General features: G+C 37.3%; 5 protein-coding genes and 2 non-coding genes across 7 annotated transcripts; 4 read left to right on the forward strand and 3 right to left on the reverse strand.

Annotated features, from left to right (window-relative positions):
* Window positions 1-8,943: 8,943 nt before the first annotated feature.
* On the forward strand, window positions 8,944-12,468 carry LOC104885292 (uncharacterized). The gene is made up of 4 exons (XR_788873.4): window positions 8,944-9,413; window positions 10,468-10,513; window positions 10,605-10,958; window positions 12,154-12,468. It is a non-coding gene; the product is annotated as an uncharacterized LOC104885292 (transcript).
* A 3,066-nt stretch (window positions 12,469-15,534) lies between these two features.
* Window positions 15,535-16,650, forward strand: LOC125495697 (uncharacterized). The gene is made up of 2 exons (XM_048640491.2): window positions 15,535-15,901; window positions 16,046-16,650. Exons 1-2 carry the CDS (start codon window positions 15,535-15,537, stop codon window positions 16,648-16,650), a joined length of 972 nt encoding a protein of 323 aa, XP_048496448.2.
* A 16,029-nt stretch (window positions 16,651-32,679) lies between these two features.
* On the reverse strand, window positions 32,680-32,786 carry LOC125496217 (small nucleolar RNA R71). The gene has a single exon (XR_007272914.1). It is a non-coding gene; the product is annotated as a small nucleolar RNA R71 (small nucleolar RNA).
* A 25,962-nt stretch (window positions 32,787-58,748) lies between these two features.
* LOC104888920 (uncharacterized) lies at window positions 58,749-70,748 on the reverse strand. Its single transcript, XM_048640493.1, has 5 exons — window positions 70,685-70,748; window positions 69,659-69,753; window positions 69,346-69,435; window positions 59,511-59,786; window positions 58,749-59,306 (listed from the first exon to the last, which is right to left on the reverse strand). The coding sequence occupies exons 1-5, from the start codon at window positions 70,746-70,748 to the stop codon at window positions 58,749-58,751; spliced, it is 1,083 nt and encodes a 360-aa protein (XP_048496450.1).
* A 6,833-nt stretch (window positions 70,749-77,581) lies between these two features.
* LOC104888919 (uncharacterized) lies at window positions 77,582-79,867 on the forward strand. Its single transcript, XM_010674032.2, has 2 exons — window positions 77,582-78,156; window positions 79,717-79,867. Exons 1-2 carry the CDS (start codon window positions 77,582-77,584, stop codon window positions 79,865-79,867), a joined length of 726 nt encoding a protein of 241 aa, XP_010672334.2.
* A 27,942-nt stretch (window positions 79,868-107,809) lies between these two features.
* On the reverse strand, window positions 107,810-112,254 carry LOC104888742 (LRR receptor-like serine/threonine-protein kinase RGI1). Its single transcript, XM_048641538.2, is given in 3 exon segments — window positions 107,810-108,598; window positions 108,693-109,202; window positions 109,205-112,254. Coding segments are annotated over 3 exon segments (3,426 nt in total). The 5' UTR covers window positions 111,609-112,254; the 3' UTR covers window positions 107,810-108,086.
* Window positions 112,255-120,324: 8,070 nt separating this feature from the next.
* LOC130590825 (uncharacterized) lies at window positions 120,325-120,969 on the forward strand. The gene is made up of 2 exons (XM_057393389.1): window positions 120,325-120,399; window positions 120,601-120,969. The coding sequence occupies exons 1-2, from the start codon at window positions 120,325-120,327 to the stop codon at window positions 120,967-120,969; spliced, it is 444 nt and encodes a 147-aa protein (XP_057249372.1).
* The last annotated feature ends 2,958 nt before the right edge of the window (window positions 120,970-123,927 follow it).

Here is a 123,927-nt window from a genome sequence, read left to right on the forward strand (position 1 = left end):
TATTCAATCATTATAATATTTACTAATATATAATAAAAGATACTTATATTTAAAAATGTGCATTAGAAGATGTGTATAGAAAAGTGATAAAGATATAAAAAAAAATATATGAAATACTAAAAAAGCAGCATTACTTTCATGTGACTTTGTAACTACAAAGTTAACGCCTTACTATCAAAATATCAACATAGATTATTTAACAAAAGTAAAATAATAAAACATATATTAGGAAAGGTATCCAATAAGACACCCCCTATGACACCCATATATACATGAGTTTGTCTTGTAAAAGACCGTCTACTTTTAAATTAAAATTAGACATGGTAAGCCGAATATTAAAAAGAGAATTAATCCAATAGTGATTAGGTTAATTTCTTTCAGTGACTAGTTTAATTCATTTAGTGACTAGGTCTAATTATATATTAAAATTAGACCGTCTCTTTAAATAATTTTTGTATATACATACACATACAACCCACTGGAATTCAGTGGCGGAGCCAGGATTTCAAAATCGCGGGGTCACAATAAAAAGACAAAAGATATTCAATATTAAAAATTTCACAATGCAAAAAAATATTGTCTAATATCGGGTTGTTTTCCCATTACCTTTGATTTTTTTGATCTAGGTGTATCACTCATCGTTTCCTGTATTCATTATTTAATACAGATTGATACATATAAACTAACTATATGAAAATCAATCAACAAATTACCATAATACAAGTACATAAGAAACATGGCATGGCTTAAGATTCATATGTTGTCTATTTTACTAGGAAGTAAATTGACATTCAGCAAATAATAACATTTCTAAGAGTTCAAAACAGACTAAAAATTGACACTATTAAATTACTAACATTGTAGCATAAAAGAATGCTTCCTTAATTGCCATTGACTTCCTTTGATAAATGATAATAGACTGTTTTAATGGAGTACATTTTGCAGAAAAATACATGAATAAAGAAGTTTCGCTTAGTGATAATTGTACATGAGTTATCATACAAAATAACAAAAACAAACATATATTGAATCAAATAATACCAGACACATCACGTGAACATAATATAATTTCTACCAACAATAATAAAATTCCCACATTCAAATTGCAAAGATAGGGAGCTAACTTCAAAACCCCCAATTTGCAAACCCTAGATCTGAATTCTGAGTTCTAAACTAAAAAATTCAAAATTCTATAATTTAATTAGTCAGATGTTAAGACTTACATAGACCGGAAAAGCGCGTTGATTATGTCAATTTCCGAAATCCACCGTGAATTCACCGAACGCGCCGGAAAACGCTCACAACCGCCATGAAAAGTCGCGCAAAACTCGACTGAAACACCTCTCAAAACTCGCCGGAACAAGAAGCTTGTGATGGTGATGCAGAGCCTCGAGAGAGAGAAGAGGGAGATTGGGTTTCATGGGGTTGGGGTTTCTTTCTGAGTTGGATGACAACCACCGTGAGTTACTGAGGTGAGAAAGGAAGGAGAGAGAAAGTGATTTAATTAAAAATCTGATGGAAATTGAGAGTTGGGACCCACTTCCATTAATAAAATTAAAATAAATCTGCAAGTGGGCCAAAATGACAGACAACTAGACAAGAATACGCTAGAACCCATACCTCTTTAACAGTGCTGAACGTTTGACTTTGTCGATTTTTTTTTTTTTTACGGAAAATTCTTAATTTTTTTTTTTTAATTTGAGGGGTCACGTGACCCCACGTGACCCATACTAGCTCCGCCACTGCTGGAATTCAATTGCCAATGAAAGTTGAAGTTGTATTATCACAATTCACAAATATAATTTACAATCTCTCCATGGCTGCAAATCGTGTAGTTTATTTGTTTCTGGTGAATGCATTGCCATTGTTGTTGCTGATAGCAGTCTTTTGCCTTCTCACATCATCACCCGGTACGTGTTATGAATTTATGATACCAATTTTTTTGTTAAAAATTTCACTTCTATTTTCTTTGGTTTTTATCCTGAAAATTAAGTAATATCCGAGCCATATCTTTTGAATATTTAGATGAAACTCTATATTTAAAGAGGTTTTATACATGCTGACATTAAAAATCAAAACGTGGTCTTACTTATTCAATAAAATTATTTGTTGTGTTTAACATATTAGTTATTTTCACTTTATTGCATATTATATAAATATAAATTGAGATGATATTGATATATAACATATGTTCACTTTAGTTTAGCTGTTTAGGTATTTAACATTGAACACATGACAACAATCCGAATATAGATCTAGTTAATTTGATGGATAATGAGGGGGTGAAAATATAATACTAATACAAACTATATAAAAATAATTTTAGCCCCTAAATAAACATAAGTGCGGCTATTCGTCTCAAAAAATACATAAGTATTATTGCGATATTACAATTTATTTATTTATGGTTTTTCTAATAAGACTAATTCAAGATTTAAATTACCTCTTCAAAGTAAAAGACTAAAGGTGGGACTTTTGGTATAACTTTCAATTAAGAGGGAATGCTTGGTTTAGGCAAAGGCAATGCTTTTCTTTTATTTAATTTATCTTTTGATATTTTCACCCTTTTGTCTATAGTGATTGTAAAACTGAATAAATTAGTAAACAATTCAACATTTTAAATAATTCGGGATCAAAGTTCATTTTTTTTTTAAGAATTTTCATATTATTTGGACTCTGGTCCTATGTACTTCACCTTAATTTCGTCATTGACTGAAAATTAATTTTATTGATTGAAACCCATTAAACAGATTGAAACTCATTAAAGCTAATTATATTGATTGATCTCGTATGTATATAACTTTTTTTGTAGTTTAGTGATGTTAATGACTAAAGCTTATAATTTCACTGAATAAAATTGATTTTTTTCTGATTAAAATTATTTTTTGTCTAATAACAACGAACTTAATTTATTAATTTTTGTTGAGCACAACTTAAGATTAAAAGAAAGGAATTTTTTTTAAAATAAGTTAATCTTTGCGTGATCTTCCTATTTCAAGTCTAATTTTTTATTATTCCTAGTCAAGTGCACTTTGTACCATGATTTACTCAAAAGAGGCATTTTTACTATTTTACCTAGAGCTACAAGTTGTAGCTGATTTCAGTGGTGACGTGTTTATTGATTGTTGCCTTTATATATATATATATATATTACTTTTTTTTTCCATTTATCTGATTTCCTCTCTTTTCTCCTCTTTATTCTTTTTCTCCTTATTCTCTGTTCCTCCCTACTTCTCTAACTCCCATTTTGATGGCCAAAAATTGGGAAGAGTTCTCTTTTTTTTCATCTACAAATTATGTCTAGAAGGAAGAGACTCAATTGTGACCCAATACTATCACCGGCCCCACTCTTACCGCCACCATCGTTGCCACTGCCGTAATCTCCATCATTACCTCTACCGGTCCCACACACTCTCACATCCACCCTCACTGCCACCGCCATTATTTCCAACGTCGTCGCTGGTCCTTACCCCTCCGCCACTCGTGCTTTCACTACAACCTCCACCATTGATTTTTGCACCACTAACACCCTAACTTTCACCACCTCCGCAGTTAGTTTCTTCACCGGAGATCACAATTAAGCTAAATCAAACATGTGAGCAACAATATACACATCAAAATCCTCCAAATCCTTACAAATAAGAAAACATAACCCTAAAATTTATGTCATTATGCAAATAATGTATAATGTAATCAATTATGCCATAACACAATTTACTTCAAAAATGAAGAAAGAAAGCAACTGTATTTTGGGTTCGTGATGAATTGATGAAATAGAAAGGATGAGATAAATAAATTTGATTTTGTTTTTCAGGGGTTTACCCCTTTTTAGGTGGGTTATGTTATTTGGGTGGCTCATTAGTTGTGGGTGGGTCTATGAGAGAGTCAATTGATTTAATGAAAGTCAAACTTTCAAGTTCCAACGAACCTTTATTTATTACCAGTTCTTCCGGTAAACAGTAAAAATGCATATTTTTTGTTAATTCTGGTATAAAGTGTACTTGATCAGGAGTAACCAAAAGTTGGACTGAACATGGGAAGATCACACAAAGGTTGACTTATTTGAAATAATTATTCCTAAAATAGTTTTTTACTAAATTATATTTGCTTAAGGGCCTGTTCTCCCCATCTTATTTTCAGTTCAGTTCAATTCAATTCAGTTCAGTTCAGATCAGTTCAGATCAGTTTAGTTCAGTTCAGTTCAGCTCTTGACAATACTTTTACTCTCACATATCACTACCCATTTCAGTTCAGTTCAGTTCAGTTCAGTTCAATTCAATTCAGTTCAGTTCAATTCAGTTCAGTTCAACTGTTTTATGCCAAAGAGAACAGGCCCTAATTTAAAGTGAATAAAGTATTTCTTCTAATTCACCCATGATATATTGGGATCTATTCTAATATTTTGTTAATAATAATTGATTAATTGTTGGATTCACATTAGTTACTGGATACTGATTTCTGATTTAATTTCTGGATAGCAGGAGAAGCAATAGTTTGTCAAGGAAAGTGCGAGGATATACCGGATTGTGATGGGTTTTGTCAAAGGAGTGGCTACCCAGGTGGCCATTGTTATCCACCTCTTTATCAATATTGTTGTTGTGATTCATGATAATTTGTAGTTTGATCACCCTTGCAATATGCACTCATGAGGATTATTGACATGAGTAAATAATTGTAAAAACCGCATGATTTTCTCTAAATTAAGGAAATTTAAACTGTTAAGGGTGGTTATGGGCCTAATTGACTGATTGATGAATGATTTGAGTTTGTCTCAAAAATTTAATGAGCTGAGTGTAGCTATGTTGAAACTCCACAAATTAGTAAGTGAGCTTTAAATACTTTTATTAAAATTTCCTTTTACATGATATTCATGATTTTTGGGTCATAGTAACTTATGTCTAGGACAAAAAATGTACTTTCCAAATCTAATAAAAAAATTCCAATTGCAAGTATAACTCAACAAATGATGTGTTATCGAAGCGTACACAAATTAATACCCTAAAACTACTAGCTTGTATTAGTAGAATATGGGTTGATCCTAAAAAGAATGTGATTGTTCCAAGTTAAAAATAAGATCCAAAACACGTACTTAAACAATTAAAAGACAAAAAACATAAAGATGGGAGGATAGGGTAGGGAGAAAATTAAAATTAAGTCGATGACTATAGGAACCAAAACACAAAAAAAAGAACAAATATAGGAACAATCTAAGAGACGTTGCAAATTAGTTTAATCCTTGACACATACGATTGAAATTTCCAAATAGATTGACCTTAGGAACTCAAGCCCCTATCTTCCTTGCTTTTAACTAGTTCGGTGACAATCTTAACTAACCCTAATCATTGAATAATCCCAATACTATGAGCATAGAACTTAAGAAAAAGACAACATTAAGAAATAGGGGGACATCGCTGACTAAAGACAACCAAAACTACTGATGCCACATGATTTGACTTAAACTATGAACTCCTACAATTGTAGAGTTCTATGGTACGACCCCCTTATAATTAATTAGTTGCTACTTGGTGAACTGTCTAAGCAATTATAGACTTAGCATCATCAACTAGCATTAGAAATCCGGCTCCATATAAATAGTTCATGACCTACTAATAAGAAATCATCATTCATGAATTGTACAGATTATATCTAAATTTGAAAATAATAATTGCAATTTAATTAGGAACAACTATGTGTCATAAACTTCATTACATGGTTTCAATTTAATTGAGCATAACAAATTAAGAAATCATACTACACAGTAAAATAACGAAAAAGAAACGAAGAACTCAATGGGAACAACAAATTTAGATTTATTTTTCCTTTCACGCTCTTCCCTTGTTACTTCGCAACTTGGTATCACTATCATTGGAAATGACGCCCAACCCTTAAGGGGTTTGGAAGGGAAGAAAAACGGACTCCCTTGACAGTATTTCTTTGGCCTGTATGTATTAGAATGATTGTACTAAATGACTCCTTGATACCCTCTCTATTTTTTATTTGCTACATTATTGTTGCGCGGTTTTCAAGATATTATATAACCCTCAATATCTCTTATTTCGTTTAATTAAAAGTTATAAAATTTGTTATTATGAATTTACAAATCGTCTAATAAGACCACACATGACTATATTTTTACTTAGAAGATGATCAAAATAATCGGTCAAAGTTAGTGGCTTCATTCCCAAATAAAGCAATAATGTAGCAAATTAAAAAAAGTGGGGGCAGTAGTTGGAATTTTGATAGGATTTATTGTGGAATATTTATCCTTTCTATATCTTCTTCAACCACCAATAATATTAGTTTGAATTAATAGTTACTATCTCCAGCTGAATTGATCCACAAGAAATCCCGAAGATCATGTATGATTTGCAATTTAACAGTCTGGAAAAGATCTGACAAATATTCCATTAGTTGTTCCTTAACTCAACAGCCTATTTCCTTTGCAAGGAACAAAGTTGTGTTTCATCAGTCTGAACTGATCTTGATTGTTCCTTCAGGTTGTAGTTCCTTTCTAAGGAATGTAGTAACATGCACTCTAAGGAACATTCAAATCTGTAAATAAAGTTTGTTTACTGATTCTGTTCAAACTATTAGAAAAATTTATTTGCTGCTTAAAAAGGGTTGCGATTGTGTTAAAAATTGCAGTCCTTTCGTGAAGGGTTGCGGCCAGGTCCAAAACCGCAACCATGAAAAGGCTGTGCTTTACCACACAAACACGTCCTTTTTTTAATCCCTTCATTAAAACAAACGACACTCATGAATTCATGTTCCTTCTACCCTCAATTCCTCTCACTCCTTCTCCTCTCTACTACATATGCGAGCATCCCACCTAAGCCCTAACCTAGCGGACTGCCAGCACCACAACCTTGAGTGCCACTAGAGATGGAAATGGATCGGGTTCGGGGCGTGCGGCTGGAGCTTCACCCGCATCCGTCACCCACATCCATCAGTTCCACCCACCTAAGTCATCACCCGCATCCATCCATCCATCATCCGCTGGGTCAACGGGTGAGGAGATATATAACAATTTTTACAAAAAAAATATGCCATAAGATACATTATTAAAATTTTCAACTAAAACGTTTAATAAAGTAAGTAAAAAAATATGTATCATTGATAACATGGATGATGGGTGGGTGTTACGCAGATGATAGGCCGAGTGACGGATGAAAAAAATCTCACTTGCATCCGTCACTCGCCACCCGCTTTTCATCCGTTTATGTGGGTTTTCACCCGCTTAATAAAACCGGGTTAAAAGAATGATGAATGATCCACCATCCATTTCCATCCCTAAGTACCACCCTTTTGCACGCCATCCCTGCCGCACCACGCAACATCGACATGTAGCAGCACCGCACCACGTAGCAGCGAGTTCCTCTCAACGCAGCAACCCTTCGTTGCGGAAAACCGCCCTACATTGCACGCTAACCACTTGAGCGCCACCCACGTGTGCGCCACCCACCACCTCTCACGTATCCGCGCGCCACTACCTCGGACCAGCGACCATCTGTAATCCCCCATAATAATATGAATTTTATAAATATATGTTAGTGTATATTTATATATATTTTAGTATTTAAATAATTAATTTCTTAGAGTGTTAACTATTTTAAAGACAAAAGGATTATTTAATATTTTTAAATAATCAAATATTTTATTTAGTCATACTTTTAAAGTTATTTAATAGTTTAAATTTTTTTGAGTCGTAATATAGAAGATTTTAAAATGAACTAGAGGAGCCCAACTCAACTTAACCACCAAATCATTGATTTTAAAAGTCCAAACACAATTCACTAAAAATCCAAAAATTCCCACACTAAAAATCACTCAACAATTTTTTTATATATACTGGTATGCAGTTTGATTACTATATGCCAACAATTTTTTTGGTTTTATCTGTCTTAGATATTAGCATATTGGATGCGATAAACCAACTAGGAGATAGTGTATATATAGAGATCGATCTCCATATTAGTTGATATTGATATGTATTTATGATAAAGGCAATTCATTATATCTTCCTTTATTGTGTATATATGTAGATTCAATTTATGTGTATTGATATTTCTTGATATGAAATTGGATGAAACAATTTATTAAGCTATGAACTGTATAAGTTATATGAATTATGAATCATCATCATATGCCTAGATCCCTGTTCAGAACTTATTCTTTAGGAGTAAGTCTTTAATAGTTTCATGTTTGGGACCGTTCTTGGACATTTGATCTCACTTAGGTGGTTAATGTATGTCTTTTTTTCAATTTTAAGAAAAATATTGGCTTGTCGTTTGTCTACATTGTTCTCTGGGTACATATGTAGATAATTAATTATATATACATTGTGTTACTAGGAGAACACTAGGAAAATGCTTCCAAATTTTCCTCAGAATTGAAAAGTTGGCATATATTCACTAGTGAGATTAGAGTACGTCCAATGATGGATTAGGTTGGACTGATAAGCACCTTCAGATATATGCATACATTTGCACATGTCACTCTTTTAGCCTGCATGTGTATGTGCGTGACACTACTACAAAAACGGCCAAAGAGACTATTGATAGGAGACCGGTTGAGGTTACTAACCCATTTCTTAAATGTAGGAAACCATTGATTATCTAAAACCAGTCTCTTAAGTTTAAGTATTTGACTTATAAAAAAAGTTGTTGTGAGATAGGAGACTGCTTCCAAGTAAAACCGGTTTCCTTGAAATATTTTATTTTTTTAATTCAATTTTTTTTCAACGTAATATACTATTATACGTATATATTCTTCTTATGACTATATAGGAAACTACTTCTAACTTGAACCGGTTTCCTAAAAGTGATAATTTTAAAATTTAATATCTTTTCAATTAATACTAATACAGTATAAGTTTCATATATAAATCTATTTACTTTTAAAATTATGCAACAAATACAATAGAAAAAAAAACTACCTCTCCTAATATTATTCTATCAATATGAATCGTGGTTAATACCTGTCAAAAGAAAGAAAAAAAAAACAAAACAACGCTTCTTAAACAACCTCGCCATAACCTCTCCATAGCTTCTTGAACAACCATAGCACACCATCCCTACAACCACCAGTCCCCATAATCCAAATTCTTCCATCACAATTCCACCTTTGCTTTCGTAAAATTCATAATCAGGACTCTCACATTGTTTAATTCGTCAATTTGTGATTCATTCGTCAATTCTTTTCGCTATAATCAGGGTTCTCACCAAGCATCTCCTCCTCAACCTTCGGCCAAAAGCCCAAACACCCCTCCCTCTTCTCCTACAACTCCAAAACCCATGGCAGCCCAAGATATTTATTTTTCCTTCCACCATCAATTCACGTTCTTCGAATTCGACGAGCAGAGAAGAAAAGGATTTCACCTTTTTCGACTATACCGGATATCTGGATCTTTCCAGGTTTGTTAATTTTATCATACGTTCTAAGATTTGAAATATGTAGATTACACATATTTATGTAGGATTTCTAAAATTATTTATCTTACATCAAACTTTTTTCATTGTTATTTACATTTTTATGAACCCTAGATCTATGCTCAAAATGCATGTTAATTCGTTTAATCAAATGGTTTTTATTGTTGATTGGATGGTAAGAAAACATTAAATTTGTGGAATATGAACAGTGTATCACATTGACAAGTGAGTCTTCGTGAGGCATAAATCATATTCATAATGGCCATGGTAGATGAACCGCTATACCCAATTGCTGTTCTAATTGATGAGCTGAAAAATGAGGATATTCAGCTTCTGGTTGAATTCGATTCGTCGTCTTTCAACCATTGCTCGAGAATTCGAATATTTGGTACTATAAACCTATGAAAGATCCAGAATTCTATCTTGCCTTCATAACCTATATTAGTTCAAGGTCTTCATTTTATCCCATTTGTTTGGCACAGGAAACTCAGGGAGTGTGTGTTGCTAGATATAGGACTAATGAGTTTCCTGCCTTCTTTACTGAAACAAGTGGCTGTAAGCTATACTATCATCATTTCTATAATTCCATTATTTTCTAGCAAGTAGCAAATGGGAAATCTTCTGTTCGTCTAAGAGTGTTTAGGTTATCAAATCCTGTTTCATATAATGATACTCTTCTCCTTTTCATATGACTGTCGTTCGAGGTTATGTACAGGCTTTTAGAAGTTGTGAGTTAATGCATTGATATTTAAAACTGCCAAATTATGGTGTGTTGATATATGTTAGACGAAAAAATTACGGTGCATCAGAATTTTGAATGACAATAAATGGAACTAGAAGGTTTTAAAATGGTCAGATATTATGGAACAGAGTCCTAATTTAGCTCTATGTAGCTCATATACTTGTACTTCTAATTTCTAAATAGTGGACGTTTATCATGTAATGCATTTTCATGTCTCTTGTAATATGTTAGTCCTGTATATAGGGCAACCTCTTGTAAAATAAGAGTATATTATCCTCTAATGCTTTGTTTTTTTAGGCTTCTTGTCGCATAGACTCCCCAGAAGATGCTGCTCTCTTAATAGGTGCCTGACAAATTACTTACCTTTACCTTGAATTCTTAAGGTGTATTTTTCTTGTCATTTACATTTCTGATGGATATCCTTTGAATTACAGATGCCAACACAAAACTCAAGCTAGGAACTGGTATACTAATTGCAGTTCCTATTCCGAAAGAACATTCTGCTTCTGGAAGCTTTGTTGAATCTGCAATACAGAGAGCCTTCTCAAAAAATTTCTCAATTATAATTAAGTTAAATCTGCCATGTATTGCAGCTTCATTATGTGCCCATTTGTCAGTCATATTAACTTTCATCGATCAAATTTATCTATTAAACAGGTAAAATCTGCAACAGGTTGCCCAGATGATACGCTGTTTGCAGATGATATACTCATGTGTTATCCAACTTTAAAGGGTGCAAGGGTCTGGAAGAGAGAGCATGACCTAATACTATTGCGAGCAGTGTTAAAGTATGTTCTAATTTTTTTCTTTATACTTGTGAGAATTATGGTTTCAGCTTTTGGCTTAATACTCTGCATGGAATTTTCAAAAATTAATCCTTGTGTAAAGTAATCAATAGAATGTATTCAACAAGAGATGGAAGTAAGATTGCTGTAGAATGGTGTGTCACTGTATCCAAAACTGTTTGTCATGAAAAACATATCAGAGAACCTGTCCAATTAGTTGACCGCGGGTTGGAACAAAAATGTTAATGTCTATTTGTGGAGATCATCTTATTCTCTCTTTCTGAATGGATCACTTTCTGAGCTTCTTAAGTCATGCTCTCTGCAACATTTCAAGCCTTGTGAAGCTGGTCAGCCCTGAGAAAAAATTACGGTGCATCAGAATTTTGAATGACAATAAATGGAACTAAAATGTTTTAGAATGGTCAGATATGGCTCTTTTTATTCATCTGTTGTTTGCTTAGGTCCAATTCGCTCCCTTTAGCATCATCCGTGGCCCACAACCCCTGTAATGCAAAACTACAGAAAAATTATAGAAAGATAAGATTAGTTCTTGTGAAATGCCGAGATTAACCGGAGTTTCATCCATGATTAGGCTGTAGACCTGCTCACAGAAAAAGAAAATAGGAATCAGTTTCAACGATGTATTGGCATCCTGTAGTTGTTCGACCTTATTATTAGCAGTATTCTCATCAAAAGATATGATGTTGAAGCTCTATTTATAATTCAGCAATATATGTATTGAAGTTTTGACTAGAGAAAGTTGTTTAACATATTATAGACATGAGCTGAGTGATACTTTGCTGAAACTAGTAGTGTATTTGTTATTGTCGACATCAAGTGGTGTTTGGTGCAGTAGTATTTCAAGTTATTTACAGTAGTTGAGGTAGAACTGGTGAAATATATGCATTGGGTGATTTTGCTACCATAGTCCAGCGCAAAGTCATGGTAATTTTCTAAAGCCAACTTCTGCACCTTAAGGAAAATTATTGACAATACAAGGTTAATCAATGATTTTCCAATAAAAGTTATGTATTCATGATCTAACGATGAGTCATAAAAATTAGACATTAGAAATTCGATTATGGTTTAGAAATTCGATTATTCTTGCTTTGATTTTTCTTTCCGATTTTGTATATATGAAAGTTATAAAATATAGATATACTAGTTCTAATTATAATTCTTTGTAATTATTTTGTAGTACTTTTTTGGGATTCCTAACACTTATTCGCAAGAGATGATTGACGAGCTAAGAAATACGTGGGTGAAATATTTAAATAATCAAACACGAGACGATGGAGATTGAAGACGATGGTCAAGTTTCAATCGTACATATTATTTGCTCTAGATTAGAATTTTAATTTTCATAGATATCATTGAATTATAGAAATTTTTTTTTTAAGACATTAATTATTGGAATATATTGATGCTTTAACTAGTGAAATTGATTTTGTATGTAAATTAAATGTAGAAAATATTTTTTACATTATTAATAAAGCAAGCAGGAATTTTTGTTTTATAATATTATTATTGTTGAGGTTATTTATAGATCTTTTTTTTTAAAGGCGTATATACACAGAACCGTAAATATATGAGCAGATAATGTATGTATATTGTAACATTTTAATTAAAAAAACATGTAATATACCTAAGAAACCGGTTGTGGTTAATAACTGGTTTCAAAGGGTAAGGTAAGGAGACTGGTTATAAATGTTAACTGGTCTCCTAACGTCTTTTAACAGTATATGTACACTTATTTAAGAGACTAGTTTTACCTATCAACTGGTCTCCTAAATAAACAAAGAAACCAGGCATTATAACCGGTCTCTTAACCTAGGACACATGTGAGATGGAGATGTGTTATAGTCCGGTTTCCTAGGCCATTTTCAACCGGTTTCCTAGGCCTTTTTTGTAGTAGTGTGATTTCAATATCAGATGGAAAATTCTTCACGGAACACGCGTTAAGAACATCAACTACTTTGTTTTAAGATCATTTCTCTCTCACTCAAAATGACTCAGGACATACAAAAATACACAAAAGATAATAAATCATGAAATACCAAAAATAAAGGTAAAATCATAAAATCACTAACCTCCAATGGCATAAATTACCCTCCCCATATAGACTCTCTCTCCTCAAATGGGGCTCCCCATGAGTGGGGTTGGTTCCCCATTTAATGAGGATGCTCAAGTTTTAGGGGAGGTGCCCAAGTGAAGAGCAAATGGGAAGCTTACACATGGCGGGTGAGAGAGAGAAAAAAAATTTCAGCAGCACATCAATTCTGACGCGCGGCAGAGGGAGAAAAAAAGAAAGGCTGAGCTGGCGTGGGCCAGTCTGACGCGCGCCTCTTTAGGCCCAATCAGAAGCTGACAAATGTCACCTTCTCCTTTAAAAGCAACGGTTATTTTTTAAAATAGCCGTTGCATAATTTTGCCATTTTAAAAAAAATCTGCTAATTAAAAAAAAATAAAAAATTATACCAATGTTCATATTTTTTAATTGTCTATAAATAGAGACCAATTTTGCCATATTTTAGATACATTCAAATTTCTCTACCTTTTCCAATCTTTAATTTCTCTAATTTTTCTCATCTTAATATATATTTTATTCCTCTACTCTTTAAATACTTCCAAACAAATTATCCATAATTATGAATCCTAATAATTCTAATTATGGAAATAGGCCTCAAAGAACCCCAAATTATCAATTTAATCTCAACCACCCACAAAATCCAAATTTCCCACAAAATCTAACTCCCCACAAAATTCTAATTTCCAAAGTAATCCAAATTTCCAACAAAATTCAAATTCCCCACAAAATCCAAATTTCCATCGAAATTTCGAACAAAACCCAAATCGTCAAAATACTAATATTGCTTTTGATCCAAATATGCTCAATAACCCTCAAATCCAAGCCTTATTCCAAGCATTTGTACTCCAAAATCAACAACCTTCTAATTTCGAAACCCCGCCCCATACTCCGGTGAATCTCTCATCTCCAATGTCTCAATATATGGATCAAAATCCTACAACTCCAGGGGGAGACGGGAGCAATAACCGAATACCGATTGGAGATTATTACCAAACTCAACAACTCGGAGACGATGATGATGCTTATGATGATGATGATGAAGATGAAGCGGACCAAGGTGGAAAAGGTAAAAATAAGATACTAAAAGAAAGGTGGGGACATGATGAGGATATAGCATTGGTCTCCGGATACCTTAATTGTGGTGGTGATCCATTAGTGGGAACAGATCAGTCAAAGGCAAAGCTTTGGATAGAAATCAAGCGCATCTACGATGCTGAAGTGGTAAAAAAACCATCACTCATCCACCCAAGGACCATGAAGTCAATTAAAGCGCACTGGAGAACCATCAACCGACTCGTGACTTTGTGGGTATCGCAACTCGGTGAAGCCGAGCGAATGAAATCAAGTGGAATGGCTATTACGGATGTAGAGGCTAAAGCTCATGAACTATACAAACAAAAACAAAATAATAAAGCTTTCAAATTGTACCATTGTTGGATGGGAATGAGACACCTTTCAAGATGGCAACCCGGATATGATTCAACTGTTGTGAGTCAATCAAGTTCAAAAAGGTCAAGTGATGAAGTTGTATCAGTTCGCCCGGATGGTCAGAAGAAGGCTAAGGCACAAAGAAAGATGAAAGGAGTAGCTACAAGTTTAGATGATTTCAACAACACCTTAAGTGAAATGCAAGGTGAACGAATTACAATAAGGAAAAATATAGAAGAAATGATGGATTACCAAAAGCAGCGAGATGAAAAGAAAATGAGGTTCAAGATGTATCAATTGTTGATGACCAAACCATCTCTTGATGCGGTTGAGTTCGAATACTATGAGAACTGAGAGAAGAGTTTATGAAGTAGTTTAGTTATAAGGTTGTTTTATTTAGTATCCTTAATTCTTTCGTAATTCTAGTATTTACTATCCTAGTTTGTATTGTTTTAATAATTTTTACTATTGAGAATCTTATCTTCTGAAAAGTGGATTACAATCTTATCTATTGAGAATCTTATCTTCTGAAAAGTGGATTACAATCTTATCTTTTGAAAATCTTTTTTTTGGGATTGTGTAGTCCTTTCTTATCTTCAGAGATTGCACTCTTACATCAAATGTCTATAAAAGATGAATTGGTTGAATGATAACATCACACCATAACACCATCCTTCTTTCTACAAAAAATATCATTCTTCTTCCTTCAAACCACTTCATTCTTCTTCTCTCTTGCAACAAAAGGAAACATGAACTTGGATTACAATTCTTCAAGTTCAAGTGATGACCAGTTTGATGATATGGTCAATAACATGATTTTATACAACGCGTATCTTGAAGAACAAGAAGACTACGTAATTCAACAAGCTGTTCAAACAATTGTCGCTCCAATCATAGAAGCCACTCAAAGAACATCTCCCAAAAAAAAAAATTATTATTCCAAGAGACCGTGCTGATGCAGATCAAAGGTTAATGAACGATTACTTTGTTGATCGTCCTCTATATACCGAAGACATGTTCCGACGCAGATTTCGTATGCGTCGTCCTCTTTTCTTTCGAATTATGAACGCACTAGCTGCGAAAGACAAATTTTTTCAACAACTACCAGACGCAACTGGGAAGCTAGGTGCATCCAGTCATCAGAAATGCACAGCAGCATTGAGGTGTCTAGCATATGGATCAGCATCTGACGCAGTCGACGAGTACATCAAAATTGCTGAATCAACAGCAAAGGAGTGCCTTGTGCACTTTGTGCAAGGAATTCGAAAAGTTTTTACGAACGAGTACTTAAGGAGGCCTACGGTAACCGACTTGCAACGCCTCTTACGTGACGGGGAAAGGCGGGGTTTTCCTGGAATGATGGGCAGCATAGATTGCATGCATTGGCAATGGAAAAATTGCCCACGAGCATGGAAAGGGTTGTATCAAGGTAGGTCCAAATCTGCAACAGTAATTCTAGAAGCCGTGGCCTCCGGAGACTTGTGGATATGGCATGCATTTTTCTGAACACCGGGAACTTGCAATGATATCAATGTATTGGCATGCTCTCCGGTGTTTGATGATCTTTATCAAGGAAGAGCTCCTGAGGTCACATTTAATGTGAATGGTAATACCTATAATAGGGGATATTACCTAACAGATGGGATCTACCCTAAATGGGCAGTGTTCATGCCAGCAATTCGACTCCCACTATCTCCCGTCGATGAGTTGTTCACCAAACGTCAAGAATCAGTTCGGAAAGACGTCGAACGTGCGTTTGGGGTTTTACAAGCACGCTTTGCAATAATACAAAGGCCATCACTCATTTGGGATGAACACTTAATGTGGGAAATAATGCTGGCGTGTATCATTCTTCACAATATGATTGTCGAGGATGAACGGGATACATATCTAAATTATCAAGACGCATCACACTTCGAGCAAGAAAATGCCTCGATTGCTAGTACTTCGTCTAGCCATAGGCTTGAAACATTCTCTGTTCAACCTGGTCGCTACAATGATATAGGGATGCAACAATATTTGCAAAATAGAGCTGATGCGTGGGATAGAGATGTTCACAACTCCTTACAAAAGGACTTGGCTCAACAATTTGGCACAATTGTCGCCAATCAACCAATGATGAGTGAATTATTGTTTGTAATATTAAGTGTAGCCATTGTTGTAAGAAATCTCAATTAAGTAGCTTAATTAAAAGATGAGCATAAATTAACGATTTATCGTTTTAATAGCGTGATTACCAATTTACATAGCGTAATTAGCAACTACCGAATTTAATTAGTGTATCAATTATTTGATTAATTATGAAATTAATGAGGATAATTACGATTTTTTTATTTAATTACAAAGAAATCATGTTACATATGGAATATATAATCAATAGATAAAATATTGGTGGGGTATGGGAAAGTAGGAGAGAGAAAAGGTGGTGGGTATAGGAAATAAGAGAGAGAAGATAAATGGGGAGGTAGATGAGTGGAGGTATGTGTTTCAAATTTGAGTAAGGTAAAATGGGGAGGTAGTGGAAAATGAGGTGGACAAATAAGGTGAGGAGAGAGAAAAAATGGGGTGCCCCATGAATGGAGGTGCTCTAAAGGAACAACCAAAGAACACAGTAAAAGTACGAAGTACTATGCCATATTTGACACTTATCAACAAGGTTCATTTATCTCCAAATAGATACTCCCTCCGTCTTTTTTTATTTGCTACATTTTGCCATTTAGGGGTGTTTCAATTTATTTGCTACATTTGCAAATATTTCCATATATAGTACATAGGTCCCACACTTTATTTACAAATTTGTCATCACTCCCTTCTTGATTTTGTAAATGTTTCCATATATAATACATAGGTCCCACAATTTACCTATTTGCTTTTTTGTTAATTCCATTTATGTCAATGGTCCCCACTCCCTCCTTGGTCTTTGTGAAAAAGTGCTTGTAGCAAATAAAAAAAGACGGAGGGAGTATATAGTGGCAAAATGCCTAAAACATTAGTATTAGACATGCGGCGTTATTTGAAATCCATCAATTTTATGGATGCAAAATATCTATGAAACTTTGTTTAACACCATTTATCTATCTATAATAAACATATGTATACCTAGGAAAGTTGCATTTAACTAATTGATATTTGAATATTGTCAATATGAGATGATATTAAATGCATCTCAATATACATTTAAGATATTATGGTCAAAGTTTCGTTGTGTTAGACTCGATTCTTTTGGATTGAATTTATTATTATATCAAATGAACTTAATTAAACTCAACTAAAACTGAAAAGCTAAAAACTTAAAGTCCAAAAAAAAACATAATATTAGTCTAACTGTGTAGTTTGAGAAAAGAATAGAGGTAATATAATCTGTAAAGGTAAATAATAAAATCTATACTAATATATTAAACGGCGTGCGTAAACCACGAACGGTGCCACGTGACGCTCTCCCTAAGGAGTTTTAATTTAGTTCATGTAATCCATGTACAATAAAAAAAATTACGAATTGCATAGTATAGGTTTTGATCCCCTAACCTCAAGTTCATGTACTAAAGTTTTAACAACTAGACCAAATTGTATTTAGTGCTATCATATCAAAGTACAATATTAATAAATGAAATTTTTCTTACCCGCAACATAGCCCGGGCCTAATAACTAGTATCATATTATAATGTGTGACATATATATATATATATATATATATATATATATAATATATATATATATATATATATATATATATATATATATATATATATTATTACAAGTGCATATGTCAATCTATATTATGCAATATTTTTTTTTTCTCGAAAAATCAATTAATAATTTTTACTTTACCCATATATCACCAAGTGGCTCGTACAATTTGATGACCAAACAAACATGAATGACTAATAAGAGAAAATCACACATATAATCCTTTCTTTTCTCTCCTCCCTTAAACCAAATCACGTAAATTCATCACAAACAAGAGATCAAAAGTAGAAGCATTTAATTTTGTAGAAGAAGTGGAGAGAGAAAAGAGTGATAAAGCTAAACAGAAGCATGGATTTAACAAAAATGGTAATTTCAAGGTTCGTTCCTTACGTAAGCCACAGGATGTATGTAACTGCACCTACGAGACCTTTACAGGTAAGTTTTCATTTTCATGAATTTGAATTTTGTATCGTCTCTAATTCTGTTACATTTTGTTTTAAAATTTACGAACATACTTATGATAGCTAGATTATTACGTTGGATATTTGGATACGATTTTATTCATGCTTATCGTGCATGTATTTTCCTTTCATCTTTTTTTTTAGTAATGCATTAGAATTGGTTTGATTTTTCCTTAGAAACATCGCTAGAATGCACCAATTACCAAGGATAATCGAGCACAAATACCTATCATTTCTTATAAACGCAACTAAGCATTTTTTGTACACCAAAATCAGAACTGATGAGTTAAGAAGAAACTAAAAAAGTCTTTCTCTCTCATCCGAAATTCTCTCTCAAAGAAAAGAGAGTTATCTCACTTAAAGTGAGCCCCACTTGTCACCTGAGTTCTTCTGCACTGAGGACTTTCTCACCAATTCACACCTGGCATGTTATGGTCTTCACACCACAACAGTTCCAGCCAGCTGGCCAGACGCATGGTAACCGCTTCGTCAAATTCAATCGGTAAAATCATCTCCACCGGTAAATTCATCCTTACCACCCCTTGTTCTTCTTGTTTAAATACTTCTTCCCACTGTAATTCTTGCGGAAAAAAAAACAACAACCAAATTCCTTCGCTTATTTCCTTTCACCTTTCACTGTTAGTTTTCTACTTCTTTTTAATTGTTCTGCCACTGTTTGTTACTGAATATTAACAAAGAAAATAATAACCTTCGCTTAGTTCCAATACCTTCACTGTATGCTTTTCTACGTTACTTTATTAAACCTCCACAACCTATATATTTGCGAAGAATGAGTTTCTCAGAACCTTCGTTCTATACACAAGCGCATGGGTATCCTTGTTAGCCACCCGCCATCGACTCTTCCTCCTCTGCCTAATATCGAGTGGAGTCATTCTGTAGTTGGCTGTTTTTTTGATCTTGTGCCTCCAAATACGAGCTTGGTTACTAATGTGGTCAATACTCAGTGGATTACTCGAGGCTCCATTCGAGTTCTTCGCACTGGGTATTTTATCTTTGAGTGTCAAGACCCGCGTGATTGTGCGGCTCTTCTTCGCCAACACACTACTGTCATAGATGGTAAGATTATTACCTTTCGCGCTAGTTCAGCCAATCAAGTTCCTTCCACTATAGACTTTAGTTTGGCTACGCTATGGGTACGTATCCATAATTTACCTTGGCGTTTCTTGGAAAATGCATGGACTGCTCGTATATTATCTCACGTTGGGTTGGTTGATTTAGTGGAAGAAACTGGGCCGGGTCTCCCACAGGAGGCTTTTCTTCGTGCTCGTTTAGTTGTAGATTTAACCAAACCACTAATCCCAGGTTGCTTCTTGCCCTTGGGAGATGGTCAAGTGGTGTGGGTTATTTTCGATATGAAGGGGTTTTTAAGTTTTGCAAACAGTGCGGTTGTGTAGGCCATCACACTGGACGATGTCCAATGTCTGCATATGATGCACACCATCTTATTCATCGTCGTTCCGAGAGTTTGAACATGATGGTATGAACATCATGTTTGGTGCTATGGGTGTTCCTCTTTATACAAATATTATTCGTGGGTTACCAGATCGGTTTATTTACCGAAATGTTCGTGTGGATTTAACTCATGTGGTCCTGGCCATGACCCTATATATTTGAGAACGTCACGTTGATGTTCATATGGTGGATCAAGCTCGGACGAGGAACCAGTGGAGGTAGCAAGCTCGGAACCTTCGCTTGAGCCACCAAATTGCCATCCCAAGCAAATAATCCTTCTCTTCATGAATCTGACTTTCATACTAATCCCCCTATGTCTTTTTCCCGGGGATCACCTGCAAGGTCACTCAGAATCTTTCTCCTGCTATCAGTGGCCACGAAGTGTATCTCCACCTGGCGCCGCTTTTCTACGATGTTATATACTTCGGCCACATCGAGGATTTTGTATCCCCAAGACCTCAACATGTGCCACCCGTATCTGCAGCAACTTCTCCTCTATCATTAGTCGCACCTACAGCAAACGCACAAGTACATCGAAGCAGACCTTTTTATCGTCATCTGGGGATTACTACGCGACCTCCGAAATTATTTCGCGTGGCGATCGAACATGAGGAGTGTTATGTGCCTACAAATGATGCTGCTGGGGTTTTTCATCAGTCTCCTGGTTGGGATTCTCTTAGCAATGTGGGAACTCTTGAGGCACTAGTCGAACAAGGAAGGACTCGAGTTGTCCTCCGCATCCTGATGAACCTGGGCCCTAGTAATTGGTTTTTCGCAGGTCATAAGCGAGGGCCGAGGTATGTTGCATAGCCAATCTGCCAATGACATCGCTGGCTTGCCTTTGGAGGTGAGTTACAGCTCTAAAGCTGGAAAGCGACAACGTTTGGAACAATGGGAAGCTAAAGGAGGATTTAATTTAGGCTTCCTACGTGGTGAGTTCGTACTAAAGCTATTACTGATGTGTCTATGGCTCGAAATTTGGAAGTGGAACCTGGGGAAGAGATTATGTCTTCTTTGGCAAAGAAACGTCATGCAGCTACTTCACCACCTATGCCGGCTAAGAAATGGATTTTCAAACGTCAGCGTGGTAATGATGTCGGCTCCACTGCTGCTGACATGGAGGGACATTTTTCCTTGTTGGTTAAGGTTGCAGATGACTCAACTAGGGTAGTGACTGACCCAGACCAGTCACCTCTAGTTCCATGAATATCCTTTCGTTAAATTGTCGGGGGTTGAATACCAGTGACGCCCCGATAATTCCGTACATACGCTGGTTGGTTGCGACGGTTAAGCCCATGTTTTGTTTTTGCAAGAAACAAAATGTTCAGTTGCACATGTACAGTCTGTGTTACGAACTACTAATCCACACACTGTAGTTGGTGTAGATGCTCTAGGGTCTAGTGGTGGGTTAGTTGTGGTTTCTTGGGCACCTTTTGCTGTTAACGTACTTAGGTCCATGTGTAATTTTCTATTTTGTAAGATATCAGCAAATAATGGAATGATTGGTACGTTTTGTTTTTGTACGGAGAATCGCGCCAAGAATTTGTACTTTATTATGGGATCAATTGTTACACTTGTTAGAGCATATCCTGACTTTGTTTTATGGTGATATAAATCAACTTGATCATTATGGGGATAAGTTGGGTGGGCTACTATGATTAGGGGATGGGAAGAATTTACCAACTTGGAAGCATACTCTACAACTACAAGATATTCCCTTTGTTGGCCCGATTCACTTGGACAAATAACAGGGATGGTGTGGATTTAATTATGGAACGTCTCGATAGAGTTATGCTTCCCCAAATTGGAATGACAGATATCCACTTGGTTTTATTAAAAACTTCCCTATTCTACATTCTGATCATGCAGCTATCTTTTACCAGACAGAGCCACAACCCAGGTTCATCGTCGGCCATATCAGTTTGAAAATTGGTGCCTCCTACACCCTGATTTAACTAACATTATTTCGTCTGTATGGCGCATTCCCATAGTTGGGTCAACAATGTACCGGTTCACGAAACATCTATCCATCTTTCGCACTCAGATCAGGCGATGGTGTTTGGATCATAAAGTTGTATGGGGGATTGATTGGCAAGAACTTTCTACAAAGTTAATGGCCAATGCGACTGATATCTCTTCTCTTCCTCAGGTAACGCTTCATGCTCCAACGTCAGCAAGAGTTGAATAAGTCTGCTTTGGCACACTCTTATTGGTCGCAACGATCTAAAGATAAATTCGTTCAAATCGGGGACCTCCCAACCAAGTTCTTCTATAATAAGATGAGACAAAAACAACGCGCAGCATATATATATCTACTACGGATAGCAGACGACCAATGGACGGAGGATGGTCCTACCATAGTAAACACTATTTTACATCATTTCAAGGTTGCATATGGGCCGTCTCAGGTGTCTACTGCCTCTGACCAGGTCCAAGATGAGGCCATTGATTTAGTACTTCGCGACTTAAATTTACCTCATCTTTCTCCTTCTCAACAACAACAGCTCATTCGACCCTTCTCTAAGGATGAAGTGCATGAGGCCATGTTTGGTATTGGTCAGGGCAAATCTCCTGGGATGGATGGATCAACGGCGGAGTTTTTCAAACTTCACTGGGTTGGCCTCGGAAACGAGGTATTTCAAGCTGTTAATCACTTTTTCACAACAGGGTTCATACTTCATGAATGGAACCAGACGTTGATTGTTTTGTTGCCTAAAGGACCGAATCCTGAGGATGTGACACAATTTCGGCCAATTAGTTTATGTAATACCATTTACAAATGTGTTTCGAAATGCCTTGTCAATCGATTACGGCCGTTGCTCTCTGATCTTATCACAGAATATCAGAGTGCCTTCATACCGGGAAGGCATATGGATGACAACATTTTGATCAGTCATGAGTTAACCCATGTTCTTAATAAACATCGAAGCGGTAATGTTCATCTAGCGGCTCTAAAAATTGACATGAATAAGGCATATGACCGGGTTAACTGGAGGTTTCTCTTAAAGGTTCTTCAGGCCTATGGATTTCCTGCACAGTGGATACAGTTGATTAGTCAATGTATATCTACAGTGACATATCGCATCCTGGTTAATGGACAGGTTACAGAGTCCTTTCCTTCCCATTGTGGGCTCCGTCAGGGTGACCCACTTTCCCCTATCTGTTCTTGTTCTGTATGGATATCTTCTCTCGCATGATAATACTGGCTACGGATATTCGACTATTTGATGGAATTCGAGCTCACAGGTACGCTCCTGCTATATCTCATCTGTTTTTTGCTGATGATGCTCTTCTTTTCTTTAAAGCGTCGACTACTTCTTGTACGAAACTGTCCAATCTACTTGCTCGATTCTGCCATATTTCTGGTCAAATGCTCAGTTTACGAAAGTCGTTTGTTAAATTTAGTCCAAATGTTTCCGAGCACATGGGTCAGGAATACAAACGTATCTTGCAATTAAATGCCAATGTTTCCCTGGGCACATATCTGGGTACTCCTGTGGATATCCAAGGGAAGAAAACTCAGCACTTCACCTTCTTACTTGATAAAATTTCTCAACGTATAACTGCGTGGAATCATATACCAATTTCGCAAGCTGGGAAATTGATTCTCATTAATTCAGTTCTCATTGCTTCCATAGCTCACATCCTATCAGTCTTCTTAATTCCCACAACAATCACTAATAAGTTGGATGCAATGCTAGCACGATTATTCTGGTCCAATTGCTCAGGTAAAGGAATTGCTTGGAAAAGCAAGGAGCTCTTGCATTTACAAAAAGGTGCTGGAGGACTCGGATTACGTAGTATTGCGGTGCACAATCGTTGCTTCTGATTAAGAAAGTATGGCGTATTCATAGGAATTCCAATGGCCTTATCAGCAAGGTATTTGCTGATCAAACTTTGCGGCCTAGTTCATCAATAGCTACATGCGTCCTATGCGGAGTCAATGTTCTTGGGGTGCGGCGGGTTATTCAAGCTGAGAAGGTGCTCTTGACAAATTATATTTGGAAAATTGGATCCAATCCAGTTACGAGCTGGCAACGAGCGCTGGGTTCATGGAAGGCCTCCTCTTTCGGGATAATGTCTCTCTTCACACTGCCGCTACTGCTTCCATTGCTTCCCTCTTGTTGCCACACCAACAAGGATGGAATGTATCTCGGCTTCATTCACTTTTTCATTCCAGCACAGTTCGTGATATACGTACTCTTGAAGTGCCACAACTCACAAACCAAGAGGACCTTTCTATTTGGCCTTTTACTACTTCGGGCCAATATACTACCAAATCTGGGTACTACTTTCTCTCTCGAAATACCGATATCTATCGCATGAACCCCACTCTCAATTCGGAGTTCTTTCGAATCTTATGGGGATTGCGCATCATGCCAAAATGGAAACTTTTCCTCTGGAAACTGTTCCATAACGGGTTAGCAACAACATCTAACCTTTCGTACCGTGGTCTGACTAGTTCAGATGTTTGTCCAAGCTGTAATTTGGAACCGGAGACATGCCAACACCTTTTCCGCTTTTGTCATCTTTCCACGTTAGCATGGCAAACTAGCCAATTGAATCTTATTTCCAATCTAACTCCCCTTGTGAGCTTTCAAAGACTGGCTCATTGCATGGATACACTATTTCTACCAGCAGGATGGATACAATGGCCATCGTCTTCCTTTATTTGTGGCTATGTTATGGGCTATTTGGCAGGGACGGAATCAAAAGGTTTTCAACAGCACAACACCTGATCTGCCTCTAATCCGTTCACTTCAGGACAAAGGTATCCAACAACACTTCACCTTTCTGGCTACTCCTCTTCCTCAGCCTAGGATTTTGCATGAGGCACCAGGTCCGCCAGGGTTTCTTTTCGCACATTTTGGGTTTCCTTCTCCGGGGTACCACAGTTACAGATACAAGTGGATGGGTCCTGGAAAAAGTCTTCTCCTTTGGCGGTATTGCCTGGGTTGTTGATAACGTTAGTACTAACGCAAGGGAGGGGCAAGGTAGCTGCATTTATGCTGAGTCAGCCCTGGTGGCTGAAGCACGGGCTTGTCTGGGGGCCTTGCTTTGGGCTCAAGCTCAGGGTTATTATCAACTTTTGATCTACACAGATTCCGAAATTCTGGTCCGGAGTTTGCTTCATCAAGCCACACAACCTATTTCAATTGCCTGGACTCTCAACGACATTCGAATCCTGGGACAACAACTTCAATGGTGTCGTATTCTAAAAGTAATCGGCAACAGGTGCAGCGGGCACATGAATTGGCCAATCATGTTCGCCTAGGACAGATACCAATGGCCAACCTGTAGTTGTTTTGTTTTATGGTTCTGTACGTTTTAACGATGTCCAAAAAAAAAAAAAAAAAAAAAAAAAAAAAAAAAAAAAAAATCAGAACTGATAAATGCGATTTTGAATATAGAGCCAACTTAGCCAAGAGATAGCCACTTATGCATGGGTCGTGACCCCATCGAAATCGGGTACCCCATTATTATTTTACTCATTGTTGCCAATTAAGGGTCTTGGCAACAATGAGTAAAATAAGTGCCAATTAAGATAGCTGTTGGAGTTAAGGCTTGGAAAAGACTTGGCTCATTTTGTTGTTTGTCCCACATTGCTTGTGGGAGGGAATCTCTTCATGTTTTTATATTCCCTCCCTCCTTCCATCTATTGAGTTGGTTCTAGAGATGCTTTTGTGGTTGGATGATATGTTTGGTTTGGGCTTGCTATCACGCGCGTGCCGCCCGGGTTAGGGCCATGGGCCTTGGGCCTTGGGCTTGATTTTTCCCTATAAAATCAGTGCCTTCTGTTCAGTCAAATACACACAAATACAATCACTCTCTTCTTCCCTCTCTTCTCTCTTCCTGGCCACGTTTGATAACCACTAGTGTCGGGCCGTAACTGCTTTTAAGTCAGTGGTCTCCTACCACGGCACAGTTTTGAAAGCTCTATTTCTGCCTTTGCGAATTTTTTATTCTAACAATAGCCACTTACACACCTTTATCTACATATACAAGCCAGAGATAAAAAGAGTAATCTACAAGCTAAGAATTCTGTTACAATAGAAAAGGGTCTTGTAAATGTATTTTAACTACCACTAGCAATGAACAACAAGAGTTTGTTAGAGAGATGTCCAATTGTCATCTTGTTGAGGCTTGTGCAATAATTGCTGACTAAGGATTGCTGATGTGGAGAATTAGCAACAGTAGAAGAATTAGTATCACCAACACCCCCCTTCAAACTAGGAGATGGTTAGGAAGGAACCATTCCTAGTCTAGTGAGAAAAGTGTGATGTTGAGTAATAGATAGAATTTTGGTAAAAACATCAGCTAATTGATATTGAGTAGGTAAATAACTTAGTTAAAGTACGACTTCAAGAACCTTATCTCGAGTAAAGTGACAATCCAACTCTATATGCTTGGTTCTTTCATGAAAAATCGGATTTTTGGCAATGTGCATGGCTGACCGATTGTTACAGTATAAAGTGTCCGTCTTTAAATTAGATATTCCTAACTCTTCCAGAAGCCTAACTAGCCAAGTCAAATCTAAGGCAGCATGAGACATGTCCCAGTACTCAGCTTCTTAGGAGGATTTAGATATGGTAAACTGTTTCTTGGACTTCCAACTTATGGGAGATTAACTAAGTAGAAGAACACATCCAGAAACTGATATCTGGTGTTGGGACAAGAGGCCCAGTTAGAGTCATTGTATGCCTGTAAAGTGAGGTGGTCCGTTGTGTTAAGTAAGATTCCCTCACCAATAGTACGTTTAACATACCTTCAAGTATGACTTAGAGAATGAACATGGTACGACCTTGGAGCATTCATAAACCGACTTAGTGTTTGAATAGAAAAAAACTAAGTCAGGTCTGGTGTGATTTAGGAAATTTAGCTTGCCTACTAAACACCTATAGGGAGTAGGATCATCATAGAAGTCTCCTGAATTAGTGTACAACTTGACTCCAGTAGGTAAATGAGTTGAAGTAACTCCGTTGTATTAAAAAGGATAGGTTGCTAGAAGTTCATAAGTGAATTTCTTCCGAGATAAAATCATTATTTATTCCCATAGGAGAAGAGCAAACTTCAATCCCTAAAAAGAAATGTAATTCACCAAGATCTTTAATATGAAAATTCTGGTGTAGATGAGCTTTTAGTGTTGTAATAGTATCAACATTGGTGCTAGTAAGGATGATATCATCCACATAAACATCCGCTGTCGTAATCTCAGTCCCATTTTTCTTGAGAAACAACGAGTTATCATTTTTGGATTTCTTATGTTAAGAACTTGAGAGTATTATATGAGCTTTGCACCATAGATTGCTTGATTCTTGATAGCATTTTGTTAAGGCCATAAAGGGACTTGAGCAGTCCAAAAACATGGTTGAATGGTTGGGAATCCCTTCGAGCATTCATTCATGTAAACCTCTTCATGAAGGTCACCATGAAGAAACGCATTATTAATGTCCAATTGAAAAACTTTCCAGTGTTTGTTAGACCCAACGAAAGAATGCATCTCACAATTGACATTTTGATGACCGGGGAAAAGGTTTCCTGAAAGTCAATGCATATTTTTGAGTAGAACCTTTTGCAACAAGCCTAGCCTTGTATTTTTGAAGCAAACCATTGGCTTGATTCTTGAAGCATGTTTAAGGCCATAAAGGGACTTGAGGAGTCCAAAAACATGGTTCGAATGGTTGGGAATCCCTTCGAGCATCTTCATGTAAACCTCTTCATGAAGGTCACCATGAATAAATGCATTATTAATGTCCAATTGAAAAACTTTCCAGTGTTTGTTAGACCCAACGAAAGAATGCATCTCACAATTGACATTTTGATGACCGGGGAAAAGGTTTCCTGAAAGTCAATGCATATTTTTGAGTAGAACCTTTTGCAACAAGCCTAGCCTTGTATTTTTTCCTTAGAGTCATCCGCCTTTAGTTTGACTTTAAAAACCCATTTGCAGCCTATATGCTTCTTACCAAGAGAAAGAGAAACCATTGTCCAGGTTTGGTTATCATTTAAGGCATGAGTTTACTTTTCCATAACAGCAACCCAGAGAGGATTTTGTGGTGCTTCTGCATAGGATATAGGTTCGCTGTGACTTATTTGAGTTGAAATGAAACATTTATAAGAGGAAGGTAGGAATAAGAAATGAAGTTGCACCAATTACCGTTGGGTGAAAAATCAAGGAAATTGCAGATGTAATTGTTAACATAGTTTGGAGTAGTAGATAGTCTTGCAAACCATCTAAGAGTTGGGGAGGAAGTGTAAGATATAGTAATAGGAACTAATGGTGATGGATTGATAGGAAAAGTAGAGACAGGAGAAGGGTCATTAGTATGGAAAGAAGAAGACTCAGGGGAGCTGGTAGTTGTAGAAGAGGATTAAGAAGACGAGAAGATGGAAGTTTCAATTTGTAAAGTACTCAAATTAATTAGTAATGATATCTTATATAAGAATTTTGATTCTCTTAACCTATGCCTTGTCGTATAGGTTCGAAATATCCATAAATAAAATGTGAAAATTTAATTCGAGGTCTGCATGCAAGTTCCTAATATAAAAAAATTGTTAGGTTATCAAGAAGTTATGTTTTTCAGCTAGTCGCCAATCTGACACTTTAGTTAGCTGATCTTGATAAAATCCGGCGATATGTACACATGGGCCAATTCTTTTCAATATATTTTTGTAAATATGACCTTATCTAATTTTATTTTGCGAGTGTGTCATACCTTATTTTTGTTGGACATAACTTATCTGAATTTATTAGAACTTATTAGTCTTTGTTAGACCTTATATGAACCTATCATAACTTACCTTAGCTTATCTAAGCTTATCCGAACTCATCTTAACTTATCTTGATTTATTTTTTCTAATAAGGATTGAAAATAAATTGAATAGAATAGGGCCATTGTCGTCTAAAGGTCAAGGGTATCATTTTTAAGAATGGTTATCATTTGAACCAAAAGTCTTAATTAGTCTCCCAGTGCTAAGCTAAGTTGCGCTAATAAGTATATGTTAACTTTCGTACAAATAGTTTTAACAAATTAAAACTTCTTTCGAAATTGTGAATTATTACAAGGTTAATCAGTACTTGGGTAATCCGTCAACTTATAATGATATTTCTTGTGCTCACTTTTACCTGCAACACTTACCTTGTATGGTAATTTCAAGTCACTTGCACTTTTTTCATTTGAGTTGTCTTCTCTTTATCTCTCCTGTTAGAAATTGACAATCGCAATGGCAAATGAACGCTGATTTTAAGGCTGTGTCGTGGTAGGAGACCACTGACTTAAAAGCAATTACGGCCCAACAATGGTGGTAATCGATCTGGCCGAAAAGCTCCCCAAGGCTAACACAGCAGCCTTAAATTGCCACCACTAAGGATATTATGGGATTGCCATTAATCCTGTAACGGTCAAAACGTCACAAATCTTCATCAGTCACACACGCGCTCAGCCCGGGTCCAAAAAGTTAGTTAAGTTTATTCCCTAAAGCCCAAGGCCCTGGCCCGATTTGGGCGAGCGGCGCGTGTGATAGCAAGCCCAAACCAAACATGACATCCAACCACAAAAGCATCTCAAGTACCAACTCAATAATAGGAAGGAGGGAGGAAATATAAAAACAAGGAAGTATTCCCTCCCACAAAAAATATTGGACATTTTAGTAAAAGAAGCTAAGGCTTTTCAAGCCTCTAACATCTCCTATCCTTGGTTCCTACTTCCTACACCTCCCAGGCTCCCACCATTGTTTCAAGTATAATTTAATGTGCCGTGTGCGTGCTTTACATTTTGTAGTATGATTTTTGTGTCTATATACCAGTGATGTAGTAGTATAATATATTTATTTTTTGTAGAAAATATTTGGAATTGGGAAATCAGCTAAAGAGAAAGAGTTAGATGAAGCATGTGAAAAGGCTAAAGAAGCAACCAATACAGTGAAAGAAGGAGCGCAGCAAATAAAAGAGACAAGTGAACATATCAAAAGCACAGCTGACAAAGTGTCGGAAACAGCTGGTGATATTGTTAATAAAATGAAGGAGCCAATTAAAGGTGCAGTGAGCAATGCATGGAACAACAGCACAAAGAAGATTGAGGACAAAATTGCTGAAAAGATTAGAGATAGAGTTGTGGGAAAAGAAGACCAGCAAAAAAAAGAGGAAAAATCTGATTAATATACTATTAAAACCTAGATGAAATAACACATATGATGATGTTATATTCAGTTGAGAAGTGATATCTATCTTTTACTTATATATATTCATCGATTTGATAAAATCATTTACTGAAAAATGAATATTTGAATAGTTCCTAAATATTAACTTTTTTTGCGGTGGGTGATGCATCGTGTTATTTAATAAGGTAATATACTTCATATATATTCTTTGAGCGAGGTTACCAATTGACATTTTTTGTCACAAATGAAAGTTATAGTTTGGTAATTGGCTAATGAGTTGAACCTTGAGAAGTTAAGAGTTCAAAAACTCTTACGAAAATATTCTTAATTTTACAATTAATAGAAAACTTTTCGAATCGATATCATATCACAAAATGATGATAGTATATATTCTTAGTGATATGAGTTTTAGAAGAGTTTCAAAGAAATGTCATATCTAAATGATGACTTGACACTATGTATTGTATGCATTTTGAGAAAAAGGAGGGTGATACATAACAATTTATATGTGTATTGCTAATAGAAATTACAATATTGTTTTTAGAATACACACATAAATTGTGTATTGTCTCATCAACTAAGAAGTTCCGTACTTTTTAACTTCAAGACTATCTTGTTGTTCCTCATTAAGAACTTCAAGATTCTCTAGATCTCTTGGCTCATAACTAACTTCTTATCTTTGGGTTGGAGGATTTCTTCATCATGATCTACACAACGTGTTAGAGCAATTTTGAAATCCTCTTGTTTCTGTATCTCATTAAAAATATTAGTTTCCTCAACAATTACGACACTTTCTTCCACACACATTGTTCTCTTATTGTGAACTCTATATGTTTTACTATCAAAAGCATGTCCTAGAAACATTGTCTTATCACTTCTCTCATCAAACTTACCTTATTTCATGTTGCCATTACTGTGAACACTTACTGCCAAGAAGTTCTTGGATAGGAGATTTTAGCCTTGATTCCTTTGAGTAGCTCATTGGGAGTCTTGTTTAGGAAGGTTCTAATCATTGACTCTATTAATAATGCAGCACACTGTGTTTATTGCTTCAGCCTAGAAGTTCCTTGGTAATTGAGGAACTACAATTAACATGGTTCTTGCCATATCTTCTAAGGTCTGGTTTTTCATTACCAAAAAGATTGAGGAGTCTTTGGTGTTGAAAAATTGCAATCCATTCCTTGTTCCTTGAAATAATCATCAAACTTGGAAATTTCAAATTCCTTTTCATGTCTGGCCTTTTATGAATAAGTTGATATCTTATCATTCTTTGTATTTTCTTAGAAAAATTAACAAACTCATCAAAACTTTCATCTCTAGAAACTAAGAAAATAACCCAAGTAATTTAAGAAAATCATCAACTGTTACCAAGACATACCATTTACCACTTATGCTTTGTACTCTCATTGGACCACACAAATGGATATGTAGGAGTTCCAATAGCTTAGTAGTACTTAAAAATTTCTTTTGCTTGAAGCAACTCCTACCACACTTTCCTCTGACACATGCTTCACAACCTTTATGATTTTTTTAACTTAATAGGAGGCAGACCGCTTAGTAAGTTCTTTCATCAAAGTTTGTCAGGTAGTGAAACACTATTATTTCCAACTCTCTTATGCTAGAGAAGGGGAACATATTTTATGACACTTAGGAAAGTTAGATTACTCTTAGGGACTAAGTTGAGATCCACAGTATATGTGTTCCCTTTTTGCGTTCCTTCCAATATAACTTCCTCACTGCCATCATAAATGATACTGTGTTTATTGGAAATAAAGCTTACACAGTTACATTTATCACATGATTTATATATTTAAAAGACTTTGTTTTAAACCTTGTACTAGAAACTCGATTGCCTAGAAACTTAACCTTCCAACCTTTCTAATAGCAACGATAATTCCTTTCTTATAATCACCATATGCCACACTTCCTCCTTCGTAGGCCTTTAGTGAGAGAAACACTATTTTATCTCTTGTCATGTGTTTGGAACAACGACTATCCAAATACAAAATATTAAAGAAGAAAATAACAACAAGAATCAATAATGGGAGACAAAACACTAATGTCTCTATGGGAGTATGTTATGCCCGATGAGCTAGACCACCACCACTATTACCAAGCCAGCCAACACTGCTACACACTTCGAGCTCAAGTCATAGTTTATTCATTTTATTTCAGAGGACGAATCTTATGCGGGAACATCAAAGGAGAGCTCTACTGATCATTTGGCTAACTTTCGAAAGACGTGTTATACATTAAAAATTGACAAATGTTTCTGATGACTTGATTCAATATTATACTTATCCTTTTTCTCTTAGGGATGAAGCAAAAGAATGGTTAAAAGAAGAAAAGGTGAGAAAGATCGCCACATGGCCATAACTGAAAAAGGTTTTTCCTCTACAAATTCTTGCCTCCTATGAGAACTTCAAAATTCAGAAATGAGATGTGTGGTTTTCAACAACATGAATTGGAGTCTCTCTATGAGGTATGGTAGAGATACAAGGATTTGCAAAGACAATGCACACACCATGGTATTCCTGAGTGGCTATTGATTAAGACATTCTACAATGGTCTCTGAAAACCGAATTAGTAAATCAACCACATTATGGGTTGCTAAAATATAGGCCAATTAACTGATGTGATTGGGAGGAAAATCGAATCAGTTTTCATTAAATGATTTGATTCGTCCCAATCAACTCAGTTATGGCCTAAATCAACGGCCCAATATCAACAGTCCAAAATGAATAGCCCAACATCCACATCTCTTGCTTCACTTAACACTCTTAATGACTAACAGTACCCCTCTCCTCTCTCATTTCACCCTTACTAGACCCATCTACTCTCACTCTCTCTCCTCAACATCACACTCCACATGCATTGCCTTTTATCTCTCGCCTCTCACCTCTCACCTCTCACCTCTCACCTAGCCATGTCGCTCTCCCATTAAACCCTAATTGACGAAATGCATCTATCGCCTCCCATTAATCTTTTTTTTTTCCTTTTTTTAGGGTTTAGAATGATAGTTAGATGGCGAATTAAATTCTTTTTTCGTTCTTTTAGGGTTTGGAGTAATTGACGGGAGGGGAAGGAGTTCGGCTTCGACCAGGCAAGGACAATCCAAATCCCTAGAGACAACCCTTTTACCTCCCCATTCCCCCCACCCCATTTTCTCTCGCCTCTTTTTTCGTCTAAAAAACCTTTTTTTTCTCCTCAAAATTCCATTTCTTATGTGCGTAATTATATATTTTGCTTGTTAAATATATGAGCTTCAATTTGGTACTTGGATCATAAGGGAGTATTATTTTTGCCAAAAATTTAGACCCAGCTTCTTATAGGTCACTTTGATCCAATTTTTCCTCATATTAGTCCTCATGTTATTAAGGTATGGAATTCTTGAACTGTTGATCATTTAGCATTTTTAGGGGGCTTTTATAGCTATATTTAAGGTTGAATTTTTGTGGGTATTTTGTTGATATTTTAATTAAAAAATTGAAAGGGAGTATTTTGTTGATATATATATGTTGAGTTTATTGAGCAGGAACTGCATAAACAGATTATGTGCATAGAAAAATTTGCAGTTTATTGAATTTGTTGTAGAGGTAATGTTGACCTCATTGACATAATTTGGCAATTGTCGAAGTTGGGTAATTGTTGATCAAGTAGTTTGTGCGAAATTTTACTGGGATTTTGTGAACAAGCAATATGCTAACATACCTTTCGTTATATTTAGTAAATGTAAATTGATAGGCCACATTATTTTTTTTCTTCTATCTCATTTTAAAGCTATCCAAGTTACAATTCGTCAACTGTTTTATTAAATGGTACACATCTTTGTTGTTTATTAGTGAAATTTATGTTTAAATTGGAAAAAAATAACAGATAAATGGTTAAGAACAACACCATAAATGATAGAGAACTCATGTGGGTCAAAGCAAGTAGAAGGTGCCTATAAATTTGGAACAGATGTAGAATTTATTATTTCAGATTCCTTATATAGTTTTGGGTGTGTTGATGGTGTGATCGGTGGATTCTTCGAGACTGTATGCTGTTATTGCCTCATGAATAACCTGTTATCCCAATATAACAGCCGCTTTTAATTCTTTACTTCTAGGCTCATTCTAGCCCATAGAAAGTTAGGTAATAGTTTTGGGTAAAAGAGGGAGTGGAAATGCAAAGGTCGTGAAAAAAGTTTCATTTTCTTGGTCTGGTAACGCATACTGATCTGAAAAGTAAGACCACATTGCTTGAATGGATGAAGTGGATGAATAGAGCCAATTGTGATTAATTTTCGAGATCTCAGAGGATATGGACTTGTCTTGATTGTCATGACGTGAATCCCACTCTAAAGTTTGCATAATTAATCATCTGTACAATTCTTGATGTTTTAGTAAAAGTTAACTTTTGCTAATCATTGATTATTTATTTAGTATGTGTGATCAGTGAGAATCTGGTTAATCTAATACCTTTCAGAGATGGTTATGGCACTCCAAGGCACTCATTGGTCTGGTGTACTTTAAAAATGAATATATATTTGAATTGATTACTTTAGTTTAACTTTAGTTGTTTATGTAATGTTTTGGCATCGTGTAGCTCTGACTTTGCAGGTCAGTAGTCTTGCGTGTAAAGTCTTTTCTCTGCTTATAAACTATCATAAGTGAATTGTTTGATGATATCTAGGTTGCCATTACATATGCCTCTTTTGTTTGCTTTATGGTACACGAAGCTAATTATTGTACATTTCTGTAAAGACAAATTCAATAAACTGCACATAATCTGTCAATGTAATTTCTGCTTAATTTCTTCTTAGTTGTTTCCTTTGGGTTAGATATCTTTCAAACATTTGCAGCTCTTGAGTTCTGAGTACCCTTTATAGTTTGCTATGATTAAAACTGGTATTTCATGTGCATTTACTTCTACTTCTTTTGGTAAAGAAACTTGCATTTCAGCAACATGATAGCTCCCATGCTTTGTGTAGTGTCTCTCCCACAAAGAATGTGCCAGACGTAAATGAGCTTTCGTTTACAGAGCTAAGAGACAAACTATTTGCTTTAGATCCTTTAGGTACTGACCATGTCATCAAAGTGAATCAAGCTGAAGCTGAAGCTGAATTCTTGACAAAATAAGAGGATATAAAGTGGGCTGGAGTGATGAAATCTTGATGTTTGATTGTGGAGGTCAACAGTGAGTCTCAAAGATGTTTTTCCCAGCTGGAACCTCAGCTCCAAAGTCGGACAATTCACCTTCATCTCCATCCCTGATCAAGGTAATTTTTAGAGCCTTCCATTTCAAGATTCATGTTTCTGTAGAGATGATGAGCAATATAAACAATTATTTTATTGATAAGAGGATCTAACCTTGTGATTCTTACCCACCCTTTATTTGTCTTTTCTGTTTGAGTTACGCCTCTATCTGAAAGGTGTATTTTAGCTGCAAATTGCGAGTTTCATCTTTTGGTTACCTATTATAAACATGGTATTATATGGAATCTAATAGTAAGTTGCTACTAAAGACAACTATGTAATGTTGTACGTCTTGTTTATGCTTCATATTTTATTAAATAACCTGTGTTTTATTTCTTTATCCTCTTTGATCATGAACCAATTGAATTCATTGTCTTGCTTTCCTAGACCCTGTTTCATAACTATCAGTTCTACTACTTGGAGGCAACTAGGAATATTTGCTTAATTCCTAATCTTCATGTTATAATTTCATTAGGTGACTGATTAATCGAGTAGTAAAAAAATGAGGAGCACAATTGAATTCACTAACTTGGTGCCTATTGTTTTGCATTTCTTTTAGCCTGTAAAGTATAATGTACTAGAAGATAGGAGCGATATGGTTAGATTGTAGAAGATTTGGAGATTTTGGAGTGTATGTAAAGTGTAGGCTATTCATTTGAATTTTAATTATTCATGTGTTGGAATTATATATTTGGTGAATTCAATTTGAAGTAGGTGTAATCTTTATAGTTTTATTATTTTAATATGCAGTCTACTAAATTTGTCATTATTTGCATTAGCTGCTTCTATCATTGAATTATTTAATAATGCAAAAAAGTGACGATTGAAAAAGGCGAGAGAGTTATAAAGCAAGGAGCAGTACAACTGGCAGCTTGTGGTAGCATCTACTGCTGCATTGATCCCTTTTAATTTCATTCATTTTTAGTTTGTATAATATAATTGCTTGTTTTGATTTTAGTTGGTTCCTCTGCTTGTTGTTACAGACTTGCATTGCAAGACAGACTTTTTTTATTTTATTTCATGACCCCCAAAACTGATGCGGTTTTCTTGCGAAACCGGATCAGTTAATGACAAACTAATCCGATTTTGGACCGGATCAGTTGGTGCCTTATATCCGCTTCGAGCCCATCCGATCTGGACTAAACCCGGATTAGTAAACTCGGTTTGACCAGAGCGGTTGGGCTTTTTTCCACTAGTGCAAGGTTGACCAATTGAGTACCGGATTAATAACACTTGCTTGAGAGATTTGTGTAGTGCAGGGTCACTCATTGAATGAGTGTCAATACAACACCATGAGAGTGATATCTAGCCAAGCCAATGCCCTCATAAACATAAACACATGACAAAAAAATAACCATACTCGAACACATATATCCCAAGTTTGAAAAATCATCCAAATTTCTCCCACAAAAATAACCAACCACAACCTCCACACACAAACTACTCCCAACCATCCAGTTTTCAACAAAGACCACATTTCAACCCCTCCTTATCAACCTCTAGATATAACCTTGAGATGATTATTGAGAATCTAGCTTCTTCTCAAGCAAAGAAAGTTGAATATCAAGCCAAGCATAATGAGATCTTCAGCAACTCTCTCCAATAAATTAATGCTCATAATAAGTTGATGAAAAATCAGATGACCCAACTTGCCCACCAAATTAGTCATCTCTCTAGTACTTCAGGCCAACTCCCTGGGAAAATCGAACCAAATCCTTAGGGGCATATCCATGACATGTCATTGAGGAGTGATAAAGGATTTCAAGAGCCCACAAAGAAGGTGACTAAGCAAAGGAAAAGTGCATAAGAGGTTACAAAGTTGAGTGAAGAATATCAAGATGAGAAGGTATTGGAAGTTGAAGCAAAGGAGACTAAGAAAAAGGAACCACTATCATCCATGTTGAACCATAGAATCCACCTATTTCATTCCCTCAAAAACCCGGCACATGCAAAACTTGAAAAGAAGTATGGGAAATTCCTTTACATTATGAAGTAGTTGCACGTCAACATTCCTTTCTTGGATGTTATGTTTAAAATGCCTTTTTATGCTAAGTTTTTAAAAGATATGCTCTCTAATAAAAGAAAAATTCAAGAGAATGTCACTGTTTCAATAACAGCTAAGTGTAGTGCTATTTTGCATAATAAGCTTCTAGAGAAGGTAGGAGACCTAGATAGCTATTTTATTCTAGTCAAACTTGGTGATATTATTGTCAAGAATGATTTGTTTGATATTAGGGCTTGTGTAATTCTCATGCATTTAACAATCTGCAAAAAACTCCACATGGGTAAACTAAAACTTACACGCATCTCTCTTCAACTAGCAGACTGAACAATCAATTTTCCACTTGCTATCCTTGAAGGTGTCTCTCTTAGAATGGGTAAATTCTTTATTCCATGTGATTTTGTTGTTATGGAGATGGAAGAAGATGCACATGTTCCATCATCCTTGGAAGAACCTTTTTGGCCACTGTTGGAGCCATAATTGACATGAAGAAGGATAAGATCACCTTTGTAGTAGGCAATGAGATGATGGAGTGCACACTCATAAGCTCCATGAATTCTCCTTCAATAGGAGAGATTGTTTATAGAGTGGATGCTCTTGAGGAGGTGATAGAAGCCAAGGCCGTCAATTTGCAAGTTGATGATTCATTACAAACAGTCTTCATCGATAGTGTTGATGAGGAAAATTAGCAGACCAAAGAATACAAGAGATTTCTAGATGAGGCACGAGCCATTGAATTTGAAAATCCTATCAAGGAGATTTCGAGCTCGGGAGAAACTAAGGAAAGTATTACGCGTCTTAAGGTAGAACTGAAACGTCTTCTTTCTAATTCGAAATATGTATTCATGGGTCCCAATGACACTTACGCTATTATTGTTAATACTGAGCTCGATAACATCCAAATTGAAAAACTACTTGTTGTTTTGAGGAAATATAAGTATGTCATTGGGTACACTATTAATGATACTAAGGGCATTAATCCCTCTTTTTGCATGCATAAAATCATTCTTGAAGACGAACATGCTTCATTAAAATCTCAACGATATAATGACTTAATCCAAATATGATGGAAGCAGTCAAGAAAGAGGTTCTTAAATTAATTGATGTAGGTATAATCTATCCTAATTTTGATAATAAGTGGGTTAGCGCTATACAAGTAGTCCCAAAGAAAGAAGGCATAACCGTTGTCAAGAATGACAAGGGTGAAAAAATTCCAACTAGTACTATGACAGGGTGGTGCATATGTATTGATTATAAGAGATTAAATAAGGCCACCCGAATTTATCATTTCCTCCTTTTCATTGATCAGATGTCGGAATGGTTGGAAAAACATTTCTTTTTTTGTTGGTTGGATGGATATTCTGGTTTTTCCCAAACTCCTATTCATCCAAGTGATCATAAAAATACTACTTTTACATGTCCTTATGGCACCTTTACATATTGAATGATGCCATTTGCATTATGTAATGCTCTTGCCACTTTTCAATGTTGCATGATGGCAATCTTATCATGTCTTATTGAGAATGTTGTGGAAGTGTTTATGGATGACTTCTTCCTCTATGGAACATCCTTTGATGTTTGCCTTGCTAATTTACAAAATGCGCTCCATAGCTTTCAAAAAGTATGTTAATTTGATTCTCAATTGGGATTAATATCATTTTATGGTACAACACAGAGTTGTTTTTGGTCACATTGTCTCTCATCGAGGCGTCGAAGTCGACAAAGCTAAGATAGAGGTCATTGAACGTTTATCACCTTATGAGTCTGTTAAAGGAGTAAGGAATTTTCTTGGTCATGTGGGATTCAACCGCCATTTTATAAAGGATTTATCAAAAATTGCTCAACCTCTAACTGAACTTTTAGGCAAAGATGACCCTTTTGTGTTTACTGATGCTTGTACCGAGGCTTTTCACATCTTAAAAGAAGCTCTCATCTCTGTCCATATAATTCAATCGCGTGACTGGAATCTCCCTTTTAAGTTATGTACCATGCTAGTGACTATGTAGGGGGTAGTATTGGTTCACATGAAGGATGGTAAGCTTCATGCCATCTGTTATACAAGCAAGACTCTAAATCCGACCTAGATGAACTATGCCATAAGTAAGAAGGAATTGTTAGCACTGCTGTATGCTATGGAGAAGTTTTAGTCTTATCTGGTAGGGTCGAAGGAGATAATTCACACTGATGATGAATCACTAAAGTATTTAATGAGCAAGAAAGATGCTAGACCCCGCTTGATTTGGTAGATTTTGTTGCTACAAGAATTTGTCTTGGAGATTGAAGACAAGAAGGCGCTAAAAAATATTGTTGTTGATCACATTTCTCGACTTGTCCTTGATAGTGAAGGTGATGATGATCTTCTAAGTGATGATACCTTTCTTGATAAGCATTTCTTAGCTTTAGCCACTAGGAGATCCCATGGTATACTAATATAGCCAATTATTTGGCTAGTGACACTATTCCTCATGGCTACTCATTGCGGCAAAAGGAGAAATTCTTTAAGGAGGTGCGGACATATTTCTTGAATGATACTTTTCTTCAGATATCTTATACAGATGGAATAATTATAAGGTGTATGTATTCACGAAAATGAGGTGCCACTCATTTTTCTCTTTGTCATGATTCACCTTGTGGAGGCCATGCTAGCACCAATAAAACTGCATCAAAGATTCTTTAAAGTGGTTTCTATTGGCCTACTCTGTTTAAAGATGTTCGCCACTATGTTTAATATTGTGATCGATGTCAAAGGGCGGGTAATATATCCCATCGAAATGAGATGTCTCTCAACATTATCTTTCAAGTTGGGATATTTGATGTATGGGGTGTGGATTTCATGGGGCCATTCGCTTCCTCTTATGGGAACAAGTACATTTTGGTTGTTTTAGATTATGTCTCCAAATGGGTAGAGGCCCTTGCTTCCCCCTACTAATGATACTCGTGTGGTTAGTAGATTTTTCAAGAAAATTATTTTCCCTCTGTTTGGCATTCCACAAGTCTTGATTAGTCTTGAAGGCAAACACTTTTTGGGGAACAAGTTTGAAGATATTCTTAAGAACTATGGTGAGTGGGGCTTTCATATCACCCACAAACTAGTAGCCGAATTGAGATTTCTAACCGAGAGGGCAGAACCATCTTAGAGAAAACAATTGCAAGAACAAGGAAGATTGGGCTGCTAAACTTGATGTTGCACTATGGGCTTACAGAACGACATTCGAACCCCCCACTGGCACCAACCCTTATCGATTAGTTTATGGAAAAGTATGTCATATTCCTATTGAGTTAGAGCATTGCGCATTTTAGGCTATGAATAGCCTAAATTTCGGTCCGCAAATGGCAAGTTAGAAGAGACTCCTTCAACTTAATGAGCTTGATCGACTTAGGCTTGATGCATATGAGAGTTCTGATTGTACAAGGAGAAAACCAAGAGATAGCATGACAAAGGCATTGTGAGATAAGATTTTAAGGAAGGAGATTTAATTCTTCTTTTCTATTCCCGTCTATAATTATTCCTTGGTAAACTTTGTTCATAGTGGTCCGTTTCATTTAAGGTTTGTAAGGTTTACCTTGTTGGTTCAGTGAAATTATAGAACCGACAAGATGACACTTTCAAGTTAAATGGACGCAGATTGAAACATTACTATAATACCCTTTAAGATTAATTTAAAAAGAGTTAACAGTCTATTCATTCCAACAAGATGCATCTTTATTTAAGAGAACTCGTTTTTTTAGTTACTCCACAATTAAGCGTGCTGGCTAGGACTAGTCAAGGTATGGGTGACCGCTTAGGAAGTTTCTCGTGGTGCGCATGAGTGAGGACAAAATGCACCAGAATAACTTGTGTCGATTATTGAGGATAATTGTTGGCCTTGGATGCGCATTGGTGACGATATATTGCCTTCGGATGGGTCGGGTGTTACAAATGGTATTAGAGCAACCCTAAGATTACGTGCTGATAGTGTTATAGCCTAAATTAATCCAAGGTTAGTCACCTAGTACGGGAGCATTCTGGGGCTATATCACCAGTTGCATGTTCAATATCTGATTTGTTTCAAGGTTGGGGGGACCCAGATGTCGTATGCCAAACATGTGGACACCTGAGGCACAACAAGGGCGTTGTTGTTCTCAAGTGGGGGTGCATGTAATACCCATCATGATTGCTGTAAAGAGAGTTAGCATGCTACTCATTCCAACAAGATGCATCTTTCTTTTCTGGAGCTTATTTTCTTAGTTACTCCATAATTAAGCGTCTTGGCTGCGAGTACTCTATGGATGGGTGACATCTTGGGAATTTTCTCGGGCTGCGTATGAGTAAGGACAAAATGCATAGGAAAAACTTGTGTTGGTTATTGAGGACGGTTGTTGGCCATGGATGCGTATTGGTGACCATAGTTTCAACTCCCAATGGGTCGGTGTTACAATTACAGAGCTGGAGATCCCATTGATGAGAGAGTTAACTTCATACTCTCTATCCCTTCATCTGATTGATTATTGAGGTCGAGCTAATGACTTTAAAAACTAGCGCTTATTAGAAGGTAACCCAATTTTCTAATTAGTTCATTTTTGTTTTCTAGATTTTTATTACTTTATTGGATTTTTTATCTTTATTATATATGTGAAGAGAGGTAGGACATTAAAATATAAAAACTCATATTTTACCCCCAACAAATTAAGCAAATTACATCCACTAGAATAAGAGAGGGATAAAAGGGAAAAGCAAAAGAAACAAAAATAATTAACGTATTAAATTAGTAACTTCTCCAATATCACAACTGTATTTTTTGTAAATACAAACCCCTTATTTATTGGTAAAAATTCCTTAATTAATGCTAATATGCAATATATAGTTAAACACTTTATAATCTACTTCCTCTCTATTCAATAATTCACTGTAAAACAAAAAAAGGAAGAGTACATATGGAAATAGGAAACATTTGAAACAACTTTTTACACATTTCCGTGGTAGGAATATAAACCCAAGAGAACTTCCTCCTTCGCATCTTTTTCCTTTACCCAACTTGACAACATATCTTCTGCTTCCAATTCTCAAAGGCAAATCCTGAAATTTGTACATTTTCATTTAATTTTTCTTTTGCATAATTTTACTGTACGAAATAAATTCTGAAATGAATTGTATAAAATTTTGATTCTATACTGTTTGACTAATATGAAAATTAGAGAAACTTAATTGTTTACAGGAATATTAAATAATTGTGATGCCTATTCACTTCTCATGGCATCAATTTTACATATTAAATCATGGATTGTATATATATTGATCTTTCTTAGAATATTAGTTTTGGGCTATAAATTTTGCTGAGTCGTGTTTCCGGTTTTTAAATTTTATCGGTGTTCTACCATTAGATTTTGCTATTGGATATTTAACGCAAGATTTTTGTTTAATAGAAAGTCACCTATTTTAAAAAAAAAGGAAAAAATTAGAAAAAAAAGAAACTAACTCCTTTATAAAAAAAAAAAGGAAAAATTGATATGAACAGTCCCAACTATGGGTGTTCTGCCATTTTCAGTCCCAACTAAGGATTATTTCTGAGCGGTCCCAACTATGCATCATTTTTGCCAAATTTGATCCCAACAGGTTAATGACTCGCTGCAACAGGTAAAACGAATTTCCTTTTATTTTTTTCCCCAATTATTATTTTCTCTCTTCACTAGTGGCTATCCATCCCTCTCATTCCCACCTTCAAAACTCCCAGCCACAACACCACCCCTCCACTGTCGCAACCACAACATCACTATACCCCCGATGCCACTTTCACTCATCTTCAATCCCCGTCAACTAGACGAAATTAGACACGACATTAACTAGACCCTAACTTGGTTTGACTTTTTCTAACTTTATCTCCCTCTCTCCTGTTCAGCTGTTCTTCACTCCATGACTTCATCTCCTCTCCTTCACCTCCTCTACCTCCTCCACCACCATGATTTTCTCTCTCCTCCTCCATCCTCCTCTTTTTTCATTAAGAATGGAAGAGAGCCTCTATGCGTTTCGTTAGTGTGAGAATGCCGTTTAGGGACAAGTTCACCATGCTCTACATGGACAAAGGTTCATAGTCCACTGATTGCCAATTCTAATGTGAAGAACACAAATTAAAAGTCAAAATGTCATCATCAGAGATTGAAATTGTTTTAGATTCAATCTCAACCAACAATAGCAAAAAATTATAATCAGTGATGTTTTTACTGCTTCAGTTTATGGCGACTTGCAGAAACTTCGCAAATTCGTCGAAGAAGACGGTGCTTCTCTCTCCTCTCCTGAACCTAATTGCGAAATCCAAATTGAATAAAGTTACGTAAAATATAAATAGAAAACAAAGCTCAAGAAAATGGATGCTCGAAATCAAATTATTACCATAAAACCTATGATGTTACCAAAAACCCTAAATTAAAAAAATTGGCAAAGCTGACATGAAGAATCAATGAATCTATATTGTTAAAACGTGCTTTCGCTCTTAACTTCGTCAGGTAGTTGAGTTCTTGCATGAGCCTAAGTGGAAATAGTAAACCATAGATTTTTCTCCTTTGGTTCGAATTATTGATATATTTTTTAGGTAGCCAATTCCGAGTTGTACAGCACATTGAACGAGATGATTCAATTAGGTTGATAAGATTGCTCATTTTTTGGTTGCCGTGGGATTTTAGGAGCAATTGTGGGATTTGTTTGGTTGTTTATGCAAGGGAAAATGGTGAAATATTGAGTAAAAATAGGAATGGGTAATGAGTTGCAGGTGGAAGAAATATCAGGTGATGGTGGATGACAGGATGAGGTGGAGGAGAGAGAGGAAAACAAGGGGTGGTGGAGGGGGGTGGATGAGACACAGAGGGAGAGGGGGGAAATTACTTGACTGTTGACTGCATTGATGAGTGCTTGAGAAGGGTGAGAATTGGAAGAACAAGGGAGAAAGAGATGAGTTTTTTTTTTTTTTTTTTTTTTTTTTTGAAGAAAGAGTTTGTTTTCTTTTTAATTAGTAGTTGATGGCAGGGGAGGGGAGGGAGACAAGGGAGGGGGATGGGATTTTGGGTTTTAGCTGGGGAGGTGTGTGGCAGGGGAGGGGAAGAGAGGGGTGGTAGGGGATGTGGGTGGGAGGGAGGAGATAGGAGAGAGAAAAAGAAAGAAGAATCTGACTTAAGAAATAAAAAATATTTGACCTGTTTAACAGGTAATCAGTCACCTATGACCAATTTCATCAAAAATGATGCATAGTTGGGACCGCTCATAAGTAATCCTTAGTTGGGACTGAAAATGGCAGAACGCGCATAGTTGGGACTGTTCCTATCAATTTTTCCTAAAAAAAAATGAAAATAACCAACTAATTTAACTTTGATAATGACTTTACACGCATAACATGCATATAAGGTTAGTAGTTTCATGTGCTAACCCTTTAGTTTAAAAAAATAGAAAAAGAAGAAGAAACATCGTGCAACAGCATGTCACACGACCATCCAAGATTATGCTTGTTTATGCTAAAATTTATCACTTATGATAAAATTAAAGTTTGTGGGACGTGTCAACCAGATGATATTAAAGATGATGCGACAAAAGAATGCAAAGGGGGATGAAAGGGGATGAACACACAAAAGTGGTGACGCGGAAAACCCCAATGAAGATGGGTAAAAAACCGCGGGTGGTTGGAGATCCACCAAACTAATATAGTTCACTATCTTTCTTCGTGACTGACCGTCGTTTACAAGAATGCTTAGTTCACTCTAATGTCCTTCTCACAATGTTGCGTAAAAAACATGTCAATGACCTCTCTCTCTCCCTTTTTTATGCCTTCTTTTTTCCTTGGCTTTTTCCCCAACGAATACAAAAATAAATTCACTAATTATTACATTAACTTCACGCTTAAATCATGGGAGATCTTCTATGATCACGCTCCAGTGTCTTAATGTTGTCCCTTTTAACAGCTGAATTTATGGCTTATAATGCTCTTGCCTTATTTGGCTGGACCGTTACCATTCAATGCGCTGCTCTCAATTTTGCATCATTCGCTGTGTCTTCGGGTTGCATCTACTTTGTCATTACGTCAGATGGTATCACGTCATCGAGTCATCGCGTCAATGTCATCCTGTCAAAAAATTCAGCCATAACAGTTTGCCCCCAATTGTTGAGTTGGGGTGGCACAAAGCCCATGAGACAATTGTTAAAAAATCAGTGAATCAAATGAAATTCTACTCAAGTCATTAAGATATCACAAATTGCAAGAAATCTCGCCCTTGTCAATTTTTAGAAAAGAAAAGATTTCCAAAGAGACGCATGGAAGGAAAGGAGATATGCTTTGAGCGGTTATTTTTGGTAGTCCAAGAGTCTCAAAATACAAAAGGTAGTTTTGTTTTTAAATAGCCGTTTTAATTATAACCGTTGGCACGATTGTCATGATTACTCACTGTTGGCATAAATAACTTAAGCGGCTAAGAAATCATAACTTTTACTCTAACTTCATCAAATCTTTCTCGATCTCTCTTTAAGTAAGGCAACTTCCATAACTTCCTTTGATTCGCTGACACCAGGTAATTTCGCACTTTTTCGCTCGTTTTTTTCCTTTGATTCGCTCTACTTTCTCTTCCTCTACTGTTCTCATGGCGCCTAGTAGACGCATCATTAGGACTTCCGTAAAAAACCAAGAGAAATCGAAAGGGAAAGAGAAAGCAGTAGAACTAAGGTTAGAAAATGAGGATGAACTGTCAACAATGTCAGAAGAGGATCTTTTACGGTTTTTAGACTTAGGAAATTTGCCTGAGAGTACTGTCATTAGAAATGTTGATCCTGACGAACACCCAGAGTCATGTCCCCAAAAATGGGTAGTGCTTTATGAATACCCTTTCAAAATAGGTCTTAGACTTCCCTTCACCCCCCTGGCAAGGGATCTGATGCAGATTTACCAAATCAGCCCAGGGCAGATTATGCCCTAAGTCTGGAGGATCCTGAGCGTCATCGACAGGGAGACGGCGTCGTGGGACGAAGCCTTCACCCTTCACGACTAGCTGTTACATTATGAAATTAGGGCCAAAGCGAAAATTATGATAGCCTTGCATGCAAAGGCGAGGTTATAGCCTCTGGTCGGGGGGGATACAGTCAAATGACAGAGGTTGGAAAAACAGGTTTGTTTTTGTGAAGAGATCGTCGCTAGGGGAAGCCGGGGCGTCTCTGGTTGGCGGCTGGAATACCGAAGGTGTGTTTATTTTCAGTTTTTCTAAATTCGTTATGTGTCGTTAACACCACTCTTACATCATTTCTATTGCAGGTCTTAACCCAAAAGTGCTGTCGCATCGCGACGAGTCTCAGAGTCTTTGTGACAAGTTTCTGAAGGTGTCAGGGGAGGACATGCAGTTCAGAAGGGTTCTTTTTGCTTCTCAAGACAGTTGTTCATATATGGCTTCTGGTTAGTCTATCTAATTTAAATTCCTCTTCTGCTTTTTATTCTTTGGGTAGGACTCTACCAGGGAAGGTTTTACACTAACAACTTAATCACTTCCGGACAGGTTCGTCTCAATCGCGTCCTAGGGGGAGTCTGGACGGGCAGCCGCTGGCTGAGATGCTGCGCAAGCGCAAGAGGGAGTCCTCTACTGACGCTGCGTCGGCGTCGTCTAAGAAGGATACAGCGGTTGTCGTTCACTTGGACGACGAGCTGGACGTCGCGTCTAAGACGCGCAAGACTGACTTCCTAGCCCCCCCAGACAAAAGCGGTCCTTCCTATTCTATGACCGTCCCAAATGACTTCATGTCGTTGGAACGGTCCATATGGCCTGAAGCAGACAGATTCCTTTTTCCTATCGCACTGGAGAGGATCAAGGAAGATACTCTTCCTCGCATGATGTCAGATGGGCTGGAACTCCTATTTCAGGTATAGACTTCCGATTTCGTTTTTCAGACATTATGCCTATTATGACAATAACTTGTGACTCTCTAAGTGACGCGTATCATATCTTTTTGTGCAGTCTTCTCAACATCTCCTGATGGCTAAGAGGGAGATCTCCTCTCTGCTGAAGGGTCATCTGACCATGAAGCAGAGAATGGAGAAGGCTGAATTGGACGCAAAGTCCAAAAGCGATGAGGTGGAGTCTTACAAGAAGGCCATGGAGGACGGGAAAAAGACTTTACAGAAGAATGGGGAGGAGCCAGAAGAGATAAGGCAGAGGGCGACTAAGTTGGAGGACTCTTCTTGTCATGAAATAACGACGCTCCAAGCGAGCGTCGACGCACAGAAGAACAAGCTAAACATGCTCGAGGCTGAGGTGACGACTAGGGTGAGGGCTAAGCTGATGTACCAGTTTTTAATGAAGTTGGACTTGGCTGCGACGGCGTGTTCTTCATCAAAAGTTGATGAAAATGCCCCGTCTTACGCAGGGTTCATAGCGTCTGATGTGCCCCCTGACCCCGAAACTGAGAAGGAGGCTCCGACTACTGTCCTACCAGCTGAAGCGTCTGAGGAGAAGGAAGTTGAAGAGGTCCCTGCCGTTTAATTTTTAGGCCCTTTATACCATCCCCCTCTTATCTAAACATTAATCAATCTTTTGTTAAAGGTCACTTGAAAGAGTGACCGTTTGTACTGTACTTTTGGGTCACCCATGGGGGTGGCCATAATTGTTTATCATTTTAAACTTTTTTGGGTCACCCACGGGGGTGACCATTACATTGATGCTTTGATCTTTGGCAAAATTGTCCTTATGTCTTTGTTTTATATCGCATGTATGTGTTTCAGTCGTTATTCTGACGTTCCTAAAGGATGGTCAGGCGTTCAGTAAGCCATCTTTGGTAGTTCAGACGTATCGTTTGGACTTAATAAAAGTCATCACTGGTCGTTCAGACGTATCGTTTGGACTAAACGACTTTTAGAATACACATAGGAAATACATAAAACTTACATGTGTTCGTCAGGGAGATGGCTGAAATGTCTTTAGTAGTTAAGACTTTAAAATGATTGTGCCCCTGTCGTAACGTCGGCTGAGGCAATAGTGGACCAAAACACTTTACATGGTGGCAAGATGCAAGTCTACCTGATGCCTTGTGAAAATCGTTGGGACGTTAATAAGTTGTACGGGAACAATTTGCCTGCAACTTAACAACTAGCGACACAGATATAATAGCATTACCATCTATTCTATATCTCTATGTGTATATATGTATCATTTCCTTTTTTTTTTTTATAAAAAAAACTGGGAAAGCAAAGCTTATCACTTAGCTTTAAAAGTAGTATCGCTTGAGGTGTGTGGCGTTCCACCTACGTGGCACGGAGCTTCCGTCACGTCGGACCAATTGGTAGGCTCCATGGCCTACCACTTTACTAATTTGATATGGTCCTTCCCACTTCTGACCTAGCTTACCATCGTTAGCCTCTTGTGTGTTCTGGAATACTTTCCTTAGGACCCAATCTCCTTCGACGAAGGATTTGGCTTGGACGTTTTTGTTAAAAATCCTCGCTACTATTTGCTGCTGGGCCGCCATGCGTACCAACGCTGCGTCGCGCAACTCCTCAATGGTATCTAGGTCGTTTATCAATTCATCGCTGTTCTGTCGTTCCGTCGCTAGGCTGCATCTCGCAGTTGGGACGCTCACCTCCGAAGGCAGGACAGCCTCACAACCACAGACTAATGAGAACGGAGTTTGTCCGATCGCGGTGTCGTGCGGTTAGCCCATAAGATGGAAGGCAACGCCTCCGCCCATTTACCTTTCTTGGCTGCGAGTCGCTTCTTCAAAGAGTCAATGATCGTCTTGTTACTGGACTCAGCCTGTCCATTGGCTTGCGGGTATCTTGGTGTTGACGTTAGCAACGCTATGCCCCATTCATCGCAGAAGCGTCTTGTCTCGTTGCTGATGAACTGCGACACGTTGTCGCAAACTATCTCGGAAGGGACGCCAAATCTGCAAATGATGTTCGTGTATATGAAGGAAATCACTTCCTTATCGCGTACTTGTTGAAAAGAACCTGCTTCAATCCACTTAGAAAAGTAGTCAGTTAGTGCCAACATAAAGACCTTTTGACCTGGGGATGGAGGTAATTTACCAACTATGTCCATGCCCCATTTCATGAAAGGCCAAGGTGTTAGAGTAGGATTGAAAAGTTCACAGGGTTTGTGCGTCATACCTGCATGTCGTTGACAACTATCACATTTGACGACTTACCATATTGCATCCTTCCTCATTGTTGGCCAATAATAGCCCATGCGCAATAATCTGTCGGACAAGTTGCGTCCTCTTGAATGATTTCCACAAGTGCCATCATGCATGTCCTTCAGGACTTGCCCCCAGTGCTCCTTCTCCAAACAGCGTAGGTAGGGGCCCGCGACAGATTTTTTGAATAGTACTCCTTGAATGAGTACGTATCGCGACGGCATGATTGTCTCGAAGCTGATCGGTCGTCGTTGTGACAGCGTCCCCGATGCTCCTAGCGATAGCAGGGCTTGTCAAATGAACAATAGGGACGAACGTAAACGAAACGTCCCTTAAAGAAGATTCGAGATTGGCCAATGCATCTGCTTGCGTATTCTGGTCCCTAGGTATTTGCAAAATGTCAAATGAATTAAACACTTTACTTTTACTCTAAGCTATTTCTAAATACATGGCCATTTTAGAGTCTTTTGCTGCGAATTCGTCTTTGACTTGGCTGACTATCAACAGAATCGCTGAAGACTTTCAATGCTTTGCTCCCATGTCCTCTGCTAACGTCATTCCAGCTATGAGCGCCTCATACTCGGCTTCGTTATTCGTCGCTCTAAATTCACAGCAAATGGCTCGTACTATCTTGCCCCCTTGTGGTGACTTTAGCACAATGCTAGACCTGCACCACAAAAATTAGAAGATCCATCAACAAACAGTATCCAGGAGTCGTCGTTCACTTGATTAATCCTTGCGACTTCGTTGTCTGCGAGCTTTTCTAGCTCTGGGCTAAAGTCTGCCACAAAATCTGCCAAAGCTTGTGACTTGACAGCGGTTCTTGGATGAAACTGGATATCGTACACGCTGAGTGCTATTGCCCACTTGCTCATGCGACCTGTCAATTCCGGGTGTCGCAAGACAGACTTGATAGGATAATTAGTCATAACGACAATAGTATATGTTTCGAAATAGTGCCTAAGTTTTTTAACAGATACGACTATGGCTAAAATGAGCTTTTCTAATGAAGAATACCTGGTCACCGCATCTAGCAGAGACTTACTGACATAGTAGATTGGTAGCTGCTGGCTCTCCGTTCCCGCGTCAGGACAGCGCTGACGGACACGTTACTACCGCGAGATAGAGCTGCAATGTTTCCCCGATATTTGGTTTTGACAATAATGGCGGCGACGCTAAGTAGCTTTTAAGTTTTTGCAGCGCGTCTTTGTGTTGTTGCGTCCACTCGAAGCCCTTGTTCTTTCTCAAGACGTCATAAAATAGGTGACATTTCTCAGATGACCGGTATATGAAACGATTTAACGCAGCTACGCAACCAGTTAACTTTTGCGCTTCTTTGACGCTTCGTGGGGACTGAATGTTGATAATGGCTTTTATTTGATCTTGGCTGGATTCAATTCCTCGTTGCGTCACAACATACCCTAGAAATTTTCCTGCGGACACTCCAAAGGTGCACTTAGTAGGGTTTAATTTCATGCCATACCTTCGTAATACGTCGAAAGCCTCCGACAGATGCTGAATGTGATCGTCTGCTCGCTTGGATTTGACGAGCATATCGTCGATGTACACTTCCATAGTGTCACCCAGTTGATCTTTAAACATTTGATTAACCAGTCGCTGATATGTGGCACCTGCATTTTTCAAACCAAAAGGCATAACCTTGTAACAATATATACCTTTATCAGTAACAAACGCGGTCTTTTCTTGGTCGTCCGGATGCATCAATATTTGGTTGTACCCTGAATACGCGTCCATGAACGTTAAAAGCTCGTGACCTGCCGTCGCGTCGCAATGCATCTATATGAGGGAGGAGGAATGAATTCTTGGGACATGCTTTGTTTAAATCTGTGAAGTCGATGTAGACTCTTCACTTCCCGTTCTTTTTGCTGACCACCACGACGTTGGCAAGCCAATCTGGATACTTTCCGGTATCGATCAGTTTCTGGACCTCATCATTGATGACTTGGTTCCTTTCAGGAGCAAACTTGCGTCTTTTCTGCTTTACAGGCTTGTGAGTGGGGTCGACGTTGAGCTTATGCGTAATGACGTCATGACTGATTCCTGTCATATCTTCATGGGACCAAGCAAAACAATCTTGGTTAGTTTTCAAAAAATCGACCAACTGACCTCGTATTTCTTGCAACAATGTCACTCCGATTCGGACGACACGATTGGGGATGGATGGATCGAGCATTACTTCATCCACGTCATTCTCGCTGGGCGCGTCGGGCGCTGACCCATCCTTTAATTGCTAGATAGTCGCTTTTGGGGGTTTGAGCGATGAACTATAGCATTCCCTTGCAGACTTCTGCTCGCTCTTTATTTGTTGGACGCCCCATTTGGTAGGAAACTTCAGCGATTGATGATAGGTTGAAGGGACGACCTTCATATTATGTATCCATGGGGTGCCGAGAATGATATTGTACGCTGACGGGCAGTCCACAACGTTGAATCTGGTTGGCAGGTTGACGTCTTTGGCTAGCGTTGGTAGTGTGATCTCTCCGACAGTATGTTGAGCCTCTCCACTGAAACCTACCAAAACAGTAGGTTTTTTAGTAATATCTTTATCGCACAGTCCATACCTTCGAGGGCGCTTTTGAATATGATGTTGGCTGAGCTGCCCCCATCGACAAACACTCGCTTTAACAAGCAGTTGCTGACCGTCAGGGATATGACTAATCCATCGTGGTGCTCCACGTCGCAGATGTCGTCGTTGTCAAAGGTTATCGCCATTGCTTCGAGCTTGCATTCCTCAGCTGACCTGCAAGATTTATAAACGGCGGACGAGGGGTACCCTTCTTGCTAGCCTTTTGGCTGCGGAATACGTTAGTCCACATACATAGATCCACCAGAGATGAGTTGATTACCTTTACGTGTGTGGGCGACGCAGGAGGGTCGGACTGCGCGGTATTTCTACCGAAGGGCGCTTTACCTTTGTCGCTCAAGAGGTCCTTAAGATGCCCCTTATTGAGCATGAACGCAACCTCTCGCCGCAACGCAATGCACTCCTCCGTCTTATGGCCATGGTCATGATGGAACTGACACCACTTTGTTTGATCTTTTTGCGCTTCCGGTCGGTCGCTCTTTTTTGGCCAACGAACTGGCGCTCCGATATTGGATAAATCGGTCACGACACCTCCGACATCGACGGAAAATCCGTAGGAGTCTAGAGCAGGGAAGGTTGGCGACACCGTCCTCGCGCTGTTACCTGCACTTTCGACAACGTCAGTAACATTATTTACTTGGTTTGAACGGCTATAAGGGTGGCTTCGCCAGTTGTTCTTCTTAGGGACGAAAGCCTTCCGATCAGCAGGAGTATCTGGTGCGCGTCGGGTGGATATGGTGTTGAGGATGGCATCGTCTTCCTCCAACCTCATCTGTGCTAACGCTCGCGACTTGACTTCCTCAAACGTCTGGCACGGTACTTCGTCAAACGGTTGTATAGCTTCGATCACAAGATTAATCCTTTCCTGAAACATTCAATAACAGTCTTAGTATCAAGATCTTTAATGCTAATCTTTTCTTTGTTAAAGCGGTTATAATAATCGCAAAACGGATTCTTTGGGTCCTTGCACGACGCCATATAGGTCGCTCGTCTTCTTTTCCAGGTTGCGACTGCCTTCGAACTTCTCATAGAACTTATTGACTAGGGTGGAGAAATTGCCAATGCTTCCTGGCTTGAGAGATCCGAGCCACTTGAGAGCGGGACCGGTGAGCGTGGCCTAAAGACTTGCACATGCAGGCCTCTACCAAATGCCAGGGATTATGCTTGCCACATCCGTTGCTTGTATTGCGCGACGTGCTCGCCTGGATCGGTTGAACCATCATAACTAGCAGCTAGGTAGGCAGGTTGAGCTTCTTGGGGAGCACGACCCTTGAGATACTATCGACAAAGGGTGATTCTGCATAGCCGTCGGGATGCTCCACGATGCCTGGTGTTGGGGCTCCAGGGAGCTGGGACATGAGCTTCATCAAGCGCTTGTTTTGCTTTTCGATTTGAGCCATGCGCTTTTCATAAGATTCGCTTGTCCTTCGCCTTGGTTGTTCTCTTCATTGTTCAAGGGCTCTTCATCCTCGGGCTCTTCGTCGTCTTCGGGCTCTTCATCATCCGACTTAGAAAGATTCCCCATCAAAGGGATGTCATTCAGATTTTCTCGACGCCGGACTTTCGAAGCCTTGGACGATGCTAACTCCTCTTGCAATTTCTGGATTCTGTCCTGCGATGTCGTAAAGTCGGTAGTTAGACGCTCGTTAGCTTGCTTTATTTCGAGCATTTCTGCTCTCATTTGTTCTTACTGCCTTCGCATTTCCTCGAGGTTAGGTGTTTCTCCCATTTGACGGATTTTGAATAGTAGATGGTCTGGTTATGCCCCACGGTGGGCGCCAAATTGTTTATGCTAAAATTTATCACTTATGATGAAATTAAAGTTTCTGGGACGTGTCAACCAGATGATGTTAAAGATGATGCGACAAAAGAATGCAAAGGGTGATCAAAGGGGATGAACACACAAAAGTGGTGACGCGGAAAACCCCAATGAAGGTGGGTAAAAAACCGCGGGTGGTTGGAGATCCACCAAACTAAGATAGTTCACTATCTTTCTTCGTGACTGACCGTCGTTTACAAGAATGCTTAGTTCACTCTAATGTCCTACTCACAATGTTGCGTAAAAAACATGTCAATGACCTCTCTCTCCCTTTTATATGCCTTCTTTTTTCCTTGGCTTTTTCCCCAACGAATACAAAAATAAATTCACAAATTATTACATTAACTTCACGCTTAAATCATGGGAGATCTTCTATGCTCATGCTCCAGCGTCTTAATGTTGTCCCTTTTAACGACTGATTTTATGGCTTATAATGCTCTTGCCTTATTTGGCTGGACCGTTACCATTCAATGTGCTGCTCTTAATCTTGCATCCTTCGTTGTGTCTTCGCGTTGCATCTACTTTGTCATTACGTCAGATGGTATCACGTCATCGAGTCATCGCGTCATCGCGTCAATGTCATCCTGTCAAAAAATTCAGCCATAACAATGCTCGACCGTAGGTCGAATAAGGAAGCAGTATTACACAGTCCACACTCCCAAGCACAACATTGCACGTCCAAACAGCAGTGCGATTGAATCGTGCTCGACTATGCAGTCGAGGAAGAGAGTTTAGAGCAGAATTGCAGTAGGCCACACAACCCGATCCATCATGTGCTCGATTGTACAATCGCGATAAAAGATTCTGCCTGGCACTCATCCCCATCTAACCCTGCACACGCAATTTTTATCTCTCCTCCCTTTTTCGCAAAAATCACGACCCCCCTTCATCATTACTCTCCTTCTCACTCTCTCAACTCCCATTACCTCACAAACACATTTATCAGTCACCGCAGCAATTTCCGACCGCCAACCGGGGACCTTCTCCACCACGGGAGGCTTCTCCGCCACAATCTCTTTCACTCACCCTGTTTCTCCTTTTTACACCCAAAATTGTATAAACCCTAACTTTGCAATTGAATTGGGGGTTTGTTTGTGGTTCGAATTTGAAGAAAATTGGAGAAAAAGGCCCTCAAATTCATTGTAGTACTTGCTTGATATTGATTTATGTGTTTTATACTTGCTTGTAATTTTTTGGCTTCTTGCTCAATATCGAACGATCTTTTGTGTTGGCTAGTGGATGCATGTTTTTGACGTTTTAGTGGTGTATTGATTACTTGTGAAGTTAAATTATTAGTGATATTTTTATGCTTGATATTGGACTAATTGCATTGAGATAGTCAATGGGCATTCTATTGTGAACTTGTTGGTTATGTTTACCTTGCGTGTGATCATCATGCCTCCTAGGACATCCTTTAGAGCAAACCCTAACCGGCACACTTTCACCTCCTATCTCAAAAACACCCGTAATTCATCCACCATTGTGCCCTCCAATCCAGCTCCTCAACCCACCATTAAACCACCTCTTTGGACACCCGACACATTCAATTCACTTGTGAGGATTACCTATATCGTTTTGGTGTCCCTAATGCCCGTCGCCTTCGCCCCACTCGTTTCTATGATCATGAAGTGACAACTAAACTAGGAATAGATGGTGACCTCAACAATTGTTTTACTCTGTAGGTTGACCAGAATTCCTCCACATGCATGGTCTCTTATACAAATAAAATACCCGTTCCATCTCCTTCCAACTCATGAACAAATCTAGCAATTGAACGTAATACGGTGAAATGCCATTTTTTGTTGGCCTACTAAGGACTCATATGGACTGCATCATAATCGACATGATCGTTACAATGATAATATTTTTTGGACCTGAATCACTGGCCAGTCAATCTATTATCCCCATCGTGCACTTTATTTGGGGATTGTTAGTCTTAGCTTGGGCACCAGACATCGTTTTCTTTCTTTCACTATTTTTCCTAGGGGAGATAGTGTAGGGGTTGTCACTTCTAGTGAGCTCTTTATATTGTGGTGTCTAGTCGAGGGAGCAAGTTTCTTAAACCCTACTACATAGCTTATGGATCATCTTAAGGAGGTTGTCATGTTTCGTAGTGAAAATTTGATATAAGTGGTATGATTTATGTAATTGCCCTTTCCTTTGCTGTTGATTTGACATGTCAACAGGTCATTCCTGATAGAACGAGACTTGATTTGAAGGCATTTCAAACAATGGGTATTCAACTATCGCCATAAGGTTACCTAAGTATGGAGCAACATCAGAATCAGGAGGAATAAAGAAATCACGAGCCAATGGAACACAGAAAGAGCCATGAGCCATGCCATCAAGCTTAGGAAGTCTCAAGTTAAAAGAATGACTCGGCCCATGACACCAAAAATAAGACCCTTCTTGATCAGATTGAGCAAGCATCTCAACTTTTATCAATGTACAAATATAATAAACACTACTAGACTGTAAGGGCTTAATAGTGTCGGGAGTTTCAATCCCTATATGTTTTGCCAAAAGAGTAATCATGCCCCCATAATCAGATTCCCAAAAGTGCTATCACACACTTTCAAACACTGCTCCACAAAGATTTCTACCCAATCAGGAATTTCAACACCCTCTGGAGTCATAGCCCAAAGACAACTCATCTAAATACGTGTCATTTTAGTGGCTTCTCCTTGGAAAGACACCGTGGTGGTTAAAAAATGATGACCTAATCGAAGCTCGGAGTGAGGCATTTTGTAACTTCTTTCACCATGGGTGTTAACTTTGTTTCTGTAATAGCCTGTCAAAATACTAAACAAGTGTGGTGGTGCAAAGGAGTTTATTCATTCTCAGTAGGAGGTAGGTCCCAACTAAAAGCCTCTCAGATCTCATCATAGCTTTCATCATATCTACTATTATTGAGGCGAAAAGTGATTCTTGGACCTCGTTCATTGCTCTTTCCAAAGTAGATAAGAACTCATACGTGTATTAACATAAATTTTCGTCTTGTTGCCTAGAAATGCTTCCATCTTACGAAAAAACTTCTTCATCACATCATCTATACCTAAAACCGCTAAAGTGTCCAAATCAATGAATTTAGTGACGTGTACCTTTCTTGTGGGTCGAGCCAAAGATGCCGACCTTTTCTTGTGAACATCACTAAGGTACATAACCCCCATAGTATAATCTCCCCCGGTTTTGAGGAAGATGTCCTCGTCTCTGATGTTTTAGCTTTCTTCTTTGTCATATTCTCAGGAGCCGGTATGGGTCTTTTCCTATCTCTAGCCATGGCAACTCACTTCCACTCTCACAAGGTTTTTCACTCCCTCAACAATTAGAAACAACAAGTTGTCACATCCACAACGCAACAAATATCACCAAAAATCTCAATGCAATTCAACACATGACTACTAGTGACAATATCCAATCATACCATGAGCACAAGCATCAACTCGCAAATTAAACATTCAATCATGGGGATGTATCATCAAGCAACCAACTAATTGGAAAAAATTCAAAATATCCCAATTGAATTTCAAAATTTACCTCATGAGAGACAATAAATCCTCCAAAAACATCAACCAAAAGAAAATTGTGGCTTGCTCACGTGAAATTCATCAGCTTGATGTCCAGGAATACAACTACAACCTTCCAATTTTTCCAAATACTCTTCAAATTGTAAAACCCTAATTTCTGGAGTTTTGATGAATTTCGGGTAAAGTGTATGTGATTGGAATTGTGTTTATGGTGATTTTAATGGTGGTAAAGATTAGAAAATGAGAATAGAGGGGAAAATTTTGATGAAGGTGTGAGGGTGGAAAATCAATAGAAAGAGAGAAGAAAGTGAAAGAGAGAGAAAAGAACGTGAAAAAGGGATGAGGGGGAGGGAGAAGACTTTTTTTTGGTTTTCTTGTGTTTCGATTGTGCATGTTTTTTTTCTGTTTTGAAATTTGAATCTTTTTTAAACACATACCTGGAGACTCCATCGATTGCCGCTCCTAGTGAGGGTTTAGCCGCGACCCGCGACTACTGCTGCGAACCACTAATTTCACCGACCCGCAGGCTGAACCTACTCCTGGAACTCGTCCTGCCCAATAGCTGGGACACTGCACCTCGCGACTCGGTTGCTGCTGTAGGGAGCAAATTTATCGTGTTTTGTGCAATTTTTTTCTTTTTTTTAAAGCTTTACACAAAAGGAAATCATCAAATGCTAATAATAAGAATATTAATAAGAAAGTAAAATAAAATAAAATAATTGAACTAAAAAGAAATGCAAAACAAAAAATAACAAAGAAAAAGAAATGATAAGATACTCGGTTTGCCTCCCAAGAAGCGCCTTTGTTTGAAGTTATTGGCTCGACTAAGTGCATGATGACTCACTCTTCATATTGGGGCTCAAAGAAATCAACATTTTCTACTTTGAACCCCTCAGAGTAATGCTTAAGTCGTTGCCCATTGACATTAAATCGTTTATTAGTATAAATACTTGGGACCTACTACACCATAAGGGTATATAATAGTTACCTCAAAGGGGACATTAAACCGCATAATCGCTAACGTCACACATCATCTCAAATGGTAGAGACTAGTTTATGGCTTAAATGATAGGTGTAGAAATGAGCAATTCCTTTAATGCATCAAAGGCTCTCTTACACTCCTCATTGAACTCAAATTTTTCGTCCTTTTGCAATAGCTTGCGCAAAGGAGATGAAATCATTGGAAAAGCCATAATGAACCTACGATAAAAACTTGCATGTCCAAGAAAGATCGCAATTCACGAGCATTAGTGAGATAAGGGAGAGATCGAATGATGTCAATTTTTGCTTTATCCACCTTGATTCCCTTAGGTAAGATAACATGACCTAACACTATACCTTGTTCAAACATAAAGTGACATTTTTCAGAATTCAAAAAAAGGTTAGAGTCTAAGCAACATTTGAGCACAAGAGACAAATGATGTAAGCAAGTATCAAAAGAATCACCATAGACAGTAAAGTCATCAATAAAAACCTCCATGAAATGATCAAAATACTCTGAGAAGATGCTCATCATACACATTTTAAAAGTTGCAGGTGCCTTACATAATCCAAAGGGCATACGGCGATATGCAAATGTGCTGAATGGACATGTAAAAGTAGTCTTTTCTTGATCTTCCGGCGCCACAAGTACCTCAAAATATCCTAAATAACCATCAAGAAAACAATAAAAAGCACGCGTTACAAGTCTCTCAAGCATTTGGTCAATAAAGAGCAAGGAGACATGATCCTTTCTCTTTACCACATTCAATTAGCGGTAATCAATGCAAACTCTCCATCCATTCTGAACTCGGGTAGAAACGAAGTCACCATGTTGGTTCTCTACAACAGTTACACCAGAATTTTCGGGCACTACTTGGGTGGGACTTACCCACTTGCTACCTGAGATAGGAAAGATCATACCCATTTGCAGCAATTTCATGATCTATTTCTTGATTACCTCCATCATAGGTGGATTCCATCTGTGTTGGGGTTGTCTCACTGGCTTGGCCTCCTCCTCTAGCAATATCTGATGCATGCATGTGGATGGACTTACACCCTTAATGTCAGCAATAGTCCATCCAATAGCCAATTTATACTCCTTCAGGAGCACCACCAACTTCTCTTCTTGTTCATTGGTTAACTTACTAAAGATGATCACTAGTAAAGCTTCTCTCTCACCAAGGAAAACATACTTTAAATGATTAGGGAGTGGTTTCAATTTAATCATAGGTGCCTACAAACCAGATTGCAAAAGTTTCTCGCACGGCAGTATTAGTGTAGACACATAATCGTGTCTCCCCATTTAAGGATCCGATGATGAAACATACCATGGTCTTAATTGGTCCGATCCAAGGGCAGAGTAGTCTGAAAAAGCGATTCAAAACCATTTCAAAAAGTGTAATTTCTAAGAAATGACTTGCACCTTTTACTCGTTTGAAAGAAGTTAATATCGTGACAAGATTAAGTTTTATGTGGCGAGGAAATTGTATTTGTAGATTAATGTAAAATAGAGGTTCACACCTTTTACTAGTTCACTCGTTGATTTAAGCAAAGCGTAGACACAAAATAATCAATGATGACAACCACTATTATAGGACACAACCTCCAATCATCAATGAGCCTGAACATTCAAATTATCTCCCTCATTTCTCCTTTGTGATTTTACAATTTTTATCCATTTAAGTGAATCAAACAAGTCATAAGTCATTTAAATCTTCTCTAATCACTTTAGTATTGCTAGTTTGATTTTCATTTGTCTAAGAAATTTTCGATCTAGGTTGATCAAAAAGGGAACAAATGAACTATTATTCTGCCGTATTAATCACTTTTATTACAAACCGATAATTAGGGGTCATTGAACCTAATTTGATATTATGAAATCACAAGGGCAAGTTAGAAACTTATGCAATGTAAATTTCCCAGTCAAAGCTTCATGATTGGTCATTGAATCGAAAATTGAGTTCGAGGGTGAGGGTACGAACATGATTATGAATCAGGTTATCCCACTACTGGCCTCTATTCAACATGATTCTTAGACAAGTTTTATGCAATTATACAATTAGGAAGTAAATTTCAACGCACTAAAAATAATTGTTTAAATCGATTCATTAAACACAAAAAAGATTAATTTTTAGTGACATGTTATTAAGCAATGATATTACTGCTATCTTAAGTCAATTGTCCAAATTATATTATTAGAGGTTAGAACATTTGTTTAGGTATTGTACATGGAATTAATAAGCATCTCAAGTTATGAAAATAATAAACATGAAAATAAGAAAATATGTACAAAATTATAGAGAATATATTAAGGAGAAGAATATACACAAGTCATGAAATTGTATTGAGATCTACATCATGAAAAGCGCGTTATAAATGAAAAATAACAAGGACCCTTGGGAATATATTACTAGTGTCTCCTGAGTATTAGAGAGTAAAGATCTTCTGAAGGAGCAATCGTGGATCTTGTAACAAAACTAATACGAGACCGAAAGTATCTATGTGTTTAAATTGTTTAAGAGCACATTTACTTAAAGTATGTTTTTTTTTTTTGATCCATAGGAGCCACGAAGGCAGTACAAAGAAGGGGAGGGGATTCAAACCTGTGACCTATTTGTTCACAGTACCTCATATTAAGATGAGTATGAGAGAGTACAAGTACATAAGAAAGCGTTCCAAAATTCGGGCGAGGCTTGGCCTATTCATAGTTAAAACCGAGAAAATAAAAAGATAAGATTCAGCGTTGCACGATGCGCAACAGTGATGCTCCACATGCAGCACTGTATGCTGATGCATCCTCATACGCGTTTCTAGATTTTGCTTATTGTCTTGTAGTTGTGTGTGCGCAAGAAGCTATGCCAGAAAGCATTGAGATGAAGCGCATCCGCATATCTGACTCGATTTGTAATTAAATGATTCTTATTATCTTTATCAAATATTACCATTTAAATCCAAAAATCAATTATCTAAAGAGACAAAATAAGATTTTAATCCAAATCCATTATCTTAGAAAATATGTATCAAAAATTGATAGAAAAATAATTAGTTATCAAAACTAATTATCTGGACTCCTTAAACAAATTGGGTTGAGAATAAAATTAATTATCATGAATAATTAATTGGGCTTTGAATCTTTAAAATAAACAAACTTTTTGCTTTTAGAACGGGTTTTCGCCTATCTCCTTGGCTTATAATATATTTATGATCGGACCAATTAGGATGGTGGTATGTATAATCATTGGGTACTCATATGGAAAAACATGATTATGTGTCTACAATAAGTGAATAAGTGATCTTCCAGCAATAGAAAGATCCAAATGAATATTTAATAAAAATAGGTGATAAATCATTCATATATAGTATTATGAAGAAATTAAATAGAAATAGTGATTTTCATAAAAAGAAGTATATTGTAATCTATATAAATATATAGAAAGAGATGAAATCATGATTTTCTTAAAAAAATCAACAATAATAGTAATGCACAATTATATAAAGAGCAAAAAGTATGTATTTTATTTTCTCATATCTCTACATCCTAGTTCACTACTTTATCTTTACTTTTTCTAAAATCAATTTACTCCAAAAAAGTTTACAAGTCTCCACCAATGGCTGAAAAGACATCATTTATGCGCATTGTTACAGTGCTATTAGTCATCTTATCCTTTGGTAAGCGAAAATTATCATCATTATTATTGTTGTTGAATCATATTTTGTACTCCCTCCGTTTCCTAAAGATCTTCCCACTTACTGTTCCTACAGATACCAAGGAAAATCAAGTTGTGTGGGGCATGGTGTGAGTAAAGTAGGAGAGAGAAAGGGGTTAAGATAAATAAACAAATAAAAAGGGGTTAAAGTAGGAGAGAGAAAGGGAGTAAAATTGAATTATTAATGTAATGGTGGACCATATGATAGTGACATGAGAGGATAAATAGGGAAATTTGTTTTGCCAAATAAGGAATAAAGCAAAAGAGGGAAGATCTTTTGGAAACACCCTTAAACGGAAAGAGGGAAAATCTTTAGGAAACGGAGGGAGTATAATAGTAATTAAAGATTATATTTTATAAAATATATATGGCCCTCTCAACATTAACATGTTAATAGTAATCAAATATTTGTATAGCTCAAACCACATTTTTTGTTATTTCATAATATGACACTTATTTATAAACAAGGATTTCTAATACTTTAATTACATATAATATTGAGAAATTACGGATTGAAAATTTTCAATTAATTTCATAACTAAAACAACTAAAAACAACGAAAATACATCACCTAAGGCCAGTTCAACAAAAGTAGTTATATGGGTTGTGATGTTATGTTGTTATCTTTATACATTTTTTAAGGGGTTTAGTATATTTATTCTTCAGTTTATGAATTGGTAGGATCCTATTTTTTTTTTTTTTTACTATTAAATACATACCCCCAAAAAGAATAAATGAGATTTGTGTAGCAAGTACAATAGTTTATTATTGTGGAATTTTATCAGTCTAACTATAAGATCAAAACTAACAATAAAAAACATACTTAATTAAAAGACATAAATTGAAAATTCAGATTTGTAGCGGGTACATTATGTTTGATGTTGATGTACAAAGTTATTTTAGTTTCCCTTTGAATAAAAAGTTCGTGTTATATTTTAGGGAAAAAATAAACTTACAAAAGAATTATGATTTTTAATGCATGAAAGATGTTGTCACGTAGATGCTACACTTACATAAAAAAAAATTTTATTATCGATATATGATACATATATTATTTAGAAATTGCAAAATTGGAGCTTTAATTAGATAAACATTATAAACACTTCTTCAATATTCTTATTGAATTAAGGGAAAAAATATTTGTAGAAACAAACTGGATTTGTCACAATACATATAATCTATACTCAATCACGTAAGAACTGGAAGGTAAAATATGACAACACCTAAATGCCAGCCTACAACCTTCATTTGTAAAGTAGAACTGCTAGTTTTTTATTTTTTTACTGTATGATACAATATTCATTTGCCTAATATTTTATTTCATGGCTTAAGGTACTTGTGTCATGAGTTCAAGGTCTAACGGACATTTTGGAGTAGATCGATCTGACTCTTGCGTTCCCCAAAGCAACTGTACTTTTGATACATGTACGCAATATTGTGGAGTAAACGCTCGTAACCGTCATTGTGTAACCAGCAACCTTTGTTGTTGTACTTAAAACAATACAAAAAAAAAATGTGTTTTACATATATGTATTGTTAAACCCATATCTGAATAAAATAAATGAGGCACATATTTGAATTTAAAATAAAAATTTATTGTTATTATTTACCTTATGTTGTTCTCCTTTCCGCTATCATTTCTCGCTCTAGTTTCTTTCTTTAATGGTAATTTTAAGCTGAATTACCAAAATAGTTTAAGAAATAAGAATTTTTAACATATCGATATTGAAACATTATATATATGTTATAATAGTTTGGTACATAAGGGGTTATTTATATAGCCATTAATACTAAATGCAACACCCCCTGAATATGTAAAAGATCCAAAACTTATCAATTGTCTTTCTCATAAATAATTCATTCCCCCCGCTTTTAGACATGAATTTTATTAAATTAATTTGAGGTTTATTTCACCTTCCAACTCGAACATATGAGCAAATTGGCGATAATAAGTCGATAATTTGTAACATCAAATTGACTATATCTCGGCAACACTATCATGCAAAATATCTGCAATGTAATTTTTGAAAATTAAGAGTGTCATAATGTCATTCATTGCAGAAAAAAATATAATCAATATAGTATGTCTATAATATTGTTGAGAAATAAACCTAACCTAAATATTTATCATATACTTTTATATAAAATTTGATAGATTGGTTATGGTTGTCCTTTAATTTGAAAATGTCTCCTTTGATCTTTTTCTCAATTTTCAAAATGGACTAAATTAGAAAATTTTAGTCTTGCTGATTCCCCAAATGTAGGTATTATTCTTTCAATTTTTTTTTGTTTATTCCTTTATATATTCGATACTGAGATATATTGTTTCTCATGATTGGCAAAATTATTTTATGATTCACATAGTTTTCTCAAAAGCAAAATGTTATTCATACATTTATGGTACACATGGACATGATATATATATATATATATATATATATATATTATATATATATATATATATATATATTATATATATTATATATAATATATATATATATATATATATATATATATATATATAACATGGTTTGTATGAAAATTGGGGCTGCTATTTTATTTTCCTTATACATATAGCTTCTTTTCTAGCTATTTTACGTACCCTTTAAAATAGACTCAAAAAATAAGTAAATAAAATAGTTAATTACTTACAACAATGAAATCTATTCAAAGAAACTACATTTAAATAGAGCAATGTGGATAACAATAACCCTATGTGAAGAGTCCACTGATTTTCAGTTTTTTGAAAACATATGATATATATGGTCATAACAATAACAACACTTTTTCAAGTTTTTATAATAAGTAAAATATAATAATTTATATAAGTGTGGGTATATGTTGTCAAATGCCAACTTATTAGTTAATTATAATTTTACATTACAAGGTGTCACTAATGTTTGTTTTGATGCATTGTCTAGTTTACTTTATGTAAGAAGTTGTGGAATGAGATATTGTTGCATATGACTATAAAACTAAATCGGTATGAATAAATATTTGGCATTGGGTACCACTAAGAAATGGCTTGCACCTTTTACTAGTTTGAAAGAAGTTGTAACTTAACCTAATTCAATATTGTGACAAGATTAAGTTTTATGTGGAGGGGAAATTGTATTTGTTGATTAATGTAAAAGAGAGGTTCAGACCTTTTACTAGTTTGCTCATTTATTTAAGCAAAGAGTAGACACTGAATAATTAATGATTAAAACCATTATTATAGAACACAACCTCCAATCATCATTGACCCTAAACATTCAAAATATCTCCTTCATTTCTCCATAGTGATTTTATAATTTTTATCCATTTAAGTGAGTCAAACAAGTAATAAGTCATTTGAATCTTCTCTAATCCCTTTGGTATATTGCTAGTTTGATTTTCATTTGTCTAAGAAATTTTCGAACTAGGTTGATCAAAAAGGGGACAAATGAACTATTATTCTCCCATATTAATCATTTTTATTACAAATCAATAATTACGGGTCATTGAACCTAATTGGATATTATGAAATCATAAGGACAAGTTAGAAACTTATACAATGTAAATTTCCCAGTCATAGCTTCATGATTGGTTATTGAATCGAAAATAAAGTTCGAGGGTGAGGGTACGAACATGATCATGAATCACATTGTCCCGTCGTTGGCCTCTATTCAACACTATTCTTAGCCTATTTTTATGCAATTATACAATTAAGAAGTAAATTTCAATGCACTAAAAAGAATTGTTTAAATCGGTTCATTAAACACAAAAAGACTAATGTTTAGTGACATGTTATTAAGCAATCATATTACTGCGATCTTAAGTCAATTTTCCAAATTATATTATTTGATGTTAGAATATTTGTTTAGGTATTGTACTTGGCATTAATAAGCATCTCAAGTGATGAAAATAATAAACATGAAAACAAAAAAATATGTACAAAAGTATAGAGAATATATTAAGGAGAAGAATATACACATGTCATGAAATTATTTTGAGATCTACATCATGAAAAGTGCATTAGTAACATGAAATATATTAAGGACCCTTGGAAATATACCAATGTCGTCGCCTGAATATTAGAGATTATGGATCTTTTGAAGGAGCAATCGTGGATCTTGTAATAAAACCAATGCGAGACCAAAAGTATGTATGTGTTTAAACTATTTGAGAGTGTATTTACTTAAAGTATGTAGGAGTACATGATATTAAGACGAGTATGAGAGAGTACAAACACATAAACAAGAGTGCCGAAATTTGGGCGAGGCTTGGCCTATTTATAGTTAAAACCAAGAAAATAAAAGATAAGCTACAGCCTTGCACGATGCGCAATAGTGATGCACCACGTGCACCACTGTGCGCTCATGCATCCTCCTACGCATTTCTGGGTTTTGCTTACTGTCTCACATTGTGTGTGCGCAAGAAACTATGCCAGGAAGCATTGGGATGAAGCGCATCCGCATATCTGACACGGTTTGTCATTAAATCATTCTTTAAATGATTCTTATTATCTTTATCAAATATTACCATTTAAATCCGGAAATCAATTATCTAAAGAGACAAAATAAGATTTTAATCTAAATCCATTATCTTAGAAAATATGTATTAAAAAATTAATAGAAAGATAATTAGTTATCAAGAATAATTATTCGGACTCCTTTAACAAATTGGGTTGAGAATACAATTAATTATCATGAATAAGTAAAGTTTCTAAAAAGTAGTTCTTAAGCTTGTCTTTGACTTGGCAAATTTTCCTCCAATAATAACTAGCTCCAACTTTAGGATAGTAGCTCCACCAGTTTTTCACCCCATATGTAGACTAAATGTATCCATGTAATCCAGACATTGTCCTGTTTGGAAGCAATGGTCCAAACATACATTCCTAAACAAGCTAAGTTCCACATGATCACATCTCTGAAACCCATCCCCCCACATGCTTTACTCTAGCACAAATGTTCCTAGGGCACAACTCTAGGTCTTGATGAATAAGCAGAACTACTCCGTAAAAAGGCGCTAAAAAATTTATTCACTTCATCAAGGATACTTTTAGGCAATATAAACATCTAAGCCCAATATTTATGTAGACTCACAAGCACAGAGTTGATTAGTTGTGTTCTTGCAGCATATGCCAAGTTTCTGGAGCTCCAAACACTAGGGGAAAAAAAAGGAAGGGCTGCGCTTTCTTCATTACGCAGCCCTTCTATACAGTAGGGCTGCGCTTTTAAATAAAACGCAGCCCTTTGTTAAAGTAGGGCTGCGTTTTAATAGAAAAGCGTAGTCCTGTTTTGTGATGGGCTGCACTTGTTTAAAAACCGCAGCCCTACTGTTATAGAAGGGTTGCGCTTTTTAAACAAGTGCAACCCTACTGTTATAGGGGCTGCAATTTTTTAAAAGCGCAGCCCTATTGTTACAGAAGGGCTGCGCTTTTTAAAAAAATGCAGCCCTTCTATACAAATAGGGCTGTGCTTTTTAAACAAGCGCAACCCTTCTATGGGCTTTTTTTAAAAAAAAAAGAATTAAGTGCCTCACAATTTAAACGAACTCTCTCCTCTCTCTCTCTCTCTCTCACGCTTCTCTCTCACCCTCCCTCTTCTCTTGAAGGCAAGCAAAACCTGCACAATTGTATGATAACATCAGCATCAACATGCAAACATATATTTCTGAGTTGAATTAGTTATCTTTCAAAGGTTGGTAAACCGATTTATCAAGACCTGTTGAAGAATCTGGGGGAATTCTGAGCAGAGAGTTTTTCGTCCATGGTCATCTAAGATTTTCTCCAGAGAAATGGGGCAACCAAGGTCGTTTCGAGCATGTCTAGACCTGCCTGATTTGCAAAGGTGAAAACCGACAAAGCCTCCAAAAGAATAAACCGTATCTTGGGTTGGGTTTATTTTTATTTTTAAAAATTTTTGTTTTCGTTCCATTTTCTTATTTTTGTTTGTAATTTTAGAGTATAACTTTTGGTTGCTTTTGTTTTTGTTATTTAGGGTTTTGTATTTTTAATTAGGGTTTCGTTTGTTTTATTTGCATTTGTTTCCCTGATTTTTTTTCATTTTTTATTTCGTCCGTTGTAAAGTTGTATAAGTTTGGATAAAATTCAAAATTGCGTTGTTCTCGTGTATTTATTTTTAGGTTTTGGAATTCATTAATTGAGTTGTTTTTTGTTCGGATTACAGAATTAATAACGAAGCTCGAGAATTTATGCGGTTATCCAGTCAATCTTCGATGTCAATTACCAGGCGAAGATCTTGACGTTCTTGTAACGATGAAATCCGACGATGATCTCGCTAATGTTATCGATGATTATGAAAAAGCGTCGTTAATAACCAGAAAAGACAAGAAAATCATAGTGATTCTCTCTCCTCAGAAGTCTTCATCAACATCATCATCTGTTTCACCATCTCCAGTTTTGTTTTTATCGCCGTCGAGTTCAGCCGCAGATCTCTCTCCTACTAAATGCGATCGTCAGAAAATTGTTAACCGGAACCACCGGTGCCGGTTATTCGTTGATATTCTCCAGCGAGAAGAGTCCAATACGGCGTCGTTCGGGATTGTTCTCGTTTCATTTTTGTTCATTTTTTTCCATTTTTGTTCATTTTCGTTCATTTTTGTTCATTTTTGTTGAACTTTGTTTTGATGAATTTATGTAATTTCAGAAGGGCAAGTATGGTGTTTTTGGTTTATTGTGGAATATGTTAGTCTTGTTTCATCTGTTTGAATGAGAGTGGTTTGAGGGTTATCAACAACATGTTGTTTATACATATAATCATGTTGTTTGATAAAAAATAATTGTCAAATTTTTTTTTTTTGATAGGAAGGGCTGCGCTTTTACCTAAAAAGCGCAGCCTTTCTAAGCTTCAAGGGCTGCGCTTTTTAGGTAAAAGTGCAGCCCTACTTAAAAAGTGAAGGGCTGCAGTCAAAAAGCGCAGCCCTAAGGGCCTTTTTAGCGCAACCTTTCCTTATTTTTCCACTAGTGAAAGCCTAATCCTTGATGTCATCTTTTCTATGATCATGTCACATTGTACCTTAGAAATTTTCTTAGAATATATACCCCTACTTAAATGGCATTCTACTTCTCACAAAACCAGATGCATTTGTAATTCTTTTTACCTCCTCCTCCGCGATTCCATAAGTGTAGATAGCATATTTGTTTACATTAGCTTGCAATCCTGAAGTGACTGAGAACAATTTGAAAGCTTTCTGCAACAAGTAAATAGATGAAAACTCATCCTTGCAGCAAAGAATAAGGTCATCTGCAAAACACATGTGTGTTAGTTGCATTTCCTTGCATTTGGGATGAAATTGAAATTATTCCAGTTCACATAGCTTGCATAATTCCTTAGAGAGCTATTCCATACTCACTATAAACAACAAGGGGGATAAAGGGCCCTCTTATCTCAAGCCTCTGGAAGCTTTGAAATACCCTTCCAACATTGATCATAAGGTAAAACATGGGAGTTGTGACACATCGCATCACTAGGTCCACTGCCAATGGAAACCCAGCTGAGTCAACATTTCCTGCAAGAAATCCCAGTTGACATTATCATATGCCTTTGTTATATCTATTTTCATCAGACATCCTGGCTTCACCTTTTTCCTCCCATAATGCTTCACAAGATCTTGAACAACCATAATGTTATGTACTATGTATCTGCCAGGTACAAAGCCACCCTGATTCTCTACGATGATGTCGGGTAAAACTTGTCTTAGTCTGTTGCATAAGACCTTAGTAACACACTTGTACAGGGTGTTACAACAAGATATAGGCTTGTATTCAGTCACAATACTTGGATACCTAGTTTTAGGTATATCAAAGTAATTGTGGTGTTGTTTAATTCTCTCAAGATTCTGCCACTTTGAAGAGTCTCCAAAACTGCAGCTATGACATCTTCCTTGATTATATCCCAGTTGACTCTATAAAAGAAGCCCCAAATTCATCAAGCCCTAGTGCATTGGATCCATAAATGGAAAATAAAGCATCCTTAACTTCTTCAGCAGTATAAGGAGCAGTAGGGATGACTTTATGATCCTCTGTGAGAGTTGGGCCAGTTTGCACTATTTGTTTAATTACTCTAGGCCTAGATCCAGTGCTTGTAGTCCCCCCAAGAGCTTCTTATAAGATGTAAGAAAATCTTCTGCAACCCTATCAGGCTTATCAAACAATACACCTTATTCATCTTGGATATTGTATATCAGGTTTTGCGTTCTTCTTGCTTTAAGGCTTTGATGGATAATATTTGTATTTTCATCTCCACCGGCCTCTATGCCAATCTAGCTTTGATTTATGACTTAAAATCAATATACATCTTATGTTTCTCCTTGTACTCTAGCACTACTTGCATTTCCAGTTCAACTAGTTATGTATCTCCAGGATGCATATGCATGAGCTTTTGCGCTTCAGTCATCTTCTACTGTGCTTTCAAATCTACTATGTGCACTTCTGAAAAACCTTGTTTATTCAGCTCTTTCAATGCTTCTTTTACCTTTTTGAGATTCTTGATAACTCTGAACATTTTGGAACCTTGAACATGTATAGACTAGGCTTGCTTAGCAATGTCCAAGTAACGCTAAGAACTCTTCCACATTCTCAAGTATACAGTCAAAAGTGCAGGTCAGTGATCAAACTTATCTTCATTTTAGAAATTTAATTCTGCTGAGTTATGTGCATAAACCCATGCTTGATTAGATAGCATTCAATCTAGTTTAGACAATACCTTGGCTTCACCTTACTGCTTGTTATTCACTACTATAAAAAAAGGTATGGAAAACCGGTTGAAAACGACCTAGGAAACAGGATTACAACACGTCTCCATCTTACAGGTGTCCTAGGTTAACAGACCGGTTATAATACATGGTTTCTTTGATTCTTTGAGGGGCCAGTTGATAGGTAAAACCAGTCTCTTAGATAAGTGTACATATACTGTGAAAAGAGGTTAGAAGACTAGTTAACATTTATAACCAATCTCCTTACCTTACCCTTAGAAACTAGTTATTAACCATAACCTGTTTCATAAGTGTATTACATGTTTTTTTAATTAAAATGTTACAATATACATACATTATTTGTATCTGCTCCTGTATTTGCGGTTCCTTGTATATATGTTTTTTTTATAAAACAAATCTATAAATAGCTAAAATAATGTTATGAAGCAAAAATTCTAGCTTCCTTTATTAATAATGTAAAAAAATACTTGCTACATTTAATTTACATACAAAACCAATTTCACTAGTCGAAGCATCAATTTCTTCCAATAATTAATGTCTTCAAAATAAAGTTTCTATAATCTAATGATAATTACTAAAATTAAAATTCTAACTTGAGCAAATAATATGTACAATTGAAACTTGCCCGTTGTCTTCTAATTCCATCGTCTCGTGTTTGATTGTTTAAATATTTCACCCACGTATCTCTTACCTCATTAATCATCTCTTGCGAATAAGTGCTAGGAATCCCAGGAAGTACTACACAATAATTACAGATAATTATAATTAGAACTAGTATATCTATATTTTAAAACTTTCATATATACAAACTTGGCAAGAAAAAATCAAAAGGGAATTAAGTTAGATAATAATTCTTTATGGCTCCAACCCTTTTCGCAATAAAATCCAAGTCCTTATTGCCTATATCTTCAGGCAACCAAAAGAGGAAGAATTGAAACAGTAATGTCTTAATTAATACCCTAAGTCTAAACACTAGTGCAAAGAATCCTGAACTTTCAAAGAACCTCGCCATAAAGGCAAACATATTAAGTCATAATAAGCAAATACAATCAACAATAACAATATAATCAACCTGAAAACCCAAATTATATGCACCTATATATGACAATTAGGTACACTATAAGAATACCAACATTGTTAACTAAAACAGCAAGTAGCAGCAAACTTCGACCCATAGTTGCCGAAAGCATCCCCCATAAGAGTATAAGACCACCATCTATAAGAGGAAGATTTTCCTGCCCTGCTAAACTTAAGCAACATATCAATGGATCATTTCAGTCACTAGAGTCTTAACAATGATCATAACAAGCCCAAGACTTAGAATCTTCATAGTAGCTGCCTAGCTGGTAAAGTCATAATTTTAACTCCAATAATTGTTATTCACAAATTAAAGATTGCCATAGAAATGAAACTCATTAAACTCATCAAACCTAGATTCTTCATGGCGTTTGGTGGGTAACAAAGGGGAATTTTTATCTGGGACATGCTTCATTTTCTTTGATTTGCTCTATGTTTTGGACTTTATCTTACCAAGAGTCATCTCTAATTATTCCTTTGAAACTTCAAAAATAACAGGAGAAAATCCATATATTAAAATCCAAACAGATTTTTGAAGCAAATAGAACACAAAACTAGAAACCTAGATTCAGAATTATACTAAGCAAGTGATCAAATCAAAATCAAAACTAAAAGATAAGTAATTTAATAAGATAACAAGAATTGAGACGGACGTCTACACAAGCTAGCAAAATCGAAATTAAAAAAATAATGCATATATATCGTACATGGGAAGTCGTAAACAACTTTGTTGTATCATTCTCCGGATTAAGCTATCCAAAATGAGGTAAAAAACACTTTTTTATAGAGATTTGATTTGGGGAATTACGACATAGAAATTTACAAATTAGAATTTGAAAAGAAAGAAAAAGAATTATAAGCACAAAAGTGATGAAGACTATAAAAGGGAGGAGCACAATGATGCGATTGAAGTAGAGAAGTAAATAACCACCTGTTGTATCTCTCAGACAACTCATGGTGATAACAACAATTTACCACACTGTACTCTAATCTAAAAATTAAAACAATATGAATACGAATTCATAACAAAAAAACCCTAATTTCATAATTCAAATATCAAAACAAAATCAAATTCGTCATTAGAAATAAACAAAACCAGATTTCGTCAAAGACATCAATCCTAATCAGATTAGGTTAGATAGAAAAACTATCTCATGTACAAGCAGTATTATGTTGGAAAAGAAATTATTAAAAAAAAATCAATGAAACCGATTTTACCTAGAAGTAGTTGGCGTATCTCTCAACAACTATCTTAATAAGTTTACTAGTTAAACATAAGAAACCGATATTGGAGAATAAGTGGTTTCACATATTTAAGAAACAGGTTAGTGAATTCCAACGGTCGTCACTTATAAGTAGTCTCTTTGGCCATTTTTGTAGTAGTGTTTGAGCCCAATTATTTGAAAAGCACAATTAATTATTCATGATAATTATTTGTATTTGAGCCCAATTATTTGAAAAAGCCCAATTAATTGATATATTTAATTGATTTGTTTTGATAAATAAATATTTTCAAATGATAATTTTTAGAAGTTAAAATTAAATTTTATCACGTAAAAATATCCATAGTTAAAAGATAAAAGAAAATAATTTAAGAACGCATTTTTATCAAAAATTGTCAAGACGTGTCAGAAACAGGCTCTGCGCTTAGCAGCTACCTACACCAAGGGCAAGGCCTGTGCCGAGCGCACGTGTCTTGACATGTGGGCGTCCACGTAAGTCGCGCCTAGTGCACAGCCTATGCCAAGCACACCAAAATTGCCACGTAGACTTTTGTTTCATGTAGAGTCTTGTGTCAAGCGCAGTTCTCTCCTTGAGTCGCGAATTAAATTTCTTTCTTATCTTTTCAAAACGCGTGCCACATGTATGCTTTTTACTGGGCATTCCACGTCATGCACTTGACACATCAGCTGCGCCAAGTGCAGCTAGCGCGTGAGGCGCAATTCTGTTTTCCCTATAAATAGGCCTGATTTCCGTACATATTACAAAACCTCCCTACAAAATTAACACCTTCCAAACACAAATACATTCAATGTACATACTTTCATACATTTAGATTTTCAGCTTTCACGATTGCTCGTTCTCAAGGTTCTCAATCTCGCAGATCCAAGCCACACTATAATCCCGAGGGTTCGTAAATAAATTCTCTTTTTAATATTGAACTTACTAACAGTTCTTTCCTGATGTAGATCTTTAATAATATGGAATCGTTCTACTGTATGCATATTATACGCTGCTTTATTACTTTTAACACCCACGTGTTATGTTTGCTAAGCAAGACCTAAAGAACTGTTTTAATATTAATGAAATTATTTTGGACAACCTGTTAGTTTCCCTGTAATATTGATTGCCTAAATAACATATTACTAAAATTAGTCTTTTTATGTGTTTCATGAACCAACCTAGACGAAATATTTTTATTGTCTATATTACAGAATATGATTATTCTTTGGCATAAAATCAATAATAGATTGATATTTAGTAGAGGCCAACAATGGGCAACATAGTTCCTGACTGTGTTGTACCCTCACCCCCGAACTCAATCTTTGCTTCACTTTGACCATCTATGGCGTCATGACGAGAAAATCTACATTGTATAAGTCCCTTATTTGTCCCTACGATTTCCGAATATCCAATGGGGTTTATGATTCTTCCTCTAAAGAATTATTGGTGACTTCAAAACGTTTTCAATACAAAAACCTTAAAAATGGGGTAGTCAAATCAAATATGCGCTCATCCCACGTAGGCGAAATAAAAACACGCCTACAATATGGCAACTCCACTGGGGAGGATTTTTTTAAAAAAATAATTTTCTAAATTGAGTGGGTGAAACCTGAAAATCCTATTCATTCTCCTTTTATGCCTTAGAATAACATTTAACATATGCTTGGCTATTGTTCAGCCACCACAAGGATAATCTACCTTACCTCATGAGCATATGTTCTATGTGTGAGGGTCACCCTCGGGGGATTTGCGCTTTATCCTTCCAAAAATTAAGCTTCCTGAGCAATAGTGTTGGATCTTAGCCATAAGCAAACCTACCCAACTAAAGCTTTGTTCTCTTCACCTGACTTGAGACTGGAGTGTGTCTTACACATGGCCACCTCTTCAAGCATGGGTACGAAGTGTGGGATCAATATCTTAATCATGGACCTTTTCATACTGAACCTAAACATGACTAATAGTTTCAAACATAGAAGTGGACTTTAGGTTGGAACTTTGCATCCATGTTATGTCATATTTGCCTGTGATTGCAATTTTTTCCTGTTATTATATTGCCAAATTGTCATTATTATGCGTCGTACATAAAATCATGTCTAATGAACATAAAAAATCGTCAATTGGCCAATACGTCGCCTAAATCCCTGAAAAACGTGTCAGGGAGTAGTGCACTAAGCGCATTAAGTTGCGCTTGGCACACGGTTGTGCGCCACGCATAGCAATGCTGCGCAACATGCTGTTTGTGCATCACACACTTTTCGTCGATTTACTCGTCGTAATAGATAATCCTATGTTCAATCCTATGTTCGTCAGTCTACATTCGCTAGAAAAAAAGTGGTCATTTTAGGAGTTTCACCTAATTCAAGAAAAAAAAAGGCCTTTCATGCAAGGCCGAGTCTGTCCTAAAAAGTGCATCTAGAAAAGTGGTCATGGTAGAGTTAGGAGTGTCATGCATGTCTACCTCTTTTCGTTTCATCCCTGTTATCCCTGTCATTCTTACCGTACCATATTCAATCAATTTCAAAAACTTACTTTTTCAAAATCCAACCTACACCCTTTTCTAATATACTCTTTTTGAAAAGCATTTACTAAACATCATTATACATGACATTTGCAAAAATATATATTTTCAAAATTAATCCATCATCTTTTCCTTAATAAAAGATGAAAATGCCAAACAAGGAAAGCAAAGAATAAGATAGCTCAGATACAAAATGAGCAAGGGGAAATCTTAACAAATCCAGATGACATACAGGGTGAAATTGTTGGATTTTTTAAGGGCCTTTTGGGCACCAGTAAGAATGAGGTTCCTGGTATAGATATTCAAATGATGAGAATAGGCAATAAATTGAGTAGGCAGACTTGTGATAGTCTTATTGCAAGGGTAACCACTGAAGAAATTGATAAAGCCTTACACAGCATTGATGATGGGAAAGCTCCGCGAATCGATGGTTTTAATTCTCTTTTCTTTAAGAGATGTTGGCATTTTATAAAAGAAGATATGTATCTTGCTGTTCAGGAATTCTTTCAAAGAGCTTACATCCACTGGCCAGTAAGCACTACAGTGATCACATTGATCCCAAAGAAGACTAATGTCACTCAGGCTAAAGATTACAGACCAATTGCTTGTTGCACAGTTGTGTATAAAATTATTTCTAAGATTTTAACACAAAGATTGGGTAAAGTAATCAATGAAGTGGTGAATCCAGCACAATTAGGCTTCATCCCTGGAAGACACATTGCTGGCAATATCCTCCTTGCTACTGAATTGATCAAGGGTTACAGTAGGAAGCATATGTCTCCCAGGTGTGTAATAAAGGTTGATATTAAGAAGGCTTATGATACAATGGAATGGTGCTTCCTTGAACAAATGTTATCTGAATTGGGCTTTCCTAATCCATTTATCAAATGGACTATGGCTTGTGTGAGAGGTGTTAGCTATTCTATTCTGCTAAATGGAATACCTGCCATGCCATTTCCTGCTAAGAAGGGAGTGAGACAAGGGGACCCACTCTCTCCTTTCTTATTTGCCCTTAGCATGGAATGCCCGAGTAGATGTCTGGAAGAACTGCATCATATACCAGACTTCAATTTTCATCCTAAATGTGAAAAGATAAAACTCACTCATATGATGTTTGCAGATGATTTGCTTTTATTTGCTAGAGCTGATCATAGTTCCATTACTAAGATCATGGATGCTTTTAAGAAGTTCTCTACAGCCTTAGGGCTTCAAGCTAGTGTTGAGAAAAGTAGTATCTACTTTGCAGGGGTTTGTGATGAAGATAAGAGTGCTTTAGCAGAGCTTATTCACATGCCTCTGGGGCAGTTGCCATTCAAGTACCTGGGGGTCCCATTGACCTCCAAAAAGCTAAGCTATAGTCAATGCAAACCACTGGTGGAGAAGATAACTGAAAGGGCACAAGGATGGATTGCATACTTGTTATCCTATGCTGGAAGATTGCAGCTTGTTAGGTCAATTCTAAACAATATGCAGAACTATTGGGGGCATATCTTTCCTCTCCCCAAGAAAGTAATTAAGGCAGTTGAAGGAGTTTGCAGAAGATTTCTTTGGACAAGGGCTGTTGGGCCTTCAAAAAAAAGCTCCAGTAGCTTGGGAGACTATGTTTAAAACTAAAAGTGAAGGGGGATGGAATCTGGTTGATATGAAGCTATGGAACATATCAGCTCTCATGAAACTTTTATGGGCTATCTCTTTTAAAAGAGAGAAGTTATGGGTGCACTGGATTCATGCATATTATATTAAAAGGCAAACACTAGACACAGTTGCTATAAGCAACAATACTTCTTGGATTCTAAAAGAGTGATGGCAACTAGAGAAAAAGTGCTGGAACTTGGTGGTTGGCAAACAATGTTAGTGAATGAAGCTTTTAGCATTCATAAAGCTTATCTGAGATTGAAGGCAGATCATGGGAGAGTTCCTTGGAGAAGGGTGATTAAAAACAACAAAGCTTCACCTCGCAATATTTTCATCCTATGGCTTGCTGCTCATCAAAGGCTTGCAACAGCAGATAGAGTTCTGAAGTGGAATGTTCAGTGCAATCCTATGTGTAGGCTGTGTAACTCTGAAAATGAATCAATAGAACATCTATTCTTTGATTGTCATTACACCAATACAGTGTGGTGCCATACACTCAGAGCTATAAACATTCATAGAAGAGGGCTTGGTTTTTCCCAAGAGATTCAAGAAGTCTATAGGAAGGCTCATAGCAATACTAGAAGGGCAAGAATTTATGTGATGCTGTTTACAGAAGTAGTATACTTGTTATGGATTCAGAGAAACAAAAAGGTCTTCAACAACATGCTGCAACATCCTGAGAGAGTTTGTAAAGATATTATATTTAGAGTTGCTGCTAGATGTAAAGAAGAAGATAGGATGTTGTTAGTTTCCTAAATAAAGCAAAGAGTTTGTTTGCTCGTTTGTTCCCCCTGTCTTCAGCATGTTGCTGATCATTTGGGGTTTTTGTATCTTTGACTCCTATCCATTTTTTTTGGTTTTCAATAAAAAACTTTGAATTGCCAAAAAAAAAAAAAAAAGATGAAAACAAGGGGTTCTTTTCAAAAACAAATTTCGAAAATTCTAGTCCCAGTTCAAACACCTTTATTCAATTCAATCAAGTAGAATCCATCTTGCATGCATTTTAGGCCTATATGCATTACAATCGAATTTACTTGCATTGATTCTTGGCCCCTGTGAATTAGAGTCCATTTATCATTCATATTAGGTCCATATAATTTGAGCCCACGCATTCATATTAGGCCCGCTAGCATTAGAATCCATCTTAGGCCCATAGTAGTCTAGCCTATGTCAAAATCTAGGATCATTTGCATCTCTATATGAACCCTGGTCTATATCAAGCCCAATCTAAGTCTATTCCAATCCATTTCCAATGTCAATCTCATGTGCATTTTGAAGCCTAACTTCAAAGCAATATTGGACTAAGTCCAAAATTAGGTCCGTACAAGGCCTAACTTATTTCCTAAGTCTAATCAAGTCCAATTCCAAACCATGTAGGACGAAGTCTGAACCATTATGTCTAGCGAAGCTAGCACCCTTTAAGTCCATAACGGCACCTTGACCTAGAGAAGCTAGTCATCCCTGTAAGTCCACAACGACACACTGTAAGTCCACAACGACACCCTGTAAGTCTATAACGACACCTTGACCTAGCGAAGCTAGTCATCCTTGTAATTCCCTAACGGCAACCTTTAAGTCCATAGCGGCACCTTGACCTAGCAAAGCTAATCATCCCTATAAGTCTAAAACGACACCTTTTAAGACCATAACGCCCCCCTTTAAGTCCATAACGACACCTTGACCTAGCGAAGCTAGTCATCCCTGTAAGTCCATAACGTCACCTTGACCTAGCGGAGCTAGTCATCCCTGTAAGTCCATAACGGCTCCCTTTAAGTCCATAATGATACCTTGACGTAGAGAATTGAAGCTAGTCATCCCTTTAAGTCCATAACAACATCCTGTAAGTCCTTAGTGGCACCTTGACCTAGTAAATCTAGTCATCCCCGAGATCATAAAGGCACCCTCCGAATTAAGCAAAGCTACTCCTACCTTACATATATATCAGTCCACATCCTCGAGTCATGCGAAGGTAGTCTACCTAAGTCCAAAATGGCCCAAAATCATCATGTCTGGAGAAGCCAATTGCTTCCTAAGTCTAGCAAAGCTAGCATAAAAAACCCTTTTGAGTCCAGTCTAGTCCACACCTGCATTTGCATATAGTTAGGCCCATGTCGCCATCATAACCATAATCATAGCCATTTCTACTCATTTTCCATTTTCATTCCCATCATGTCCACTTTCATCCTCATTTCTCATCTCTCATTTTTAATTTCTCATTTCCCATCTCTCCATCCCTCATCTCCATGTCTCATTTCAAAAGCATCATTTTTCAAATTTACGAGGTCCATTCGATTTCTGTTCAGGACAGATCGTGAGATTATAACTTGGGAACGCTTGACAGAGAGGATACAAGGTCAGCGTATTCCCATAATCGTCAAATGCATTTTCACATTCTTAGACGAATCCTCTGACTCGTCTGAATCATCATCTGAAATGGGAGATGCTAATGAATAGCTCAGTGCCACTATGGCCCAACTTCGACTCATGAACTCTCATATTGCGGAACAAGACAAAGAGATTAAGGCACTAAGAGAGAAATTGACTGATGAAGAAGCGCAAGATGAGACTCCTCCGCCACCACCACCTCCTGATAATACCGAGACGGAACTAAGGATTGAGAAACTCGAGCAATTGATCTAACCAATCCCTGCGCTCAAGCGTCAGACTCATGGCCATGACATTATTGATCCTGAACTAAGGGAAAAACTCCTAAAAAGATAACATTGGGTTACCTCCCAAAATTCAAGGGAGTCGAAGACCTAGAGGACCACTTGAGAGCTTTTCCATCTCTATGGCTCTCAAGGGAATGAGCAAGGACTTGTTTGCTTATGTTTTTCCTTTAACCTTGGATGCACATCCATCCAAATGGTTTAGGTCACTGAACAAAGCTAAGCTGAATGACTAGGACTACATCAGAGAAGAGTTCCACAAACAATACATATACAATAGTTAGCTTCCCACTTGCCTTCGTGAGTTGGAATTAACTAAACATAATTCTAACCAAGATTTCGTCACCTTCCTTAACAGATGGAAGGAAAAGGCTGTACAAAGGACTAATAGGACATCTCAAGAGGAACAAGTCCGACTGGTGATTCGTAACCTGCAGCCTAAGTGTGGGGATCATATCAAGTTCCGACCCATAGAGTCTTTCACGAAGCTCGATAAGGTAGGCCTGCTGGTTGAAGAAGAGGTACAAGCCAACAAGAGCAAGGGTTTTAACAGTAACAACTCTTTCAAGAAGAGTAATAAGAGCCCTTCTACCTCTAAAAGCAACGACATTAACGCCCTAACTGTTGGAAAGAGAGGTTATATCAAGGTCCTTAAAGAACATTCACTCCATTAGTCATGACTCTAAAGAAGCTTTCACTATTAGGCTTCATGCAAAAGGAGCGCTTTAGCTTATCGGTCCTACTCTGGACCCTTCTTCTGAGAAAAGATCCAGTAACTGAAATCCCAATGCCTACTGCAAGTACCAACAAAGGAACGGGCATACGACATCACAATGCTGGACTTTAAAGCATCATCCAGAGGATATGGTTGAAGACGGTAGATTGTCAATTCCGCCTGCAGCAAAGGTAACCTATATCAGCAACCCCTTGGAAAGTGCATAAAAAATGTCGGTGCATGGTCATCTAATGCTAGTTTTCTAGGTTGAGTCGGAGAGTCCCTCCCCTTACCTCTTTCATTTCCTTTCCTGTCAAGTCTATGTCTTTTAGGTTTTTTTTTCTTTTTAATAAGCTGTGCTCTATTTATTTGTAATTAATAAGATACTTTCATTTTATTTTTATATTTATTTTCATTGGCCTTTCACCATCATTTATGCTTCTAATTCAATGATGAAACTTAAATTACCTAATGAACTTGACTAATAATAACAAAACGAGATCTAAAATAATAATAATAATAAAAAATAGGACAAACTTTAGATCCAGAGTTAATCCTCTTTCCTTTCCATTAACCTTCATAGGCCATCCATATACAACCAAGGAAAAGAAAAAAATCCTTTAAACCATCATCTCAATTAGCCAAAGAGCCTTTCAATTGAAAACTCCATAAATATTCTTCAAACCTTCCAATACCCTAAACCAAAAGCTTGTGTGCAAGCCTTACTACATCAAAATATATCAATGATAGGAAAAAACAAAAAGTTAAAGCTAGGGGGGTTGTACAAATCAAAATATATCAATGATAGGAAAAAAAAAGTTTGATCTAGGGGGATTGCACAAAAGTTTTACCTCTCATTCAAATCCTTCAACCCATCAAAACCTAAGCCTATATAATTCATATTGATGATCCTACCTTAGCCCATCCAAGTAAATCTTCATGAAACCTAAAGCTTTTGAACCTTTAATCAACCCAAATTTCTTTTTTTAAGGTATGTCCAAACCCGCTAGGTTGAAAACTCAAAAGGGCGGCCTAGGCACAAGTTAGGGCACAAAAAAAGATATAATAAAAAAATAAGATCTTGAACTACCAATGGTCTGATTTCGCAAGGATACGTAGAAATCCTCTTCTCGAGGTCCGACCGCTAAAATAAAAAATAAATTAGTCATGGTCTAATGATTTGATTTTAAATTTTTAATCATAATCTCTTTCTAGATCCCGACATAGATTCGAGTCTGTGCCTAGCCTCGTCAAAGCCTTTTCCCACCTACATTCATTTAAGTCACAAATTTAAACTTTTTTATATTTTTAATCCAAACTCAACTTGCCAATATCAGACTTTGCATATATTCATCTCCCCCAAAGAAGAATCGCTAACAACAACTTTCAACGTACAAGACAAATCAACTATATTTCATATCAAATCAACTACATTTCAATATATATCAGATCAAGTACATTTAAATTAAGGCTAAAGCTTAATTCAATGCAAGCTGACCCAAAGTGGAGGCTTCCTATGTGTGGTGGTGCCTCCAATTCAAATTAAACTCCCAAAAAATTATAAATTTAAGGACCTCGTTTACGGACCCCGATTATTTACTAAAAACGATTTACGAAATTCATTCTACCATTCTACACATCTTCTAACCTTGCAAAATCCTGAGCTTGCATTGCAGCCTTGCAAAACCTTGACCTTGCATTTCATACATTCTAATATTCCATAACACTGACCTTGCATGACATGTCAACGCTTAGCTTTGCATAACCTTAATCCTTGCATAGCGTCTCATGCATCCTTATAGAGTCTAAGTTTGCACTATTGCATCGTTATGTGCCTCATCTGAGTTGTTTGCTCTTATCTACTAACATCTTTCCATGCAGGTAATCAGATTGCTTGTAGTCATTATCCTGTATACTAACATTGTTTTGCAGATATCAGCGATTATATATCAGTTCTAAACTGCAGAGCGTTTAGAATCGTTCTTCGTCATGACACCGTACACTTTGACTTTTAGTTCCTGAACCTTAGTCAAAGTGAGGGCTTTTGTAGAAACATAATTATGTCGCCCCATTTATGGATCCGATAATGAAACAAACATTGGTCCGACCCAAGGGAAGAGTAGCCTGAAAAGACATTCGAAACCATTTCGAAAAGTGTTAAAGTTATATTTTAAAGCCCAATGAATTATTCACGATAATTAATTGTATTTGAGCCCAATCCTTTGAAAGGCCCAATTAATCGATAATTAATCATTTTTTTTAATAAATAAATATTTTCAAAAGATATTTTTATAAGTTAAAATTAGATTTTATCCCCTAAAATCAGATATTTGTAGTAAAAAGATAAAAGAAAATATTTTAGAACGCATTTTCATCAAAAAACTGTCAAGACGTGTCAGAAAGAAGCTCTATGCTGAGCGAAAGGCTTGCGCCGAGCGTACGTGTCCTGACACGTGAGCTTCCACGTAAGCCTCGCCTAGCACAATGCTTGTGCCAAGCACACCAGAACTGCCACGTAGACTTCTGTTTCATGTAGAGTCCTGCGTCACACACATTTCTCTGCTTGAGACACATAATTTCTTTCTTATCTTTTTCAAAACGCGTGCCACGTGTACGCTTTTAACTAGGCATGTCATGTCATGCACTTGTCACATCAGCTTGCCAGGCGCAAATCTATTTTCCCTATAAATAGGCCTGATTTCTATACAGTTTGTGGATGAACTTTCAAATAAACACTTGACGAATGCATTACGAATACCTTTTTACGAACTACGAAACCTCCCTACAAAATTCACACCTTTCAAACACAATAGGCTTCACGATTGATCGTCCCAAAGGTTATCAATATCACAGACCTAAGCCACGATATATTCCTGAGGGTCCTTAAATAAATTATATTTTTTTTATATTGAGGTTACTAACTGTCTCTTTTCTGATGAAGATCTTTAATATGAAACTGTTCTACTGTATATTCTAAACCCTTTTCTTTCTTTTTGTTTTTTTTATATTATCATACTTGCCTGGTTAGTCTATGCATATTATATGATTGTCCCAATTTATTGCTTTTATCACCCACATGTTATTTTTGCTAAATAAGACCTAAAGAGATGTTCTAACATTAGTCAGATGAATTTGAACAATCTGTTAGGTTCCCTATAATATTGATTGCCTAAATAACATATCAATAAAATTAGTCTTTTTATGTATTTACTAAACAAACCTAGACTAAATAATTTTATTGTGTACAAAAAAAATTACAGTATATGAGTATTCTTTGGCAATAAAATCGGTAATGAATTGATATTTAGTAGAGGCCAGCAATGGGCAACATAGTTCCTGAAAGTGTTGTACCCTCACCTCGGAACTCAATCTTTTTTTCACTTTGACCATCTAGGGAGTCATGATGGGGAAATCTACATTGGATAAGTCCCTTATTTGTCCCTACAATTTCCAAATATCCAATCAGGTTTATGATTCTTCCTTTAAAGAATTGTTGGCAAATTTAAAACGTTTTATGTACAAACACCTTAACAATGGGGTAGTCAAATTAACTTCGCGTTCATCCTGCACAGGAGAAATAAAGATACGCCTACAGTTAGGGAAATGGGTGTAGAACCCGGTGGCATAAGTGGGAATTTAGCAAGTGTATTTAACTCCGCCACCATAGCTTGCAAGTAAGTGGACACAGAGAAAACAAATTGATCACTTGACAAACCATGTTCAATGGCCACTAGTAGCTTGTCCTCATAGTCAACCTCAAAGACATCCTGCACTATAGGTTCAATAACATCAATGGAACAAAGAGAATGATCATGAGCAGGGTATTTCATAGAGTCATAGATATTAAACTCTGTTACATCACTATCAAACCCCATTATCAAAGAACCACTAAATACATCAATCTTGATTCTCGCAGTTTTCAAAAATAGTCTCCTTAACATAATAGGGGTTGCATGCTTATCATATTCCATTTCAAGTACATCGAAATCAGTAGGGAATATCAACTTATCAACCATCAGAAGTACATCTTATACCACACCCTTAGCATATGCATTGGATCTATCAGCTAATTGAATTATAACACCACTTTCATGAAAAGGACCAAGTTCTAAAGACTTATACATAGAATAAGTAATCACATTGATAGATGCTCCTAAATCTAACATGGCCCCTGAAAATGTGGTGTCTCCTAAAGTACATGGAATAGTGAACATATCAGGGTCACTGCATTTCTTAGGAATCTTCCTTTGAAAAACAGCAGACACATGTTCACTCACCTTTACTTCTTCTTTACCTGATAATATGTGTTCCCTCTTGACAGTACACAATTCTTTCAAAAAATTAGCAAATCTAGGAACACCTTTGATTAAATTCAAGAGAGGAATGCTTACCTCACATTTGCTGAAAGTTTCCTAGATGTCCTTGTCTTTTTCTGATCTCCGGGTCTCGTGAAAAGCTTAAGGAAAAGGTGGGAATGGATCATAAGAGGATAAAGGTTGAAGATTTGGAGGAGAGTTAAGTTCCGCCTTTTCGTCTTCAACTCCTATGCGCTCTTTAGCTTTGTTTATCGCAATTATCGTATCTTGTAGCTCTTTAGCAATTATCAAAGTCACCGCATGAGCTTGTTGCTTAAGATTAAGCTCCGTTTGAGATGGAAGCTTCCCATAATGCTTGGCTTCAAGCAACTGATCGCTCCAGAAATTTGGCTAACTTGATTTTCCAAGTTTTGAATGCTAGATTTGGTTTCTTGTTGAAACTGGGCCCTATTTTGTTGCATGGTTGACACATTAGAGTTGGAACTTTGGCCTTGTGGCTTGGAATAAGGTAGCCTAAATTGTTGACCTTGTGGATTTTCTCCCAAATTAGTTTGTTAATTTCCTTGTGGATTACCATACCTCAGATTTGAGTGACTTCTCCATCCCAGATTATAAGTATTGGAATATGGATCAAATATGCGTTTGGGCTCTTGGCCTAGAAAACCAACTATATTTACCTGCTCATTATACTCTTCTTGAAGCTGAGGACATGAATCAATAAGGTTCCCATTGGAAGTAGAAATCCCATAAGCTTTCACTTGTTGAGACTTGGTCTTGATATTTAATTCCGGCACCATAGAAGTTAAACCAGCCACTAGGCTCTCTAACTTAGATGTTCTAGAACTGGCGGCATTGACTCGACGGATGGAAGATGGTCCCGTCAGATGGACTCTTGTGGACTATACCACCCCCATTAGCTGCATTAATCATTCTCAAATCCTCATCTGCAAGACCACTATAGAAATAGAGAATGAGATCACCATGGTATGGGAAACTAGCACATAGTTTCTTAAACCGCTCCCATATAATGACACCCCATCTCTCTATTTAGCATTGCTAATTTCCTTCTTCAAACTAGATGATATCGAAGCTGGAAAATATTTCTCAAGGAAATGCTTATTCAGTTCGACCCATGTTGTGATACTACCCTCAGGAAGGTAGAATAACCAGTCATTAGCCGAATCCATAAGATATAAAGGAAAGGCTCTCAGTTTAATTTGTTCATTTGTCGCCCTTAATACAAGTGGAAACCACATGAAACTCAGATAAAAACTTGTTGGGAACTTCCCCACTAAACCCATGAAAAGCCGGTAGCAGGTGAATCAATCGAGACTTAAGCTAAAAATTTACCCCCTCACGCAATTATGGAAAAGTAATGCAAAGGTATAGTTGATTAAGATTAGGAGCGATGAGATCCTTCAATGTGCGAGTCTCTGGTGGCATCGTGAAATTTTCCTCTTCAAGTTCTTCATCTTCGAATTCAAATGCAAACAACCATTCACGAAAATTGTATCTTGTCTCTCTAGGTAACCTGAAAAGAGTTATTTTAATTTTTGGATCTAACTGCATAAACCAACAGTTAGTAGAACGATTGTGTACGATACATAATAAAGAGAGATCAATAAATTAGGCAAAACACACAATATAAAAGTTGTTGCCTTTCCTTGGCAAAAACGCCAAAATTTGGTAGGTCTTTGAGTCGTATGCACCAAATTATTTCTCACTTTTTGACACTAATTAAAGTAGCTAGGGAATTAGAGTTCGTATCCACGGAGAAAGGACACATTCTAGTGTATGTGTGTGTAATAAATACCTAATAAACTAAGTGTTAAGGGTAATCAAGTAGGGGATTTGAGATCAATAATCAAAACTATTAACTAAAATAATCAAACTAATAAGAAACCAATAATCACGTGAAAAATTAAAATGCAGACAAATCTTGATCAAATGAATTTCCACTAATCAATTACTAGCGAATCACTGAAAACACTTCAATTAAACCCTCTTGAACACTTTATTGTGGAATGAATATCCCAAATTCTCCTTATTATTAGCTAACTAGATCGAGATACGTTAATAGAAAACCCTAAATAATAAACAATCGAAAACAAGTGCTTCAATTCAATTTAATAGAAGCAATCAATCTAGAGCAATCTATAGGATAATAACAATACAAGCGATTGAGATGAAACAATATAATTATTCTCCTTTGAAATCATAAATCAAGAACGCAAGCATTAACAATCCAAAGTTACCACTTTTAAGAAGATCAATTGAACAATTAGAGATTCAACAATCTAATCTAGCAATCAATCAATAAAAATCATTAAGTAGTTGCTCACCTAGCAATAATCAATATCAATCATATGAATAATAGCAAAAGAAAAATTAATATTCAAGAGATAGAATAAGAGAAGAGAAAATTCACAACTATGTGAATTCAAAAGTTTCAATATATTGATCCAAGAATTGGGGTTTAGTTCTCTGTTTATGTTAGATTTTACCTTAGCGACGAAATCTGATTTAGGAATCACGATAACCAGATAAATATATGATCGTTAGAAAAATGAATGCAAATGAGGATTTTCAGGGGAGTGACACAGAGAGATGGTGACGCGGAAAACCCCAATGAATGTGGGTAAAAACTGCGAGGTGGAATTGAGTCCACCAATCAACTATATGCAATTGTCACCGAAGTGAATGACAATCAGTTCTTAGCCTTTTGAATTAAGTACAAGTAGAATGTAAATGTAAGTAAAGTGTATTGAATGCCTTTTTTCGTATGTGTTTTTCTCTCAATGCCTAGATAGTTTTTTCTTAGCTTTTTGTACTTAAGTACTTCTACTAGAGCTCGAAATTGCCTTCAACGGATCTTTGCCAGAATCTCAGAAAATTCCCCGCATGACTCACACTCAACTCCAGCCGAATCCCTACCTTGTAGCCACCTTTACATCCTCTTAATCCTGTTGGTGAATCACTTGAACAATGAACAACTCGATTCCTTTGATTTCGGACAATTGGTTTGGAGTCTGTTGACTTGGTCTATGTGTCAATGTCTTTTGCTATAATTTCATTAACCTCACGTCACTACCTCAGCGACCTTATGTCGTTGCGTCAACGTCAACCTGAAATTTCAGCCATAACAATTTGCCCCCAAATGTTGAAGTGGGGAAAGTCTAAGAGCCATGCAATAATTGTTAGATCTAATTTTGATAAGTCTTGACTTGATGATGAGCAGTCGAACATGTCGGAAGACGATTTGATGAGAACATTAAAGATATTTTTAATCAACGTTATGTTAAATGACTTGTCAAAAGATAAAGAAAGATTAAGTAAACATCTAATTTTGATAAGTCTTGACAGAGATAAACAAAAAGTTACCAAGTGAAAAATAAAAGATATCTAAAATTATGCATTTATTCACTTATATCCGTTGTACACTTCATGATTGCAATTGAAACTATAAAAATCGTGCCATATGATTTAAATCCACACCACACTTTTCTCTCTCCTCAAACACTCGGTTTCACTCTAGAATTCTCTGTTGATCTTTGTCGGAATTGCCCTTTTGGTGCCAGGTAATTTTCACTCTTTTTAAACTCATAACTTCTATTTTATTCCACTTCTGTCGAATCTATGGATCCCAGTAAACGCAGTATTAGGAAATTCGTTAAGAATTAAAAACAATCAAAGAGAAAAGAAAAAATAATAGAAAAGAGAGATGAACTTGATGATGAGCAGTCGAACATGTCGGAAGACGATTTGATGAAATTCTTATAGTTAGGCAACTTACCCATCGACACAGTCCTTAGGAACGTTTAACCCCACGAGCGACCAGAGATGTGCTCAAGCAATTAGGTGACTCTTTATGAGTACCCTTTCAAACTAGGTTTCAGACTAACCTTTCCCCCCATAGTTAGAGATTTAATATAGATCTACCATATTAGCCCCGGGCAAATTATGCCCCAGGCAAATTATGCCCCAGGTTTGGAGAATCCTAAGCGTAACTGACAAGGTGGCATCGTCCTATGAGAACAGGGTAGCCCTTCACGTCAGGGCGAGGCAAGATGCGTTAGTCAACAGAGTCCAATCGAACGACATGGATTGGAAGAACCGTTATGTTTTTGTGAAATAATCTTATTTGGGGAAATTTGGAAAACTGTTAATCGGAGGCTGTAATGTAGAAGGTTCGTAAATTTTTATCGTTTTGCTACCATGTCATGACGTTAATGTTTATTCTTATAGCGTTTCTTCTGCAGGTCTGAACCCGAAACTACTAACCCATCACGAAGAATCTCCTCAACAATAAGAGGAGTTTCTAGCAGTGTCAAAAGAGGAAAGATGGTTCAAAAGAATCGCATTTACTAAACAAGACAACTGTTCATCAATGGCTTCTAGTAATTAAGTTTTGTGTCGTCTCTTAACTTTCATCATCGTCAAAACTTTTCGCCTGTTCTAACGACTTATCTGCAATAGATTCTTCTTAGTCGCGACTCAGGGGTTCTATGGATAGCTAGTCGCTAGCTGAGATGTCGCATAGGAGGAAGATAGAACAAGAATTATCTGCCGTGACTACACCTATGTCTTTGAGTAAGAAGGACGCTACTGTTGTTGTCCAATTAGAGGACGACGACTGTGAGGCTGCGCCAAAGGTGTGCAGGACTGAATTTGTGGCCCCTCCGAACAAGGGATGGCCGTCGTATACTGTGACGGTGCCTAACGACTACATGTCGCTGGAGAGGACGATCTGGCCTGAAGTAGAGAAATTTCTCTTCCCTGTGCCGAAGAACGGCTATAGGAACTTACTCTTCCCCGAATATCGGTCAAGATGGAGGAAACGATGAAGAAAAATGGTGAGGAGTTGGATGAGTTGAAGAAGAAAGTTGGCGCTTAGGAGAAGGCGTCGCGTCTAGAGATCGAAGCGCTTCAGGCTCAGGTTGACACTCAAAAGAATGAACTGGACCTTCTCGACGCTGAAGTGACTGCAAGGGTAAGGGTAAAGCTAATGTACCAGTTTATGATGAAGCGAACCGCATCGTGGGAGCCGCAGAAGGAGATTGACCTTTACCTTGAGGGCCTAGGAGGTATGAACGATCTGATGGATCCGGATGAGTTGACAGCGACAACTGACTCTCCTCCAATCATTGACCATCCTGAGGGTGGAATGGTTGCCTCTTGTGCTGCTTTCACGACGTCAGTCGTTCCTCAAGAGTGTGATGATGATAAGGATTTGGTGTCGTCCGCAGCGTCAGCCGAGAACGAATCTGGCGAAACTCCGGATGTCTAGTTTTTAGGTTTTACTTTCTGTTTGTTGCTTATCACATGCTTAAAACAATTTGACATACTCTATTTTGGGTCACTCATGGAGTGACCATTGCTGATGTACTTTTGGGCCACTCAAGGATGTGGCCATAACATTTGCGTTTTACATTGGTCGTATAGACGATAACCATTAGAAAACTTAAGCGTTATTTATTTTCATTAAGTCGTTTTTCTGACGCTCCTATAGAATAGTGGAAGATGATGTATCTGACGAAGTTGTCGCAATGTACTGATTGAAAAAAGAAGGAAGCTTTATTGGCATCGCCCATGATGCTTCGTTATTGGACTAAAGAAAAACAATCGTCGGTCGCTGTGTTAGAACGTTACGACGTTATTGAATAACAACGAATGAAAAATCCTGACAAAATAACACACAATAAAGTCTTGTCCTTGACGTTTCAACGATTATGCGATGACAACTTCATCACTTATTGAATATAATAAACACAAATACGAAATGTCATGTAATACTTAGCTAAAAAATATCTTTTGAAGTGGACAACATTCCAACTATGTGGGATTATACTACCGTCGCGTCAGGCCAATTAATAAGCGACATTGCCAACTACCTTGCTGATCTGATAGGGACCTTCTCATTTTGGGCCCAACTTACTTGCATTGGGCTCTTGTGTATTTTGGAAGACCTTTCTTAGCACCCAATCGCCTTCAATGAAAGACTTGGCATGCACATTTTTGTTGAAACTTCTTGCTACGACTTGTTGTTGTACTGCCATGTGTATCAATGCTGCGTCTTGTAATTCCTATATGGTGTCGAGCTCGCTGAGTAGTTCATCGCAATTCCGTTGTTCTGTCATTAAACCATATATGGCAGTTGGAATACTTTACCTATGCTGGTAAGACGGCTTCGCATACATAGACCAGTGAGAATTATGGTGTTTGTCCTCTTGCAGTGCGTGTCGTCGTGCGATTATCCCATAAGATGGTTGGTAATGCTTCCGCCCATTTTCCTTTTTTAGTGGTGAGACGCTTCTTCAACGTGTCTATGATCGTCTTGTTACTAGACTCAGCTTGTCCATAAGCTTGAGAATATCTGGGCGTTGATGTCAGTAACATGATGTTCCAGTCATCATGGACACGTTTTGTCTTATTGATGATAAACTACGACCCATTGTCGCATATAACTTATGGAACACCAAACTTGCAAATGTTGTTCGTATATATGAAAAGAAATTACCTCTTTATCACGTACTTGTCGGAAGGAATCCGCTTCTATCCATTTAGAAAAATAATCTGTTAGTGCTAACATAAAGACCTTCTGTCGTGGGCCTAGAGGTAATTTACCAACTATATTCATTCCCCATTTCATAAAAGGCCATGGATTTAAGGAAGGATGCATGACTTCACAAGGTTTAGGTGTCATACCTACATGTCACTGACAATCACACTTTGTAAGAAACCTGATCGCGTCTTGTTTCATTGTTGGGCAATAATAGCCCATCCTTAGCGCTCTGTTGGATAGGCCGCGTCCTCCTGAGTGGTTTCCATATGTCCCTTTGTGCAAATCTTTGAGGAATTTTTCCCATTAGTTCCTTTCTAAACAACGTAGATAAGGTCCTGCTGCGGATTTTTTAAACAGCACTCCTTAGATAATGACATACATGGATGCGTTAAAGCGAAATTTACGCGCTTCTTCTCTATCTGCTGGAGTAAGTCGTTATTTAAGTAATCTTAAAGAGGTTTTGTCCAACTAACACGTACCTCGTCAGTGGTAGGAATGTTTCCAAGTGTTGCGCCAATGTTGCCAGGGTTTGGCTCAGCATCACACGTCGCTAAATCATTGTTTTCATTTGCCTGGTCGCTAATCTCCATTGTCGCGATGATATCCGTAACGTCTTTACCTTTGCTTATTGCATGTGTTGTGAGATGGACGATGGGAACGGAACTGAAAGATATGTCTCTCAAGGATGATCCTAGATTAGCCAATGCGTCTGCCTGGGTGTTTTGGTATCTTGGTATCTGCACACTGTCAAAAGGATTAAACATTTTACTTTTACCCTAAGCGACCTCTAGGTAAAGCATCATTTTAAAATCCTTTGCGGCGAACGCGCCCTTGAGTTGACTGATTATTAGCAATGAATCGCTATAGACTTTCAATGCTTTTATCCCAAAGTCGCTTGCTAAGACCATTCCTGCAATCAACGCTTCATATTCAGCTTCGTTATTCGTCGCTTCGAAGTCGCAACATATAACTCGCACTATCTTGTCCCCTAATGGCAACTTTAGGACAACACCTAGACCTGCACCACGAAAATTAGAAGACCCGTCAACAAATAAAGTCTACGCATCATAACTGACATGATTAATCTGAGCAACTTCATCTTTCGCAATTTTCTCTAGTTCTAGGCTAAAGTCAGCCACAAGATTAGCCTGCGACTTGATTGTCATTCTTGGAAGATATTTGATGTCGTAGCCACTTAGTGCGATAGCCCACTTTCCCATGCGACCTGTCAATTCAAGCCTACGCAGAACATGCTATTGGATAGTTAGTCATGACGATGACAGTATGAGTTTCCAAATAATGTCTTAACTTTTTACAGCAGTAACTAAAGCTAAAACGAGTTCTTCCAAAGAGTAATACTTGGTCTCTACGTCTATTAGAGACTTACTGACATAATAAATTGGAAGCTACTGGCTTTCTGCTTCTCGCGTCAGGATGGCGCTAACTGAGATGTTGTTAACGGCTAAATACAGTTGGAGCATCTCACCGTCGTTGGGCTTTGACAGGAATGGAGGGGAAGCTAGATATTGTTTGACTGCTTGCAACACGTCCTCGTGTTTTTTAGTCCAATCGAACCCTTTGTTTTTGCGCAACACGTCGTAGAATAGATGACATTTCTCAGACGATCTGATATGGAAAAATTTAAGGCAGCGATGCGTCTAGATAATTTTTTCAATTCTTTGACGTTTCTGGGAGATTGGATGTCGATCAACGCCTTAATTTTTTGTCGGGTCTGGCTTTGATTCCTCGTTGCGTCACGACGTTACCTAAGAATTTACCTGGAGCCACTCTAAATGTGCATTTAGTAGGGTTAAGTTTCATACCATATTTTCGGAGGACGTCGAATGCTTCGTAAAGATGCTGGATATGGTCCTTCGCTTATTTTGATTTCAGTAACATGTCGTCGATATACACCTCCATAGTGTCGTCTAACTGATCTTTGAATATTTAATTAACCAGGCTCTGGTACGTCGCACCTACATTCTTTAGTCCAAAAGAAATAACATTATAACAATAGATACCTTTGTCAATGATGAACTCCCTTTTCTTTTGATCATCAAGGTCAATAAGGATTTGGTTGTAACAAGAATATGCGTCCATAAACGTCAGGAGCTCGTGTCCTATCGTCGCGTCGACCATCGCGTATATATGTGGAAGGGTAAACGGGTCTTTAGGACAGGCCTTATTGAGGTTTATGAAATCGATGCAAATCCTCCACTTGCCGTTCTTCTTGCTTACTACATTAGCCAGCCAGTCAGGGTATTTAACTTCATATACTTTACCTGTGTCAATCAGTTTATGCACTTTTGCGTTAATAATTTGATTGTTCTCAGGTGCAAATTTTCGTTGTTTCTGCTTGATCGGCTTATGTTCTTAGTCGACGTTGAGTTTATGCGCGATAACGTCTGGGCTGAAGCCTATCATATCTTCGTGGGACCAGGCAAAACAGTCTTGGTTAGTCTTTAAAAAATTTATTGCCTGTTACCTCATTTTTAACGATAGAGTTGCTCCTATGCGGATGACACGATCTGGGAAAGTCGGATTGAGCACCACTTCATCTACGTTTTGCTCGTCTGGCGCGTCGGACGCTGATTTGTTCGTTAATTGCCAGATGGACGCTTTGAGAGGCTTGAGCGACGAACTATAGCATTCTCGAGCAGCCTTCTGTTCGTCCTTGATCTTATAAACGCCCCATTTGGTAGGGAATTTCAGCATATGATGATATGTCGAGCGGACTGCTTTCATCGTATGAATCCACTGCATGCCAAGGATGATATTGTAAGCGGACGGACAATCCACGACGTTAAACCTTATTGGCAGATTGACGCCGTTGGCTAAGGTCAGTAGCATGATTTCTCCAACAGTATGTTATGCTTCTCCGCTGAAACCAACTAAGATAGTAGATTTTTTGGTTGTATCATTGTAACAAAGACCCGTACCTTTGAGGGCACTTTGGAGATAATTTTGGTTGAACTACCTCCGTTGACCAGCACACGTCGCAACAAGCAATTGCTGAGGGTCAGAGAGATGACCAGGCCGTCGTGATGTTCCGCGTCGCATACATCATCGTCGTCAAAGGTGATCGACATCGCCTCTAACTTTCGCTTGTGATTAGACCTGCAAGACTTAGGAACAATGGACAAGGGGTCCCTCTCTTACTAGCCTTTTGGCTACGGAATATGTTAGTCCAGAGACAACAAATCCACCAGAAATTACGTTAATTACCTTGACATGCGTAGGGGATGCAGGTGGATTAGGCTTCGTTGGGTTTCGTTCAAACGACGCTTTCCCTTTGTCACTCAAAAGATCTTGAAGATTTCCTTTGTTGACCATAAACGGGACCTCTTGCTTGAGCGCAATGCACTCTTCTGTCTTGTGACCATGATCGTGGTGGAATTGACAGCACCAAGTTTGATCTTTTTGCGCATCTGGACGATCACTCTTACTTAGCCAACGGACGGGCGCTCCGATCTTTATCAGTGTTTTAATGACGCCTCCGACATCGACTGAGAATCCATAGGATCTGATATTAGGGTTGGACAGATGCTCCGTCTTAACTTCGGTCCCTGCATTGTCAATCACATAACATTATGTACCAGGTTAGGACGGTAGTAAGGATGATTCCGCCAGTTGTTCTTTTTGGGAACGAATGCCTTGTGATCGTTCGAGATTTCAGACGCATGACGGGTAGAGATGGTATTAAGGATGGCATCGTCCTCTTCTAAACGCATCTGAGCTAGTGCTCGCGACTTCACCTCTTTGAACATGGAGCACGGGTACTTCGTCAGGCGGCTGTATAGCTTCGACCGGAGGATGAGGCCTTTCCTGAAACATTCAATAGTAGTTTTAGTGTCAAGGTCTTTAATGCTAATCAATTCTTTTATTAAAGCGATTATAATAATCGCGGACAGATTCTCCTGGTCCTTGGACGACGCCATATAGGCCGCTTGTCTACTTATCTAGACTGCGACTGCCTTCGAACTTATCATAGAACTTATTGACTAAGTTCGAGAAAATCGCTAATGCTTCCTGGCTTGAGGGATCATAGCCATTTGAGAGCAGGACCAGTCAGCGTGGCTCCAAAGGACTTGCACATGCATGCTTCAACAAGATGCCATGGGATGGGTGTCTGCCACATTCTTTGCTTGTATTGAGCGACATGCTCAGCGGGGTGGGTTGAACCATCATATGTGGCAGCGAGGACGGGGAGATTGATTTTATTCGGGAACGCCACCTTCGAAATCCTTTCAACAAACAGTGATGCTGCATAATGATCAGGGTGCTCGACAATGCTGGGCGTTGGTGCCCCTGGAAGTTGGGACATAAGCTTCATCAGGCGCTGATTCTACTTTTCGATCAAGATCATTCACTTTGTCGTGCGATCTCCATCTCCATTCTCAGGAGTTTTCGCAGAGTTGCCTCAGTCATGGTCATTCCGGAAGACATCATTTGCGAAATCTTCGTCGCCATCCGATTCGGCGCTGTCGGAGTCAGTGAAGGTGTGCATGATAGGGATATTCTCCACACTGACGCGACGTTGAGCCTTAGACGCCTTCGTCGAAGCTAATTCTTCTTGCAGCTTTTGTATTTTTTCTTGAGAACACGAGAAGTCAGAGAACAATCGCTTGTTAGCTTTTTCATTTCAGTCATCTCTGCCTTCGTTTAATCATAGAGCTTTTACATCTCGTCAAGGTTCATTGCTTTGGCCATTTTGATGGAGTTTGAGAAGAAGTGATTGATCTGGCTGTGGACCCACAGTGGTCACCAAATTATTTGTGCTAAATTTTGCCTTAGCGACGAAATATGATTTAAAGACCACGACAACAAAATAAATATATGATCGTTAGAAAAATGAATAATGCAAATGAGGATTTTCGGGGGAGTGACACAAGGAGATGGTGATGCGAAAAACCCCAATGAAGGTGGTAAAAATCGCGGGTGGAAATCAGTACACCAATCCACTATATGCAATTGTCACTCGAAGTGAATGAGAATCAGTACAATCATAGCCTTTTGATCTAAGTACAAGTAGAATGTAAATGTTAGTAAAGAATATTGAATGTCTTTTTTCGTATGTGTTTTTCTCTCAATGCGTAGATAGTTTTTTCTTGGCTTTTTCTTCTTAAATACTTCTACTATAGCTCGAAATTGCCTTTAACGGATCTTTGCCAGAATCTCGAAAAATGCCCCGCATGACTCTCACTAAACTCCAACCGAATCCCTACCTTGTAGCCACCTTTACATCCTCTTATTCCCATTGGTGAATCACTTGAACAATGAACAACTCGATTTCTTTGATTTTCGACAATTATTTTGGACTCTATGGCTTGGTCTGTGTGTCAATGTCTTTTGCTGTAATGTCATCAACCTCACCTCACTACGTCGACGACCTTGTGTCATTGCGTCAGCGTCAACCTCAAATTTCAGCCATAACATTCTCCATGAAAGGTAAAAGCTCCAATCCAAAAATAATGTTCTCCCTAAATCTCCAAGTATCAAAATTAAAGTCAAAGATAACCTAAAAACCAATTATCAAAGTGCTTAAGTAGTTCTAAGATAAAAACAAAATAAAAACATGCCAAAAAAAACTAGAAAAATCGGCCTTAATGGCCCCTTTTCGAAAATCGCTGCTCCCCGCGGCTAGCCTACTCAAATAGTGTTGTAGCTGTTGTAAGTGTCGCGCGTAGTGGCTATTTTGCCGCACCCCGCGGCTACTTGTAAACGTGCTTTATTTCCTCTAGCTCTAACACCTAATTTGCTTCAATTGTGGGTTGAATTCTTCCTGTAAACTCATATATATGAAAGCTTCTATTCGACCCGAGTTGTCTCGAACCTTGAGTGTATCCATATAAAATGACCGAATTACGCTTGACTCATATTCATTCATAATAAAGCATTTAAATTTTTCAATTACAAACAAAGTTAGCAAATGAAGAAATATAAGATATATGCTTTCATATTGAACCAAATGACAATTGTTTTGGGCTATATTAACACACTTATACACTAAAAAATAGTGTACATCAGTTCCCAAGGCAAGTAGACGAGTTTAAGTTCTTTGGGATTGAAGAAATGATGATCCTTGAATAATATTGTTTTCGCGAGACCATGCACATTTTCTCTTGACGAGCGACAAGCCGTGGGACCAAGCAGATTGTTACTTGCCCATGCAATTCTGTAAAGAGAAAAACCAAACAATTTATCTCATTTGCACGACCGCGTAGGATTCAACTCACCCGTGCACCAAGGCGCATGGCCGTGCACATTTTTGCTTTCCCATGCAAGCTATTGTCCAGGCTAATTTCCGCATTTTTTCGTTATTTCCTTTTTTAGTATATTTTTGTAAACAATATTAGGTTTTCTAAAACATATTTTGAGACAACTTTTCATGATTAGAGAATAGAGTATTAGTTTTAGAGAACTTTTGAGAGCAAAAGTCCTTTTATTAAGCATTCATATCTACAATTTGGCTACGATCGATTTTATTCAAGTAAAAAATTTAGTTTTATTAAATCCTTCTCTCTACTTATTTGATGTATTTTAATTTATTTCTCAATTGCTTTGTTATTTCAATTATGAGTGAGTAGTTCTAAAATCTAGGGTTAAGTGAAATCCTATCAATAATTATTGCATGAATCCCCCCTAATCCCAATTTAATGTTATTAGTTGTCCTTGGTTGATTGAATTTTGCTTATTCTTATTATCATACTAGGGATAGCTGATTTTGAATTGATTCCTTATGTCTTGTTTTCAATAGGAATTGAATCTAGATGAATTTGTTAATTCAATCAAGAGGGTTACTAGGAATTTGTTTGTGATGTCATGTCTAATGTCTCTTTTTTGCATCATTGTATGATTGCTTGTTTAGAATAGCCATAGGTACTCGTGAGAGGTCTTTTGTATTTTTAGGGTGCATTACTCTTTTTGGACAATTGATTATGTTTATTGGCATGAGAATTACTCATGTATTATTAGTCCTAGTGGGAATACTTAATTCTACGTGTTTTTATTGATTGATTTTACCTTTTGTGTTATTGCTGCTTCTTATAGTTTAACATTAGCATTAATATTAATTATTAGTTTAACACCTCTTCTACTGTCGTTTGTTACTTATTTAGTTAATTTGAGTCAAGATATCTAGTGTTTGATAACGTTTGTCCAAGTGAATTCGACTTTGACTTGCCCTACTACATAGTTAGGATCTTATTTAGTCATTATTATGGTTAAGTGTCTGACACACCCATCAACGAGCATCAAAACTAGTATGACTTTAAAATTGACCCAAAAGAAACTAGACTAGACCTAGAATTATACATCATCGTTTCATACACACACTCGAAATAAATCAATCTCTTTTTTTTTTACGATAATTAAACCAATCTCAGCTAACCTTATGAATACATTTTCCACAACCTAATTAACCATTTAGACTTCACATATATGGGTTAAACACTATATAGAATTGAGTTCATATGAGAATGCATACTTACATGAGAAATGAAATGAATTTTACACGTTGTAACTCTTATGAATAAGTGATGTAACTCTAACGAAAAATTGATGTAATTCCAATAAAAGAATATTCGAAAAAAAAAATTCAAAAAATTTTTTTTGTTGGGTTCAAAATTTTTAGGGGGAGTATAACTCTAATGAACAAGTGTTGTAACTCTAATCCAATCGTGTGGTTAAGATTCATTCTCATTTCGAATGTAAGGAACATTCTCAAGGAACATTTCGAATGTATTTCTCCTGGTATCAGAGCCAAGGGGTTGTAGTATTTTTGTTCCTTATAAAACTTTATCTTTCTGGTTATAGTACTTTCCATTCTTAACTCTTGCTCCTGTCCTTTTTATTTCGGCTATTTTTAAGGTTTGTAGAGGCAGTAAGTCCTAAAAGTGGCGGTCAGACCATAGGGCTACACCTTCTCTATGGCAGGTAGATTATAGGGCTTGTACCAAGTGTTAACCCTGGTCTAAGTTTTTTAACCAGATTCATGAGTTCTATTTGGAGCAGAGGAACTTCATCCTCTTCTCATGGTAGTAGTAGTAAAGCCAATAAGCTGGTAAAAAATGAAACTTTTACTATAGAAAATCTTATAAAAGTATTGACAATTGGGAAATACCCAGAGTCAATAAAGACCAAATTTACAAAATGAGTAGATATAACATTTTTAAAACAGATTATATTATCAAAACCCAAGAAGTGATATACATTTAACAAAGCCTATTGATACTATAAAATTGTTTTCAGCTAAAACCTTGCAAAAACATGTTGAAAAGGGATATCGTTACATCCATATAGGATTGGTTCAAGTAGGTTTAAAACCTTACAAAAGAAGGATTGAATTCTTCAGTCCTTTGGCTCTCAGAGATGGCCGATTCAAAGACTTTAATGATTCCTTATTAGGAACAATAGAGTCAAGCTTATGCATGGGTCCAGTCTCGTTCGATTGTTATCCAAATTTCAGTGTCTCTTTAAGTGATAAAAATATCTTATCCTCCTTGCTTTTGCAAATCAAAACTCATAATTACAAAATGTTCGATGGTTCTATACCAGTAGCTTTGATTTATAAAGTCCACTACAAAGCCATGATGTCTGCTTTTAATACTAAAAACATACAACATAGCAAAAAGGAGAAACTCTCCTCCTCCAAACCGACCTTTCTAGGTCTAACATAAGAATCCCTAGACCAATACAATGGAATGACGTCAGTCTTCCTGATGATTGGTTCCTCGAGGGAGCAGCTGAACCTGAAGAGCAATCCCCAGCTCTTCCAGAACCTAACACCGATTTACAACAAGTTGTACAGTACTCTGATGGTAGTGTAAAACTTAGTTTTAACAGGAGCATTAGCTCCAGATATTCAGACCATTCCTCTGTTGAAAACCTTGGAAGGTCTTCTCATCTACCTTCTATAAACAACATGCATTACAAACGACAAATCAGTTGTCCTAGAAACAATTATCCAGAAAGGCCAAGGTATTCTACCTCAGATATACCCTCACCTTCCATCCAAAATGTTGAATATAGAACCCAAGTTCCACACCCCGTTTATGCTGAACGACAGTCTCCTCCAGACTCGCCATCGGCTTCGGTTATAACTGAGAACATTGCAAATGAGCTAAACGTCCTTGAAAAGAACTTTGAGGTCAATAAAAAATTAGTTCATGAAGACTTTTATGCCACACATAATCTCTCAAAGAGAACGTGGTTTTTTGAACATTTCCTAGATATACGTGCACAAATACAAGAAAGTTACTACAACTTTTTAGTTCAACACAAAGCTCATATTTTATTTTTTGACTGGTTTGAACTCTATAGTTTTGACCACAACATTGTTTACCCTTTTAAATCCATAGAACCTGTAAACACCAGCAAAGGACATCCGTCTGGGAGACTCCAGATGGCACTGTTCAAGCTGACCATCCTCCTTTGCGACAAATTACCTTCTCCTAGGAGAGACACAAGGTAGAGGCCTCACCTCTAAAGATACCTCAAGATGAAGATACCACAAACCTTAAAAATATTGTCCTACAAAACAACTTCACCAATATTACCCTTAACACGTTAGGAAAGCAACTTTCCAGAATTGAGAAACATAACCTTAAAACTGATACAAACTCGGTCTCAACCCCTGTAGATAAGATCCTCCGAAATCCGATTTTTAAACCATTTCAGATTTCGCAAAAGGCACAAAACGAGGTCATGACTTCAAAAACCGAATTTCTTCAAGCTATCAAAGACCAACTTAGCAGGGTGGAACCTTCTACCTCACGATGTTGAGGAAGAAACAGTCCAGAATAACACTATCAGTGTCCTAAACTTAGGTGAAGACACCGATACCGAGACTACCTCCATCCATGACAAAACACCTGAAATAGCTAAGCTCTCTTGGCAAAATTCTGGTCCTCTTGATGTTATTCCTATAAGATCTAGTGAATTCCAGGTTGGAAGTCAGCCTAACACAATTGTTCAACCAAAATATAACGCATCTTCCATTTATGAATGGAACATAGATGGCATGAGTGAACACCAGATTTTAAACCTTTTACAACAGATGACCATGGCTTCAAATGCTTATAAAACCCAATCTGGTACGTCAGATAAAACGGTTGCAGAACTGTTAATTGCAGGCTTCTCTGGCCAGTTAAAGGGATGGTGGGATTTCTATCTCACCAAACAACAGCAACTGGACATTTTAAATGCTATCCAAACAACAGAAGATGGGGTTCCCATTCTCAACCAGAATGGAGAACCAACCCAAGATTCTGTCTCGACCCTAATCTTTACCTTATCTCTACATTTCATTGGAGATTCCTCCCATCTAAGAGATAAAAACGCAGATCTTTTATCTAATCTTAGATGCAAAAAACTTAGTGATTTTCAATGGTATAAGAATACTTTTCTCACTAGGGTTATGCTTAGGGAAGATTCTAACCAACCCTTTTGGAAAGAAAAATTCCTAGCAGGACTCCCAACCATCCTAGGAGAAAAAGTCAGAAACAGAATCCGGGAAGACTTTGGGGAACATATCATCCCTTATGATAGACTAACCTACGGTGAATTAGTTAGCCTAACCTCTAAACAAGGCCTTCAAATATGTCAGGATTTGAAGCTTCAAAAACATCTTAAGAAGGAGTTAAAAGAAACTAAAAAGGAGTTAGGATCCTTCTGCCAACAGTTTGATAACTCCTTCCCCCAAGCAAAAACTTGCAAAGGAAGTTGTAGTAAACCAACCACTTACCAAAAACCCTATAGAACCCGAAGGTTTTATAAAAAGACTGAGAAAGTCTTCCATAAAAAACCCTTTGAGCAACGAAAATGGAAGACCCATAAGAAACACCAACAAACCACCCCAAAACCTGACTTTAAAAATATACTTGTTTCAAATGTGGTAAAAAGGGTCATACTGCCAGATATTGTAGAGTTTCTAACAAGATCCAAAATCTTGACCTAGATGATGAGACTCTAGGAAGAATTTCAGCTCTTCTAATAGAATCTTCTGATGAAGAGACTGAATCTTATAATTCTGCTGAGAGTCATGGACCTCAGATTGATGAAATTGAATCCTCATCTTCGGAAGAAGATGAACCTTATACCCTAAACGTTCTAACCAAAGAACAAAGCCTTATCCTAGATGTTATCCAGGATATTAGCAACCCTGATTTACAAAAACAATACCTTGAGCGCCTTCGTGAATCCCTTGAAGAAAAACCTAAAGAAAAAGATCTCAACCCCCCTCCCCCAGCACTGAACCATACAACCTCACCTCTATTTTAGAAAAGAGGAGTTCTAGAAAGAAGCCAGAAAGAACCATACAGGATCTTCAGGCCGAAGTTAAAACCATTAAAGCTGACATAAGAGATCTTAAAACAAAACAACAGCATGACTCTGCCATAATTCAACTTCTAACCTCTCATATTACTACAGACACCCCTAACGAGAGTGATCCTGACACCGACCCAGGTGAAGAAAATAGCCCAAAAGTCCCAGAGGATTTCCTCTTTGTTTTAAAAGAGATCAGTTCTAGAAAATATTATATAAAGGTTACACTTGAATTTTCTAGTGATTTCATAATTAATACCATAGCTTTATTCGATACCGGGGCAGATTTAAATTGTATTAAATCTAGTCTTGTCCCGAGAGTTTTCATCAAAAAACTTCTGAAAGACTTAGCTCGGCTAATAACACCAAGATGCAAATAGAAGGAAAAACTGAAGCCAGCATTCTTAATCAAGGTCTTTCACTAAAAAGCCAGTTTGTCCTTGTTACCAATATACACCATTCTGTAATTTTGGGAACACCTTTCATAAATATAATAACCCCTTACAATGTTAGCTATGATAGGATATCCTTCAAAACCAAAAATAAGAAACTAGAATTCCTTTTCCTAGAAAAACCAAAAACTAGGAATCTCAACATTATAAAAGCAAGTTCTATTTACAATAGTGAGATAAATTCTCTTATCAACCGAAAGCAAAGTGATGTGCACGATCTAAAAAAAAAAAAATCCATTTACAAAAGATCGAAGACCAGTTACAAAGTAGTGCTCTAAAAACCCAAATAGCTGACTTCCAAAGTCTCCTTGAACGAGAGTCTGCTCTGATCTTCCAAATGCCTTCTGGGATAGAAAGCAACACATGGTCGACTTACCTTATGAACCAGATTATGATGAGAAGAATATCCCTACCAAGGCCGGCCAACCCAGATGAATGCCGATTTAGAACGTCATTGTCATGAAGAGATTATATTTCTCGAAAGTAAAGGCTTAATTTCAAAATCCCGCTCCCCTTGGAGTTGTGCAGCTTTTACGTTAACAAAGCTTCAGAAATTGAACGTGGCACACCCAGATTAGTTATAAATTATAAACCTCTTAACGACGCCCTTAGATGGATTCGTTATCCTATACCCAATAAAAAAGACTTGATGCAGAAGTTACACCATGCTTTCATCTTTTCAAAATTTGATATGAAATCTGGATTCTGGCAGATACAGATCAAACCACAACACCGTTATAAAACCGCATTTACTGTTCCTTTTGGCCAATATGAATGGAATGTAATGCCTTTTGGCCTTAAAAATGCTCCTTCTGAATATCAACGGATAATGAACGATATCTTTAACCCCTATTCAGAATTTTGCATAGTTTACATTGATGATGTGCTAGTTTACTCAAGCACGATTGACCAGCATTTCAAAAATCTAAAGACCTTTTTCTATCTAATCAAAAAAAAATGGTCTCGTCGTTTCGCAAAAAGATTTCCTTATTTCAAACAAAGATTAGATTCCTTGGTCACTTGGTGTCTTGTGGAACTATTACCCCTATTGATAGATCTCTCCAATTCACCAGCAAATTTCCTGATAAAATCCTAGACAAAACACAGCTACAGAGATTTCTTGGTAGCTTAAATTATGTCTTAGACTTTTATCCAAATCTTTGTAGAATTGCCAAACCTCTCCATGATAGATTAAAGAAAAACCCACCACCTTGGTCTGATGTCCATACCCAGGCTGTTAAAACAATAAAAACCCGTGTTTTAGAAATTCCATGCCTTAGTTTAGCAAACCCTAACCTATCTAAAATTGTTGAAACAGATGCCAGTGACAAAGGTTACGGAGGTATCTTAAAACAAGTCGACAATGGAAAAGAATACATTATCAGGTTTACCTCAGGGCACTGGAATGATACCCAGAAAAAATACTCTACTATAAAACAAGAAATGTTGTCAATTGTTCTTTGTATTACAAATTCCAGTCTGATTTATTAAATAGAAAATTCCTCTTACGAGTTGATTGTCAAGCTGCTAAAGCTGTTTTAAAAAAGGATGTCCAAAACATTGCTGCAAAACACATTTTTGCCAGATGGCAGTCTATTTTAAGCATTTTTGAATTTGAGATTGAGCATATAAAAGGAGAAGAGAATTCTATCCCTGACTTCTTAACCCGTGAATTTCTTACAGAAATGCCAAAAAAGACAAAAGATAAGGAGAAGTCCCGACCTCCTCCTGAGAAAACCATATGCACCACACAAAAGCCAATAAAAACCTGGTACGACGCAGTTCAGAATATGGAAAGTGAAACCTCCTCCATTGATAGAACTCAGGAAGTTCAAGACTGGCTCCTTTCCATCTCTGAGCACCCTTCTTCTATCCTAAAACACCCCCAAATACTCCAAGCTTTCCAAAGCTCAAAGCAAAGCCAGGAAAACTCCAACAAAGCAGTCATAGAAGACAAAAATCACGCAGGTAAAAATATTACAGTTATTTCAAAACCAGAGGAAGGAGAATCTTCCCAAAAAACCCTTCCTCAAAAACAATTTGTTAAAACAGGCAGCTCTCAGGTTGTGTTGGCTCAACCAAAGAAAAATGAGACTTCCGAATATTTTGTAAAAACTGCTTCTCAAAACATTATAACTATTGAACATGGGTATCATGATGATGATCCTTATGTTTCAATTCAAAAGATTTTTGGGAAAAACTGGTTCTACAAACCGTGGGATCGTACTAAAACAACAGATTATTACCAGACGATCCTTGAAACCACTGGCTCGCTGAATTCAAGCACTTTTTCTATAAGAATGAACATACTGAGCCATCTTATTCAACCATCAAAATCCTAAAGGTTCTCAGTCCTCACGACTGGAATCAAGACCTTTCAAAACACAAAGCCTTCCCTATTAGCTTCAACAACACTTTCCCACATTGTAAAACCTTTAATTATTGGGATTACCAACAGGCTTGGTTCTCCACCTTCCTAATACAAAACAATAGATTATCCCATTCTTGGTTAATCTACTTTAACACTAAAACCATACAGCCAGAAAAATTGCCATCTTGGTTTACACATTGGTGGAAATTCTATGGCTCTTCTATAGAAATCCTTCACCCTGAAGTCACAAAGAGCTATAATACTTTTAGAACCCAATATAAACCTTCAAATATTGAAAGGCGTTTTCCTGCCTTATGTTTATTTTCGATGAAGTTCTACCTCCCTTGGGTTTGTCAATGGTTCCTCGAAATCAACCAAGATCAAGCGAGAGACTGGGAAATGGGTTGAGTAAACTCCCTTGGGGCCAGAAAAATAACAGACAAGGCTTTTCGGGGTTTTACACTTTTATACTAAGGCGTGAAAAGACTCAAGACGGCCGCCATTTTCAACCTCTCTTTATCACTAATACACCCTGTTTTTGTCTCCTTCTTCTTAGACTTAGAAGGACTAGTAGTAGTTTTCTTCTTAGATCCATCCATCACAATCTCATTAACATTAGTTGATTTGCATTTTTCGAGGCTTTCTATTATGAGTCTGTTATGAGTTCAAGAATGGTTTAAGGACCCCCTCCCCGGGGTATTAAAGCGCCTTATCAGACAGCGATGGGCCACCCCCATAACTTAAAAGAAAAGAAAAAGATCGAAGTCGAGAAGGTTCCAACTTCTAAGCCAATCGATCGATGCAACAAAAAGTCTGTTTTTCTTTGAGGGAATTTCACATAACAGAAAGGACCCGAGGGGTTGATTGGGGGGCATGGTCCTACAAAGAAAATTTAAAACTAGATGGTGGTCAAACTTTAATGCTCCGCAGTCTATTCTCGAACCAGCCATTAGAGAATGGCTAAAGAAAAATAGTAACACAGGTATCATGACATCAGGGTCAGAACAATCTCAGTTCCTAGCCCGTAAATCACAAGCAAATTCCTTGCTTGCCTCAGCTAAAAGCCCCGAAGATTACGCACGGATCCTTCGACAGCTAGCTAATAGCATGTCTGAATCCTCCATAACCTCGGACAATGAAACAATAGCAGACTCCTCCATCCACCTGAGTGACGATGAAGAAGATGCTGGTTTCCAGACTTTTACACAGTATCTTCAAAGCAACAGACAAGTTTCTCAGCAGTATAAAGCTACAAAACTATTCATCAACAGTATAAAGCTTCTACAAGACAAAATTGTGAACAATTTAAAGCAGAAGACAAATTGTTCATACACAGTAAAACAACGTGACATTACTAGTTCTCCCCTGCCTATATATTGAGGACTCTTCTTCAGATTAAGGGCAGAGCAAAATACACGAGAACAAAAGCTCCTCAGAAAATCTCTCTCTCTCTCTCTCTCTCTCTTCTTCCACAAATAAATCTGTAACTCTCTTTAGTATTTTCAGTTTCAGATCAAGACGATTTGTAAGTCTTTCATTTTAAGCAATGGCTGGTTAAACCGCCTTAGTTTTAATTGTTTAATGTTTTATTTTAAGATTTTATTTTATCTCTGTATTATCTGTTAAAACCCCAGATCCTTGGTATTTCTCCTGGTATCATATATATATATATATATTAAGGGATATTACATATGTTGGTTTACTTGTATTATGGAAATGGTATTCAAAAATTGAGATCAAATTTAGTTTACAAGATTGTTTGTTGTAACTCTCCCTACACCTTACAAAAAGAATTATGGGCAAAATACCATGAACTACTCATTGTCTCATTCTTATTTTCTCGCTGTGCTTTTTTCTATATGTTTTGGTTGGTGTTAGTTGTAAGTTTGTGATACACTGATACGACCCATTAAAGTTTTGTTGGCAAGAAGCTACCAATTGCACCTTAAATTCTGGAAACAGGAATAAGTAGAGGACAACTCGTAGTTAATAAAACTTCCAAAAGCCACGCCATCAACTCATGGCTTCATTTTATACTTTCTCACTTATAAACTAACCTCAACTTTTGTCCTTTACACAGAAACATGGAAAAGTTGGGGGGAGGTGGGGGAAGACAAGAATAAGAATAAAGAAAAAAAAAAACAAAAAGAGGCCCACTAAATGAGACAGGGAAATTTAGTAGCTAACAAATAAACTGAGCAAATTTTTGCTAAAAAGCTTGATTAATATTTTCGTAGAAAATAGTTGAATTTATTATTTTCTCTTAATCCAACCTTGGATTAGACGATGAGTAAAGCAATGAGGATCCAGAAAAGCTTGTGTTATTGCTGTCTGGATAAAAGCTTTCCACATTAGTTGATCTTGATGAAGTTGCAACTCCATTTCTATGTTTTTTATTTCCTTGATCATTTGTTGTTGTAGGTGAGCCCTTAAGCAACATATCAACCTTAGCATATTCTTCCTTTTCATCCTTGATTTCTTTAAGCATTGCTGCGACGTCTTTCATTGTTGGCCTCTCCTCCGGTGAAGCGTTTACGCATAGCAATGCAATGCCTAACGCTTGCCTCATTTCCTCAATCTCGGTTTCAGGTCTAGACAATAAGCTCGGATCGAGGACTTCGATCCCTCCCTTCTTTTGCCGTGCCCAATCGACAACATGTAACCCTCCGGGAATCGTGGGGTCCACGGGTTGCTTGCCTGTTAGTACTTCTAACACTACTACGCCATAGCTATACACATCGCTCTTCTCCGTGATCTTCATCATGTAACCATATTCTGCAGCAAGATATCATTATTTAGAACTTTTATAAACTTAGAATGGAATAATAAATTGCAAAATACGAAAGTCATAATGATGAATGATACTGACCAGGAGCTATGTATCCGTAAGAGCCAGCAACAGTGTTGGAGGAGCGATTATAATCACCATCATCAACAAGCTTGGCTAAGCCAAAATCTGCGATATATGGCTCGAACTCTAGTCCGATTAGGATATTGTTTGCCTTGATGTCCCGATGAACAATCGGTGGAATACAATCATGATGCAAATAGGCAAGGCCTTGAGCAGCACCAAGCAGAATTCGGTACCTAAGACCCCACTCTAAGGCATTCATTGAACTCTCATGCAAGAGGCTTCCCAAGCTCCCATTTTGCATGTAATCATACATAAGCAATCTTGTGTTTCTGTTCCAACAACAACCAAGAAATCTAACAATGTTTTTGTGGCGAATTGATCCGAGGGTCTTAAGCTCAGCAGAGAATGAGTCTCGAACTCCACTCTTTTCATCTTCAGTACTGTTGGATGCAGAGCGTGCGGTTGGCCATAGCTTTTTAACAGCAATGACTTCACCATTTTCCATATCAGCTCGATAAACCATTCTGAACACCCTTTACCAATGATATTTGAATCCACGAGACATTTGAGCACTTGATCAACCGAAAAATTAAGTTTCTGGAAAGGGGTGAAATGCCAAGGCCATGAATCACCCAACTCTGAATCCTGCTCATCCTTTACAGTTCTTCGTGCTCGAAACATAGCAAAAATCCCAATTATTACCATTGCAACTGTCATAACAATAAGCAAAGCAATGGCTATTTTAAGAATCCTAGCTTTCTTTACTTCATTATTGGAATCTGAATGTTCGGAGGCAGCACCATTGCTCGTGAAACACGAGTCTTTCCCGATCGAACACAACCCTTCATTACCCTGCATCGATGCTAAAGGAAGCTGCCGGAAGAGCTTATTATCAGGGAGTAATCCAGTGAAGTTATTATAGGATATGTTGAGAGAGACAAGGTTATCGAGGCCAATAAGTGGGTTTAAGAACCCGTTGAGCTTGTTATGTGAAAGGTCTAAAACTGAGAGCTTGTTTAGTGCTGATAACTGAGATGGGATCGGACCAGAAAGCAAATTTCCACTCAGATTGAGTGCAATTTCGAGAGACTCGATCTTGCACAAATCGCTTGGAATCTCTCCATAAAGCTTATTGCTGCCAAGATCAAGCAACTGGAGACTTGAACATAGGCCTAAACTTGATGGTATTGATCCACTTATCATGTTGTTGCTCAAGATCAGCTTATTTAATGATACAAGACGACCAAAACCATCCGGAATTTCATCCACAAATCTATTAGATGAAGCATCCATTACTTGCAGAGAAGAGAGGGATGACAATGTATAAGGCAAGGGACCCCCTAGGTTGTTCCTGCTGAGGTCCAGCATCTGCAACTCACTACAAGTCTCAATCTCATCAGGAACTACACCAGAGAGGTGGTTACTTGACAAATCAAGGAAGTTTAACTTCCGAAGACCCCCAATTTCTCGAGGAATTTCACCCGATATCCGATTATGTCCAAGCCGAAGCCTAATCAAAGAGGTACAATTACCAATTTCGGGAGGGAGAATACCGGAGATCTTATTGGAAATCAATAGAAGTTTCGTAAGGTTTTTTATTTGAAACAACCCTGGGGGAATACTACCAGTGAGAGAATTATGAGACAAATCAAGTGATTGTAGGTTACTACAACTAGCTAAACTAGCAGGAACGCTCCCTTCGAGTTGATTAGCCCAAGCAAAGAACACAGTAAGCTTTGAAAGAGACCCGATTTGTGGGGGGATTAGACCAGAAATCTGATTAGTATCCAACTGTAACTGGAATAACTTACTACAATTTGACAAAACATCAGGAATTGAACCAGTCACATTGTTATTACTAATCATAAACTCCTCAAGTTCAGATAAACCCCCAATTGACAAAGGAATAGTCCCAGAAATCTGATTCAATGAAAAATCAACACTTTTCAAGCTACTACAATTCCCAATCTCATCTGGGATAGAACCCACAAGTGAATTCTGCCAAAGCAGCAATTTTTCAAGTTTTTTCAACTTTCCAAGCTCAGGTGGGATTGACCCAGATAAACTATTATCATACAAATAAATATTTATAAGCTCAGAACAATTTCCCAACTCAGGAGGAATTTCACCAGAAATTGAAGTTGTATAAATTGAAAGTGTTTCAAGTTTTGAAAGCTTACCCAAATTAGAAGGTAATGATCCTGAGACTCCAGTATCAGCAACACCCAATACAGTAAGATTACTCAAATCACCAAATTCATCTGGGATTTTTCCCACAATGTCTTTATTACCTCCAACTCTAATCACTTCAAGGCTACTAATTTTACCCAACTCAGGAGGTAAATTACCACTGAGCTGATTATCAAAAAGTAACAAGTTTCTTAAACTTAAACACCCACTAATCTCAGCTGGGATTCTCCCAGTGAGCTGATTAGAGTTCAGTGACAGATCTTGAAGATTTTTTAGTTTCGATATCGAAACCGGGATTGACCCAGATAAGGAATTTGAGCTAAGATCAATGGAAATAAGAGACAGAATGTCCCCAACTTCAATAGGGATAGACCCAGTTAAGTTACACCCAGAAATAGTAAGTTTCTGAAGAGAAGAAAAAGCAGACAAATTTGCAGGAAAAGGAAGTTGAAGAGAAATAGACTGAATGTTAATTTCAATAACAGAGTTATTATCAAGTGATGAACAAGTAATGAAGCTCCATTTACATGGTGTGGGGTCCACTAAGTTCCAATCAGAGAACTCAGGTGGCAGTGGTTGTGCATGGTGGTTGTTGTGGGCCCAAGAGTAGAGGATAGTAGCCTCCTCATTGGTTGCTGCAGCAAGAGAAGAGAAAAAAATGTGGTGGACGAAAAAATGAAGCAGCAGCAGAAAATAAACAGATGATGAAAAATGGTATTTTTGCCTCGAATTAAACATCATTTTTAGTCTACTAGAAATAACATCTGCCTCAAATTCCAAACTTTTTCTTCATTGGGTTTTGCTAAACAAAAATAAACTTTCTTTTTACCTCCTTCTTCTTCTACCTCTGTTTCTGTGTTTTTGTTTGTGTTTTGCTTGGTTTGAACTCAAACCTCAAAAAAACCCCAAGTAGGAGTCTTTGTTTGTCAATGCACATAAAAGAGAGTGAAGGAGGAAAAATTAGTTTAAAAAAAAAAAGAGAACCAAACAAGGCATTAAAACAAGAAAAAGATAAATGAGTGAGTGAGGTAGTGAAGGAAGGAATACCTAGAAATTAGCGAGAACAACTCCTACCCACGTTGAATGCCTCTGTTTCTGTGACTATGTATGTGTATGTGTATATAATATAGTCCTATATGACGAACGAACAAGAGGAAATGAAAGCAGGGGAGGTGGGAGCTAGAGAGAAGAAGACAACACCATTTTTTAAATTTCTTTTCTTTTCTAACCTTTATACTGCATATAAATTAGTATCTTTATTGCTTGAATTTTTTTATTTTTTTTTGTAGAGTTGATTTAATTATTGATCATTGGGCTTCCCTCATACTCAAATTTCCTCATCTCCTCAAAACTCGGTACTTTGTTGAAACTTTGAGTGTACATCTTTTTTTAATTGATAAATTGGAAATATGACATGCACAAATCACAATTATTACAGGAGGCAAACGAGTTATTTGAATCTCGTATCCGTAATGGTGTCAAAACAGGTCTAGAACATGTTATGACTATATCACGATCAGGGTCATAGTTGCGGGTGTGTAGAGAGCCTCTCTGCATAGGGCCTCCAGTTCAAAAATTTTGGTTTTATTTGAAAGGATCCAATTTGAAAAATATCATAATTTGTATAAACGACAAATGCTCCACATCTTCATCTCTGGACTCCCTAATTTACACTATCCCCTATCATCTTCCTCAGTGATCTCTTTCACAAAAAATTCAACCTTTCATATCTTTAACTTTAGTATTGTCATCAATACTTTTTCATAATTATTAATAAAAAATCAATCCATATCACTTAGTTTGTTAACTTAATAGGAGACATTGAATATATATATATATATATACACAATTTTTTCAATAACATAGTTTGTTATAACATATAACGAGGTTTGTTAAATTAGTATATCGTTTTGCATATTAACAATATCTTAATCGACTAAATCTTACTCCCTCCGTTTCATTTTAATGGTTACACTTTGATATTTTACACTATTCACAAATTTCACTTTGAACTTCATTTGTGATTTATACACGTATGAAAATATAGTCATGTGAGATCTTGTTAGATTCATCATAACGTGTATTTTATTAATATGTATTTTTTATAATTTTTACAAATAAAAAACTAAAGATATATGTCCTCAAAGTTTTGCATTGGCATGCGTGAAAAGTGTAAGTGTGTAGATTAAGATGAAACGGATGGAGTATTGTTTAGCTTATTAGCAAGATCTTGATACAAAGCAAAATCACGTATAGTATAAACTTTGTTATAACTTAAGTTCACTTATTAAGGGAATTTAAGCAAAAGTATACATATACTATAATACATCAATAATATAAGTATATTGTTATACTATAATTCACGTAAATGACTATCATCAATACATCAATTAATTAAGCAAGTAATAGTTGTATAAGTGATATTTCAAGAAGTATAGTTTCATAAGTAATGAACTTAGAGCAATATAAGTAGTTTAACTATTTACTGGTTACCAAGATCATTTTGCTCATTACATTATAAAGATTCAAGATAATTTTTCAAGTATATATTAATATGATTGGTTTATTTGTTTTTTGATATGAATCTTTGTTTTTCTCTAATTAATTTATGATAAATGAGACTATGAGATAATTGAACGAGCAGATGTCGATTAAATGAATGATATAAATTATGAAAATTTTAATGACTAGTATAAATCATTATGATTATAATTTAAAATAGGGTTATAATATAGGTATAAGATTTGGCGTTTAAGGTTTGGAGCATAGAATTTAGTTGTTTTGGATAATAATTAATTAATTTAGTAGGATTATTTATTTTTTAAGGCAAAATCCAAAACCAGCTAAGGGGCAAAATCTAAGCCGTTAGATCATCACAATCAATGGCACATAAGAAAATAATACAAAGCAAAAGGATAATAAATATTAACCGTTGGATACAAACCATAAACAAAGTTAACCATCAGATTGTTTCATAATCTATAACCTTCTCTCTCATCTCTTTCCTCCAAACTCATCTCTTTTCTAGTGTTTCAAATCTCTGTTCTCACTCCTCTCTCCAACGTCGCCACCCACCCTCCTCTCTCCTTAAATTCAACGACTCTACCACATGGTCCTTTCTTCTCAACTCCAACGATGCCACCCCACCCTCCTCTCTCCTCAATCCATTTTTATGAGCCCAGTTGTTGAAAAATGGGAGCCAACAACGAACCAACTGAAGTGTTCTTCGATAAACTCCTGAAATAACACTACTAAATTTATATATGTTTCTACTTAGAAATTGAGTATGTTTAAAATACGCTAATTAGGTATCGGGTCAAATCTCACTGTCCTAAGTTAATTGTCCGCACACCGGAATCCTGCAAAAGACAAGGTTAGACTGCCCCGAGGTGGTTCCAGGATCGCCTCTCCGAAGCTCAAGTCAGTTGATGATCAAGCTAGAGAGATAAAGTCTAGAGAGAGATGTTTTGGTTTATTAGGTAAGAATTCAATACATGTTCATTGATGAGGGAACTGGTATTTATAGTGCTCCAAGACCCCCCGCTGTGTACCGACTGGAAGGCACTCACAGCTAAACGTCACCCCCTTGGGTGGGCTTCTTGAGGCCAGGTGGCGAGATCACCTGCTGGGCCTTTTCTTCTTTACAATTGGGCTATGGCTTAAAATAAGCCCGAACAATTAGCCCCACGCCGAGGTTGGGGAATCACGGAACTCTGGCTGAGTGTTGCCTACTCGCGGTGGAATCTCGATCAACTTAGACCTTCTGGATTGAAGAGGTGGGGGCATGATGACTCAGAAGTGATCAATTCGGTTTTAGGGGGAGAAAAAGCGGACCGACCCGGTCCTGAAGAGGGAGGGAAGGGCGACCCAGTTTCTTCCCTTCGACAAAGGTGGGAGCTGACCTGGTCTCTCGAGGAGGAGAGAGGGGAGCGCCGACTCGATCTCTCGAGGAGTAGGGTGGCGAGTGCCGCCCCAGTCTCTCGAAGGTGAGGCAGGAGAGTGCCGACTCGGTCTCTCGAAGAGGAGAGAGGAGAATGTCGACCCGGTCTCTCGAGGAGGAAAGAGGGGAGTGTCGACCCGGTCTCTCGAAGAGGAGAGAGAGGAGTGTCGACCCGATCTCTTGAAGAGGAGAGAGGGGAGTGCCGACCCGGTTCTGTGCATGACTCTAGCTTTTACTTAGCCATTTTCAACTTAACAAGCGGCTCAATCAACAAAGATGAACATCACTCGGGGCCGAATATGTTGGACGCCACTCGGATGAGGGACTAATGAGCCCCAAGCTTGTCCGAGTGGGTGCCTTCTTTTACTTAGCCATCTTTGACTAAGAAAGCGGCTCGGCCAAAGAGAGGAGGACCTCCTTGGGCCGAGTAGGTTGGACGCCACTCGGATGAGGGGCAATGACCCCCAAGCTTGTACGAGTAGGTGCCTTCTTTTACTTAGCCATTTTTTTTGCTAAGAAAGCGGCTCGGCCAAAGAGAGGAGGACCTCTTTGGGCCGAGTAGGTTGGTCGCCACTCGGATGAGGGGCTAAAGAGCCCCAAGCTTGTCCGAGTAGGTGCCTTCTTTTACTTAGCCATTTTTAGCTAAGAAAGCGGCTCGGCCAAAGAGACGAAGGTCCCTTTGGGCCGAGTAGATTGGACGCTACTCAGATGAGGGGATAATGAGCCCCAAGCTTGTCCGAGTAGGTGCCTTGGATGACTAGCTTGAGCTGATGAACTCAATGTTGAGCTGACAAGCTAGACGTTATCTTGCCATTCCTTGAATGCCACATGGTGCTCGTGGATTCTTGGATGTGGGAAACCCTTGAGACGTTTCGACTTCTGACGAATGAGCGTAGTCTTGAGACGTTTCGACTTCTCTGAACCGTGACTTTTGGGCCAACCACATTTGGGCCACTTAGGGAAGGCCCACAAGGGACTCAAAAGGCAGGTCCCGGTTCATTATCGGACGCGGGGGACACGCTTTGATGCCATAATCATATTGAAATAATCGTCAACCAACCTAAATTATTTTGATCAAACGCAAAATTCGTAATCAAGTTCCTAATCATACTCTAAACTTATAATGGAATAAAATCCAATTGAAAGAAAGATTTGAGAGGAGTAGTACACCAATAGGAACAACTAGAAAAGAAGAGGGAAAAAACACGAGCATTAACCACCAGAACGTGGTGGTGTTGGATCTCATTGGAATCGCAGTGCAGTTGTAGACACAAAATCGAATTTCTCCAATGAGTACCCAATGATGAAACATACCATCGTACTAAGTTCCGGTACAAAATAAGAACAATCAAACGACACAAGCCAAAATCAATTCGAAAATATAAAGTCTATTTATTAAATGCATGCTCAATTTGAAACCAATTAATTATTCCTAATAATTAATTGTATTTATCATATTTTAATATTCATTATTCTTAATAGTTAATTTTAAAGGATATTTTGAAAATCAGACGTTTATTCTTAAAGATAGCTGATTTCATATTTTCAAATGATAGATTTTCAAAGGGTATGAAAAAATCTTAAAACAATCAAAAACTGGCTAGAAAGCAAGTGCGCGTGGCGCAAAGTTGTGTGGCATGAGTACAATTTTATTTTATCTTTTCAATTCTTTTTAGGTTTCCTTTGCGTATAAATATCTTGTTTTTTTGAACGAATTTTCATAATACTTTCCTACGATTTCTAAATATATTCCCCTGTACTCAAACTCAAATTTAAACACTCAAAGTCACATTCAAACACATTCATACCTTCGGATTTCTTATTTCAAGTTTCAAGATTACTCATCCTGAAAATCGTTGCATAAGACTTGGGCGACAAAGGTATAATTACTAAGGGAATTCGTGCTAGACTGTACATTCTTCTTAATCTCCCTTCTTTTTTTTATTTCTTTTATTCTATATTATATGTTCATATGCATGTATGATTTTTTCTAATGCTTTCATCACTAACATGATTATTTTTGCTAATCAAAGACCTAAAGAAATGTCCTAACTTTATATTTAGATAATTTGAATAACCTGTTAAGTCCCTCGTAATTTGATTGCATATAATAATATGTCATCAAAACCTAGTCTTTTCTTTGTTTAATGAACCAACAAAAATTAATATTCATATTGAATTAAAATATAATATGGTTATTTATTTGCATAAAATTTGACATGGATCGATATTCAGTAGAGGCCATCAATGGGCGAACATGGTTCAGGACCGTGTTTGTACCCTCACCCCCGAACTCAATCTATTGTTCTTTGACCATTAACATTGGATAAGTCCCTAAATTATCCCTACGATTTTCCATTATCAAATTAGATTCATGAGTCTTCCTTCAAAGACTTGTTAACGACTTTAAAACGTTTTTCTATAAAACCTTTACAATGAGGTAGCCAAATACGTGTTCATAATGCATAGGCGAAATAAAAACACCTACAATTTGGGTCTCCACCGGGGAAGAATTTAAAAACCAATTTTTTAAATGAGTGGGAAAAACGCAAAAAATACAATTCATACTTGTTTTATGATTTTACATACCACTACAGTTTTGCATATGCATGACTATTGTTTAAGCCACCACAAGGACAATCTTCCTTGAATAATAAGCGCATGTTGCATGTGTGAGACCACCTCGGGGGTTTGTGCAATATCCATCCGAAAGTTTCCTGAGCGATAGTGTTGGATCTTAGTCATAAGAAAACCTACGTAAACATGACATTGTTCTCTTGTTCCTGATGAAAATTGAAGTGCATCTTACACATGGCCACCTTTTTAAGCAAATGTACGAAGCGTGAGATCAATCTTTTAGTCATGGACCCTCTCAAGTCTTAATGAAAGTGGCCATAGTATTAAACGTACAACTTGATTTTAGATTAGAATTGCATAAAATTCTTGCTTGTATGACATTATCTATTTCATGTTAGCTATGTTCAACATGATTTTCCCTCGAATTTCCCCTCGAATCAGGCTAACATAATCGAAAAACGATTGATACATCATCGAAAACAAAAAAACTGCATTGCCAGAATAGTGCGCCAAGCGTATGTGTCATGCAAGTTTGTTGTAACACCATGACAATTCTCTATTTCCAAAGTACATTTTATCAAAACATTATCATCCGTGTGATAACGTATCAGATTATTCAAAATTTTGCAGCAAAAATAATAATATTAAGAATAAGAATAGATAACTTTTAGTCAACCAAAAGTGAAACAAACATACAATCAAAACTGAACTACAAAAGTAAAAGTCAACTATAAAATATAAAGTCAGCACAAGCTCTCCAACTTTTTCAACCCATGATGCATCATCTTCAAACCTATAATAGACAATGCTCTATTGATTCTGACAGAATACTCATCGCCAAACGGGTCATCACATGATCAATTAGGCATAGTCATGATCAACACACACAAAACACATAATCATCAAGCTGAGAAATATATTATAAATAAATATAAAAACCTAGCATGATACTAATAAACATCTAGCAGGATAAATAACAATATAATAACATAACAAACTATTTTTACCGAACTAGACTGCACAACTAAGAAGTTAATTAATTTAGATGGAATAGTCAGTGGAAAGAGTTGTCCAAATCAAACCAGTTTTCAATCTAGAAGATGAAGTACGGGCGCGACTCTGTACACCCATGACCTATGATATCCATTAACCTTTTGAAGATCAATCTGATCCCAAGCAAAGCCATGGGCTACCACCATGTACTCCAACTCATATTAGTCCAACACTTCAGACGTTCACAAGTTTAAATGTATTGATATTCACTTTCCACTTTCAATGATTATAATAAATTATTTACCTTTTATGACTCACAAGTAAGACAAATAATATAATCATCAAAATTGACATAAACTTCCATTGTATCTTATGATTATATAAGGTGGTCATCAACTTACAACCCAAGAATAATTGCAATATTATTTGTTGAACCAAATCAACAACCAACCAACCATTCATAGGTGAATAACCAACTTACCATATAAAACTCTCGGACATCATAAAGTAATTAAATAATCCAATCAGAACAAGATGATCCAATTTATGATCCAATAGCAACACAATTATTAATCACTCATGTGAATTAATAAAGTTCCTAATCCTATATGTTTACATCAATCATCCATACAAACATAATATAATTATCATAATCAACATGCTTCATATAACAGTGATAAGTGCGTTTCTAACGCACTTTATGATCTCCTTTTGGTTTGGTTTGATACTCTTTATTCTCTTTTCTCCCCATTTCCATGTCTACTTCCTTCACTTGATCATTGATTGATCATAGTGACATTTTGCTAGATTTTCGATCAATTTTGATCGAATCTCTAGTACATTTGCTTTCCCCATGTTTTCTCGTGCTTTCATTGTAGGTATGGCCCTTTTCGAGGCTCAGATGTGGGTGATATGGCTTAAGGGATGAGTTAGAGAGACCAAGCGGAGGTTGATGTGCTCCCGCACACCCAAGTGGTGCGCCCGCAACATCAGGAGCTTGAGAAGAGAAAATACTAGCAGGGCATGGTGCGCCCGCACCAACTTAGTGCACCCGCACCCTAACAACAGTGCACCCGCACCATCTAACGACAAATTTAGGTTTGAGGCAAGAGGATTGGTGCGCCAACACCTCCTTTAGGGCCCCCACACCTTTCATTTCCGTAAAAGAAATGGAATTTCGAGGCATCAAAAGACCTAGTTTTGCCTTTAGTTTAACTTATGCTACTATTCTAGAGTTTAGAGAGTATTTTTAGGGTTCATACTAGAGAGATAAACACATTAATTTTGTCAAAGATTTGAGATTACTAGATCATAGTTTGTGATTCCTACAACTTCGAAAGTACTTTTTATTCAATTTAATTTCAATGTTTCAATTGTTATTCCATCTTTTCATGGTTATTCTTCGTTATTATTAATTCTCCATTCTTATAGTCTCTCATAATTGTTATTTCTATGAGATTAATTACCTCTTAATCATGTTTAGCCCTAGATTAGTCATAGATTTCACGTTTAATTGCCTAGAATTCATGATTAGTGAATAGTTTCTTATCTAGGGTTAGGCTGTTGTGTACAAAAATCATTCTGCAGTGCGTGATTTGATGGTTAAGAAAGATGCAAAGTCTCGACTCATTAGGTGGGTGCTGCTTCTTCAAGAGTTTGATTTGGAGATGAAGGAGAAAAGGGGGACGTAAAATGTGGTATTTGACCATCTTTCTCGCCTATTGAAGAAGATTAGAAAGAAGAAGCATTATTTGCCATTATGAATAATGAGATTCCATGGTTCATGGACTATGCGAACTACTTAACTTGTGGGATTGAACCTCATGGTTTTAATTCCCAACAAAGAAAACGGTTTTCAAAGAAGCTTTGAGGTTCTATTGGGATGACCTACTCTTGTTTAACAAGTGCATCGAAGAGGGATTTAGGAGGTGTGTGCCCAATCATGAGATGAACTCGATGTTGAACCACTACCATACCTTGACCTGTGGAGGGCACGGTGAAGCAAGCAAAACTGTTGCTAAGGTGCTCCAATATAGTATGTTTTGGCCATCATTGCAAAAAGATGCTCAGGAGTTCGTTTTGAGTTGTGATGGATGTCAAAGGAGTGGTGACATCACAAAAAGACATGAGATGCCTCAACAAATCATTCTCGAGGTTGAGCCATTTGATATTTGGGGAGTCAACTTCATAGGTTCATTTGTTCCTTCTTTGGGCAATATGTAGATTCTTGTTACGGTTGACTGCGTAACTAAATGGGTTGAAGTCATTGTCTCCCCTACCAATGACCAAAAGGTTGTGACCAAGCTCCTTGAGAAGATCATCTTCCCACGGTTTGGAGTGCCTCTAGTATCAACAAGTGATGACGGTTCATACTTCGCCAAGAAGCAACTAGAAGCACTTTTGAAGAAGTACGGGGTAAATCACAAAGTCGGTCATCCTTATCACCTCCAGACCCAAGGCCAAATTGAAGTCTCAAATCGAGAAGTAAAGAACGTCATTGAGAGAGTGGTCAATAAGACAAGAAAGGATTGGTCGTTGAAGCTTAATGATGCTATTTGGGCTCTTCGCACGGCTTTCAAGACACCTATATGAACCACTCCCTATTGCCTCGTGTATGGCAAAACATGTCATTTGTCGGTTGAACTCGAGCACAAAGATTGGTGGGCAATCAAAGAACTCAACATGGATCTTCACTTGGTGGGAGACGCTCGAAAAGTAAGGTTAGTTGAGCTTGAGTAACTCCGATTTGACGCATATGAGAGCTCGAGATTATATAAGGAGCAAACAAAGAAATGACATGATCACCGGATTCAACAAAGAGAATTCGGGCTTGGAGACAAGGTCTTGTTGTTTAACTCAAGGCTAAAACTCTTCCCCGAAAAAATTAAAGTCCAAGTGGTCGGGGCATTTCCAAGTGTCGAAGACTAAACCTTATGGAGCTTATGAGATTTAGGGGGAGAACATCCGTTTTGGGTGAACGGTTAGAGATTGAAGCTTAATCACGCCATTGGTTCCGTTGGTTGTTTGATCCTTCGCTTACTCGAGCACATCTCTTAAAGAACGTATCCTTTTAATCCAGCTAATGACTTAAAACAAGCGCTACACGGGAGGCAATCCGTTTCTCTTTTTCTATTCTTTTATTTTATTTTATTTTGAGTTTTTAGTTTGATTTTTGCTTTACCAGTTAGCCATAATAGCTAAATTGAGCTTAAGGGAAATTTGAAAAAGAAACGAAAGTGCTGGATAGTCAGTTTGGTGCACTCGCACCAACCAGATCGAGGTTGCTAGATTTTGGGAGAATATTTGGTGCGCCCGCAGCCTTGAGATGTGCACTCGCACCGTCCTAAATATTTTCGAAAATATTTTAGAAAATGAAACAATAAGAGCTTTTCTTTCTTTTATTTCTTTTACCTTTCCTTTCTCGCATTTTTTTTCAACTGTTGCAATCATACATACATGCACATTAACTCACTTTCAACCAAGACTTAGTATCAAAACAACTCAATTCAACACAAACTAGACATGCACTCCACTTTGGAAAAAGTTTTGGCCATAACGTATTATGAGGGTTAAGAAAAAAAAGGATAGAAAGGCTCAAATGGATTGAGAAGCGGATAATTATGCCGGTATGAAAACTTTTTGGCTTTTGAGCTCATATTTCCAGGAAAAAGAAACGCCCTAAATCATTCTTCTATAGGCTCGGTCTTATGCAATCTTTGGGAGCTAAAATGAAAGTCACAAGATAGGCGATCAATGGTAAGGGTTGCAAATGAGTATAACGAAGTTCTTGGCCCTCTTTCGGGGTTCATCGCATAAGGGACAAAGCAATCCAAATAACCAACTCGCCTAATTTCAAGAAGATTCTACCAAAAGTTATCGTTCTCAAGAATCACTTAAAGTCACAACAAGGCTCCAAAATCATCAATTCTAATGTAGGAAAGGTCTTCCAATCAAGTTATGAACTCTTTTAGCCACAAATCATGCATGCAACCAAGCTATCCTAAATGTACAAAAATAACAAGAATAAAAGAAAAATGTTTTTTTTTTATATATATGATTTTTTTTATGCAAAGCAAGGCTACCAAAACAAACTGTATATAGGTGAAATATAAGAAACAAGGCTAGTTGCATAAGACCAAGAAGATATGACCAATCACCGACCTATACCAAAAACGATATAACCCTACATCACTAACCATCTACGCACCTGAGTACCCGTCAGGGAAGTAAGACGGGTAGCAGGGGTAGGGGCGGAAAGGAGACTCCTCAACGGTCCCTTCACAGGGGTCAAAGGTAGGAGGGATGGTTAGGGAAAGGTGACTCAGTGGACATTGGCGAGATGAGTTCGTCAAGCCACCCTAGGCACATGGTCAAGGTCGATGCAGATACCGGCAATGGTAGCAGTGACCGCATGGTGATTGGCCTTCTGAGAGGCCTGCATCTGGGCGTTTGCCGTCATGAAGGAGGCCATATCAAAAGACAAAGAGGAGGAAGGTTCGGCCACCTCACTCATAGGAATGCGGTGGTCGAACCTCTAAAATATCAGAGCTCGTGGTACCCTCTCCATAGTGGTAGAGTGAATGTAAGATATATCAGAGTAGTCCTAAGAGTCGATACAGGTAGGGGGAACCCGCCAACGGTTTTTAGAGTCAGCAGGAGGCCTAATATGAACGCATTGTTCATGTAACAATTGGGCGTCCCCATCCCCCACAAGCCAAATGCAGCGAGTCGTCATATAATGACGGAGAAATTTCATCTACTGCCGGCGCACCCTCGCTCACAATCTCGCCGGCGCACCCTCAATCTCGTCGGCGACTTCCTCTTCTGGTGCGACTCTCTCTCTCTCTCTCTCCCTCTCTCACATTCTCGGTCATTACTCTCGCCGGTGCCCTCTTCGTCGGCGCCCCCTGGCTCACATTCTCGCCGTCGGTGCCGACTCGCTGCACCGGTTCTCTCTCTCTCTCAATCTTGCCGCCGGTCTCCCTTCATGTATCTCGGTCTAAGTTTCTTGCCGCACCGGTTCTCTCTCTCTCAATCTCCTTTCGCTGCACCGGTTCTCTTTCAATATCTGCCGGCGTTTACAGCGACTTGCCGCCGCCACGAACTGACTTGCCGCCGTCGGTCCCGCTGCCGGCAATGTATGTATTTCTTGGTTTTTTATTATTTTGTATTAATGTTTATTAATCATGTATTTTGAAGTGTTTTTAATTTTTTTAGGGGTTGCTTTGAATAATCTTAGCTCTAATTTTTGTTAAGGGGTTAAAATTAGAATTCAAATCATGATAAACATGTGTGAAATAATTTTGAGATTAAATTTAGGATATTCGTAGCTTATGAATTTGTATAGTATATAGTTTCTTGAATGCTCTCTTTAGAATTATGTGCTTCAATTATGAGTTAGAATTCTTCAATGCTCACTTTATAATTTGAAACTTATGTCATTCCTTTACATTGTAGTTTAGTTGCCACCTTAGTCCTCATCGGTTTGCCGGTTCTCCAAGCTCGCGTCTTTGTGCTTATGTGATTGGGAAAATATATGTTGAATCATAA

The sequence above is a fragment of the Beta vulgaris genome, chromosome 3, assembly GCF_026745355.1.
Source record: "Beta vulgaris subsp. vulgaris cultivar EL10 chromosome 3, EL10.2, whole genome shotgun sequence".
In the NCBI taxonomy this organism is placed as follows: Eukaryota; Viridiplantae; Streptophyta; class Magnoliopsida; order Caryophyllales; family Amaranthaceae; genus Beta; species Beta vulgaris.

Excerpts from the sequence above, each read along its gene's own strand:
- LOC125495697 (XM_048640491.2), top strand. The coding sequence starts at position 15,535 with ATGAACGCACTAGCTGCGAAAGACAAATTTTTTCAACAACTACCAGAC. Across the intron at positions 15,902-16,045 it reads ATGGAAAGGGTTGTATCAAG|GAAGAGCTCCTGAGGTCACA; the intron begins GTAGGTCCAAAT and ends ATCTTTATCAAG.
- LOC104888920 (XM_048640493.1), bottom strand. The coding sequence starts at position 70,748 with ATGTTCAGAGTTATCAAGAATCTCAAAAAGGTAAAAGAAGCATTGAAA. Across the intron at positions 59,787-69,345 it reads ATGGAATCGCGGAGGAGGAG|GCACCTATGATTAAATTGAA; the intron begins GTAAAAAGAATT and ends TCTGGTTTGTAG. Across the intron at positions 59,307-59,510 it reads GGAATCCACCTATGATGGAG|AGAAAGGATCATGTCTCCTT; the intron begins GTAATCAAGAAA and ends AATGTGGTAAAG.
- LOC104888919 (XM_010674032.2), top strand. The coding sequence starts at position 77,582 with ATGGCAACTAGAGAAAAAGTGCTGGAACTTGGTGGTTGGCAAACAATG. Across the intron at positions 78,157-79,716 it reads AAAGAAGAAGATAGGATGTT|GACAGATCGTGAGATTATAA; the intron begins GTTAGTTTCCTA and ends ATTTCTGTTCAG.
- LOC130590825 (XM_057393389.1), top strand. The coding sequence starts at position 120,325 with ATGAACTCGATGTTGAACCACTACCATACCTTGACCTGTGGAGGGCAC. Across the intron at positions 120,400-120,600 it reads CAAGCAAAACTGTTGCTAAG|ATTCTTGTTACGGTTGACTG; the intron begins GTGCTCCAATAT and ends GGCAATATGTAG.